Consider the following 132,357-nt stretch of genomic DNA (forward strand, 5'->3'; position numbering starts at 1 on the left):
TACCGCAGCACTTCACTCTCGATCAAAGATGAATAAAAAAGAGAGAAAAATTTTTCGTACATTTACCCTCTAAAAACATTTTGAAAAACTTTCCAGCCCCCTCCAAATTTTTTTCTGTATGCGCCACTGTTCATAGCTTACTTTATCAGCTAACTTTTCGATGTGCTTTTGACCATTTGCACTATTGCTCGCTCCGGTGTGCACACGAGTGTGAAGGGCCGTTTTACCGTTTTGATCAACTCCCAAGTTGATATCAAACTAACAGTTGAATGGCAAGCAGAGAATTTGATTTTCGTAACCTACCTACTTTATTTTTAACTCGGAATGCGAGATTCAAAAGTTGACCTACTTCTATATAAAAAAAAATCCTTGGAATATTTGGGACAGACATGACAGTTTCAAATTTTAATTTAAAAAAATTTTTACGGTTTGAAAGTTTCAATGGTTTTTTAAATCAAAAAAGAAACAAAAAATTATAATTTACCGATTGTTTAATGTCATATTATGGCAAAAAAAAGCGAATAAACTGCCAAAAATTGTTTATACGGTTGAAGAAGAAAATTGGCTCGTTATTAACGTCCTAGAGTTTCGCGATATAATCGAAAATAAGAAAACCGATGGTGCTACAAAGTTGGATAAGGACCAGGCTTGGGAACAAATTACAAAGGCATTCAATGTTGCTCCTCCTAACCAGGTTCATCAATATTCTTTTGTTATTGGTCTTTATCATATAATCTAATTCTATTATTCGCATTTAAGGAAAAGATGTTTAAAGTCATTGCGAGAAAAATATCAAAAATAAAAGCTTTAAAAAATCGCGTCTTTTATTTTTCAAAAAATGCCAAACAAACTGGTGGTGGGCCACAAATGCAGGACTAATGCTGTTACTACTCCTACGTTCGAAGTTACTATTGAAGATGAGGTTTTTGTTTTTTGAAAACGATGTCGGTGATGATGGCCAACCCACGTGTAAAAGTACCGCTAACCCACAGCGAAACGTCAAGGAACATATTTGGGAAAGGGTAAACCCATCAAAGCTTAAAAAAAGCACCAAAACCTTTGCTGCAGAACAGGCGTCGAAAATACAACAGAGACGAAGAAATAGACTGCAAGGTATCCAAAACATCCGACGAAAGCCACCTAACCCTTTGTTGACAAGGCGTGTCGTTAGCAAAAAATAGATGGTGACCTTTTAAAAAAGGTTTCCTAGCTGGGAAAGAGCGGACGCAACACCAAATAAAAAAAAAATGGCATAGAATTGGAAATGATAGAAATCATTATAAATTGGAAAGAGAAAGAGCCCAATTGGACCGAGAATTGCACGGTTTGAACTCGGTATCTTAACCAGGTGGCCAATATTGGACAACTTCTTCTCATAGGACCGCTCCACACAATCTGATACCTACTCGTTATATAGATTTTCAACAGAGTTTGAATCATTTTGAAAAGGTGTCGCCAAGTAATTTATGTTTGCTCAAATTACTCTTCAAATCGTTGCTTCAAAGTTGATGAGATGAAAATACGTTGATCGTGCGTGCTGCGTGAAACCCTGAAAAAATAGAACCGAAATTCAAAAAAGCTTAGAAATACGAAATCGATAGATAAAATCATGGTCGTCCCATTTTTCGAGCCCGACCCGTGGACTATTTACTATTGTCTCCAATATTATCATTGTTAAAAATTCTTCTTCTTCATCTTTGCTTCCGGAAGCAGACGATAGATTATTTTCCCGAATCACCATAGTAATTCTCGCAAAACATTTTATTTTAAACTTGCTGACCCGGCGGACTTCGTTCCGCTAATTTTTTTTTCTTTTAAGCCAAGAAGGCGCAACTGAAATTTTGATTACAAATTACTTAATAGAATTGCCATTGAGTTTAAGTGTTTACAGGTTCCTGTGCAACCCGCAGGTACATTAATATTGTAAAGTAGAAAAGCTACTGGAAGTTTTTGGATTATTTAACCAAATCAATGTTTCTTACATGGGAAACAACGGTATGTGGCACGCTAAGCTAATGTATTTAATAACCTTCAACCATCAGATCGAAACATGAAAAACATTTAAAAAAAAAGATTTTAAATGGCGGTTCCGAAAGTTAATTTAGGTATGGTCCAGATGCAGTAAAAATTACTTTATACCAAGTAAGCGAATAAAACATTATTTAAATTTTATTTCTTTTTTTTTTACATAAATTCAAAATAAACATAACAGTAATTTTTAAATTTTGAATGCTTGGCTCCTTGAATTTGTCATTGTGAAACGGAAACATTAATTCTATTTTCATTTTCATATTTAATGTGCCCCTTTTGTCAGATGCTATATGAAATATGAGCCAATCAACTTCATAATACGCATTCTTTTTATGGCCATTTCAAGAGCTGCACCTTTTTGTGCTAAAAATTGAGAAAATGGAGTTTAAGATTGCGGCACAACTGGTGAAACTGGTGATAATATTGGTGATGATACTTGTGTCGCACTTTGCGATATTTTCACGGCTTCATTCATTAAATTTGAAATATATATTTGCACTTAATTAGAAAAATCCATATAAATAACACATCTTACCAAATGATTCATCGATTATGTCCTCTGAATCTGTTTAAAAACATCAAAGAAAAATTTAAATAAATAAATTGAAATCACAATAGAATTAACACACCAAAAAGTTTCTGGCTTAAGGCTTAACTTAAGTGAAAGAGCTAAAAATACACATATGATAGCGACATCTATTTCTGAGAAAGCGTACCAAGATTTTGTTTAGTACTTTAAAATTATATGTCATTTCAGAAAAAAAAACACAACTGTAAATTTAAATGAAAGCCAAAAAAAGAAAAACAATGCTGAAAGCTAAAGAAAATCTTTTTCAAGTAAATTTAACTAAATTATGTATCTAATTAAATGTTGTTTATTTGTTTTTTTTTTTTAATAGGTTAAAAACAATAAAAACTACAATCGAACCTTAAATCGGTTCTGAGAGTGATTGATATTGTGGACAATTTTACAAAATTAAAACGAAAGTGGTGGGTTCACCCAATACCTAAATGAAAATAGCGCTCAGCAAGGAGATTTCGACAACAAGAAGAAATTAAGTCTTATGTTTACGGTTGCCACTCGCATAAAAAATTCCCTACCAAAGTTTCCAAAAAAACCTACCAATTCAAAGAAAAACCTACCCAACGAAAATTTTCGATTTTAAGAGAATAAATTCTTGTTTAAAAAAATAAAATGCACGACTAGGTCGCACGAACTTGCTCTTTCGTTAAAAAAAAAATAAAATAAAATCTGAAATTAAATTGCCCTCCAAAACAAGTATGCAGTTTTGATTTATATATTAACGTAAAAAAATTTTCAAAATCGTTAGAGCCGTTTTTTAAAAAAAATAATTTTTTGGAAAAAAATTTTTAAAATAAATTTGTAATCCCATTTTGTAGAAATCACTAATCAAGAATGTGAAGTTAGTGTCAACACAAAACATGAAAATGGATGAGTTCAGACACCAACAATGAGGATACTGCGTTTACATACACTACTTAATATTATTACTCTCGGTTTAGATGGGCACATTTGTTTGGCACAAATATTTTGGGTAGATTTGACATAATTACAATTTTTTTTGTCTATTATTAAAAATAAAATTATTTAGAGAAAGAACTTGGAAAAACCTACCAAATTGACCTCAAACCCACCAACCTACCCAAGGTAAAAAAACCTACCCAGTTTGGTAGGATCCTACCCACTCCGGCAACCGTGCTTATGATTCCGAAAAATTCTTTTCCTACACTAGAATGAGTGTAGGACACTTCGATTATCTTCTCGAGCTCATAAAATAACGCTTGCGGAAAAATAGCCCACGAAAGGGCTTGCCGGAGGCACTCAGACTACTTGTTACATTGAGGTTAGTACATAGTTAATAATCAGGGAAAGGATTTTGTAGTGCTTAAATTAAAAAGAAGCAAAATAAAACACAAAAAAAGCATTTAAAAGGCATTAATTCAAAGAACCAATGTAAAAATTATTTATAGTAGCTTTGATCTACCATAAATTTCAGGCAACAAGCGCCTGTTATGGACCCTTAACAGCGGCTTTAAAGAGCTAAACAATTTTTACATTTGAAGCACTCAACAAGGCCCTATTCAATAATTGCAGGTTTGCGTTCCCTCTAATATCTAATATGTTTAACGTCGAAAATTCAAGTGACACCGCATCACCAGTTTTTCCATCTCTATTTCGGACGCCGATTTCATAGTTAATCTGTTCAATTGGCACATCGTCTGAAAGTTTTTTGTCTGTGTGATAGTGAATATCATGGATTTGGATTTATTTTTGACATTTCAATTTCCTTACATCCAGACGATTTTTTAAACTAGTAAATAAAAAAGAATCACTAAATCCACAAATAGATAAGTTGAATAAAGGTCAAACCATAATCGGCATAAGCTAGCTTATGCGCTGCCAGACGTCCCGATTTCGCCGGGACAGTCCCGACTTTTATACCCTGTCCCGATTTATAAAATGTCCCGGCTTTGTCCCGACATGTCGCGACATTCCGTTTCTTAATCAGCGACCGGGAGCTAATGTTAAAATTCAATGAAACCTCAATGTAAGACTTTTCCCTTAAAATGGATGAAATTGGTTTTTTTTTCTGTTTCTCACACAAGAAAATAAATTTAATTGTTACTTATGTAGGGTAGGATGGTATAAGAGTGCGCAGTTGATAAGAGTGCGCAAAGCGATTTTCTACGGTTTGAAAGAGAATATAAGACTGAATGCACTTATTTTGGAAAGATCTAAGTGAGTTTGATCTGCTGTCAAAATTTCATGCAAATGTGTTTGTAAACAGAGGAGCAAGTTAAGTTTAAGTTTTTCAGCACTTTTTTTTCCAATTTTTCTTGCCAAACAAATTAAATTTTCCGCTTAACAACAAAAAATAACAATAAACAAAGTATGGGACATTGAAAAGTCGACAAAAAGAAACATTTGAGGAACACGTAAGATTGGTCATAAAGTGCATTGTGAAATACATATATATTCTTCGATTACATGTCTGGACGTGTAAGAGTGCGCAATATGATGATGTATAAGAGTGCGCGGGTTAAAAGAGCAGTAAATGCTATCCAAGGCTTCAAAATAACTGGCATTTGTCCATAAACCAGCAAACAGCAGCTAAAAAAACCAATTCCAACCAAAAAGAAACCAAATACAAGTTTTACAAAAAACAAGCGAATGAAAGTAACTAGGAAATATTGAAATTTTCTCGGAACCATTAATCGAAGACTAAATTGATTGTTCCTCATGCAAGGAGTGATGGGTTGAAAAATACTCTGTTTATTTAAAGATAGGCAATTTTATTTGCGACTTTTATGCGAACTTACACCTGTACGCAGCTGCGCACTCTTACAAACTAAGCCGCGCACTCTTACACAATAGGATGTATAAGAGTGCGCAAATGACCTAACGTGGTATTTTGTTTATAACTTTTGAATTAATACATTTTTGTTACCAGTTTTAAGTTTTTTTCGTTGCTTTGATTATAAACTAAAAACTATGTATAAAAAAAGTAGTTAAATTCTTTTTGTTATTGTTTTATTTGGTGTTTTGTCTAAAATGCGCACTCTTATACTAGGCCAGTCGTTATGTCGGAAAAAAACTTAGAAATGCAAAATGACCGAGAAAGCTAAATTTTAGATATGTTGTAGAGGATGCTTAAAAGAGCTTAACTTGAAGTTTTCGACCAAGATTTCCTATGAGCTTTTTCCGCCATTTTGAAAAAAAGGATAAAATTGGTTTTACAAGGAGCTTTTTTGTAGCTTTTAACGAGTTCTACAATTCATGCATACACTTTTTTTGTGTATCATGAACCGTTTTCGAGATATCGATTAAAAAAGTCAAAAATTTAGGACAGCCATTTGTTTTTTTGACATAATCTATTTTTGGGTGATGAATATCGAAAAAATTATTAAAATACAATTTGTAGACCACATTCAGACCTACAATGTCGTATTTTTATATTTTTTTTTGGACAAAAATTACGACTTCCAGCCGGCCGCAAAGTCGTTTACTCCGCACCCACCGCCAAGCAAGCCGCCCGTTTGGTTGTAAAAAAAACAATCATTCATGGGGTTGGTGTCAAAAATCGTGGTTTTTTACGATTTGTGTCAAAAGTAGACCTCCTATCGAAAAAAGTTAAATGCAAAAGTTGTGGATAATAAAAGTGTCATAACTTTTACTCAAACCATTTTTTTATATAATCTCAAAAATATTGAAAAAATGAAAAAAATACGATATTTTTATTTTTTATTTTTATCTTTTACCAAAATGGTTTGATTTTAACAAATCTTGGTTAAAAATTACTTTTTTATGTTTTATATCTATGTTTTTTGAGCAAAAAGTTAATGTTTGGATTTTTGACGAATTTAATTTGAAAAAATAGCTTATTTTTCAATCCAAAAAGTTTTTGATTTTTGAAAAGCTTGGAATGCAGTTACTTAGATTAAAACCTTTTATTTAAGATTGTATGGAAGAACTATACTTTTGATTTAGAAAATATTGAGAAAAATTGAAAAAAAAACAAAAAAACGATTTTTAAGATCGATTTTTCCGTAAATGACAGTAATATTGGCGAGAAATAATTTTCCATAGAAACCAAATTATGCTTTTCTAATGGCCTTTGACCTTCTTTATTTCATTCTAGCATTAGAATAGCTCTAACGTGCAAAGTTTTTGAGATATTGAATTTTGAACGTTCAAAACACTATTTTTATGATGTATTGGCATGGTAATATCTCAACGTAATGTGATAGAATTTTTCTGACTAAAGATTCGAGCTCAGCATACAATTTCTAAAAAAAAAAAAACTTTTTGACTAGTGAAATCGAACAAGGCATTCACCCACCCCCTTTCCCCCAATTAGTTTGCGGGCAATTTATTTTTCCGCTTTCATACACCATTTATCCTAAATTTTCCAACCACCAATATGCTGCTAATAATTTTTTTTATTTTCAAAAATTATTGGCACTGATCTAATTGCAATTTTGATGAACTAAATAATATAGAGATTGAAGCAAATTACAAAATGCACAATCAACACAAAAAGCCGGTATACTGTATTTACAAAATTGGGGATTACAAAAAAACCATTACCATCTTCTTCTCATTATTTATTAAATAAGTACATACATTTGTATGTATGTGTTACTGATATAATAATATTAACATTAAAAAAAACATGAATGATTGTTTTTTTTTACAACCAAACGGGCGGCTTGCTTGGCGGTGGGTGCGGACTAAACGACTTTGCGGCCGGCTGGAAGTCGTAATTTTTGTCCAAAAAAAAATATAAAAATACGACATTGTAGGTCTGAATGTGATCTACAAATTTTATTTTAATAATTTTTTCTCTATTCATCACCCAAAAACAGATTATGTCAAAATGTTTGACTTTTTTAATCGATATCTCGAAAACGGTTCATGATACACAAAAAAAGTGTATGCATGAATTGTAGAACTCGTTAAAAGCTACAAAAAAGCTTCTTGTAAAATTTTCGCATCTCATCAGATAGCAGAGTTATTGTCAAAAAAACAATTTTATCCTTTTTTTCAAAATGGCGGAAAAAGCTCATAGGAAATCTTGGTCGAAAACTTCAAGTTAAGCTTTTTTAAGCATCCTCTACAACATATCCAAAATTTAGCTTTCTCGGTCATTTTGCATTTCCAAATGTATATAATGTTTGGCCTATACCACCTTACCCTACATAAGCGAGATGTAGAACATGCACAATTAAAATACAGTCAAACTTTTTTATAACGAACTTCTTTATAACGTAATTCTCTCTATAGCGAATTTCATTTTGTTCCCCTTCCCCTTAAAAAATATCCCATACGAATTAGGTTCTTTATAACGAAGTTCCCTCTAACGATATTCTCTTTATAAGGAACTAATTTTTTTGACCCAAAAGCAAATTTATTTCTTTATAACGAAATTTCAATTTTCAAATTTAAAACTAAATTTACTAAGATTTTTATTCCAAGATTCAATAGGGAACTCCCCGTCCCCGTTTTGGCAAGAATTTTCTAAAAGTTAATGTATATAATGTATGTATGTAATGGATGCATGAAAAAGGGTACATGTGTTGTAGAAGTTTTACGCATATAGACAGGTGAATCGTTTAAGTTTGCATTTTAAGTTCGGGAATCACTTACAAAAATGTCGAAGCGCAAGGCTATTTCGCTATCAGAGAAATTGGCGATTACTGAAAAAGTAAAAAGTAGAGAAAAGAAAAAAGATGTGGCTAAAAAATTTGATGTGTCGTTTAGTACACTTTCAACAATTTTAAAGAATGAATTAAAAATTTTAAAGTTTGCCGAAGCAAGTTCAGACAGAACAGAAGCCAAAAATAATTAAGAAAAACAAAATACGGTGATGTGGATAAAGCAATGTTAAAATGGGTGCAGATAAACAGGAAAAGGAATTTACCACTCTCGGGCTCTGTTATCAAAAAAAAAAGCTAAACATTTTTCTGAATCTTTGGGACAGCATAATTTTAAAGGCAGCACAGGATGGCTAGATAAGTTTAAAACTCGGTAAGCTAGTAAATTGCTAAGAAAGGTTTACCTTTTGTATTAAAATAGAAAATCACTGTATAGGTAGATACTGCATCAAACAAAAAACTTTATGCGGGGAAGGGGCTCACGTAGATGATGAAGTTTGTCAAAATTGGATTAAAAAAACGCTTCCAAATTTACTGGACGGATACAGCCCTGAGAATGTTAGCTGCGTTCCTTTGGAAATATTTATCTACTTTTTAGTACTTAAAACTACTTTGATCTACTTTGCTATACTGAAAAAGTAGTTCAAAGCAGCTTTAAGTACTAAAAAGTAGATAAAAGGAACGCAGCTGTTTTTAACGTGGATGAAACAGGTCTCTTTTTTAAATATCTTCCTCAAAAAACACGGAGGGAAGAAAAGCAAGAAGAGAGTCACCTCTTAAAGGTTGGTTCAAATATGACAGGTGACGAAAAATTGAAGCTTTTAGTGATTGGGAAAAGTGCAAAGCCTCGTTGTTTTAAAGGAATCGAGTCCTTGCCAGTTGAATGTTTTAATAATAAACACTCTTAGATGACCGGTGAACTTTTCCAAAAATGGATAGTCAAAGAAGATCAAAAATTTGTGCGTCAAGGACGGAAAGTTTTATTTTTTCTTGATAACTGTCAGGCACATCCACCGATGGTTCTAGCGATATTGAGGTGAGAACTGCATTCGATAATCTTCGAAATTTTATTGAAACAAGAGATGAAACATCAGATGCTGCATATTTTCATCTTTTAAAATTGGAAGATTTTTATAATAAAACAAAAACAAAAACTGTTCATGTTCAATCAAAAATTGATATGTTTTTAACTAAAAAATAAAAATTACTAAATTTTCTTAAAATGAGTTCTTTTTTGTACCATTGTTTTTTTTTAATATAAAAGAATACTTTTGTTAAAAAAATAAATTTTCTATACAGGGTGTCCCAAAAGTTAACGTCGAAACGAAAACTTTAGATAGGTTAGGTGGTGACAGTTATCAGAAAAATAATAAAAAAAATCGCAGCCATATATTTTGGGAGTTATGGGCATTTGAAAAAAGTCGAAAAAATGGTCACCCTGTGACGGTTTTTCATGCGCCGTGACTACAAATCTTAATTTTTCTCATTTTTTTCTTTTGTTACGGAACCTTGAATAACCCTGCTATCAAATGCATTCATTTTGCATTTTACATGACTCTAATTCAATGAGCCGTAGTGTAAAAAAAATACACTACGATATTTCGGCAAGTTGCCTTAAAAGTTGGTGTGTTCAATTCTCTTTTCAAAATGGTATAACATTGTTGAGAATATTTCATAAATAACCGAGATAAAATTTTTTTTCTTAAGAAATCCGACTTTTTTTTAGGTAATTTTTCCATATTATTTGAGTTTTTGTATTCTGAAAGGTTCTGAAAGGGTACAAAACTTGAATAATATGGAAAAATTACCTCATAAAAAGTCGGATTTCTTAAGAAAAAAAAAATTTATCTCGGTTATTTATGGAATATTCCTAACAATGTTGTATCATTTTGAAAAGAGAATTGAACACACCAACTTTTAAGGCCGAAATATCGTAGTGTATTTTTTTTACACTACGGCTCATTGAATTAGAGTCTTAGAACTTAGTACTAAGTTGGGTAAAAAAGTAATATTTTCTTTAAAACTGATGCAGCTGAGTTAAAATTTTTGAATGCATTTGATAGCAGGGTTATTCAAGGTTCCGTAACAAAAGAAAAAAATGAGAAAAATTAAGATTTGTATTCACGGCACATGAAAAACCGTCACAGGGTGACCATTTTTTCGACTTTTTTTCAAGTGCCCATAACTCCCAAAATATATGGCTGCGATTTTTTTTATTATTTTTCTGATAACTGTCACCACCTACCCTATCTACCGTTTTCGTTTCGACGTTAACTTTTGGGACACCCTGTATAACGAATTTTTTATAAAACTTCTTTATAACGAAGGAATTTTTTGTTCCCTTGAAGGTTCGTTATATTAAAGAAGTTTGACTGTATAGTCTTACTTTTTTCAATTTTTTAAAAATTTTTTTAAAGAATTTGTACCGTCCTGACATTCATAAGAAACATATTCTTAAATTATTTTGTTATGTGGTGAAATTGAAATTAATAAGCACGATAACTTTTGTAAGAATTCAGAGAATTTAAATCTGTTAAAGCCAAAACCTTACGTTTTCTAAAATTGCACTATTCAGATAAAAAAAAAAACTTTTAAAACAATATATTTTTAATGCAGACTTAAAGTCAAAAATAAAAGAATAAAATGAAAATGAGTTTAATACTATGTTTCCACCTACCCTAAATCCGATGTTTAGCTAAGTAGATTTAGAATAAATCTCGAGTTTTATTCTAAATCTACATAGCTAAATCTCGGATTTAGGGTAGTTGGAAACGTAGTATAAGCTTGCATTAAAAATAAATTGTTTTAAATATAAGAAGTCACTGAAATTATACAAGAAAAAAACTTTTAGGTTGAATTCATCAATTCTCCAAAATTAGAATACTGTCATAAATTGGGGCTTAGTACATTTACTAAAAGATCCATCAATAGACAGTTTTTAAGCGAGTACCTATCTACGATTTAATGTGATTTTATTTTATGGATGAAGATTTTATTATTTTCAAATGAAGATTTTAAACAAATGGAATTTTAACTAACTCATAATTTTGCAAGAAGTCCACAAAAATTTAGAAGTAGCTACATCAGTCGTGCATAGAAAAGCTTGTAATCAATTTCGTAATTCTTTTTATTATTTTTTTATTTTCAATTTCATGTCTTTTTTTGCTGTCCCGATTTGTCCCGACTTTTGAGACCTGTTGTCCCGACATAAAATTTTATCTGGCAGCCCTATATATGCCCGCATAAGCAAACGTGCAAATTACATACACGCTCTATTGGGTGCTTTCACGTAACGATCTTAGGGTATCCGGATACCTTTGTGTTGTATTTTAGCTCCCATACAAAATTATCGAAAAATTTTAGCCGAGCTAAAATGAATCCCATACAAATTATCGATAACTTTTATGGGTATTAAAATTTAACTCGATCTGCGTACCAGGCCGTACTATAAATCAATTTCCTGACTGTTCAACACTTTTTCGACTACTTCTATTGATTAATTATATTTTTTTAGTAATCCTTAAAATGTATTTCATGCAATTTTCACTTATAACAATGAAAGAAAGGTTAACGATTGAAAACCCAAGAATAGGGATTATCTATTCCGGATGTTGTATACTGTTGAAGGGTATCCTCTTTTCATTGTTACTTGCATCCCCTATGACCTGCTTCTAAAGCATGAGCACAATTATTTGCTTTTTTTTCGCTAATCCTACTTAATTTGTTCACAAACTATAAAAAAAAACAGAGCTCAACGAAGGCTTCCAAGAAACATAATAATCATAATCTAAAGAATTTCAAAAATCTATTCACTTGCTTCATCATAGAACGAAATCAACTCAAATCTACTCGGAGTTTGTATCTTTTTATACAAGGATCCCATCATAAAGGCGTTATGGATAAAGATACTCTTTTTTTCTCATTTTCTCTAGCACCAGTTAGTTCTTTTTTTATTTTTTTGTTTGCCTCTCAATACTTCATTGCGATTTGCGAAGGTGGCGCAATGGTTAGGATATTAACAGTCGAAGCGTGCTTTTATATCAACACAATGAACAATGCATCACATTTTATATGCTCACATTTTCCTTTCAGCACATCATCATGGAGTGGAAATCCTTAAAATCCTGGCAAAATTCACATATGCGTAAGAGATTAACTCTAATTTCTCGGTTTTCTATTCGCGTATAGAGTCTATCTCTATATATTTGTGTCGAGTATAGAATACAAAAAAAAAAAAAAAACAGTAGATATTCTTCATCTATACTAGAGGCAAAAGTCCTTGCCCCGAACCTATTCAATTTCTATCAGTTCTCCATTCATTGCTGCTGCTGCTTCTTATGCTGCCCCCAAAGTGATGTCTCCATAGAAACATTTCCTTTCGATTGTTCTCAGGTGTGAATAAGATGCAATATACGTTTATTAGAAAGGCCATGCCTCGAATATTTGACGCTTTTCGAAATTGCTGAACTATGATAATTGATCCCTGTTACGTTAACATGAATAACTTTCAATGCAAACAGTATAGCAGCACAGCACGACAGGGAAACAGGACGACAGTACGACATCGACGACGACGCCATCTCCTTACATTTTGTTTTCAAATTTCAAACGTGATGATGATATGGTTGTTGTATAGGTAGGCTATACTTGTAAGATCATGATGATGATTGCAAAACCATGATGATGGTTTCAATTCATATCCTTTCGAGGCGCATTTTGAGCGTTGTCACCTGAATGCGATAAAATTTTCCAAGTGTGGCGTAAATTTTCGAGGCGCATGGTTTACAGCATCGTTATCCTCTTTTCTGTACACTTCAACCCAGAGTATCTACACAATCTACACAAAAAAGAAATCCATTCAATGATATTTGTTGCAGCAGAATTTTTGTGAAAAGATACAACATCTTTTATAGATACACAAGTTTAATTGTGGATTTTTCATTTTTGCTCAGCTATTCATAAATACATTTTTGTTTTTGTTTTGCGATGCAATTTTGTAAGTATTCGAATAGGAAGTTGCTACCGTCGTCATCATCGTATATGAAGTAAATATTATCCTTGGCTGAATATCAATTGATTAGTAGCAGTTATTTGAGAGCATGCATGCAAATTAAAGGGCTTAAAAAAAATATTTATGTAAAATAGATGTAACGAGGACCATTCCGTTCCAATTTGGAATTCAATTAGGAAACTCTTTTGGAATTTCTCATCAAAAGGTTCATATAGAATGTTTGCATTTTGTATTTGAAAGGAAAACTCTAGTATACGCCTTTTCAAAAACATTCATTTTTGAAGTATGTTTTCAAATAATGCATGTGGTTTTAATTTTAGTTACATTGATATTTTGAATATCATTTTATTTATTTTATGCTGAATTAGGGAAAATCTGCTCAGAAAGTTAACGAACCATTAAAAAAAATTATGGAAAACTTCTATAATTAAAAGATAATGAATATTTTCCTATTCTCATATAAATTTGTGGTTTATTTTGACAAACGTTTTCGAGAACTCTTCTCATCTTCAGGTTAAAGCAAATGAAAAATATTATTTTAAATTAAAATTTATACAAAATATAAATGATATCAAAAATGATTTGAGTTATTTCGGGAAAAAAAAACTATGAAGTAGCGAGGGAAAATTTTCCATCATTTAAGCGGTAGAAACAATTTTCTCAAAAATTGACTTCAAATAAAAATAAATATGTATGTATTTCAACAGAATGGTACACACCTACAATATTAACCCTCTGTCGGCACACGGGTGCGAATTTGGCAGGACAAAAATAAAAAAATTACGATTTTTCAAAAAAGTCTCTTTATAAGGGTGAAAATATTTTTTTTCGGAATTGTGAATACAATATTCGAATTCCTCGGAATATTCTACATCAATTTCATACTTGATTCTCTATAAAATATTGTGACCGAAAAAAGTTCTAGCGACATGAAAAAGTTAATTTCATATATACATACTTCACGTAGGTATTGAATAACTTATTAAAAATAACAGTTCGCCTAGTGAAAAAGATTGTTGGTTTATAAATTTTTGGATTAAAAAAAAAAAATATGATTTTGGACACGAAAACATTAAAACATGATTTTAGTTCAAAAAACATGAAAATCATGATTTCTGGCAGCCCTGCTTTACATTGACGTCCTCAAACACATCATCTGGCAATTTTTACAGCATTCTGACCCAATTTACAAGGTTTTTTAATTGTGTGGTCTGCGGCCTGCGGGGCTACTTTACATTTTTAGAACACAATGAGTTCGCAAAATACTGTGGATCAGTTAAGTTGCCGATTCTACCAAATGGTCTCTCTCTCTGGACCTGAATTAAAAAAACATATTTTACTTCAATGTAATATGCATATTTGGAAGTTGTCTGCGGGTTGGAACTGCCTGGAGAATCAGTTTCCATTTCACTGCTCGAAATAAATTTATGTTGGTATGTAGGTACAATTAAAGTAACAAAATTTGATGACATTTTTTATGTAATTTACCAGCGTCTTTTCTGTGATGAAAGCGGTGTTGTCATTTATACTATCAGCTTTTCTACGACCGGACCCGGACCTCTGCATCCTTGCCTGTTAGGCAGAATAAGCTTTGCTACCCGACTGTTTTTTTTTTGCGCATGCTGTCTCTTAGTGATCGCCTGATCGCTACGTTGTTTTACAATCTTCCACTGGGGGAAAAACAAATAATATTAATTATAAGAAATTATTACAAGCATAAACACCTACTTGGTTTGTCGTTTGTCCATTTCAACGGCCTCATTATTTTTGTGGAACCTGTTTTCTAGGCAGCCAATTTTTGTTTTCTCTTCCAAGCTTAATTTATTTAGGGTTTTCTTCATTTAATATAAATTCAATTTCATTTTCTTTGTTTTCAAAAACCACACTTTCCGATTCCTTTTCCATTTTGCTGTAGAAAGCAACAAAAAAAAAAAAAAATAGATCTGTCAAAATTTCGCAAGCAAATAAATCTTGAAAGAAAAAGATTGAAGAAATGTAGCAACAAATCTATTACAACTCTCCAACTTAAAAACCTATTTCGCAGCAGCGCAGCGTACTGCAGAACTAAATTTTTCGATTTCGTTGTACATACTATTTTTGTATGGGATTTTTCGTTTCGCATCAGAAGCGCAGCGTAGATACTAGGCTATAAAGTTAAAATTGGGGATGTTAAAAATAAGAAATGGTGTTCGTCAATTAGACGAAGGGTAATCATGGTTAAAAGGTATTGGAGTCAGATAAATATTTTGCATATTTAATATGAACAACAAATGGCCACTTGCTTTTAGAACTTAAAGTTTAAAAAATAGTTATTTTATCTACCCAATACCAGTTAAGGTTAAAAATGGATTATTAATATTTCTCTAGCACGCTTTCTCTATGATTAGTTTTATATAAAATTCGAACCACTATTTTTTTCTGATTGAAACACCTGCTTTGTCCTTGTAGAAATCTAACATGCAACAAAACATTAAAGTACCTAAAACAAAGGTAGGTAAATGAAAACAGTTTTATCAATAAAGACCTCAAACGTCAAACCCCATCACCATTATAACCCGTTTTAAGAGGCATTTTAGTATAATATCTGTCATGCATAACAAATAAACTGTTTATCTTGAAAACCATTTTAAAATAATTAAAACTGCATAATGCAATGACCTTCTCCATCTCCCCATCAACAAAAGCGTATTAATTACAAATTACAAAGAATAACTTGGATATTTGCCTCATAAAATTCTACAACACTTCTTGTGTCTCCGTTGAAGCATTTTATGTTAAAAAAAATTAAAAAAAAAAACCTACATCATCACCACTCAAATTTGACACGGATATTTGCATATCACTTTGATGTCAAAAATGCATAATTCTAATTCTTAACAATTTCAAAAGTCCTTAAATAATGTCTGTTCTCCTCGTACAATACAAAATGAATGCATATATCTATGAAACCATAACACACCCCCACCATAAACGGCAGCAGCCTTATTATGGGATTCAAAATCCCGTATATGACAGCCAAAAACTTGGAATTCCACCCTTGTTTTTTCTGTGAAGGATTCGTGACATTTTAGGATATAAAAACATATATTTTTATAATAAATCCTCCACAAAGAACAACAGGATGTCACGCGGATCTTGGAAAAAATTAATACCAACGAGATGGTCCTCATCAGGAGCAAAAAAAGTTAAAACTGAATAAAAAACAAGATGCACGACTTGGCTATCGAACCAGGAAGTCAAGAAGCACTTGACAGTTAGCACCCTTGATATCCCGTTCCGACTCTACTGCCGTCATCATTAGAATGTCGATTTGTCATTTTTTGTATTCTTTCTTATATATAGTTGTTTGTCCTTTCGATTATGCGATTCAAGTCCTTTGGCTATTGTATAGTTGATCATGAAATCACTGGGCGTATAGACGGTGCTTTAGCATTGGTTTTCTTTTTCTTTTATGTTTTTCCACCGATACCTAAGTAAAACAGAACGAAATAAAATGAAAGCGAAAAAGGACATTTAATTTGACAAGCTCTTCGACAATGACGATGGGATCCACTTGTATGTCATTTGATTTTGTTTGATGTTTGCCGAAGACCGATCTTGATTATTATAATACTCGTACTTGGAGTGATAGAAAGTGTGGTGAGCCGTGAATGCATATCTACAATTTGTATTAAGGGGTTTTGCCTATTATGTTGATGATATTATTTTTCATCTTTGAAAATGAACTGAGTGTCAATTAGCTTAATTAAATGAATTTTATTCATACATTTTAAATTTGTTTTGTGTTTTGAAGAACGAATCATATTTTGAAAAAAAAATATGGACTTGTTTGCATTAAGTTAAGCTTCGCATAAAATTTGCATAAAGACCGTCTGCTGAAATATAAATTTCAGAAAAATCTTTTTATGCAGAATTTAAGGATTAAAAACAAAACTCTTTGGTGCAAACGAGGGTGCAGTGAGAAAATTTGATAAAAAAAATTTAAATTCAATTCACCACTGCTTTCGAGATTTCAGGTGTAGGGATATTTGATTAAAAGGTCACCCTTTTGATGGAGAAAAAATTTTAGTTTTTGTAAGATTTAATATCAAAAATACATGCAAACAAAGTTGGAACGCATTTACCTTTCCAAGCGAGACTTTATTACTAACGCTTATAACAGTAAAAAAAACTATTCGATAAGAAAATGTCGTTAAATTTGAGCTACTAAAAAATCTTACCTCTTGTCTCTTCACCGGTCTGCAAGGAAATCTTTCTTTTATTAAAATTATACTTTTCTAAAGGATTTTGGAATGCTAACTCCGATACCTAAGTGAAAATTGCTGTAGCACGTCAAGTTTTTTTTATATTTCTGTTAGAAAACCGCAAAACCCACTTTAACTTTTGCTGTTTTTGAAGCAATATTTTGACGTAAGTTAATCTTTTTCAATTGATTTATTTACGGTTTAAAAAAGAACTCTTTTCTTCTTCTAGATACCTATCTTAAATTTAAGTAGGTAAACTTAACTAAGTATAGCTTTAGCATATTCATCTAAAAAGCATAATTTTCTAATGGCCAAAATTCATTCGAAAATAATGCATTTTTTCCTGCTTATTCGAATCCGAATTGAAAAATTTTCAAAGAGCTCTCGTTTTCGAGACATACTCGTACTTGGTTTTTTGAGATTAAAAAAAAACTTGCTTTTTTATGACCCTGAACTTTGCCGACAATTTAACTGCTGGTCTTTGGACTTCTGCCACTGTCGTAAAACTCAACTGATTTTCAAAAACTTAACGTCAATCGCTTCGCCTGAATGAATACTCGATACGCCATTTTTTAGTTTTTTTTTATTTGCCGTTTTTACGAAGTTTTGGCCAAAAGAGTCAGAAATTCCCAAAAAAAATGTCGTCTAAAACTTCAGACCTCTGCCACTGCCGTAAAACTCAACTGTTTTTCAAAAACTTAACGGCAATCGCTTCGTCTTAATAAATACTCGATACGCCATTTTTTAGTTTTTTTTTTATTTACCGTTTTTACGAAGTTTTGGCCAAAAGAGCCAAAATGCTCAAAAAAAATGTCGTCTAAAACTTCAGACCTCTGCCACTGCCGTAAAACTCAACTGTTTTTCAAAAACTTAACGGCAATCGCTTCGTCTTAATAAAAACTCGATACGCCATTTTTTAGTTTTTTTTTTATTTACCGTTTTTACGAAGTTTTGGCCAAAAGAGCCAAAATGCTCAAAAAAAATGTCGTCTAAAACTTCAGACCTCTGCCACTGCCGTAAAACTCAACTGTTTTTCAAAAACTTAACGGCAATCGCTTCGTCTCAACAAATACTCGATACGCCATTTTTTAGTTTTTTTTTATTTACCGTTTTTACGAAGTTTTGGCCAAAAGAGCCAAAATGATCAAAAAAAAAATGTCGTCTAAAACTTCAGACCTCTGCCACTGCCGTAAAACTCAACTGTTTTTCAAAACCTTAACGGCAATCTCTTCGTCTCAACAAATACTCGATACGCCATTTTTTAGTTTTTTTTTTATTTGCCGTTTTTACGATGTTTTGGCCAAAAGAATCAGAAATTCCCAAAAAAAAATGTCGTCTAAAACTTCAGACCTCTGCCACTGCCGTAAAACTCAACTGTTTTTCAAAAACTTAACGGCAATCGCTTCGTCTCAACAAATACTCGATGCGCCATTTTTTAGTTTTTTTTTATTTGCCGTTTTTACGAAGTTTTGGCCAAAAGAGCCAAAATGCTCAAAAAAACGTCGTCTAAAACTTCAAACCTCTGCCACTGCCGTAAAACTCAACTGTTTTTCAAAAACTTAACGGCAATCGCTTCGTCTCAACAAATACTCGATACGCCATTTTTTAGTTTTTTTTTATTTACCGTTTTTACGAAGTTTTGGCCAAAAGAGCCAAAATGATCAAAAAAAAATGTCGTCTAAAACTTCAGACCTCTGCCACTGCCGTAAAACTCAACAGTTTTTCAAAAACTTAATGGCAATCGCTTCGTCTCAACAAATACTCGATACGCCATTTTTTAGTTTTTTTTTATTTACCGTTTTTACGAAGTTTTGGCCAAAAGAGCCAAAATGATCAAAAAAAAATGTCGTCTAAAACTTCAAACCTCTGCCACTGCCGTAAAACTCAACTGTTTTTCAAAAGCTTAAAGCAACAAATACTCGATACGCCATTTTTTAGTTTTTTTTTATTTGCCGTTTTTACGAAGTTTTGGCCTGATTCTTTGAAAAAAACATTACAGGTTGAGTGCGTCAAAAAATCATTAAATGTACATGGTAGATGTTTGGTTTGTGGTCAGGGAGAGATCGGAAGACGAACAGATTGGGTAATCTGCAATTTATGCAAAAAAATGGACGCATTTAACCTGCTTGTCTTATTTGAAAAAAAAAACAAAAGAAGAAATTGAAGATGAATACTTCGTTTACAAATGCGATCTCTGTTCAAAGTGGCTAACCAAATTACAATAATAAAACTAATTTAATAAAACTTAAATAATACGAAAATTTAATAAAACAAAAGAAGCAGAAAAAGTTAAACCATATCAAAAACTAAAAACCCATACAGAGAGCACTCACTTAAACAAATTCCTGCCGGCTGAGGTTTGAAGTTTTAGACGACATTTTTTTGAGCATTTTGGCTCTTTTGGCCAAAACTTCGTAAAAACGGTAAATAAAAAAAAATAAAAAATGGCGTATCGAGTATTTGTTGAGACGAAGCGATTGCCGTTAAGTTTTTGAAAAACAGTTGAGTTTTACGGCAGTGGCAGAGGTCTGAAGTCTTAGACGACATTTTTTTTTGAGCATTTTGGCTCTTTTGGCCAAAACTTCGTAAAAACGGTAAATAAAAAAAAAACTAAAAAATGGCGTACCGAGTATTTGTTGAGACGAAGCGATTGCCGTTAAGTTTTTGAAAAACAGTTGAGTTTTACGGCAGTGGCAGAGGTTTGAAGTTTTAGACGACGTTTTTTTGAGCATTTTGGCTCTTTTGGCCAAAACTTCGTAAAAACGGCAAATAAAAAAAAAACTAAAAAATGGCGCATCGAGTATTTGTTGAGACGAAGCGATTGTCGTTAAGTTTTTGAAAAACAATTGAGTTTTACGGCAGTGGCAGAGGTCTGAAGTTTTAGACGACATTTTTTTTTGAGCATTTTGGCTCTTTTGGCCAAAACTTCGTAAAAACGGTAAATGAAAAAAAACTAAAAAATGGCGTATCGAGTATTTGTTGAGACGAAGCGATTGCCGTTAAGTTTTTGAAAAACAGTTGAGTTTTACGGCAGTGGCAGAGGTCTGAAGTTTTAGACGACATTTTTTTTGAGCATTTTGGCTCTTTTGGCCAAAACTTCGTAAAAACTGTAAATAAAAAAAAACTAAAAAATGGCGTATCGAGTATTTGTTGAGACGAAGCGATTGCCGTTAAGTTTTTGAAAAACAGTTGAGTTTTACGGCAGTGGCAGAGGTCTGAAGTCTTAGACGACATTTTTTTTTGAGCATTTTGGCTCTTTTGGCCAAAACTTCGTAAAAACGGTAAATAAAAAAAAAACTAAAAAATGGCGTACCGAGTATTTGTTGAGACGAAGCGATTGCCGTTAAGTTTTTGAAAAACAGTTGAGTTTTACGGCAGTGGCAGAGGTTTGAAGTTTTAGACGACGTTTTTTTGAGCATTTTGGCTCTTTTGGCCAAAACTTCGTAAAAACGGCAAATAAAAAAAAAACTAAAAAATGGCGCATCGAGTATTTGTTGAGACGAAGCGATTGTCGTTAAGTTTTTGAAAAACAATTGAGTTTTACGGCAGTGGCAGAGGTCTGAAGTTTTAGACGACATTTTTTTTTGAGCATTTTGGCTCTTTTGGCCAAAACTTCGTAAAAACGGTAAATGAAAAAAAACTAAAAAATGGCGTATCGAGTATTTGTTGAGACGAAGCGATTGCCGTTAAGTTTTTGAAAAACAGTTGAGTTTTACGGCAGTGGCAGAGGTCTGAAGTTTTAGACGACATTTTTTTTGAGCATTTTGGCTCTTTTGGCCAAAACTTCGTAAAAACTGTAAATAAAAAAAAACTAAAAAATGGCGTATAGAGTATTTGTTGAGACGAAGCGATTGCCGTTAAGTTTTTGAAAAACAGTTGAGTTTTACGGCAGTGGCAGAAGTCCAAAGACCAGCAGTTAAATTGTCGGCAAAGTTCAGGGTCATGCTTTTTTTGGTTTTCTAATGTGTAAATTTCTAAATCTTGACGTGATACGTGATAGTGATAGACATTTTTCGACTTCGGATACGGAGGATTTCAATATTTTTGCTGTTTTTGTAAATCAGTATTTTAAAATGTGAGTCAATAAAATATGAGGTGAATAAGGCCATATGATAGATTATATTATGATTTATGAGCAGGGGCGGACTGGCCCACCGGGCATTCTGGATTTTTCCCGGTAGGCCCTCGGGCAAGAAAACATTTCTTAAAAGCACTTGAAATTCCATTTTTAAATTCACTCACGTCATGCTTCAAATCGGTTTCTGGCCTTTTTAGTCAGTATAAATCTATTGTGCCCCTTATGGATCTTTCGAGACCTATAGAATTATGTTTGTGAGCCCCCTATGTATGTTTCGAGGCCCACAGAATTATGTTTGCGGCATTTAAGTCAACGTAGGCCTCCTATGGATCTTTAGGGGCCTACCGAATTCTGTTTGTGGGCCCCTATGGATTTTCAAAGGGTCCCATATGGATATTTGGAGGCCCACAGAATCATGTTTATGGCGTTTAAGTTAATGAAGGCCTCCTATGGATCTTTAGGGGCCTACCGAATTCTGTTTGTGGGCCCCCTATGGATTTTCAGGGGGCCCCATATGGATCTTGCGAGGCCCACAGAATCATGTTTATGGCGTTTAAGTCAATGAAGGCCTCCTATGGATCTTTAGGGGCCTACCGAATTCTGTTTGTGGGTCCCCTATGGATTTTCAGGGGGCCCCATATGGATCTTTCGAGGCCCACAGAATTATCTTTGTGGCCTTTAAGTCAATGAAGGCCTCCTATGGATCTTTGGAGGCCTACCGAATTCTGTTTCGAGGCAAAAAACAAAAAACAACAAAAACTTTATCTGTATAGATTTTTGAAAAATCCAGATAATTATCCAGATTTTACTCGATAAAAACAGTGGTGCCAAGGTACTTTATTTGTTGTGTTAAGCCTGAACTACATCAAAACACAAAGTCAAAAAAGTTCAAAAAAGTAAACACGATGTTTTTTCTTCTTCCCCCTAGTAGCTTGTTTGTATATCTCTCTTTCATTTTAAAAAAGTATTCGGTTCAAAAAGCTTGAACAAGACCAAGCTTTCGATTTTCACAAAGTTTTAAAAACAAATACACTGAAACAATATTTTATATCCTTTCCGTAAGGTAGCTCTTCGATCACATAGTTCCTGTCATTTTCTTTTGACAAACGGGAAACCTACACTATCTCCAAAAAAAAATCTCAATCGGATAAAATCTCCAGAAAATTTTTGACCCCATGGACAAAATCTCCATGGGGAAAGGCATCCAATGGACAAAATCTCCAATAAATAATTTTTTCTCCCATTTTCTCCAAATCCCCAAAAATCTCCAATTAGCAAAAACAAAAACGTAATAGAATGATAGAACAACCCTGTAAGTCAAAGTAAAATCAGAACTTAACACGACAATTTTAAAATCATAAAGGTTGCTCTATTACAACGGAACAGAAATTATGTAAACAACCGTGACTTGACAATGATTCTAATATACTGGAACAATGATTCTAATATACTGGAAGGATACAGCAAGTTGAACTTAGCTTGAAGCAAGTTATCACAGCTTACAAATAAATATGTGTAAAAATATGTCTTTCCAAAATGAAGATGCGCAAGTTGTGTATCAAGCAATCAAATCGCACGCGCGATTAAAACGTCCTTAAGTTACTTATTTTTTTTTCAAAATTATTTTTTTCTAGAAGATATTGAAAAAAGAAATTTATGATAAATATCTCCAAATCTTGCTTGTTTTTTCCAAAGTAATGAACGGTTTTTGAACCAAATTCCAGTTTGCGTCTTCTGTTTTTGACTTAAAAAAACCAACATATTACATATTATATTAAATTTAAAATTACTTTTTGGGAGTTTATAGCGAAAATAGTGATGAGTGTAGCTCAAAAACTAGACGTGATAGAATAAATCTGTAAACATGTCGCCTTGTCGCTATGTCGCCTTGTCGCCATGTCGCCCTGTCGCCATGTCGCCTTGTCGCCATGTCGCCATGTCGCCTTGTCGCCATGTCGCCATGTCGCCTTGTCGCCATGTCGCCATGTCGCCTTGTCGCCATGTCGCCTTGTCGCCATGTCGCCATGTCGCCTTGTCGCCATGTTGCCATGTCGCCTTGTCGCCTTGTCGCCATGTCGCCATGTCGCCTTGTCGCCTTGTCGCCTTGTCGCCATGTCGCCATGTCGCCTTGTCGCCATGTCGCCTTGTCGCCTTGTCGCCATGTCGCCTTGTCGCCATGTCACCCTGTCGCCATGTCGCCCTGTCGCCTTGTCGCCTTGTCGCCATGTCGCCATGTCGCCTTGTCGCCATGTCGCCTTGTCGCCATGTCGCCTTGTCGCCATGTCGCCTTGTCGCCATGTCGCCATGTAGCCTTGTCGCCATGTCGTCTTGTCGTCTTGTCGCCATGTCGCCATGTAGCCTTGTCGCCATGTGTCGCCTTGTCGCCATGTTGCCTTGTCGCCATGTCGCCTTGTCGCCATGTTGCCTTGTCGCCTTGTCTCGCGCGCGATTTGATTGCTTGATACACAACTTACGCATCTGAAATTTTGGGATTTTCGATCGGAGATTTTTTTTTGTTGAGATTTTTTCCTGGAGATTTTGTCTATACCCAGGTCTGTCTTGGGGATTTTGGCTTTGGGGATTTTCTCTTTGGGATTATGGGTTTTGGTCATTCATCACCAACCCTTGACAAACAATTGAAATTTCAAATACATTCGATTCCCTATAAGTCGTACTGTATCACTAACGATTCTCGAGCTACTTGTATTTTTTCAACCGTCCTTTGCTTCAACAGTACCTAATCTCCCCTAATTAGAGATTTAGGTGACAAAATATGAAATAAAAGTAACAAATTGAGTTTTTAAAAAATATTGAACTCTTAATTGATTTGCAGCAAAAAATATTTTGATTTATTAATTATTTCTTATTATTAAGAAATGTTTTAGTGAAAGAATTGTAAAAAACAAAAATCTATTATGAGCGGAGGGAGCAAAATACAGTTGCAAAGTCGGGACTTTTCGAAATTTCGCAAAAACTGCATTAAATCGAAAACCGTAAGAATTTGATCCATTACTTTTGGGACACCCTGTGTATACAAAATACATATTTAACAAATTTTTAGCAAACACGAGTTGTGGTATAATTACGGTGACCATATTTCAAAAACATTATAAAATCGTAATAGAATGCATAGATAAAGTTGCTTAGAATATCAAAGCTTTTTATGTACCTGATAACTCACAAAAATATTTTTAATTTAATTTTATAAGAATTTTAATATCAATTTAAAAAATGATATAAAATTTAATTAATTTATCGAAGTACCTAATTTACTGAACCGGTCAGTAAAAGGTACTGTTAGTAACTGTTAAAAATATTATTATTTTTTTTTGTGAAAATCGTGAAGTGTTGTTTTTTAACATTATCATTTTATTTTAAAAGATTTTGAAATTGTGAAATCTTAAATTTTAATTTAACCTTTAACATGTAATTAAAAGTTTTGAAATTTTAAAAGCTTTAACATGACAAACAAAAGCACTGGATAAATTCACGAAAACTTTTAAAAACAAATGCTTTTATTTGAAAAAATAAATGATTTTTAGCATTTACATTTTCCAAACTTGGTCAATTAATTAAAAGTAGGTACAATTAATAAAAAGGACTATCACCGACTAATTTCTATAAGTCGGTTAATGTAGTTGCAGTCCTCGTAAAATGCCACATGTTCCGAAAAAATAGATAAAACGTCCTTAACAATTATTCCTGACAGACCAACCCCTTATATTTTAGAAAAAGAAGGTGCAATAAAGACGAGATCGTTAATAAAACATCAAGCTCTTCAAATGTCTCTGTTAAAAATTATTTCTAATATTTTTTATTTATATTAAGAACATACATACATTTTGAAAAAAGAGCTTGTTTCTAATTATTTTTCGACCACTGTACATAAAAAAACAATTTCTGCATATCAACTTTTATTTTTAAATATTTCGAGTAAGTAAATAATTATGTAAGTATTTTGTGGCCCTTTTCCTAAAAGTCCCGGAAGGCTCTTTGACTCCCAGTCCGCCCCTGTTTATGAGGAATAAGTCCTCCAAATTTTAGCTGAATACAATTGAATCGTCAGTTGTGAGAACGGAATAAGTCCACTTTTTTCGAAATTGAATTTTTGATGCAAATTTCATCTTTGGGCGTAGACACATCTTTCAAGTTAAAAAAAAAAAACAAAAAAAATATTTTTGGTGTCGAAGTTACAGGGGTTGAAAAATTTTATAAGTTTGAAGAACAGAATAAATCCAGGATTTCAGGCTATTAATTATGTCTTAACTAAGACGTTCACGGGTTTTAATTGCAAAAAACGTTGAATGGGTTATAAGAGAAAATAATACAGCGGAGTGCTATTAAATTAGAGGGTGGAAATTGAAAATAGGGGTGCAAAAGCCCCCTTTTTGTTTTTTTTTTTCAATATATCTCGTAAACAAAGCATAATTTGTATAAATTGATTTTAAAACTTGTTGTAGAGAATCAAATTTAATATCGGAAAAATGTTTTTAAAAAATTGAAAACAAAAATTCCATACCAAAACTGGCCAAAAAAACATGAAAAGAGTCAAGAAAATCGATTTTTTGAGTTTTTTTTTTACTTTTTTAACGGTATTTTTTTTTCGGGCTGAGACAGTCATATGTATTGCTCTTAATAAATACAGAAGATAAAATTTTCTTCAAAATTCTGGGCTAAAAAAGTTTTTTCATTGAAAATTCGAAACTATCTTTATTTTACCATTTGTTGTTTTACTCAAGTAAAAAATAGACCAAAACTATTTTACTATGTACATATAACACTTTTTTGATTTGATTACTCAAACTCTATCAATAGTTAATCGATTGCTATCATTAAAACTTTTGTTTTAAATTAATTTTATGTTTATGTCATTCAAAGTTTGGCTTTTGGGTGAAATTTCAAACCGTAAGTTGCAAGAACGGAATAAGTCTAACGTTTTCAAACCGTTATACCTGGCTACCAGAACCGACTACAAACAAAATCTCAATCCACTCAAATCCACGTGATCTTCATTTTATCTATAGGTCTTGCATATCAAAAAAGTAAAATATAGACGCTATTCAGTTTTTTGGGTTTTCCGAACACTTTTGCAAAATGGACTTATTCAGTTCTCACAACTAACGATTCAATTAATAGTTTTAATTTTGTACAAGGTCAATCGGATCTTAAAGGGATATTTTCTTCACATTGCTCACATTTTTCAAAAATCATTTTTAAAATAATGGTACGTGCTAAAATTTTTCTGAAAACAGATTTAGGGCCATTTGCTGATACGATACTTATTTTGACATAAACTTTTAAGAACTACATAGTGGTTTGCACCAAACTCAAACCTGTCTAGGAAAAAGTAATACATACCTACATAAAATATTTAAGTTAGACATTAGGGATTGAAGCGTTTTGAAAAATTATTTTTGAATGTTGGTTTTATTTATAAATAAACCTCCAATTTGCAAAGATGAAAATTTTTCTTTTTTGTAGTTTGCATAGAACCTTTTAAGTGAATCGCCACTTCTATAGCAGGAAGCATAGGCGGATTTAGGGGGGGGGGGCACGGGGGCACGTGCCCCCCCCAGAACTTAAAGTTCATACTTAAAGGAAATCAAACTATAAGAGTTTTAAAAATATATGAATAATAACAGAAAGAACTTGAGTAAAATTCTTGTCTATTTCTGGCTGAAAATGCGAATTTTGTTGATTGTTTCATCCCTTTCCCATGAAAAGCTCCACCTCACAAATAAATAAACGATTTTTCGATTTAAAAAAAAGTGAATTTTCAAAGTGATTTTGGTGAAAAATTTTGATATGGACATCGAATGACATTGAATGATATAAAAAAAATAATTGTACCTATATGCAACTCTATTTTTTCATACAGAGGGGTTAAAAAATTTGCACTTTTTTCGTTGTTTTTTTTTCAACATTAGTGTTTTTAAAATAGCGGAACACGTCACAAAATTGCATAAACTATACATTATAGAACTGCAATATATGTAGAACAAACTTGCATTTCAGAAGTTTGCCCAAGTTTGCACCCCGAAAATAAAGACCCCTTGAAAAAAAACTCCTCAAAACCGACCCTTACTTATAGATTTTTATAAATATTATTTTATTGAGAAAATTTCTCCAGGGATACCTCTAAAAATATGTAAAAATAATAGTGTTCCAAATTTCAAAAGAATCGGTGCAGTAGTTTTGAAGTTATGAGGAGCACCGGCGTTGAAAACATTAGATGTGGGGATAACGATTTAAAGTTTTGAACTCTGGACTAAAAGACTAAAACGTTCCTAAGGGTAGTATTAAAATACTTATAACTTGGTCAATTTGGCTCCAAGAGACCTACGATTTGAACACAATATTCTTGAGGTATAAAACAATTTAACCCCTTGTAGCCCCATGTGACATTTCTGTAACAAACCGAAAAAGATTGCATAAAAGCTCTACAAACTATTTTTTTTTCTTTTGAAGCTTCTAATATTATAATCTTTAAGTATTGCTTTATCGAAATAGTACTTCAAATTTCTAATAAATAGCACCAATAGTTTTTAATTGACAGTTAATGTTGAAAGTTGGGCTTTTTTTGAAAATAAGCAAATTTGTATAAAAACTACGAAATTCAGAAAAAAAATAGTTTTTGTTAGTAAACCCCACGGGGTTTTATTTTTGGATTTTAGGAAAGTGCCTAAAAATTAATATTAGATAGTTTTTTGCTTGAATTTTTGAATTTTTATATAAAAATAAATTATTTAAACTTTTTTTTACTCCCAAAATATCGAAATAACTAAGTAAATAATGACTTTATTGAATTTTTAAAATATACGTGTTTTATTAAAGATAAAGGCCAATCGATTGACTTATTAATTTTTAAATTTACGACATTGGGTTACAAAAGGTTAATGCAAATAAAAAAAAAAAACTGGGTTTCCCGGCAAAAAAGTAGGATTCAGTTTTTTTGTTATTCTTAGGAACTTTAATATTTATTAGAATGAAGTCTTTAGTATTTGACTAAAAACTACTAGGTCATTAACTAATGGTATAATTATGTCCATAATATTGCAAAATTTTATACAAAATCAATTAAAAAACGTAAACATTTTTTTTTTTTTAATTTCATCTTTAAAACTTAATTTCTCAAAATCTATTTGGTGAAACAACTTAAGTCAAAAAATTAAACAAAGAATAGATTACTAACTTTAATATAGCACAGAATTGTACGTGCATTTTCTGATTTTTTATTTTTTTTTCTTCCGGCTAATCCAGGAGTAAGAGGGTTAGCACATAAGTGGCTTTTACTGTAACAAGAAAATGAAAATTTTTCCTTCCGAATAACTTTTTGGTCATTTGGTACCTATTTGATGTGGGAAATGTGCCTAAATATTTTTGGCCAGGTTTTAGACCACTGTGGGTCGTTAAAATTTTCTGCTTGTTAGTCAGTCGTATGGTACTTCACTTTATTTCTAACTGTTATTGCTGTTGTTTTTTGCCAATCCGTCCCTTGTGCCCCCCCCAGAAAAAAATCCTGGATCCGCCCCTGGCAGGAAGTTTCGGATTGAATGTTGAAATTTGTTTCGATACGTAGCCAAGCACTTTCTTTATCCTTCCAAGTTGCAGCATCAGTTTTTTTTTATTTTCTATTAAGCCAGAACCATAATTGGCGGATGGAGTCGGAAGCTACTGTCAATTGTTGTTGTTTTCTTTGTATTTTCGACAAGTTTTCATCCGTCGAGTGCGGTTGCGAGCGCTGTTCCCCTCCGTTTTCATCCGACGATCCGACAATTATAGTTCTGGCTTTACTCCTCTTTCTTCATACACGGAATGAAGAAGCAATGATTTTTTTGAAAAATTAAGATTTTTTTTAAAATTTTTTCCGACATTTTTTTCTGAAAAACACAATAACACAAAAAAAGCAAAAATTCACCGTTTAATTTTTTTGCAACAATTTTATATTTGACATATCGCATGTATATCGCATGGACTTAGATGTACTTCAAATCTGTTAAATTTTTATGTGCAACATAATACATAAATATATTTGTGTATAACATAAAAGTTATGTTGAACCTGGCTGTTAACTGAATTTATGTTTCGAATCAGCATACGAGCTTTAAATTCAGGGTCAAATCTTTAATAATATCATATGTATTAAAAATAGGTATGTATAAATACAAAATTATTTGCATTAAAAAAAAAAGTTAAATCTTGCAGACCAGTGTTATTTGATGTTATCGTAATAAAACTTGTCGTCTTAAAGTTGAAATTTTACTAAAAAATGATTAGACTTCAAGTTCCCGACAACCAAATTGTCGGGTCCATAAAATTGGTTCCAGACGACAAATCCATCTTCCAGGATACCTTACAATAAAGTATCCTCGCACGGCACAGACACAGAGAGACCCAGCAAAGAGAGCAAGGTAGCCATAATTTTGGACCCAATTCGGTTCCCTTAATTCCTGAAGAACTACTTTCCATCAATATTGGAAGATCATTTCTAAGAAATTCTAAATATCTCTGGGCAGTTAAGTTCCCATTCAGTTCCTTCTGGAGGAGTTCATCCAATACTAGTTCCAACAACACTATTTCCAAACAATTTTCCGTTCGCGGCTGAGCGTAACAGCTATGTACTCTTAAAAAGACTCGATATGCTTGGTGACGCACATTGACATTGGGATATCTGAAAAGAGAGCTGCAGCTTCGTTTGAATTTCATCTACACTTATCATTACCACAAATGAAAAGCATATTGGCATATTCTTGTGCACTAATCTGAAAGCGTGGCATTTTGCACACAAAAAAAATATAAAATTCATAAAGTCAAAATATTCCGAAACTATCCAAATTTTCAAAAAAAAAAAAAAAAACAGGAGTAGAAAGGTTCCTTTTTAAATAAGACAAAATTACAAATACATATTATGTATATAAATCTAAATATCCTTTTTTCCCCTTATCCGTACCTACATTCAATTTTCAAACATCGTTTGAATCGCGGATCAAAAATAGTTTAATTGTGGCAACTTCGGCTTCTTCTACGAAAAAAATTTTCATCGAGGTAACAAAGTGTGAATTTGTTTCGAAATTGACTCGCAGTAGGTTTTAATGAATACAATGACTTTTTTTAGAAACACCCAGACGCTGTATTTTGAATGTGATAAATCGTCACTAATAAAATGGAAACAGATTGCACCTTATTAATGTATCAAATGACACACTTGAAAATTGTCCCTTGACACATCTTCCAATGTGCACTTTGTATTTTCTGGTTTTGAGCTGTCAATGAAAAATTTTCAAAAAAATATATTTCTACAATATCATGATTGTTGGCCTTTTTACATGATTCAAAATATTCAAACTGCTTTTTTTAATGAAACAATTCTTTATAAAAGATAAAGCAGCTTGCTTTAAAATGAAACAAATGAACTTTTCCATATTTAAAGAGTATAAGCTGAAACACAATCACGCTTTAGGGCGTCGCACTGTGGGCTAGAACGCTATTTTAGCAGGAATTAATTAAAAAGTCAACTTCTTCAAATATTGCTCATTTTAGTCTTATTCGATAGATAAATGGACTAGCTATAATTGTTCATTCAAAATTGAGGTCAAAGCATTCATTGGATACATAAAAACACAATCGAAAAGCAAGTTTTCGAAAAAAAAAGCAAAAAAGTCCACTTTTTCCTCTATCCAGATATTCGTTTACTGAGTTTGTTTTAACGGATCGATTGTGAAAATTTTGCTAGTTTATCAATTAGTGATATATCCTAATATAGTATTTGCTATTAAATTGTAATTTTATTGAACTTTTGTTTATAAATTTTAAGGTAAAGTATGTTACTAGCACCGATTTCATATAAAACGAATGTTCCTAAGCTTTAAAAAAAAGGCACGCGTAGGCACACTCTAGAAATAATTTTAAAAAGTAGCTAGCCTATTATGTTTTTTATAAAACTACGTCCTACAAGCACAAACTTTTTTCACTGTAACTCTGAAAGTATTGTGAGAAAAATGTTCAAAAAAACCACTTAAACGTGTTGAATGTTTTCAAATAACGGTTTTTTTTATTTGCATTAACATTTTACCTTCCCTATTTAGTAAAAACAACTTTTGTAAGCGTTCAATGACACCATTTTCGAGTTTGATGCGTTCAAACTTCAAAAAACTCATTTTTTTGTTTTTTTTATACCAATAATATCTGTTGTAAATTGGAAAACCTTATTTAACATAATATTTCGTTTATTTTTGTTGTTGGTCTTATCTTTAGTGTCTGTTGTACCATAAAATTATCATTATTATATCATTCGACATCATCTTAATGGCTTTAACTGCAACTTTACATTATTTCGAGAATTTCTAATTAATTAATTAATTAATTCCAGCTAAAAAAGCGTTCTAGCCCACAGTGCGTCGCTTCGTTGCGTTACGTTGAGAAATCCTCAAAGCGCGCTTCTGTCACTTTGACTTTGAACAGCTGATTGCAACATAAAATCTGCTGTCAAATAAAAAAAACACAGTCACTCACAAAATTATTGGGCCAAGTCTTTATCTTGATATAATTGTGGAAAAATGAAAAAGGATATTAATGTGTTTAAAAAATGCATAGAAATTTGTTTATTCTTTAATCCTATAGTTATAAAAACAAAACCAATCAAAATATATTGTTTTTAACAATAAAACTCAGTCTAAAACATCATTAATTTTTTTTTTTTTTTAATACGTAAATTGTTTTGATTTAAAATATCTCGATGTCGTTTTTTTGTGCAAAATCTATATAGAGAAATTAAAAAACACATAGTTTTGCAATAATTTATTTTTTTTTATTCACATTTGGCGCAATAATAATGTGGGTGACTGTAACTATGTCTTTGTCTGTTAAATGTCAGAAAGCGAGCAAAAGTTCAGTCTGGTTGAACTTTTGCTCGCTTTCTTACGTTTCCTTACGTTTGTCAAAAAAAGCGTACGTAAGAAAAGCGTCATTGTGTGAGGATACACAGATTTCCTATAGTTGAACTTTTCGCAGTTGTCAAAATCGACGGCAAAGCGTGATTGTGTTTCAGCCATAAACAAAAAATACCAAGACTGGAAACTTTCGTACGTCTTTCCCCCCAAAACCCTTTTGTGTACAGTGTTGTCTGTGAATATATGTGAAAGCCACCACGTTGGTAAATGACGTTAACACGCACACATTTATAGATTCACGACATTCACCACACATCGGACACGAACACAACGATAGGTTCACGACATTCACCACACCTCGCAGCTTGTAGGCAAACGTCAGTTGACCGCCGAGTTTCCAGTCTTGGTATTTTTTGTTTATGGTTTCAGCTTTATATGTGTCCTTTCCGTTACCCTTTTCTCTTTAATTACGTGAGATATAAAAATCTATGAAAATTACACAATAACAGTTGTTAGGACTTAGGAGTAACCTATGTATTTGGAACAAAATTCCGAAATAAATGAATATTAAGCTCATTAAAAAAATTCAGACAAAGCTGGAAATGATTTTAATTTATTTTGGACTTCTCAAAGAAGAGTCGTACAACCATTGAAAAATTATAATATAGAAGTGACACCGGAAAAAAACATACGCTATTTTTGAGGCTTGGCGCCACAGTCGTTTTAGGATTGTGTATTCGATGGCCGAAAAATTCCTAAAAAGGAATTTTGGTTAATAAGTAACCACAACTACAATATTATTTATATTTGGTATATTTGTATTAGTTTTGTTTTGTGTTAGGTTTATTTTTCTTTATTTTTGTTTTTGTGATAATGTCAGAAATGAGCGGGATATATTTAATAAAATTTGGGTGTGTTCTTTGACTGGACATGGAATTTCATTTTTAATGTCACTTAAAAGTAACTTTAAAACATTATTTTTTTTTTATAGGATTTTTTTTTCAAAATTATTTTCAAAAGACTTGATTTTCTTGTCAATAAATTAAAAAAATAAAATAAACTTTAAATTTGGTACTGTAAGGCCTCCATTGGTTGTCCCTTCATACTCCTGGTGTTTATCAATTCCTCTCCTGATTCGTACCTACTGTTTTGCTGACGTTCTTTCATCATAAACCGTTTGCATGTGTCGCAGTTTGTTTTTCTAAATATTTATTTTGCGATGAACGAAGCAACAATATGACATCTTGCTTTGTTTTCGTAAAGGCTGTTCCTCCTCTGAATCTGAGTCGTCAAAATAACAAACTTTAGGTTCATCGTCATCAGGGCCGTCTTTAACTATTCTGGGGCCCTTGGGCACACAAGAATTTGAGGCCCTTTTGGAAAGTAAAATAAGTACAATGGTTGGCTAAAAGGCAATGGTTGGTTAAAAAGGGATGCCAATATATCGTTCCATATAAAGTACCTAGTGTCTTTATTTATAATACTTGCATTGAGACATCAATCGTTGCCATTGCCAATAATTGTACTTTTTATACTGCCAATAATAATTATACCCTGTATCCGTAATAAGTTTCAGTTTGAAGAATTGGAAAAAGAGAGCTCAAACGGACGATTTGTACGTGTTTTCCAAAAGCCGTTTTTAAAATTTTATTTTAATGTCTCCTTTTCAACGGATATAGCCAATATAAAGCTTTCGAGATAATGCCCCAACCCATAGAATCCGTTGCGTCCTCTGCGTCAATCAATCCGTTTAAGTTGAAGGATGGGCAGAAAGGGGTAACCCATAGAATACGTCGTAGAACGGATTATTTTTTGACAGCTCACTTCAAATTCCAAGGTGTGTTCGATATTTTATAGCTGAAGGTGCAAAAATAAAATAATAAGATATTATCAGTTGTACGTATGACTTTGACATTGTAAAATTGAACTCTACAACAGAATTTAGATATTTGATTGATATTATATTATTCCATATATCATTAAATGTTACTTTTATTTCAATTTCTTCACAAATGAACAATTAAAGTTCACAATTCTTAAAATCGGAGAAAAAAAAGAACACTGTTCTTAGTTCTGAAATTCCCCGGTTTGCACTCAGAAACAAAAAATCGAACTGATCTATTGTTGACAACCAATGTCAAAGGATACGACGGATGAAAAAGTAGAAAGTTGGGTTACTTCTTCCGTCGAATGCGCCGCCGGCCTCCGTTCGATCCGTCGCTTATTGGTCGCTTCACTCACATAAGAACGTGTGTATTTTATCGAGCTGTCAGTTGAAAACTTCGACGCAACGGATTCTATGGGTTGGGCCCTATATTACAATTTTCTCAAAAACGGATAACGATTTTGCATTGAAAAAAAAAAATGTAATGCTGCGAATTGAAATAAGAAAAATATTTTTTGGACCGTTATTAACGGTACCTACTTAATGTAAACGACACAACCGATTTTAATGAAAATTTTGACATAAGGTGTGTTTTTTTGTTTATCTATATAGATTTTGTGCAAAAAAACGACATCGAGATTTTTGGAATCCGTGTTAAAGTTTGGCAGCACTGAACATTAACTTTGACAACTGTCTGTCAAAAAGTTTGCTTTTGCTTTTTTATTTAAAAAATTAAAATTTAATAAAACAAAGCTCTAAACAAAATGAGAGAAAAAAAAAACAAACAAAAAAAATCGTAGAATTGTTCCTGTTTTACCTATGCTTACTTATGATGCCCAAGGAGATGACGAACAGAGATCGCTGCCACACATCGACAATGGTTTCCATTCCAAACTACCACCAGGAATTCTACCACATGGTTTGCCCACTATGAAGGAAGTTGCATCAGCCATAACACCACTTGAATACAAAAAAGAACCTGAAGAGAAAAATAAAGTAAGTGAATTTTTTCTCTCCTCTCTTTACATTAATTTAACATTTGTGCTTTCACTTAAGGAACTATCGGAAGAACAAAAACAGATGATCATCTTGTCGGCGGACTTTCAAAGGTTTGTTTTACCCGCTGGACGTGTCATCGAAAGGGCTCTATCTGAGAATGTCGACATCTACACCGAATACATTGGAGGTGGTGATAGGAGTCAAACGATGAGAGGACACATGCTAGGTTGTCATTGAATCGAGATTTCCACGAAGACCGATGGTCTAAGAATCGATGCATCACTTCAATGGATTGGTCAACACATTTTCCTGAACTGGTTGTTGTTTCATATCACAATAATGAGGTTTGCATTTGTATTTTTTTCTACGATTCTATCTAAAACCCACTAACTTTTTTAAGGAGAGTCACAATGAACCAGATGGTGTTGTAATGGTCTGGAACACAAAATATAAAAAACAAACACCCGAAGATATATTCCATTGTCAAAGTGCCGTTATGTCAACATGCTTTGCTAAATTCAATCAAAACCTTATACTCGGTGGAACGTATTCCGGTCATATTGTATTATGGAATAATCGAGTGGAAAAGCGCACACCCATCCAGAGGACCAGAGGACACCTCTAAGTGCAACTGCACATACGCATCCAGTGTATTGTTTGCAAATGGTTGGCACACAGAATGCAGACAATGTGTTATCGATCTCAGCCGATGGCAAGCTTTGCTCATGGAGTTTGGATATGTTGTCGATGCCGCAAGATACACTGGAATTGCAGCCACGGCAATCGAACCCAATTGCTATCAGTTGCATGTCCTTTCCATCGAATGAGATTAACAATCTGGTTATGGGTAGTGAAGATGGCAATGTTTATTATGGTAAAAGTTTGTTGTGATTTTCCATTTGCTTATAAATAAATTGTTGTTTCTACTCAAGCTTATCGACATGGAATACGTTCGGGTGTGTCTGAAGTCTATGAGAAACATTTGGGTCCAGTGACGGGAATATCAACTCATCCAAATCAATCTACAACAGATTTTGATGATTTGTTTCTTACATCGTTCATTGATTGGACAATTAAGTTATGGAGTCTTAAGGTGAAATTTAATATCTACTATAACGACCAATATGTATTACATTTTTTGTATTTACTTGTAGGACACTAAACCATTATATTCATTTGAAGAAAATTCAAATTATGTTATGGTCTCCAATTCATCCCGCCTTGTTCGCTTCTGTCGACGGCAGTGGTCGCCTTGATTTATGGAATACCGAAGTGCCCTCGGCATCGGTGATTGTTTTTTTTTTTTTTTTTTTGTGTATGTATGATAATGAAAATTAGTAAAAGAGTATTTACTGAGTAGGTACCTACTTATGAAAAAAAAAAACATGAAACAAAAATGGTAAATGTTAAATAAATATATAGGTAAATTTAGTCAAAAGCTGAGTAATTCTTTCTTTGAGTATGTTATTTATTTCTAAAAACTAATACAAAGTTATGTGTTGAATTTTTTATGGAAACATTTTGTAAGTCTGATGTTGCAGTTCCGAGATTATGCAGTGAGGCGCGCACAAATTTGTTCAATTAATTTTCATATCGGATTGGAAACTTGTCAGATAAATCTTAATGAGAAAAAGCAAAACGGATTACGTTTTAATTTTGCAATTTGCAATTTAATAATTAAATAACTTATTTCTAAGATACATTTAAAATTTTGATGGCACAAAGGGGGTCTGACGTTAAATAATAATGACAAAGTTATAAAATATAAACAAATATAATACATGGATAAACTTAGTTTAAAAAGTCTGCTGTACTCGAGTTGTTCAGACCCGGATGTCCAGTTGTAGGGTTGGTTAAGTTGGGTTGGGAATCCATGTGTTTTGCCTTAATTCCTCCCTCTGCATAACTGTTTAGGAGGGGAAAGCAATTGCGAAGAAGATTCATGCAGATTTTCTCGGGATCTCGATTAGGGCTTTAGACCCATTTGTAGAAGACATGTCCTACAGAAACAAAACGACATCAATGCAGGCAGAGTACATAAGGAATATATCGAACCAAAAAAGGAGAATCAATAAAAATATTACCTGCAACCAATTGGGGAGCTAAATGATGCTCTGAAACAATTACCACTTTCACATGCCATTTGTTTCCACACTTCACTTATCATGCACATGTCGTCCAAGTTTGAACGCAGTGAAGCGATCTCTTATAAAATGGTTTTTCATCAACGGGAGCTGAAGGATTTTTGGGTGTCGAATGAGCTGCATAATGCAATGTTAGGATTGTCTTGCTTGTTGCTGTCTGCTGTTTGGGATGAAAAGTGTTTCCTGGGGGAATATTTTTCGGGAGGTATGTTTGTATTTGCTTTTCTTCGCAGCGCACATACATGACGTGTATCATTTTAAAAATGTAAGAGACTGTTTTTGTGGTGGGCATTCTAATGAGGCAATTTATTAACAACAAGAGCTTTGTTATCATTTATTCATGTTGATCGTCTAAGAATAGACGTTTTCGCAAACGAGCGGGCATTCCAAGAACATTTTACATTACATTTTGACTGTGAGGGTTGAAGGTACCGACACGATTAAGACCCAAGCGCACAGTACACAGAATTCTTCTTTTGTGAAATAATTCCTAGAAAAAAAAGATAAATACGCTAGCTCATTGCAAGAATAAATTGATTTACTTTCCATCTCCTTTTCCGGTTTTTCTCTTTAATTTTGGGGAAGATATCGCACTCATGCAAACACGTGAATCCTAAAATTATTAAATTAAAAAAAAAAACCAAAGTTTATCGCACAATTTTCATCTTTTTCCAAAAAATATGCTTATACTTACATTGATTTGTGTTGTTTGTTATTCCTAATTGAATTCAATTTTAAATATTAAATTTTTTTTTGTCATATATCTGTCAACTGCAGCTGTCGTTTATTGGAATCTGACATTTAATAAGTGTAATGTACCTTGGCAGTACTGTTTTCTATCGAGAGAAAGTAAAATCTGGATAATTATCTGGATTTTTCAAAAATCTATACAGATAAAGTTTTTGTTGTAATTAACACGTAAATTGTTTTCATTTCAAAAATCTCGATGTCGTTTTTTTGCACAAAATCTATATAGATAAACAAAAAAACACACCTATAGAAAGGTTTATACTGAAATTAATGTCGTTTTCGATTGGACGTCCAGAAGCGTCCGGAAGCATTCAGAAGCCTTCTGAAACCATTTTATTGGCATAAAAATGACAGCTAGAACGATTCTGAGAAGAGAAATTCTCTTCTCGATTTCAAATCAGAATCCACTCAAAAAGTACTAATACATAAATATTCAAATGCCAAAAAAAAACTCAATCAGTGTGTTTATTTTTTTAATTCAAGAATTAATTGTTTTCAGAAATTGAAATTCATTAATAAATAGAAATGAATGCATTAAAGCGATGGAATAATTTATTACCATCATCTCCTTCGTCGTCGTCCTCATAATTATAGTTTTACAACTTTAATACCATGTCATTAGTTTGCCAGAAAAAAAAATTAATTCAAATTTTTGACATTTAAAATTTTACACAAACGCAAAATAACAGAATTGAGTGGAAGCGTTTCCAAGCGTTTTATTGGATTTCAGAACGAGTGAATCCTCGAGTGAAACCAATCGAAAACGACATAAGAAAACTTAAAAAAAATATTTTTTTTTGAAATTTTTTTTTTAAAGTTATTTAATGAATTTTATGTGTCAATCTTTAAATACGAGAGAAATTCGCAATTTAAATTAAAAAATGTTTGGGGGTGCCAACCATTGTACCATGGGGTTTTCCAACGGAAATAGTACACATATACACATATTTTTACACTGATTTTAACATGCACTACAAATTTGACAGTTTTGCAAACTTCAAACGAAATTATTATTTAAGGAAAAAGATAATGGAAGAGAATTCGTTGTTTTTATTAACAAATAATAAATAATCTACCTACAGTAAAAAAAAGATATTTTTCTTGTTTTTTTGAAAATATTATTGTCTTATTTTTTGGAAAATTGAATTTGGATTTGGTCGTTTGGATTTAAAATTTTGTCCGCATACAACGCCACATAATTTGTTTTCATTTAGAAACATATAATTTCCGTATAGGTGTAGAAAAAACTTTATTTGATTGTTTGGTTGCCATACAAAAACTAAAATTTTTTGGTAGATGGTCTGCCTGACAATAATGTTTTGAGAATAAATGTTTGAGAAATTTTCGTTCCTGTGGGGCCCCCCTGAGAATGGGGGCCCTGGGCACGGGCCCCGTGTGCCCTTATGGTAAAGACGGCATTGATCGTCATCATAAATGGAATCATTCAAAACATTGATGTTTTCAACAAAATCTTTAAAATAAATTATTTGTATGCTGTTAATATTTTCAAAATTGTAATAAGCGGCTGCAAAATAAGAATAAAATTCTATACTCCACTTAATTGCAACGCATTATGGTTTTCGAGTTAAGCGGAGTCTGCTTTTTTGTAATGGATTATATTTATTGCTTACTAGCAGGGATTGTTTCAGAACATTGTTGGCATTAGAGAGTTCATAACTCGTGGTTTCGGGAGCCATTATGTTATAGAAACACATTTGCTTCAAGTTTTTGTGAAGTCGAAATGAAGAGGGGTTTTTTTTCATAAGAACCTTTATTATTTCTTACATCGGAAATTTTATTTTCCAAGCAATTAGTATTCATATGCGATGTGTCGAGATACTGTTGCACATCACTTTTAATGTGATCCCACAATTGTACCTACTATGCCATTCAATGTTTGAAAAACAATCAAAATAGTAAACAGGTCCAGGTTTCTGTCGTTTCTACAAGTTTACCCATTCGATTGGTTCCTTTATATTTCTTAATACCTATAGATAAGATAAGATTCTTTATTTTTGTATTATTAAAATTTTTGCAATATTGTTTGCTTAAGAATAAGGACAAGACAATTATGCTGTCTGTATGAGAATTGCCTCCATCTGGGTATCAGAAACAGCACGAACTGTTTAACTGTTTAAGTTGTCAAACAGCTTGTTAAGTTTAAAAAAGAAGTTGCCCGTGTTCCATGCAATAATTTTTTTCTTCATCATTTAATGTGTTTGCAGTGGAAGCAGCAAAAATCGCTGATATCACATGATGGCTAAAAACGTTGCGTTGCTAACCTCACATTAATTTTGTTGAAAATTGTCGGGTTTTATAAGCGCTTATGCATAGACTTTATCTTATCTTAAGTTTTTCGACTTAAAATGAACTCAGGAATCCATGGTTTTCGTTTGGGGCGGTGACTGTGGGACACCCTGTATACATACCTGTTTCCAAGATTTATTCAGTCCTCGGAACATGAGAAGAAGGCAATGGTTGGCAAAGTAAAACAAAGTAAATCCTTAAACCCGTAAACCGTGTCCTCTCTTTCATTATATTTTAGTTCCAACTTTTTAGACATAACGTCATAAGCCAAAACACACTTTGTATGGCTAGTTGGTTCATCATTTAGTTTTCTTTTCAGCATTTCAATTACGCTTCTAGAAACTCCAGTTTCAAATGGGAGCTTATCGTACGACCGATTTATTGTTCTCACCGCGATGATGGGAGTGCAAAGCACAAGGGGCGGAATGGTGTACATACTCGGATTTTTGGCTAGATATTATTGGTGATTACTGATTACTTTGAAGAAAGGTATTGATTTATTAGTTTAAAAGGTCGATTGGTTTCTTTTTTCTTGCTCTTTATCATAATTTAACTTATTGCCAGATCGTTAAATTATTTGTGAGATAGTGCTTTTCATGGGAAAGGGACGCAACAAACAATTATATTCGCAGTTCCAGCCAGAAATAGACGAGAGTTTCACTCAATGTACCTAGTATGATAGTCTCGACATTGAGATCATAATAGCGCCGAATAAATGAAGAAAACAAATTATTCAAAATATTAATTTCAACAGTGTTACCAGGACCGGCTATTTATAGCCAAACCGGCTCCTTCAAATTTTCTCCGGCTCCTTCAAATTCTGATTTCCGATTTATCAATATTTGGCTTCTTAAGTTTTCAATTTGGCGATTTTTGGCTCCTTCAAAATTAAAAACTTTTATAATAAAAGAACTTGATTATTATGATCACACTTCACGCCTTAAAAGTCTTCGAAGTAGAACTAAACTTCTTCGAAGTAGAATCTGACATCTTGCTGAAAAGCGCAATTGTGCATGTACTTACTTCCATTTTCATTCATATGTATATGAGGCGTTCAGAACTATAAGCGGTCAAGTTCACTTCTCTTTAGGTTGGATGTTTTAAGGTCTTAAAAATTAAGGGTTTCGTTTTATGTCAAATAAAATAAAAGAAAGACATTTTGGAGATATAGAGCTATCGATCTGTGAAACATTTATTTCAAAAGTTCCTTTAGCTTCTGAGAAAAAGCTTCTTAAGTTCAGAATAATGTACAAATTTCAAATGGACTTCACCCATTATTATTCTGCCTCATATTTTGTTTCCACTTTTCCACCATGTATATTTGTTTTGTTATTTATTACTAAAATAAAAATTAAAGAATCTGACTTGAAGTCTGATAAATTTAATACAGAGTAGGTATTATTTCTTTTTTATTTTTTCAAATCTTTTGTTTATGTTATCATATATCTAAGTTAATTTGGAGTCGGAAAAAATTATGAAAAAAAAAAAAAAAAAAAAAATGGTACAAAATACATTACCTATTATGAGTTTTTATAAACAATTTTTGAAATTGGCGATTTTTGGCTCCAAGACTTCTAAAATTCGGCTCCTTGCCTCTAAAATTCTCTGGCAACACTGTTTTCAAGTCCAATAAGGAATAAGGTAATAAGAAGAAAAAATGTTACTTGGTCGTTGCCGCTATAGTCCAGTGCATTTATGATGTTTATATATGGACGACCCAGCAGTTTGTACCACCCCCAAATTTTTTTTGCTCATTCAATAGAGCATTGACTGAATACACTGGTCAACAAGGTTTTTGCCACAACAACCAAAATATACTTTTCTAGTAGTTTTTGATGTGCTGAACTCGAATCTGAAGTCAGAAAATTGTTATTGGCGTCCGTTTTTTAAATATTACCGTTAGAAAATGTCAAAAAACGTCATTTTGGCTGCTTTCGAGGTTATGTTTTTATGTGGGGTAATACATTATGAATAAATTTGTAACGGTGGCTATAAGAACTGATTTTATTCTTTCAAAAAATGTTTAAATCTTTCCGATATCTCTTTTACTGCCCGAGATATTTAAAATTTAAATAGCGGTCTCTGAATCAGAAACAACACTGGCCAACCAAATTAAACTTTTTTTGCCACAAGAACCAAAATATACTTTTCTGAAGGTTGCTGAGCTCGAATCCGCAATCAGAAAGCCTTAGTTCTTGAAATATTACCGTTATAAAATGCAAAATAAAGGTTTTTTTATAACGGTTATATTTCAAGAACGGAGGCTAATAGAATTTTTCTGATTGCGGATTCGAGCTCAACAACCCAAAAACCTTCAGAAAAGTATATTTTGGTTCTTGTGGCAAAAATTCTGTGACCAGTGACTTAATCTTTAAATTAAGTTTAGTTTGTCTTTGGCTTATTTACTGAAACTTAAGATATCTCGAGCAATAAAAGATATATCGGGAAAATTTAAACAGTTTTTGAAAGTAGAATATCAGTTCTTATAATAACCGTTACAAATTTGTTTATAATGAATTACCCCACATAAAAACAGAACCTCGAAAACAGCCAAAATGACGTTTTTTAGCATTTTATAACGGTAATATTTCAAAAACGGAGGCCAACCAAATTTTTCTGACTTCAGATTCGGATTCAGCACCCCAAAAAATACTAGAAAAGTATATTTTGCTTCTTGTGGCAAAAAAAAGTCAAATTTTGTTGACCAGTGATATCATTAGTCATTACCCTGATTTTTCGCACTCGCGAAATTCACCTTTCGGCCGCCATCTTGGATTTTAGCTTTTGTTGAATATCTCGATTTCTATTTATCCTACATAAAAGTTGTGTATGTAAGAAACGTAGGCAATTAAATTTCGCGTCTTTTATGTTAAGAACACTTTTTCGATATTCTGAATTTAAAAAAGTTACAAGCCAAAAAAGTAAAAAAAAAACGAAAAAAAATGACAATTTTAAAGTTTTGAGGACTTTTTATCAAAATAATGAAAAAATGTTCCGAAAAAAGATTATTCACCTTAAAATTTTCTACAACTCTGCTATACAATTTTTTTTCTATCTCTATAAATACAAAAGTTATTAATACTTTTTTTTTTGTTAAAAATGCTCTTTTTTGTTTGTGTTTTTTATCTTTACTTTTTTCTTAAATTTTTTTTTATCAAATCTTGAATTTTAAATGTTTAGTGAGTATTTTATAGCTTTATGTTACAAGAGAAAATTCAGGACCTGCAATTCTTTTATATTTAAGTCTCTTCATTTCGTAAAAAATGGGTATTTTTTAACAAAAAACCAGTCCAGGTTTTTTTCCAAACCAACAGAATATTAAATACCGAAAAATCATTTTCTGTTGCACATTTATGATTGAAAACTTTGCACAAAGTTTGACAGCTTTTGGCTGGACACGAAATAAATTAGACGCTTGTTAGTTTTTTAATATTGAGAACCAAAATATGAAGGTACATAACCGTCGTAAATTGTAGGTATTTGTCGTGTTAAATTACTTTTTGATACAAATATCTTTTCAAAATTATGTGTACTATGCTGTGTAGAAGCGATTTTTTTACTGTTTAACTTATAAAAAAGTTATAAGTAAATTTTTGAAAGATTAGCTTGTGGGGTGCATTCGCCGTTAGTTTTTGGGTAGGTTTTGCTTTGGCAAATGCACCCCATGGGGTACATTTGCCAGAAGCGAGCTTCCTCAAAAGAGGATGGATGATATTTAGGTAACTGGCAATCCCTCCCCACCCCCGTGGCAAAGCCTCCCACCTGGGGAGGCTTTGCCACATCATCATCATCATCATCATTTTTTTGAATAAATTATTAAAAATAGAAATAATTAATATTAGGCTATTGATTATGTCGAAAAAAACAGGGTAATAAGGAACTAAGACGTTCACGGGTTTTTATTGCAGGAATCGTTCAATGGGTTATAAAAGAAGATAAAACCGCGGAGTGCTATTAAATGAGAGGGTGGAAACTGAAGATAGGGGTGCAAAAGCCCCCTTTTTGGTTTTTTCAATATACCTCGTAAACCAAGCAAAATTTTGATATATTGTCTATACAACTTTTTGTAGAGAATTAAATTTCCAATTGGAATAATGTTTTTTAAAAATTGAAAAAAAATTTCCATACCAAAATAGTCGAAACAATCATAAAAAAAATATCAAAAAAATCGATTTTTTGAGTTTTTTTGCTTTTTTAGTTGTACATTTTTTTTGGGTTGAGATAGACATAAACATTGCTCCAAAGAAAAAAAGAAGATTAAATAATTTCCTTCAAAATGCTGTACTCACTAAATTTTTTCATTGAAAATTGACCGAAGTATGGCCATTTTAATATATCTTTTTTCGCATTTTTAGTTTTACTTAAGTAAAACAGAAACATTTGAGGGGAAAGTACATTACTTAAGCACCAAGAACTGATAATGAGACTTTGTAGAGGGGTTAAATACAATCATTGTTTACTATGGGAGGGAGGGTCAATGTCCCCCCGTTTTGGAGGGAGGGGCAATTTTCTAAAAAAATACTTAAAATTAAAAAAAATTATTAAAAAACAACGGCAACACTTACAGTTTTGATTGATACTTTTTTCAAAAGCTAGAATTATAATCTTAATATTAATTTTAAAATTAAGTTATTTTAATCAATTCTTTTTGAAATAAACGAGTGATTCCGATAAAGAAAGTATTTTGTCTATTTTTCAATTTTCTCAAAAAGTAGAAGGCATAGGAACATTATGATTTTCATGATTTGATAAGAAATCAATTAAGGCAGTTTACTTTGTCGTATTGAAGTCCACAGTCTTTGTGAAAATTGTACTCAATGTGCTTTTTAAACATTTTTTTTACAAGTTTTGACTTTGAAATCGGGTATTTCAAAAAGAATTGATTAAAATAACTTCATTTTAAAATTAATATTAAGATTATAATTCTAGCTTTTGAAAAAAGTATCAATCAAAACTGTAAGTGTTGCCGTTGTTTTTTAATAATTTTTTTTAATTTTAAGTATTTTTTTTAGAAAATTGCCCCTCCCTCCAAAACTGGGGGACATTGACCCTCCCTCCAATAGTAAACAATGATTGTATTTAACCCCTCTACAAAATCTTATTATCAGTTCTTGGTGCTTAAGTAATCGTACTTTCCCCTCAAATGTTTCTGTTTTACTTAAGTAAAACTAAAAATACGAAAAAAAGATAGATTAAAATGGCCATACTTCGGTCAATTTTCAATGAAAAAATTTAGTGAGTACAGCATTTTGAAGGAAATTTAATCTTATTTTTTTTCTTTAGAACAATGTTTATGTCTATCTCAACCCAAAAAAAATGTACAACTAAAAAAGCAAAAAAACTCAAAAAATCGATTTTTTTGATATTTTTTTTATGATTGTTTCGACTATTTTGGTATGGAAATTTTTTTTTCAATTTTTAAAAAACATTATTCCAATTGGAAATTTAATTCTCTACAAAAAGTTGTATAGACAATATATCAAAATTTTGCTTGGTTTACGAGGTATATTGAAAAAACCAAAAAGGGGGCTTTTGCACCCCTATCTTCAGTTTCCACCCTCTCATTTAATAGCACTCCGCGGTTTTATCTTCTTTTATAACCCATTGAACGATTCCTGCAATAAAAACTCGTGAACGTCTTAGTTCCTTTCTAAACTACATAATCAATAGCCTATATATCAAGATGAAAAAAATATTTAAGTGAAGATAATAAAGTCAATAATAATATCAGATATAAAAAAATTAAAAGAAACGTAAAAACTTTGCGTTAAGTCAATTTTCCTAAATCCTGGCAAATCCTCCCCCTTCTACCCTACTTATTGGAAATGGTTAGATCAAAAAGCGTAGAGCGCATATTATATTTGTTGCGTGTACTTTTAAGAGGTTTGAACAAAGCGCTCGCCGCTCGACGATTTTTCCTCTAACCATTTCCAACAAGTCAATTAAAATTAAAGTTTTCAGTTTTTAAAACTACATATTTTTTCAATAAATATCATTCAACCTAGCTTACCTTCATAATTCAAATTTAAACTGATGAAAGAATTCGTTTAAATATTGGAATGTCCATTGTTTAAGCTAAACAAATGAATAAAAACTACCAATGGTATTTATTTTTTTATGAGAATAATATTTTTATTCATTTTACGCTTAACATCTAATCCATAGATACTCATATGTATATATATATTATAATATAACTATACATTTTGACCGTGTATACATATATAAATTCTTTTTTGTTTTTTTTTTCTTTTTCTATTTCTAAATTCATTTCCTTCGTTCCAGTAGACATTTTATATTATTAACACACAATAATTATTATATTAATACTAATTTATAATAATTTTTCGACTATATGAATTACAATTATTTATACATGTTATGTTTTTTTTTTTTAATTTTTTCATTAACAAATAAATCTACAGGAAACGTATGTTTTCTGCATATATAATTCTTAATGATATACTTCATCCCAACGCGGTGGATGTCGAAAATTAAGTTTACTACCTACATTTAGTACACCAACGCAATTTTTATGTAAATGCTTTTTTTAACTATTTTTTTTTTTTATTTTATGTTAAATTGTTTTTTTCTGAAACATTCTTTTTTTAACGAGAAAAAGTATGCAATGTTTTTCTTCAAACAAATTTATTTTTACATTTTCGTGGGTTTTTTTTTGCTTTTTAATAATTTTTCAATACATTTATTGCACATTATTATATAATTTTCTTGTTTTATGTTTATAAGATCACATCATTTTTTTTAGAAATATTTATAAAGAGAGAGAGAGAGGATATAAAGAAAGAGAGAGTGCAGTCACAGTTAGTACAAGGTAGAGGGACATTTTTGATTGTGATAAGTTTTTGTGTTTTATAATGTTTCCGTGGATCACAAAAAAGCTGATCCCGATTCAATCCCATCGCGAACAATCACACAGGTGGTGGTGGGGCAGAGGCAAGTCATCTGAGCTCATTAAATTGATACAATAGTTGCCTCTCTTATCATTGCTTGAGGCTCATTGTGGCGAACTGACCTCAGCAGGTTCTTTTTGCTGGTTACTCGAAGTCAATCGATTAGAATGCTCTTTGTCGCCGATGCTAACGTATCCGCATAGTACCTGTGTCAAAAAACCTTTGCTATGAACGGCACCTGATCCATTCGCTGACCGCCATTACTCCCGTTCGGTCCACCAGCGCCACTCGTGGCCAAGTGTATAAACGAACTTGAGTACTCTGCGGCACGCAGTGGTGAAATGCCATTGTGGTGAAGACTAGATACAGCTGTGGCATGCCACGCACTTGCTGCAGCTGCAGCGGCATTACTATGGTCTCCTAGTGGCGGTGGGGTTGTTACATTGATAGGTGGAGAGCCTGCATCAGATGATCGACTGACAGACGACGGCGAATGCATTTGATGGCTGTGGTGGGAATGATTTTGATTGTGGTGATTTCGTCCAGATGATCCAGTTCCAATTTCGTGCAACTTCCGCATGTGCTTCTTCAAATCGAAATTTCGACAGAAACCCTTGGCGCAAATCTTGCAAGTGTAGGGTTTCTTATCGTTGTGGGTGTGCATGTGGAATGTAAGATTGTAGACTTGGTGGAATGCCTTATTGCAGATGTTACACTTGTAAGCCTTCTCCCCACTGTGCGTCAACTTGTGATTCTTGTAGTTACCTTTCTGGTGGAATCCCTTGCCGCAATACTCACAAACAAATGGCTTATATCCCGCATGAATTCGAGTATGGGTATTCAGTGTTGAAGATCGATTGAAAGCCTTGCCACAAGTTTGACATTTGTGTGGTTTTTCCGCAGTATGAATTATCTTATGACGGCACAAAGTTGACGCCTGTCTAAACCCTTTTCCACAGATCTTGCATACAAATGGGCGAGCTCCAGTGTGAACAGGCATATGGCGGGTAAGATTATAATGAGCATTGAAGACCTTTCCACATTCTAGACATGAAAATGTCTTCTGTTTGTTCGTCGACGAAGAACCTCCTGGACTGGTTGCCTCCATTGATGGAGAAACTGACCTCGTTGAAGAAGCTTTTGAATGTTCGCTTGGGGATTTACCTCCCGACGGTGGACTTGAGTGAATTATCTTCTCTTGGTGGTGATGACTATGAGCTGATGGATTATGGTGATGGGTGGAATGATGACTAGAACTTAGATTTCTTCTCAGATTCTGACTATGCAAACTACTCAATGATGCAGTGAAACTACTCAAATGCAATGTACTCGGAGCGCCACCTGTCGAAGCTAGAAGTGCCGTAGCGCTATGCTGTTGCGTTAAGGCGGCATATTGAGCTGCTGCAGCAGCACACATCAACTGCCCCGGGTAGTAGAGAAGTGGGTATTGATTTAGCAATTCCTGATGTCGGCTACTGACAAACTGCTGTACTGCTGAACTTGCCGTCGGTACGTATTTCTTGAACGCCGAATCATAGTTAACAAACTCACCACCGCCACCATCGGTATCTGATGAGGAGTTGGTTCTATCTTCGGACTGATGAGCTGGCGGTGGTGGTGGTGCTTGAGTATGAACTTCGGCAATGGGACTCCTGCTTCGGTCACATTGAGTCTTATCATCGGGTTCCATGATTTTCGCAATGGAAAACTTCAACGGACACGAACGTTGGTTGACTGGTCGAATTGACTCCATTAGAGTTTCAGAATTGATTGTTACGGCTCTTTGACTGGCAGCTGATTCCATGGTTGGGCTTTTGGATGGTGGCATCATGGCTACAACACCGGATGGACTACACGGCTGCATTCCACGTGGACTCTAGAAATAGAAGAAATTTAAAATTAGTTATTTTGCATATTAAGGTATTTAAAAACTATATTATTTAACACTAAAGGAAGAAAATTGTAAGAAAAATATGATCCTGCTGTTAACATTAAGTCTCAAAAACTTCAAACCCCCCTCAAATATTCCAATGATTAAAAATAAAAAAGTTTTCAAAACACTCTCAATGGGTATCGCAATCCTTTGATACTCTTAACTAGATATCCTGCTGTAATATTTCCACAATTCCCCATTCAACAATCATCGACAAGGAGAAATAAAATCCAGTCAAGTGTAATTAATTAACCACAGCGCAAAACTCAGTGATCTTTTTGATCAGCATCCGTATCACAATGACATACGCCCTGCCATGCGGTCAACGCCCATTTCAATCAAACAACATCATGTCAAACATTCTTCAATGAACACATTTCAATAAACAAAAAATAAAAAAAAATTATTCACTGCATGTCATTACCGTCGTCGTTCCCCAAAAAAATAAATGAAAACGATTCCTTTCTTATCCTCACGCTCACGATTCCGTGCGGTTTTTTATTTTATGTGTTGTATATCCACAGAATGCTTTAAATCCTTTCTCTTCCGATTTATATTTATTGTTTTATGCAAAACCAAAGTTTTCATTTTTTCGCTTTTATGTTTGGCAATCATAATTCACACTTAATTCGGGCAACTCAAGACCCTTTTCATTTTTAATTCGAGCAGATTGGTACGGCCCACTGCCTGACATGCAGCGAACGTGTTACCGTTGTGTGTTGTCTTGAATCCTTGAAAAGTAAGTAATAACAAATAATAATTGGACGTTTTGATACCAGTTCGTTGAGTAATTACAATAAACATGAAAATTATCATAAAAACAAAACATTAAAAAATTCACATTACATTCACATCCTTACACATACAATGCTTGTTGTACTATATGTAAAAAAAGGATGAATATTACGAGTATAACAAAAAACAGAAGTCCTGTGAACATTGAACAAAATTTGACAAAAAATTGATGGGGAAACTCTTGTATGGTGATGTTTTCATTTTACCACACATCGACATATGCAATGAATGACGGGTATCCTTTTGGAAAATTATAATAATTTTAAAACGGTCCTTAGGGATATATACTATACAATATATTTTTGTTTTTAAATGTCTTACGTTAAGACTTGCGCCAGTAAGTAAACATTCGTTTTCTTCTGCCTTTCAAGTTAAATCAAATGCAATTCATTTATTGTTTTCACTTCGTCTGATTGTGTTCGAATTGAGGTTTGATTTTCTATGGTAAGGAAACGAATTTTAGCGTATTCTTTTAATTGAGTTAGTTTTCCATTTCAGTGGAGTTTGTGTGATTTGCAATATGGAAAGGATTAAAAAGATGATGAGGTTTTTTTTTATTACAATAGGTATCCGTTTTGAAAAAGGATTTTCAGTTTGCACCATCTTATGTTATTTTGAAACCTAAAATCAGAAAATTAACAAAGTTTTGTAATGACTTCGTCCTCTCCAATTGCTGCGGCATGAAAATGCCGCGAAAAGTAACTCTGAGTTGACTGCTGAATTCAGCTGTAAAAAAGGACCAAAAAAGAGACACGTTTGGAGACACAACAAATTTACATTTCTTATCATATTTAAATTTTTGAATAAGGACGTGAGTATACAATTTTTTTTGTGGAAGTTTTCAAAGAATGGACTATTGACCATTCAATACATTTGGCGTGAATCGAAAATTGTATAAGAAAGAAATAAAAATGACAGTTTTATGAAGAAAACAGTTTGAATTACTAACTAATGTGAAATTCATTACAAAGACTAAATATTTATGCAAAACTTAGCTGATTGGAAAGATAAAGGTATGCACACATAAAAATCCTTGAAGCAAAACACTGGCCTTAGATTTAGCAATACATACCTACAGTTTTATAAATATACCTATTGATACCGCCCAAATTTTTGCTAATTAAATAAAACTTTCTCCAGCGATACCTTATAACAAAACAATAAACACTACAAATATCAAGTTTTCAGAGAAAATATTGCGGCCATATAGACACATGCTAACTTTAATGGCGGTAACTTTAAGGATTAACGTTAGTTTAAAAAATGCATTGGTTTGCCAGTTTAACTTCCAACAGTTTCTCTGGGGTAAACTAGAATTGCAAAACACAAAAATTGAATACCTTTTCAAAAATACCAATCATTGTATAAAAATAACTGTGGGTTATTATTGGGTCAGGTTTGTTAAAAATTGAAAGGTATCTAGAAAACTAGCCGATAAGAAATTAAGTTTTTTGTATATTAATCAGCGAAAAAAAAAAACTCTAATACTTCTAACCTTCAAGTTGACTAGTGTAAGAAATGTAGGTATGTAAGCAAAGCATACCTACAATTGAATCCTCCAGCGAATTAATCAAATAACTCGGCTTCTGTATTAAAAAAAATTCTTAGTTAAAAATTAAATAAATCACATCAGTCAAGCTTTTCAGATGCATAGATTCATTTTTAACAAACGAAAAGAAACATACGTTGCAGTTGCAGAAATGAAAACAGATTTTTGTTATTCATTATGTCAAGTTTTAGACGCTTATTAGACGTTTTTGCAAAAATTGTCTTACATTTATTATGATAAAAAATCAGAAATCATTACAATAAACATTATCTAAAAAATATTTCGTTTTACATTGTGATATAAAAACTAAATTACAATTATGTACATATGGTTAAAACGTCATCTTCAGGAACATCATCCCGGGAATGATTTAGGTCTCTGAATAAAAATAATGAAGTTTTACCGACGTAATTCTGCCTGATTTAAAAGTATTAAATTTCTGAACGTAAATACATTGAGTTTGATATAAATTTTTCTGGAATAAATAAATTCAAGTATTTTGGCAGTGGCGGCAGAAAACACCAGATTTCAAATACATTTTATAAAAAGTTTGGGTCCCTAAAGATACTATAGGGTCATATTTACTATAGAAGCGCCAACTCAAATATCAAGTGACTTAATTTTTAATTTTTCTGTATAACCATAATACTATATCACAGTTCATGCATTATGCCTGCTGCCTACCACAAATTGAGGTAGCCCAAACAGACAGCCTAGTTTGGTGGGACCAACTAAAATAGGCGCTGCCGTCCGTCGCCGTCGGAAAGCGAAATTCTATCAGCAACTGGCAAAGATAATCATGTTGCTATTGCGTATCAAGCTGGGGCAGAATGGCGAAATTTGTACACATGTTAAACTTTTAGCACACTTGGTAGCTGCGTCGCGACGCTCTGCAAAGTAGATATCCAATAATGCAATTCATCTTAACACTCTGAGACTCGAGCATAATTCACATAAAAATGTGTTAAATCATGCCGATAGGGCTTCATGGTAGTCTTCAAAATGCGTAGCATTAAACTGACAAAAAACAATTCCTTCCTTCGAAACTTTTCCATTCATAAATTATTTAAGAATGCATAAGGCTTTCGTTATTGACTTTCAAGAACGAAGAAAACTCGAACAAAAATAATATTTAGTGTTTGGTTTTTTCATTTTCAAAACCAAAAAACCTAGGCTTGCAAATTTTATGTTATCCCCAAAACCCAATAGCAAATTGAAATAATGTTAAATTGTTTTAGTACAAACTTTAAACAACACAAGAAAGATTTTATTTGTTTATTCTTCTTCTATTTTGTCGGTTTTTCATGTTATTAAATCGATCAAAAGTTTTAAAAAATCAAATGTTGCAAAAATGTAATAGTGTTCTGTAATAGACTCGCTTATTGTTTCATATTTTGTTGGCTAATCGAAATCTGATTATAAATAAGAATGTATAAGAAACTTTTCTTAAACCCAAATTAAATATTTGAACAAGTTCAATTGAATAGCGATGGAGGACCATTGCTATGGGTCTATTCGTATTTTAAAACGTTGTCCGCAAAGAAGAAGTTATTTCAGTCTAAACAAAGTTAATAGAATGGTCTCATGGAACTAATTTACTTTTTTGTTGGTCTCTTGATGTTTAAGTCAGTATTTTAAATATCGACGGTATAGATGATCGATTGTTAACTTATGTTTTCTACGAGAACATTAAAATATAAAACAGACACCTTATGTGTAATTTTTACATACTTTGCCGCCAATATTTCGATGAATACTGAGAAAAACCGTCAATTTTTAAGGCATCAAAAATGTTTGTTTTCAACATTTATTTTGAATCAATCAAACAGTGTTAGAATTTATTTATCCAAAGTCTCAAAACTCTAACAAACTGATCATTTCATCTTTAAATCACGGGCAAATTGACACAAATTCTTAAATTTAAAGTGTCAGTATACCTATGTACATTCACAAATCGATGTTTTATGGCTTAAGTAGATTGTGTTAGAAGCTGTAGGTATTAAATCCCGGCGGCAAAAATGGAATAGTAAATATAAATTCTTAAAACATTTAAGAAACTTATCCATTTTAAATAAATTTGTTTGAGCTTTTAAGGAATAGGTATCACGTTAATTTGTTTAAATGACACATTTCCATTATTAAATAAAAGATTTGATTAAATTTGAATTTCCAATTGGAACTAATGAAACACTATAAACGGGTATTTTTATTATCACTTCCGCCGGATACCTAATTCGAAAAGAATTAACTTGAAAAGTTTTTCAAAGCTAAGTTTAACTTGGCAACCTTATGTAAATGTTGAATGCTAAACACATTTTGTAACTCACAGAAAAATATCGGATAAAATAATAAAAATAAGAAGTAATACAATAAAAGCATAAAAAAAGGTACGTACAAAGTAAACCATATTTCAAACTGGCGGACTTGTTTAAATCCAATCCTTTCTCCACTTGTTTGCTAACGAACGTCTTTTTTTCAAGTTTCCAAATGGTATAAGGTAAGTAAAGGTATCACACTCAAAACTTATTTTAATGAACAAAAAGAAAATAAACAAACAAGAAATTCACTGTACAAATGTTTATATTTTTTTTTTCAATTCGTATAATGTATTCGTAGTAGATATTATTATCCTTTAAAAGAAAACAAATAATTCACACGGCACAGATAAGATACAAAAAGAAAAAAACAACACAGAATCAACATGAACCGCGCTCTGTCATTCGTTGTTTACTCGAACAGATCCCGATGTGAAATGCTTTAAAATCGGTGATGTATCCTTACAAAATATAGGAAGAGGAACAACCATCACGAATCACGATGATGACGTTTACGTTCATTCTAGGTAGATATACCAACCTACACGTAACGTAGAGAAAAACCGTAAAACATTATCGGGATTAAAACTACCCTCAATCACAGCACTCTATTTGCCCAGGGGGCGCTTACTTAGGGGTAGAATACAAGAGAAGAGCACTACATTTTGCTGTTGTTGTTGTTGTTATTTCTTTTTTGTACATTTGTGTGTTGTAGATATATTTTTTTTTACTTGCTAATGTCCTTTTTAAGGATTCATCGTGAAACGTCATTTCAAGGGAGCTCCACAAAAGCAACCTGAGCAGAGCATTGAGCAATGGGTACACAAAATGTCGAATTTGTGTAGTTGTGAGTTTAGTACCCGCCCCTAATATTTATGTACACACTTTATTAAGGGTGCATAATGTGGTAGGTTTATTTTAAGGGATGAAACACCGCACTTAAAGGAATTTGCCTCTTCTTTTTTTGGCTTTTGCATGTCAAGGCATGAGAATGGTAGAAAAAAATTTATATTCATGATGATGATGATGTGGATCATGAATGGGATGACGATTTTCGGAGGATGATAGCAACAGCAAGGAATAAAAAAAAAAGAATACCTACCTATCTATCTACCTACAACGAACCTACAACGAAAAGGCTGCTTGTGCTCGTGTACATTATGTGTTATGTACTTAGGCAATATAAAAGGATCTGGACAAAGTTTTGTCCTTTTTTCGCTTTCTACTCTTCTACTCGTTGGCGGTTTCAAGTGGTTTGGGTGAAAGAATTTTCGGTGAGGGTGGGTTTTTTTTGGACCGGGATAGTATACTTTACCCAATACGAAGTTTGTCCTTTTTTGAAATACAAAAAAGAAAAGGACTCTCATTAGTGATAGTGAGTATTTACTTGAATGTTTACATTATTTCTCCTTGGGTTTTTCTTCGCTGATGGTCGAAAGTGACCAAAGATGGAAATTCGCTTTTTCTCTGCCTTTTCGAGAGAAAATAGATATTTTGTGTTCGAGTTTGTGAACATTTCTTTTTTAATTTGTAACTAAGAATTAAAATGACCTAATTTAGAAAAAAGTATTACATAAGAAGTAAGTTCCTAGGTACCTATTTAAATTGTTCCTATACCTACCAAGTTATAGAACCTACCTCACCTATAAATCAAATTAAAAATAGATACCTTCATACGTGCAAAGATACCTTATATATTTTCTTGGACAAATTGGTACTTGTTGTTATTAAGATAAAGATAATGTTTTAGGCTTAAAAAAACCATTATCAAGCTCCTAGAATTGGGCACCTATTGTGATTTTTATTTATTGAGGCAAAGTTAGAGGTCCTAGTGTCCACTGAGGATTCTAAAGATAGCAATTTAAACTTTTGTTAAAAGTTCCAAACTCCGAAGAATGACCCACCTTTTATAATTTTATTGAAGCTTTTACGGCCAAAAAGTAAAACAAAAATGTTATTTTTTTCCTTCTAAAACAACTTTCACGATTCTTACTAAAATAAAATGCAAGACTGGGTCGCAAGGACTTTTTTGTTGGTTTACTTCTAGATTAGGTATAGGTAGAGCCGACATTTAGACCAAAAATTTTGTTAAATACAAGTTTTTTGTATTGACTTTTTTGAGAAAAAATAAAAATGCAGTTTTATTGCAATTGCTTTGATTATTACGTATGCAAAGTTTAATCAAAATCATTAGAACCGTTTTTGAGAAAATTGCAATAACTTATTAATAATTAATTAATTAAGTACAGGAAGAGCCGACATGAGTGATGATTTAAAAAAAAAACGGAAATACCATATTTCCATGATAGGTACGCATTTATTCAGAAAAACTAAAAACGGTAGTTATTTTAGTTTTTCTTACAGCATTACATCTGTTAAATTTAATCAAAATCGTAAAATCCGTTTTCGAGAAAAATGCAATAACTCGAAAATTTTGTATAGGAGGGATACGTTCTAAGCGAGATATTAAAAAACCAAAAAAAAAAAACAAAACCTTGGAAATTACGTTTACGCTGTAACTACTTGTACAGATGGACGCACCGACATGCGACACGACGTGACGCACAGACCGACGGACGCCATGACAAAAATCACTTTTTTGGACTTCTCTATCATTGTATTGTTAGTTTTGATTAAAACCTCAACATTTGTGTTTACACAAAACTAATACTTGCCCTACTGACCAAGTAAAAACGTGTATACTGTCACAAATAGGGTACTACTTTTGCATTAAAAAAAAACGTACCTGACCTAGAACCGTTTTCTTGATTTCTGACTTTCTCGTAAGCTATTTAAGCGATTTCCACAAAAATCTAGATGTTTCCACAATCCACAGAACATTTTGGCTGGTTATGGAAACTACTAGTTCCAAAAAATCACAGTGTACTTAACACTTTTGAGAGACATGGAATGGACATGAAGCTTAACTTAAATACGGCTTTAAGTCGTTTGTTATGTCTAAATAAAGAAGTTTCGGAAGTCTATAGAGTTCAATGAAGTATTTCCGGTTGTCTGTAATTTCAAATGCATTCTATTTTCAGCTTTTCTCAAAGAAATTATATCAGTCATTACTTTATCTTGAAAATAATTAAGCAATGATTTGCAATGATTTAATACGGCACCTATTTTTAATAAGACAAAACACAAAATAAAAAATAAAAAAAATTTCTGAATGTATCATTTAGCATTTTTCAGTGGAAATGGAAATGATATTATTTTTATCATCACAGAGATATGACCCTCAGTACCTTATGACCTTAAGTACCCGTCATAGTGTTTTTTTTCCTTAGCATATAAGAAAATACACGATTTTTACATTCAGGCTTAAGGTCCTCTGAATGCGAAATAGATGAATCAACTGTTACAGCAGATAAGGTGGCTGACAGTTAAGGCGAATTCCAATTTTGAGTTTATTTTTAATTACGTAATTCTTGAAATTTGCCGTTGTTAGTTATAATTCCAAGAGAACTTCTTTTTTAATCAATATTTCTTGCGCACCAGTGTCACGGTTCTGTAAAAAAATATGGGTAAATTTATGTAGTACCTAACCTACTTAAACGTATATTGTTCAACAAAAAACTTTTATTAAAAATTCTTAATCGGAGTTAAATTTTAATTTTATTTTGTATACTAAAGTTGTGGTGTAAATACTTGAAATTTAATATTTGGACAGATATGCTTGAGAAACTTGCGTTTCTTTTTAAAAACAATATTACACATTTCCGATAAAGAATTATGGTAGGAGCCCACTGACCATAATGACCGCTTACTCCACATTACCCGAATTTAGGTACTCTATATAAATAAATTCGTCTACCATTCTAAGCATTCAAAAACCCCGCCATTACTCACAAAATATGTCACAATTTCCTACAAAATGTATTGAAATTTGGAGTCTCATTGATTTAAAACATTAAGTTTCTATTGGTCCTAGAGATCACCAGCACATAAATTTATGTACCTCCTGCATAAAGTAAACCAATAAAGAAATTAAGTTCTTGTCACCTCTTATAAATGCACCCATATAAGCGCGGATGGATATTGTATATGTAGACATGCATATCAATATTTAATCTCTAAATCCTAAGCGGATTTCGCCCACATCTCTTAAATCGCATCTCTGTTCAATAAAAATCAGCAGCAGCAGCATGCATGTGCAATTTCTCATTGGATTCTATTCAAGCAGATTATCCTAATTATCCTAGTTACACAATTTTCCCAGACGAGATTACATCGCATTCGAATAATTTTAACTACATATCTGTGGGTGTATCCACAACAATCAACTTCAGTGGTCAAAAATGAGAAATCCTACAACGAATTTCTATCTTTTTCTATACAAAAGATACATCTGCGAGATTTGCAAAATATAGATTTGTCGGTTTTTGTCAAATATATATATCCGATTTGTGACCGGAACAATTGTAATATGTTTTAAATTCTGTTTCTTTTATTTTGTAGACCGCATTGAAGAGTCTATATACGTATATAGAATGTAATCCTTCAATCAGGACATTAAACGATGATAATTTCTGTCTAAAACTGGGATGATGGACATTATGGATATTTTCTCTTATGAATGTTACAAATATTCTCATAAAAATACAAATATTTCTTTCTCTCTTTTCGAGGTTGACAATGAAAGTTCATTCAAGAATAAACAACATGATTTTGCTTTTGTGTTTGACCGCTTGCTTACTATTATACGTAGAGCATCAAGAAACAACAAAAAAAGAAAGGAGAAAAGTTCAAAAGGTTTAGAGGATTACCGCTTACCGACACAGATTAGGAGATGTTCTAGGTCGGCCGATATACCTTCTGTGTATAACTATAAACAGGGGCATGTGTGTTATACACTAAATAATAGTGATATACATATACATGCGTAAGTACATAATTTCCTTTTCTTATAAGGACTTTTATAAGTTGAGATACTTTTTTTTTGTTTAGTGATTTTTTTTCCGATCTGCTTACCGAATATAAACAGATCCGCCTAGCGACTTACTCCTATACCCAGAGCTGTATAATACCTGCAAATTGTTTCATTAAAAGGTTAAGGCTAAAGTAACACTCCAAGAATCTGTTTTTATCATTTTTTACTATACAAATCCTACAAGTATCTATCAGTATCATTCAGTCATAGTGGAGGTGAATTTCACCATGCCATAGTTTTTGTGTTGTTTTAAACAACTAAAACTACATCATTTCATGCTTTTAGCACAAAAATATGCTTTTCGAAGTAAAACGCAAAACGCAAATATTAACCGCCTTTCGCAAAGTCACAAAATGAATAAGTCTCGCCGAATCGCAAAGTATATAGTTTTAATAGTGTCTTTTAAAGGTTTTGCATTCCATTTCTGAGCGAAACAAAAAGTTTCAACTTTCAGGTCTTTTCTTTGCAAGGATAAAATAAAATTTATTGCACATTAGTAAAAAATCGATTGCGAATTAGTTTCAAACCAGTTGCAGTCGATCGCAAATGAATCAATATTGCATGGTAACACAGTTTTCAGCTGGATAAAGAGTTTCAAGTCGCTATATCAAAGGGAACTAAGTAAAACGCAGATATTAAACGAATTTCGCAAAATCACAAAATGACAGGACTCACCATATTGCAAAGTAGATAATTTTTTAAAGATTTTAAGGTTTTGCATTCCACTTCTGAGCAAAACGAAAGCTTTAAAGTGTCAATAATTTGCAATAAATACAAATTTATTGCAAATTAGTAAAAATCGATTGCGAATTGGTTTCAAACCAGTTGCAATCGATTGCAAACCGGATAGTATTGCATAGTTACATAGTTTTGAGTGGGATATAAAGTTTCAAGTCGCTAACTTATGGGGAACTAAATCTAAAATTGATTGTAAATCAGTGAAATTGCATTTTTCAATCAATTAATACTGCACTTTTGAACTTTAATGTTTGTAGTAGCTCACCGGAGGTTGATTTAAACTGAAATTTTAAGCACACATACTGTTTGCAGAAATTCATATGTTTTCTATCGAAAGGACCCAGGATCCAGGTATAAATATTCTCTACAAGTGTCATGCAGTTCAGTATGAATGAAATGTTTTGAAACACAGATATAGGCACTCGTTAAACATCACAACAATGTACCATGCTACGATACGAGTATCCTATGCACAAAGAAAATGTGTAGCGTAGGAGAGAGAATGTGAATTATTGTAAACTTCTTTGGATCATAAACTAAAATAATTGAGGTATTGCCATAATTTGGTAAATAAGCTGGAAAATTACTGCCTGCCTCTGTGTTCTCTATACTGAATGATAATAGCCCTTTTCAACTTCATACAGAAGCGCTTTACTCTTGTATCTCATTGTGCTAAATGTATGTTCCGAAAATAACCAATTTTGTAAGGGACATCCAACCAGCATCGGCATTTCTTTTTGCGCACAGCAAAGGCCGACCATTTCGGCATTTTTATCTTTATTGAAAAAGCAAATGTTTTGATAAATTTGTTTTGTGTGGATTATAGTTTGGTCAGCTAATAGAGAAATTAGCAATTATGCACTTCAAAATTAGGAATAAATCTCAGAGTAAAAATACCTGAGGGAGATGAGAATGTATAAGATTGGTGAGATTTGGAGAACATTTTTTCTTTACTGTGGGAATATGTGTTTGTAACAGCTGCTTTCCTGTTCAAAGGAAGCGTTTTAAGCAGTTTAGAATTAAATATGGTAGATTAATTGTACTAATTTGTGTTAATCCGAAAATAATGATTCTTTATTCAAAATATGGATTTCTGATGTAATTTTATGAAACTTGTGCGGTTATTTTGGTTTTTTGAGTAATAAAATTGCGGTAGACCTAAGATGCAAATTTGGATTATATTTTGCCACACGCACGCAAATTTAATACGGCAACATCTGAGAGTTCTGAATCCTTCAAAGGTTAAAAAAAGTAGCCGCTAAGCTCCGCTTTCGTTTTTTTATTTATATTATAATGAAGACGGTTGTCTTGTGCACTAAGAAATAACATTTTGTGAACAGGAAAGTACCTAATTACAATAAAACAGAATTTTTTGGAACAAAATCCAGGATTTTGTTTAAACTTATAAATTATTTAAAAATGTCTTTTTTAATACAGAGAATAATTTCTTTGTGACGGTGGCGGCGGAAGACTTGAATTCGATATAAAGAGACCCTGATCTCTCGCTGAATAAATGTGTGACTTAACTACTGATACACATTTATTCAGCATGTTTAGCACTAGCCCAGCCAAATTAGCAAAAAAATGACAGATTTTTTTTCTTGGAATAGATATGTATGAATGTTGGCTAAAAAACAGATTCACTATAATAGTTCAATACACGAACAAAGTCTATAAAATACACTAAGGTTGCAAAACTGTCCCAAGGGAAATAAGACGGTTATTATCTTAAACCTTTAAGGGACAATCAGTGGTACCACTTTACTTCAATTGAAGTAGATCTACTTCTTTTTTTTTCAAAAAAAATTAAAATCTACTTCCTACTTCACACCATCACAAAAATATCGAAATCTACTTCATTTTAAAATCTCTGTTCCAATCTACTTCAAATTATCAAAATATAAGCCAATTCTACTTCTTTTTGCAGAAAACCAAATATTTGACTAAAAATTGTTATAAAATAATGTATAGAAATATATTTATACCGAAAATATGGAGTTTGAAAGAATTCTAAACTTTGGTTTTAGTTGTTTTTACTACTTAAATTATTTAACTTAAAGAAATTTAAGAGAATAATTTTTTTTTAATAGATTTTTATTAAAAATAGGATATTTTGAAATCTAATTCGATTTTTCTCAATCTACTTCCATTTTTTCTTCAAATCTACTTCGACTTTTTTTCTGCAAGTGGTAACGCTGGGGACAATTGCAAATATGAAACAGCTAACCGATATCTGCAAAGTTCAAGGAAAAAAGAAAGGATTCCATTGGGACAGTTTTGCAACGACCGAGATAAGAAGAATGTTTTGGTTTACTACCGTTTTCTACTTCACTAAAACTGGTTGTTTACCATCAGATTTATTTTATATTTAATCTGTGTAAACTAAAATTCCATTTTTAGTTTATTTATTCAATTAAATTTTAATAATTGTGTAAATGAAACCGTTTACAAAATCTTTAAACAAACAGATACTAAATAAATTAAAAGAAAATGATTCCCTTAGGAAAATTGCACAAATATTGAAGGTAAGCAAGGGCTCTGTACAGAGAATAAAATTTAAATATGAGCTGAAAGAGAATGTTTTCAGGAAGACCTAGGGTACTGAGTACTGAGCTCTGCAGATACTCGACGAGATCAGATATTTTGATACTGAAGATGCAATTTTGGTTTCAAAGGCACCAGTTCTAGTTCGCAGAGACACTGGCAATACATTAAGCAAGTAGAAAGTTCAACGAGCCCAACATTCGGCTGGTTTTAGAGCCTTGGAGAAAAAGAAACCCTTGATTTTGCAGAAAAATATTAAAGCTCGATTTGAGTTTGTAAAGAGGTATACGTTGTGGGCAGTTCCATTTGCTTCAATGTGTACAATATCTGTTAAAATATTTTATCTGAACAAATGACACGAAACCAATCATCATCTGTTCACAACTCATACTTCTTGACGAACCCAAGGATAGCTTTAATATTTTTCTTCAAGTCTCGATAAGTTTCCTTACTAGAAAAGTTTTGTTCTTTCAACTCCTGAACAATTTTAGAAATGTCGCTTAAGGTATTGATATGCTCAAAGCCTTTCAAAGAAACCTTTTTAAATGTGTTTTTTTAATTTTGTAAATTTTGCAATAAACTATAAGTAATTTCAAACCTTTAGAGGAAGTGTACCGATTTATATGGAATAATTTTCTCTATGCATAAACAATAAATTGCCCTCCTGAAAAAAAATTCTTTAAAAAAGATGTTGGCACAGATCTAATGCCATCAGCATGCTGATTACTAAAATGCGTTTAGTAATTAGAACTTTGAAACATACATAATATTATGTTAAAAAACCCTTACTTTTTGTATTTTGCTTTGCACCATTAAGAATTTATTTTAATTGTGATTTTAGTGTTGCTTTTTAATGGAAACAGACTATAAGACTTGAAACTTTTAGGAACATTTTTTTTAATTTGAACTACAACAAGACAAATATAAAAGTTGACTTCTTTTATCAATATTTTTTTTTAGAAAAAAAAACTGAAAATCGTTGAATTCGTTTTTTTTTTTATTTCAAGAACGTTTTATAAGAATATCCCGTCAATGTTTCGTTTGCGAAAGATAGATTAAAACAAAAAAAAAAATCAATTCTTCGGAGACACTCAGTAATAATGACTTTTGAAGGAAAATTTTTTCATCAAAAGTTGAACCTTATCCCAAAAACTACCTACCTACCTACTTCATTTTTGTATATAAAAATCATTACAACCGTTTTTGAAAAAAATTGTCAAAGGTATTAAATGCTTTAAAACAGCGCATGCCAACCGGCAAAGAGCATTTCTGAAACCGCTTTTTTCGACTTACCTACCTTCTTAAGTCTGTTTTTATGATCTCCCGATGTCAAGTCTTATGAAAGTCTTGATCTTGAGTAGATCTATTACAATACCAAAAGTTCCAGTAAATTTTCACGAAATAAGATCGAACTTAAGCCTTGACGTTCAGAAAAGAAAAACTCTTATAAGATATATTTTACGATAAACATGCAAATTCTTGATTTAAACCTACACCTACCTACCTTCTTCTTCCTTTTTCTCGGCGCTGTTATGATCTCGATGTCGAGGGGATCATAACCTTCCCACGTTACTGCTTCACACTAGTGATCCGCCTGTGGGGTTCGCCGGGTTGACCTCAGAAATCGGCGGCAAGCCTCCCGGTTTTGTATTGTTCCGTTTCTGAGGCGAACTGAATGCTGGTGTTTTTGCATTTGCTTGTACCAGGAGTTTTTAGGCCTACCTTTCTTTTTTTTCTTTACACCTACCTACCTTAAAACCATATTTTGTGAAACACAAAATCTTGATTCAAAAACTTAATTTTTAATCATATTTTAACAAATATAAAAAATAACACTATTTACAAAGGAAGATACCTAACATTGAAAGACATAAACATGACAAAGTCATGTCAACCAATCAATTTTATAGCAATACAAATTTTTAACAACCACGTCTGCCACACCCAAGAAATAAATAAGTTTTTGAAATAAATAACACGAATAGAATAATAACTTCCGCGCTCTTGCTATCAATAATAATAATTTTGTATACGTTTCAGTCCCATCCAGATCCAATAACGAAAAACATCACGAAAAGTTATTAACTTCTAATAATTGACTAGTTCATGAGTTCGTCCTCGTCACCGTTCGACACCAATAAAACGGAAATGAGAATATTATCCCAGGAAACACAATAAAATATGATTGAGACAAAACAAAACAGAACAAAAAAAAAAACAGTCGCATACTACTCTTGTTAATTTATAACCGCCCCAAATAAACAACAAAACTACTTTTTTGACTCTTCGATGGCGATCCGATCAGTACAAGTCGTGTGTCCTGAACGTCGTTCAATTTGTCGCAATTAATTACATAGGTAGGTATCTCTGCTCTTTGCTGGGGCTGGTTTCAAGCAAACGTTGGTCAATTTAACCTTGTGGCCAGGCTTAAACGCCACGACACACACACAGAACAAACCCTTTTTCTAGTGTAATTGCTGAGCTCGGGAAATATTGTTTTACACCACATCTGTCTGTCGTATAATTTCATGAGTTTTCTCCCCTTTCCATCCAAACAAACAACTTAACCCCGAGACCAATAATTTTCTCATCATCACAGTAAGTGTAAGGGTGGGTGTGTGTTGCGATCAACCCCCGTCGATTAGCTGATACAGCTTATGTTACTCGATTTCCTCCGGAAAAGATAAAAACATACAAAAACACGAATAAAAGTATGACAGCTCAACTCATAAGAAGCCAATTATGAGGAAAAATCCTATTCACTTGTGGAAACCATCAATTTAGTTATTTCCTTCATGCCCACCCACTTTTCCGGGGTAGATTTGTGTTGTTTTGCCTTCCACCCCCTCTGTTATTTATTGCACATATTTAACTCCTGTGCGTGAAGTCTTAATCACAGTTCACACTTGGCGTGAGGATGCTTGCAGACTCACTGTTACGCACCTTTTGTACCAGGGCTGTATTAGGTTTTTAATTTTGTTTTTAAAGGCCCTCGATTTGATGGTCTAAAACTATGCAGTGTGATTTTAAAATGGTTTGTTTTTTTAGGGCCTTCAGTTTTTTAATTAACTCTGGAAGGGCCTTTCCTTACAGGGCTACGATACTTACTTACTGAGGCTGACCGGCCGGCAGCTCCTTAAGGCGGCTTCAATCCACTTTAGATTTGGGCCTCAACCAACAAGCTTCTCCGGACTTTCCTTAGCTTCCAGTTTCGCACGCCAAGTTGATTGTGGCCCCTTTCCACCTAAGTCGCTGCACCTTTAATCTCTTTGCTAAGTTTGTGTCCGTGTACAACCCGTTCAGTTAGATGTTGTGTCTTCTTCTCCAAACAATAATCACACAGTCTATTTATCAATAGTTGTTGATAGGAGACTGCAAAATGACAATATCACAAGGCAAAAATGTCCTCAAGAAATATTGCTCTATAATAAAGGACTAAGATTCGAATCTTGGCGTAATCCTCGGTCTATAAACTTCGAAGTTACACCAAGGTTGTAAAGTTTGTAGAACAGGGTTTTTCTATCAACTGTAGCTTTGAAGTCAACGAAGAAAGCATACAATTTGGAATTTCGTATTAAACATTTATATATGGAACCTTGAGAATCATGGGATCTTTTCCCTCTATGATAAATGAACGCTTATACGAGCAAAGTTGTCTTAACTACTTTTAAATCCGGCCATTGTTCCTGATTTTCATGAACGAGAGAGCTTATCTGGAACGACATTTAGCGTTCCCTTGCGGTGCTCATGTCGAAGGCATAGCCCTGCAAGTCTAAACTCCATCTTGCCAACCTTTCACTCAAATCTTTCATGGTCATTATTCATTTGAGGCTGGAATAATGATTGTAAAATCCATGCTCAACATAGGGCCGTAACTTTCTTATCACCATTACCGCGGCCATAGCAAAATCTTTTATGAATCGCCTATACCCTCAATTAGAACAAGTAGCCAGTGAACTTGCCTTGAATTTTTCGACATCGGAAAATTTGAAACTGCTTCGTCTTTCGCTGGGTCTCTTTTCATCTTCCAACTTAAGAGCTTAATTACTTTTGTTTTTTAAAACAAAAGTTTGACTTTTTTAAGTTTAGGAATTAAGGATATTCGCCTTTCTTAAACATTCAGCTACTTCAACCAGCGTGGTGATATGGGTCTCAAAATTCGGTGCAATCATCAACAAGTCGTCTAAATATACGAAAATGTGGTCCAGTAGTGCAGAAATTCCCTTATCCATCAAGCGGCAAAGTCTTTCAACTGCGTTGCAAAACCCAAAAACCATTTTCTTGATCTGGTAAAAGGGACAAGGGTCTTTTCGGTAGGGTAAGGCGAGGAGGTCTCGACATGTAGGAGGTTTCATCAAACTCAAATTTCTCCCTTCCTTTACATTTGATTGAAACGATTACTACCTATATTTAACGCTTCGAAGTATACCATTTTATTTTCCTTTATTCTGTTCAATTACTGTAATTGCGGAACAAATTATTTCGTATTTTGTTTTTTGTGAAGTGCAGATGTAATTTTTCTTGGTGAGTTCTTAAGCGATACTTTTTTTTGTTTTAAGTTTTTGAATGCGATTTGTTGATAAATAAATTAGGTAAATAATAGTGTTCTAATAATTGTAATCATTTAACGTGAATATCAATGTGTAAATTTTCTAAATAAATTTATTAATTGTCTTGTGTTGAAGGAGGTTTCGGCATGTTTTGCGTAGGAGGTTTAGTCAAAATGTAGGAACATCCTTATTTTATTCTTATAGTACGTTTTAGCTTTTTTTCATATTAAAACCTGTATAACCTTTCAGTGAAAATAACACAAAAATAAAAAAGTAGGTATCCTTATCCTGAGAAGACATTTGATAAGTTAGCCATGCTAGAAGCAGAGGCTACGTTTAACTGCTGGGGTCCCGTAGCAAAACTAAATTTGGGCCCCTTTGCTCTTTATTTTTCTTTGTAAGAAAATGTAAGTTTCCTTCTATTTTTGTTTACCTTAGGTATTCAACATTTTGTACCTTGTTTCGGCCAGTTTTTATTTCAATTTAAAGTTTAATAAGTGCACTTCTGGTTCGATTTACCAATGAAGAAAGATTTAAAACTGACTTTGTGGAGCTTTTTTTTCACCGGAGCCCCTTTTTTTACTTGAATATTTTAAAAAACGTTCAAATGACAAAGCAAATTAGAAAAAGATATTTTTTTTTAATTTCTCAATTGGCTAAAGCAAACTTAAAGAGCACTTTTTTAATTTAAAATTGGAACAAAAATTTACTCGTAGGAGTAAAAAATTAATTTTTGCACAGCAAATGAGCATAACTAGCTAGAGTTCTTGAGATTGAATTTTTCAGACTCCTCATTCATTTTTTTTAGAACCCAATAAAGGTTACGAGTTCCCACCTATTGTATGGTTAGCCAAAGAGACCCCTAATTTGAATTTCTTATGTTCCTGGTGATTCGTCGATAAGTGATTTTTCGAACTGACGGAACCTCCTATGGCATGATGAAACCTCCTACTTAAAAGTCGGAACCTCCTACAAGGTAGGATGTTTCGTCATTTTTTCTTTATTTACTAATTTACAATAAACTTTGATATGGGTAGTAATTTACTTACTAAAATTTGTTTTTGAATGAGCTTAAACCTTAATAAAAAGCATTTTATGTAAAAAGATGGCTATTTATAAAAGGAAGTTCTTAATTTTTAACAATATCCGTTAACGTGTCAAAACCTCCTCGCCCTACCCTACCGCAAACGCAGTTTTTTCTTTACGCTCTTTTTCCTACTTTACACGTTGTTCTGGTGTTTAAGAATAGGTGCATTCAGTGTCTTCTTCTTCTTCCTGAATCGTAACAGAACCAACAATGGAAGCAATCTGGAAAAATTTACCCACAGGCATAATTCTTGCGTTTTAAGAGCTAACATCAACAAGCACTAACAAATTCGAGTAATTTATGCTTTTTGACAATGTTGCATTGGACACTTAGGACGTTATCATAAATAACTTCTCCAAAAATAGAAATAGTTGTCAAGTTTTTGGTAAAATAAATATTTTTAATATTAGCGATCGTACTCTCATAAACGTATTCGGCCGCCACAAAATTCTTCTCTTGCCTTTTTATCCGAGTACGATCCTGTTAGAATTAACCCCCGCAGTTGATGTCGCATCAACGACAACGACTACACCCCCACAGAACAGACACCGACTACATTCGTTCAGTTTCATCCCCTTGCGTTGTTGACGATTGATGTGGATGTATGTTTTATTCGTTCGATTGAATTGAATAGCTGGCAAAGGTAGTCATAGTCCTTGTCGAAATTCAGATTTCCTGAATCCAACGCATTGAATTGTTCAAATCGACCGCAGGACGTACAAATGTCACAAACAAGCCGATTAAGGACAAGAGAACAATAAACTTCAACAATTTTTGTTGTTGTATTGTTGTGTTGTGGCTGTGCGGTATGGTGTGGCGTGGCACAGTCTGATTTGAACCTTCTTCGTTTGACGCCTGTTTTTTTTGGGTGGTTGGAACTGGGAAACCAAACAGCCAGTGGAATGGGTAGCTGGCAGCGGCAGTAGCATCACTAAAAGACATAAAGCAGCCAAAATCTTGCCTGTCATAAGCGTTCAGGATTAAAATGATTGGGATTTACCGACATCGGGTCGTCGTCATCGTTTTGTGTTGTGTGTAGCAAGTACTTGAAGGATTTTCAACTTGACTAGTTGTTTGGCTGGTATGTGTACCTATTATTATAGGAGTAAGGTATCTATGTAATTTGTGTGAATCCTTTTTCCTGTTCACTTTAAAATATTCCATCAAATTCTAACAGTTTATAAACTCTTTAAATCTTGACTGAATCTGGCAGATTTTGAAGTGATAACTATTATAATGATTTTTGAAACCTTCTTTTAAAGGGTGGTCCATGAGAAATGATTTTAATTTTGTTTGTCAAAAGAATTATGAGTTTAAGGAACGTATGCTTCGATTTCACTTAGATTGGATTAAATTAAAGAAGCTTAAAAAAGTATTCGCTGGTAAAAAGTTCGTTCACTTGCTTTTATGTTAGTGTTGTTTTCTACCACATTCATTTTGGTACATATAGAACTCATAAGTATTGAAATTGAACGAAGATTGTGAGGATTTTTTAGTATTGTTGGTTTAGCCAACATTTCATCTCAGAAGAAAAAAGAGGAAACACGAGAAAGAAAAAGCGTTCGAGAGCACATACAAGGAGAGTTCAAAAGTTTTATCAGAAGGACACCCCAGGAGGCTATTGCAGGAATCAGGTTTGGGAGTTTTATCAGAAAGTAAAAACGTAAAAAGATATCGCAGGAATATAATCCCCGAACTGTAACCCCTACAGACGACCAAGGAATCAACAATCATCGCAGTAGAGTCACAAACAATTATGTGATTTGTAAAACTGAAAAATCACTCCTGCAATCACTTCTTCAAGGTCGATAACCACATTCAATATCTCCATCCTGACCGCGACGTAATGAAGGAAGTCATATTCAAACTTAAGCCCAATAACCCACCAACATCAAAATGATACCTATCTAATATTAATCGATTTCCAGGCTCCGTGCCAAGATTAGATTGTCCACCTTTGCAGGATGACTGGAGAATACACAGCTCCGTCAGGATCGACAAAGAACTCACCAATAAAATAGGTTAAAGACAAGGCAACGTGCTGTCAAGTGACTTCTTTAACATCATCTTCGAAAAAATAATACAGAACTCAAACTCAACGCCGAAACACCATCATCCAAAAGTCCGATAATTACATAATCGTAAGTACACAAACCCAGCGTAATGTCTGTGGTGCTTTTGAGAGCATCGAAGCCGAAGCGTCAAAAATGGGTTCAATGAAGATAAACCCAAGTTTCAAAAAAGGGCACTCAACATCGACGTATTTGGACAAAACTTCACCAATGTATAGCCGTAACTTCGATGTAATAAAGGACTTAGTCTACCTAGGCTCCACAATAAACACAGATAAAAACATTAGCGCTGCAATCAAACGGAGGAGTACTCTTGCCAACCGCTGCGTCTTTGGTTTGAGAAGACAATAGACCTGTAAGGCCCGCTATCGAGCCTTGTCGAAAGTTTTCGACTGGAACCCAGACGGACGGTGCAATAGAAAGACCGCGTCTAGGACTCTAGGGTGGCAGTCGAACAACTTTCGCTGGGATAAAACGGCCTGCAACTAAACAGTTTTCACTCGTGGTCAAACAGCTGTCGCCGGCAGTCAACTTAAGTCTTGTTTTTAAAGTGTCCTCTTGCCAACAGTCACTCTGATCGTTTTTCGGTCAGTACCTACTATTATTTTATCAACATGCTGCTGAAGTTGCTCTCCGATTTACTGATGATGATTTGTGTCGCCATTCCATAGTATATTGAGCGCTCCCCATGTGTGAGATTTGTTAGGAGACCTATGTTGTAATTAGAGACTGCAAGCTTCAAATTGACTTTTAAAACACGCCAATACCACCATTTTGTTATATGATGATCCCTTGGTATTGCCATGTTCAAAGGAGAGATCCTGAGAACCCCGTCAAAAAAGCAATATCATATAACGTTCCAACACGAAATAAAAAGAAAGGTAGGCCTAAAAACTCCTGGTACAAGCAAATGCAAAAACACCAGCATTCAGTTGGCCTCAGAAACGGAACAATACAAAACCGGGAGGCTTGCCGCCGATTTCTGAGGTCAACCCGGCGAACGCCACAGGCGGATCACTAGTGTGAAGCATTAACGTGGGAAGGTTATGATCCCCTCGACATCGAGATCATAACAGCGCCGAGAAAAAGGAAGAAGAAGATGATCCCTTAAAAATCTGAATTTTTCGACAAATGTATGGATTTGGATGGATTACATCATTCGAAAAATTGTAATTACTCCTAAAAACAACAAAGGTAGCACAATCAAACACAAAATAAAACGATTGATTTACAAATTGTTTGTTGGTTTAAACAAACAATGTTGTCCAACACTTATTTTTAAATGATCTCTCTCTCTCTCATTATCCAAACCTTTTAAATGATATTTGATATCAAAGTTGTTCCAAAAAATTTCAAATACCAATTGTTTGTCGTGTGTGCAGCCGGCAGTCTCAAAGAAAAAATGACACGAGCCAACATTCCAATTTCTTTTGTTCACACAAAACTACCTATTCAATTGTTCTGACACTCAACTTAAAAAAAAAAAAAACTTGATATTTGTACCAATAGCTTTGATTTTGTTCAACTAAATGATCAGATGTAAGTAATACTACCTACACACCAGACAGAGAGAAATTTCATTTTACGGCGCGACAACCAGGACCTACGCTATTCCAGTTTGTTAAAATCATAATTAACCGGAAATTGAACACGCGCCATCACATATACACACAAATCCACTTCGCTTCTAGATGCTATATATTCAAGGACAATACAAAACCTTAGACACTAAAAAAGGAAGAAAAAAAAGGTTGCGCGATGTGCGAATTGAGAAAGAGAAAAAAACAAATAATTACACGGCAATGCTTCCGGTTAATTGAAACCTTCAAATGTCAGTCAGCTCAAACTCAACTCTCAGCTCGCCTACTTGTGTTACGCCTGAGTCCTTGGCAAAGGACCAAGGAATATCAGGAGTAGCAGCAGCCAAAAGGAACACATTGCGTTCAACGCGCTTTGTTTCGCGCAATGTGCATCATATGTGAAGAGATTTCCCTTCGTCTTCCTTGTCAAGGAGCAAGTATAGCGAGCGAAAAAAAAGGATCAAATCTCAAAACGCCCATAAGGATATGTGTGGTATGTGCGCTATGCTCTATAATAAAAATTGTCCTCCCCTTACTTGTCCTTGTGAGGGAAAACATCTTAACAGTCAACACATGCCATTTGTGTTTTATTATTTGTGTGCTTGAACCGGTCCTTGGGTAACCTAGGATTCAATTGTCGCACGTAAATTGTATCTTCGGGCATTGCTCTGGAATTTTATTTTATTTTTTTATTGTATATCAGGAGGAGGTGCACATCGGCGATTTCAACCAGCAGCTGGAACTTTGCAGCGCTAAAGACAGGAGAGCTGACTTAAGAATTATGATTGTGTAATTGAGGAATCTATATGAGTGCACATTGCTTCCTGTTGCAAGGAATTATATATAAATTGGATCTTCAAAGATAAACAGGATATTTACTTGCAATTGTAGATGTTTGAAGAGGAATGTAAGTCGCCACAAGGTAATATTTATTGGGAAGAACGTGCCGGAGGTGTAACTTTTCGGTAAATGTTAGACCATTGTCAAATAATCAGGGCGTAACGCTTATAAAATGAAATGTAAATTAACATTTGCCAAGGCAGATGCTTATTTTAATTATACATAAAAGGATTATTATATCCAACCATCTTGTCCATTTTATTATGTCAGTCACTTAAAAGGAATATATGAGTTTTCACATATAGACTGGGTTCTTCCAGAGTATCAAGTTGCTTTTCAAAAATACACTAATTTTATTCAAACAATTTCACCATTGACAATAGAAACTCTTCCTTCAATATAATATCTGAAAAAAAAAATTGGACTATGATAACTAGTGTTTGCGGAGAGAAATCTGTAGAATAGTTCGGGAAATGTTTAACCGTTCCCAACGATTGTGATTAAAAATAAACTGCACGGACTTGCTCTTAGAACTCAAGACTTTTTATATACAAATTTGGTAAATGTATACATATAATGAAAAAAATAAAAATACAAAACAAAAAAACATAAAATTCGTTCTTCAAATGAAGAAAACAACATTTTAAATGAAATTGAGTTCCAAACAAAGTATGCAGTTTAATTTCTTTTGTTTAAATGCATTTTAAAAAAAATTCAAATTCTTTGGAGCCGTTTTTAAAAACTAATTCCTTGTAAAAATTTTTTTGAAAAAAAAAAAATTCTAAATAAAGTTCACGGAGAATAAAGGGCACCTTAAATTAAGATGATGCCAATGTCAACCTTAAATCCTATCACCTAAAATTAAAACGATTCCCGCTTAAAATAAGGGACTCCACCTTAATTTAAGGTGAACTTCATTTCATTTTAATGTGAATGTTGAAATTGTTGTTGATTTATATTGAGGCAATGCTTTTTCATATAAAAGTTCGTTAAAATTGAACAAGTTATTTAGAAGATATTGTGAAATAAAAAAAAAAAAAACGGTTCTATGGGAAGTACCGTTAATAACGATTTTTGGAAAAAAAAATCACAGGGAGATATAGACCTTGTCTAAAAACTGTTACATACTTGAATTTTGTAATCAAAATCGTAGAAACCGTTCTTCTCTAAAATTGGTATATGGGTACCGTTATTTTCGGTTAAAAACACTATGGGCCTTACTAATAATCAAATTTAAATCTCGCTTTAATTTTTACCTTAATTCTAAATATTTCACAGTACCAAAAACCAATTAAATAGTCAGGTCAAAGGCTAACTCTTGGTTAAATTTTATAGTTGAGTTTCCGAACTATAAATTTTAATCGAGCATTAGCTTTTAACTTGACTATTAAATTGGTTTTTGGTATTGTGAAAAATGTAGAATTAAGGTACAAATTAAAGTCAGCTTTAAATTTGATTATTGGTAGGGCCCTATATCTAAAAACCACACGATTAAAAATTCTGGAGTACTTTTTAATATTTTTTGGGTTACATATAGGTCTACACCAGAAATGTATTAAAATTTAATACATGACAAATATTAAATATTAAATAATATTGTTTAGTTAATACAAAATTAATTAAAATTTAATATAGTTGTATTTAAAGACAATACGGTTTATATTAGAATTTAATACCAAAAGCATTAAATTTCAAGTATCATATTACATATTAAAATTTAATCTTTTTATATTAATTTCTGATAAGAATAATATTAAAAGATAATACAAAAATATTTCAATTATTTAATACCAAATGTATTGAAAGTTTATAAAATGTATAATAATGGTGATATTATTGTCTCTATTTTATCTGTTTCACAAACTGTAGCATGTAAAATTCTATTGCCGATCAAAATTCATCTGCAATGTATGCATTTTGCTTCGAAAAAACACAAAGCGCCTTCAAATTAGTACACATTTACAATTTTTGGTTTAATTTTTTTTTTAAACGTACCTCAAGCAAATAATTTTTTTTTAATGGCTGCTGATGTCGTTTCATTAAAATTTAATATTCGTGTATTACAATTTAATACTTTTTATTAGTTTTTAATAAATTTGTATTATATTTTAATACAATTATATTAACCATCTCACCCCGTTTGGGGGGAATGTTGTAAAAAATTCTTTAAATTAAAAAAAAAAATTAATAAAAAAAACAAAAAGCCCTTTTTTGTTGCTTTTAAATTGTAATATCTTTAGTTCTAACTTCAACTTTGGAAACACGACAAGTTTTCAAAATAATAAACCAGTGACACACAACACAACTTTTTTTCAGGGTCTTGCTATGAAATAAAAGTAAGAAATTGAGTTTTTATAAAACTTGGAACTGTTGATTAATTTGCATCAAAAAGGCGATTGAAATAAAAAATATTTTGATTAACTAATTATTTCTTATTATTAGGCAATGTTTAAGTGAAAGAATTGTAAATAACAAAAATCAATTATAAGCGGAGGAAGCAAAATACTGTTGCAAAGTCGGGATTTTTTGAAATTTACAAAAACTGCATTAAATCGAAAAGCCCAGTAGAATTAAACATTTCAAATGGAAAAAATTAGATCGTGCAATTTTTTTTCATAGGATGATAGAGGGGATCACTGGGAGCTTAAAACCAATTTTCGGGAAAATCGACCTTGTGCTTAAGCCGCCATCTTGGATTAAAGGTAAAACACGTTTTAGTGAATAACTCGGCCATTTTTGATTTTTGACAAAAATTATAGATGTAAAACTTGTAGAAAATTTTATTTTCTATAACTTTTGTCTTAATAAATTTTTCTATATGACCTATATTTTTCGAGTTAATTTGAAAAAACTATACCCCTACTCAGCGTAAACTTTATACCCGCTTTGATTATAGATTTTAAGATCAACGCAATATGGGAGTGTTTTTATATGTTTTTGGGGATGATAAATCTAGCTGCAATGTTAGTTTTTGCAAATTCATGAAATTTTATAAACAAAAGGAACTATCTCAAAATTGGAAAGTGTCGTTTTAAACAAGATTAGTACATATTATAATTGATGTCTAGCAAGACAAGCAAGTCATATCTCAGGCATTAATGAACCGATTTGAAAAATTCAAAAACTTGCTTGTCTTGCTAGACATCAATTATAATATTTACTAATCTTGTTTAAAACGACACTTTCCAATTTTGAGATAGTTCCTTTTGTTTATAAAATTTCATGAATTTGCAAAAACTAACATTGCAGCTAGATTTATCATCCCCAAAAACATATAAAAACACTCCCATATTGCGTTGATCTTAAAATCTATAATCAAAGCGGGTATAAAGTTTACGCTGAGTAGGGGTATAGTTTTTTCAAATTAACTCGAAAAATATAGGTCATATAAAAAAATTTATTAAGACAAAAGTTATAGAAAATAAAATTTTCTACAAGTTTTACATATATAATTTTTGTCAAAAATCAAAAATGGCTGAGTTATTCACTAAAACGTGTTTTACCTTTAATCCAAGATGGCGGCTTAAGCACAAGGTCGATTTTCCCGAAAAACTGGTTTTAAGCTCCCAGTGATCCCCTCTATCATCCTATGAAAAACAATTGCACGATCTAATTATTTCCATTTCAGCTTAATTTTGTGTACATCCCGACTGGGCTATGTATTAGGATTTGGGATGAACAAGTTACCAAATTCTTAGAGCCCTAAAGTTGGCCTATCAGCAGCATATTTCGTTTGATCCATTACTTTTGGGACACAATGTATATAATATTATTTTTAGTTTTTAAATTATAAGTTATTTCAATGAATTGTTTTTAAAATAAACGATGAGTCTGATTAAGAAAGTATAGTTTTCTTATTTTTCAATTTTCTCAAAAATTGGAAGGCAAATGAATACATGATTTTCAGTATTGAAATCCACAGTCTTTACTAAAATAGTATTTAATGTGTTTTTTAAGCTTTTTTCCCAAAATTTTGATTTTAAAATCAAAATTTCGTTTTTAATTCTTTCTTTAAAACCATTTTTTTTTTTTTGACGTGATAACGTCTTATAAATCGATGAACCATGGCAGCCACCACAAAAAAAAAGTGACGCCATTTTCTCAGTGCACTTTCCCAGTGCGGCAAAAAATTTCAATTAAAAATAAACTATTAGAGATACAAAAATCTTCTATAGCTCATTTGAAAGATAATAACCTAAAGCTTAACTTAAATGAAGGATTTTTAAAAATTCTGTCATCTAATAGGGTAAACAGGGGTAAAACGTAAAGATGAAATTTGGGCTAAAATCTAAACGCGAAGTTGTAGAGAATTAATTTGTTTTCCTATAGATATGTAGATGAGATTAATTTAAGAATAACTGCATTTAAGAAAAAATTCTAAAAAAAATTGAAACTAAGCTATAACGTTTTGTTTGAACGTTGTACACGTGTTGGTGCTATGACAAAATGATGATTTTGGGTAAAGGAAATTTTTTTTCACAATTCTAAAGATGCCAACCCTCCTCTATTAATGGTGTTCCACTTAATTTTGCCAGCGAAGCCAAATACCTGGGTCTTATTTTGGATAGCAAATTAAACTGGAAAATTAAAAGAAAAGCCACAGTGGCACTCTTTTCTTGCAAAAAAGCTATAGGGAATAAACGGGGACTATCCCCTAAAATAACTCATTGGCTATACACTGCAGTCATCAGACCTATGCTCACTTACGGGATAGCAGTTTGGTGGACTGCTCTGGAAAAAGTAATATATAGCGACAAGTTAAGCAAAGCCCAACGTTCAGCCTGCATGTGCATCAGCGGAGCTCTCCGTTCGACACCTTCCGCCGCTCTTGATATATTACTCAATCTTCCACCCATAGATATATTCAGGAAGCAGGTGGCCGCGAGCACTGCTATAAGACTCCAAGCCATCTCTCAATGGACCAATAACTCTATTGGTCACACAAATATTCTGAATTCATTCGGATCAATCCACAGTCACTCCGAATACACCACCGCACAATTGTTTTTTGGCAATAATTATGAAGTCACCATCCCAAATAGATCAGAATGGGACAATGCCGAGTTTCTGAGAGATGATTCAATTATTATTCATTTCTACACAGATGGTTCTAAAACCAATGACGGAGTGGGTGGCGGGGTTTACTCAGATAGATACTCAGTGTTCCAAGCGGAAATAATGGCGATTAAAGAAGTATTGACTTGGCTCAAAGAAAACGTGATATCTACATCGGATATCCGCATCTTCTCTGATAGCCAGGCCGACCTTAAATCGTTAGCTTCGGTTTCCACAAACTCCGTAACTGCCCGCGACTGTCGATCATCTCTCATGGAGATGTCAGAACAGTTTAACATTCACCGGGTCACAGAGATATTCTGGGAAACTGTGAAGCAGACGAACTCGCCAGAAATGGAACTCTAATACCAATTTTAACCAATAAGCCAAATATTGGTATACCAATCGCAACGTGCAAACTCATGCTGAAGCAAGAAGCTATAGAGGCAACAAACATACGATGGTCAAACATTATAACTTGCCAAACGACCAAGCAAATCTGGCCTAGGCTAGATCCAAAACGTTAAAAAAATTTACTGTCTCTAAGCAGATTGCATATCAGCTCTGTAATAGGTGTCTTAACAGGACACTGTCTCATAGGTAGACACGCCATAAGACTTGGCGTAATCTCTAACGACTTCTGTAGAAGTTGCCTTGATGAGGAAGAAGAAGAAACAATCCAACATCTTCTCTGCTCATGTCCTGCCCTTTCCAGTAGACGTAAAAAAATAATTGGAAAAATATTTCTTAGAAGATACTAGTGAACTAATCAAAACTGACATCTTCAACCTTCACCGCTTCATTAAAAGCTCCAACTGGTTTAAATAGTGAGGAATTTCCTTACAAAATCATGGTATCACAACGGACCAATAAATGGTCTAAGTGTGTCAGTTGTTTTCCTGACAGCCATTTCGACCTAACCTAAAGATGCCAGGTGAAAGATGAGAGAAAAAAAAGTAAGCGCCTGATACGGATTTTTTTCCAACACTCTGCGTTTCGAAATATGAATTTTTGAAAAACACCTTGTTTTTTAGGGGTATTTTTGGATAATTTTTGATTTTTAGCTTTTTTTTGGAGCGTTCACAAAAACTTATAGGACATGTAGGTTTTGCCCTCATACATGTGCAAAAACTTGGAATCGTTTAGTGAGTTTTGACTGAATAACAGAAGAAACAATTTTTTTAAAAACACGCTTTTTTACCGTTTTTAACCGATTTTCATGGTTTTTTATTTTTATCTTTTTTTTATTTAATAGATACAGGAATAAAGTATATGGAGTAATGATAAAACATGTTTACGACTATATGTGTGCGAAGTTTCAATCCTTTCCGTAAACACTATTTTGAGATAACGGTAAAATAAAATTTTAGAATTCAACAGGTTATAACTTTTGACCAAGAGCAGATAGAAATTTTATTAAACTTTTATGAGCATCCTGATACAATTACCTTTCATCACACATAACGGTAGACTAACTACAAGCTACACAATGTTAAATCAAGAAACTTGCGAAAAACCTCAAAACACCAGTGGAGATCTGTTGCCCCATGAACAGTATGGGGTAAGTATGACCCTTGAGGCACGGGTTAATGACGCCCAAAAAATTTTTTTTGCTAAATTCCCCTTATTTAGGCCCTAAACTTTCAATCTAGGGGGTGTCTCCCCCGAAAACATCACTTTGGGAAATAACGGATACCCTAATGAACAGTCACCAGTGTTGGAAGTACCGTAATCTCAGTCTGGAAATTCGATATGGTTGACTTTAAAAAATTCTAACTTTCTAACCGTCATGTGAAATAAGCTTTCACATGATATAAAATTTAATATAGGTTGTCATTGAAAAAAATTAATTCTATATCATGAGAACATAAAAATAAATGTTTTTTATGCTTTTTTTGATGAAGATACATGGAGTTCAAAAAATTCTAGCACAGACTTGATATATATATATATATATTTTGAGCTAAGACAATAAGCTTTCAGATGGTATAAATTTGTTTATAGTTTGTCATTGAAAAAAATTGATTCAATAGCGTGCGAAGATAAAATTATAGGTTTTCTTTGCTTTTTTTGATGAAAATGATTGTTTTCAATAAATTAATTTTATATTTTTTGCGTATTGTAAAAATTTTAAAATGGTTTTATTCTTAAGAAGAAATACTTGGCTTTTAAATTGCATAATTTTTTTTGTAAGCTTTTAAAGTAAAAAATTAATATAATGAGAAAATAAAAAAGGTATTCTTTTTAGCTTTTTCTTGAAAATTATGATTGTTTGAAATAAGTAAAAGCTTCAATTGACTCATTTTAAACAAAAGCACACAACCTGTTTTCTTACGACGTTATCACGTAAAATCATCGTCCGTAAACCGGCTTTACAGACAACATCTTTTTTTTGAAAAATGTGAGAAAATTTTTATGTACTGTAGGTACCTATATAAAAATATTTTTTTAAACGGCTCTAATGATTTTCAAATTTTTGTTCTATAGATTCCTTTTCATACAAGAAATTAGATGTCATACTTCGTTTTGTGATCAAAAAATTAGTTAACGGTGTTTTATTAATTTTAATAGGTACTAATTTCATGTATTTTTTTACATTATCAGAAATGCCTTAATAAAATAAAATTATAATTTTCCCTAATTTTTTCATAAAAAGCTTTAAGATAACAGCTACTTTATCATAAGAGCAAGTACGTGCGACCCAACCGTGGACTTTAATTTTAAATAAAATGATACTTATAAGAAAAAGTAGACAGAAATTAGAATTACCCATCGTATGTGGCAGTGGCGGTGCCTGTGGGACACCTTGTATAATTTAAAAACATATACCTACTTTACCAGCTTTTAAAAATTAAAACATACATTTTCTCAAAGTTAAGCTTCGATCGATAGAATAAAATTAATTGTTATTATATAATAATATAATGCCTACTTATAATTTGATTTCAAAACAGACCCGTTTTGCCAACAAAAAATAATTAACATAAAATCCCATGTGTTCGTCAGTTATTTTTCTTTATTTGTTACTCCAAATTTTATGTGAAAAAAAAAAAAATTAAAGCGATATAAAACACCTTAAACTAACGGTTTGCCTATTCATATTCATTGGTAATAATTTATTATTACCAAGAAATACCTACCCATCCTAAACGACATTACCTATATTCATATCTATTCCCTAACTAAAACTGTAATTATAATAAAATAAAAATAATTTCCTAATCAATCCATCTTTGAAATAATAAAATTAAAATAAATACATAAATAAAAAAAAAAAAACTTAAAAAAAATCTTTTGATCATCCCTTGCGGGGATCGAACCCGCGACCTTTGGATTAGAAGTCCAACGCGCTATCCTCTGCGCCAAAGGGACCAGTTGAAAATTACTCACCACTTGCACACTCGATGTTGCTAGTAAAATTCTCGCATGATACTTTTTTTAATTAAAACGAATATATCACATGCAACAACAATGTGGGTATGCGTATGATATACATATAAAAATGAATGAAATATTTTATTTGTACAGCCCGCATTTTAAGTATTCAGTTGGTTAATCTTTTGCTTTCGCACTTGAAAGTTTTCAAAGCACGCATCAACTTAATTAAATACAAAATAAGATAATGGTTCATGGTACTTTTAAACAAATTACATCATCGCTTTTGACGCATGCACAGATTAGGTAGATAGGTACATAAGCACTTAATCTTTTGATCCGGGAAGGTTCAGTTCAAATGTTTTTTGTGCCGCAACGAAATCCACATTATCATCTTCTTCTTCATCATCGTCATTATAATCATGGTTAGGGGAGCTCTTTGTGGAAGATACTTTTTTTTTTAATTTTCTTAATTTCAAAGCGAAAAAAAGGAACAAAATGAAAAGAATAAAAATGTTTCGCATATCTTTTGCTTACAATCTGCTGAATATCCCCTTACAACATGGAGAGAAGAGCTCGAACAGAGCCTATTGAGAGCACGCTACTCTCAAGAGCGATAGTGTCCAGAACAATAAAACCAAAGATTTAATGCAACACTTTTTAGCCCGCAATGCCATTAAGGAAATAAGTGTATCTACAGAAAAGAAGCAACTCAAAAATCCACCCTCTTGCTCTTCGCATCGCCCCTTCTCATCTTGAAGAAGACTTTTTATAACACTAATTCCTCCTCGGTGCTATCGTTGTTGGCTTCATGCAGAATAAACAGATCTTAATTTCAGATACCGAATGCCAAATCGTGACATATCAATTTCTTTCCATAAAACACCAAGAGAAAACTACCCCCCTTTGCTGCTGCTGCTTATAGGATTGGGATTCCGCTATTGTGTAAACATAGTTTGGTGGTCTTTGGCTTTCGTGTGTACGGAATCATGTTAAGTGGGTAGCTTAGGTATCTTAGCTATCTGATCTGCGATGTGGCCCAGAGTGTCACTTTTGAGTGTGAATCCACCCTCTCACGTTCAGCTAGTTTGTAAGTGCATGTTATTCTTTTATTTGCTCCTTTTTGCTTTATGCGCACTCTTGCACTCAAGTGGTAGCCAGCTACCATAGTCATTGTGCTGTTATGTATATTATCTCGAAGGATCTTTCCATTCCGTGGACGTGTTAGGTTAATTTTTTATAAAATAAACAACTATATATACAATATTATGTATGTATGACTTAAGGCTACTCTAGGGGTGCCTGTCACTGCCACAAGGCAGTGCTGGATTATGTAGGGGCCTAGACCGGCCTGGCAGACCAAATGCTTATATGCACTGAGGGAAAAAACAACTTAAAATCTACACAGATAGCACGTGTTGTCTAGGCGAATGCTTTACCAATGTGCTATCTCACTGTTTAAAATTAGGACAATAAAATGCAACAAAAGGTAAAGTCCGACAAAAATTAAAAATTTTTTTATGTTGTTTCAATTTTAAATTAGAGATGTTAAATGTTAGTTTTTTCAACTTTAAATCAACGTTGACAATACTACATTTTACATTGCGTTTTTTCCCCCAGTGTGCTCCGGGCTCCGCGATGCTTCACTGTCCCCTTACAAACTGATTAAAAAAAGTCTCTACGGTCATAATTTTAAATCAGAAGGAAAGACACTTGATAAATAGAACTTTTCTTGTACCGTGTTCTCAGCGTCCATGAATCTTATTTGATTCAACGAAAACATTTTCCCGGGAGTTTTTTGGTAAAGAAAGGCCTGATTAATTTAAAAAAAATATTGTTATACATTCTTTCTTCTTTTTAAATTATTTAATTAATTCATAAAAATAATGCGTTTTCTTAGACATTTTTATTAAAATTATGAATCTGACCCATTTTTGCATAAAATAAACATGTATTTAAGAACTAGGGTAGAGTTGCTAGTACTCGGCCCCTTAATAATTTTTTCTCATGAAATAAAGCACAGAAACGTCAAGTATCAACATTTGCGAATAGTTCTTGAAGTAAACTGTACTGTCTTTATTTCTTTTTCGGTGAAATTAGAAAAAAGTTAATAATTGTTCCTAAAAATAATTTATTTATGTTTTTGTAAAAAAAAAGTGTAAATCCGGCCTTTGTTTCCTATTTTCGGCCATCTGGTGTCCCATCTCCGGCCACTGACTTTATTAGGTCAGGCTTAAATAAATTGAATGTTTTTATTTTAATGAATTTAGAAACAATTTTGAATATTAATATAATAAGTAATAAAATCAAATAAAAAAAAAAAAACACCCTAATTTCCAATCGAAAATTCACGTGTCAAAATGCAAAAAGCTTAAATTCGAAAATTTTTTTATCATTATTTAAAATTTTGGCCTATTTATTAAAATTTACACTTAAATTACTCAAAAACCGTATGATTTTATGTTACATTGATTAATGTTACGGTTTTTGAGTAATTTAAGTGTAAATTTTAATAAATAGGCCAAAATTTTAAATAATGATTAAAAAATTTTCGAATTCAAGCTTTTTGCATTTTCCGAGAACATGCACTTTGGTGTACTACAGTAAAACCCGGATAAGTGCCTCTCGCTTAAGTGCCTGACCCGCTTAAGTACCTTTGTTTTTTTAGAACCAAAATTTTAAGGATTTTTTCACATAAAATTCTTTTTTTAAGTACCTTTCGCTTAACTGCCTTCCCCGCTTAATTGCCTGGCTTTTCAAATACTTATAATTGAATTTACTTGCAAAAAATTCTTTTAAGTACACGTTTGAAACAAGTTTGAACTGTAAGAAAAATTTCGTTTCCTTAACCGCTTTAAAATTCAAAAATTCTACTAAAGTTAGAAACTAACTAGTAAGCTATTTTAAACTTTCAAAGTAATTTTGTTTTGTGAAGATTATGGTTTTATTAATCAAACATGTTTTTTTTTTATTATTCAATAAATATAGAGATAACTGCCTATGAGCACTTAAGCGGGTTCTTGTAAGTACCTTACCCGCTTTAGTGCCTATCAAAATGGGACATTTAAGGTGAGGTACTTATCCGGGTTTTACTGTAATGTAAATTTTTGTTTACACTATTAGAAAGTAGAGATTTTAACGAACAAAATGCCCACCGATTATTTGAAAATTTGATATTTTGACACGTGAATTTTCGATTGAAAATTAGGGTGTTTTTTTGGTATTAAGTAAAAAAAAGGTTAAAAAATAAATATTTTAAATCAAATAAATTACTGTGTATTCGGGATATAATAAGGTAAATTTTCACCAAATTTCGTAGAAAAAAGCATTTTTTTGAAAAAGATTAAAATAAAAAACCAAAAACTCGGTTTTTTGAATTTTTCACATAAATTTTGAGGTTATGTGAAAAAATTGTTAATACACAAGTTGTAGATCTTTTTATTACCTACAACCTTGCCATACAACCTTCCATAGGACTTATAGTTTTGCCGGAAATCGAGATATACCATTTTTTACCATTAAAAACCCAACCCTACCACTTCCCGAACTCGGCTCGCCTGTAATTTATTTTTCCTTTAATTTTCATCATATTCACCTCCTTTTCCAATGAGTTTCATCCAACTATGATTTTTTCTTATTTTTTAATGTTTTTGAAGGCTTCGGCACTGGTCTATTTTCAAAAGTTATTCATATTTTTGTATTTCTAATCGGGACAGTTTGGAATAAAAATCTTTTGGAGTACGATAACTTAGGCGACAAGAATTGATAACGGTATTTTGTAGAGGAGTTTAATACAATAATTTTTTACTATAGGAGGGGGGTAGGGCTGCCATATATAATTTTGTTAATGTCGGGACAACAGGTCTCAAAAGTCGGGACAAATCTGGACAGAAAAAAATACATGAAATCGAAAATAGAAAAATAGTAAAATACAAACTTTTCCATGCATAGGACTTACTCCTAATTTTTTGTAGACTTCTTGACAAAATATGTCTTAAAGCATGTTTCTTAGGGCTCAGTTATAGCTATCAATAAAATCCATCAGTAAAAATTTTGTTTTGCTATTTTGAATAATTTATCTTATATTTTTTAGAAAATTTTGATGAAATAAATTAAAAACATATTTCCACTAATTTTTTCAAAAATGCATTTTGTGTTAAATTTTATACACAAATTCATTTTATAAATTTTACTGATGAAATTTCATTTTACTGAACAGCTGACTGCCAAATGCCAAACAAAATTCCATTTCGTTTTACTGATGACGTTCCATTTTTTTACTGTTCCGGTGCCATCATTAAAAAAATTACTGATGAAATCAACATTAAAAAAAATTGCTTGAGGTGCGAATGTCAAATAAACATTTAATTTAATGACGTAAATTTACTGATTACTATAAACGCTCATCAGTAAAAGATTTCAGATTCGTGATGTTTCAATTTTTACTGATGGATTTTACTGATAGCTATAACTGAGGCCTCATGTATGTCAGGACGTTTGAAATTCCTTAAACAAATTTAAAAAAACGTAAGAATATATTATAATTACGGTGACCATATTTCTACGGGCAAAACCCGGGACAGATAAGAAATTCGTTGGATTGTTTTGAAAAAATTGGTTTTTCAAAGAAAAAAAAAATTAATAAATAATAAAATGATTCAATTTATAAGTTCAAGTGACCTCAACTCCAAAAATTTATAAAGCGTTTCGCCCTTTATAAATTTTTGGAGTTGAGGTCACTTGAACTTATAAATTGAATTATATTCAATCGCTCCACTTAAAATAAAAATAATTTTAATAATTTTTATTTAGTTATTTTTTCTTCGTTATAATAAAATGATTTTTCATAATTTTTCCTAATTTTGATATCAAGATTTCTTAAACTATTTAATTGGAGCATTTTCATTGAAATCATTTTAGTCGTTTACGAGGAAGTCAGAAATCAAGAAAACGGGTTTATAATAGGTACTGTTAATAAATTAAAAAAAAATATTTTTTTTTAATCAAAATAGTGAGAGCTGTTTTCAACATTTTAATTTTATTTTAATTAAATGCTTTTTTAATTTTGTAAAATCCAATTCAACATTTAATATGTTCTTAAAACTCTTGAAATTAAGCGGATTCTTTCCCCTTTCATATGTTGTTCATTATTCGAAAAAAACTTTTTCTAATGTAGCTTTTCAACCTGACAAACACAAGCTAAATCTAAATAATTGACGAAAAAGTTTAAAAAAATAATGGTTTTTTACGAAACATTAAAAAACTTTATTTACCAACCACTTTTTTCTTGTTTTCCGTACAAAGTACTTAAAATTTTGAGTACCAAAATTAGAGAATGCAGAAAAACGGGACAATCATGGGACAAATTACAAAATACGTCCTGGGTTTCTTAAATAAAAACCCGGGACAAGCTATAGAAATTCGGGACAGTCCCGAGTAAACCGGGACGGATAGTCACCGTAATTATAATATAATTGTGAATGTTCCACATCTCACTTTCATAAGTAAGTATTAAATTCTCTTATGTGAGTTTAAACAGAAAAACAAAAAAATATTTTCATCCATTTTAATAGCCTGTTTTCACTACAGCCCAAATTTAATAGTTTCGCAAATTAGGTCAGTTCGATCCAAATTTTAAAAATTTCCTGTACGATTTGAAATTCGAAATGAGATAATTTGCGAAATTTTCTCATTTGGGCACTAGTCAAAACGGGCTATAGAGGTAAAGTCTTATATTGTTTACTTTTTACTTTTCATTGAATTTTGACATCCCGATCGCTTAAAACTGTTGCAATTTTGTTTAAGAAGTTTAAATCAAGATCTTAAGGTATAGTAAATACTATTGGCATTGATATACAAAATATCTTAATCCACTGGGATAGCGGAATAAAATAAAACTGTTACCCACAATCATTGATTCATTAAGGAGTCACATTTTTTTTTCTCCCTAGAGTTTTCGAACGAAGACTGATAAAGAAACGGAATGTCGGGATAAAATCGGGACAATTTGTAAATCGGGACAGATATAGGGACAGTGTCTAAAAGTCGGGACTGTCCCGGCGAAATCGGGACGTCCCGACGCCCTAGAGGGGTGGTCCATCTCTCTACGTTTAGACGGGAAGAGCAATTTTCTAAAATATCACGTTAAATACAAAAAAAATACTTAAAAAGAACGAAAACACTTACAGTTATGAATAATACTTTTTTCAAAAGCCAGAATTGTACACTTGATTCTAATTTTTAAATCAAATTATTGCAATTAATTGTTCTCGAACTAATCAACTTCAAAGTCAAAATTTGGGAAAAAACACATAAAATACTATTTTTACCAAGACTGTAAATTTAAGTATGAAATAAATCAATGAAATAAACTGCTTCAATCAATTTCTAAAAAAATTAAGAAATAATTTATGATATGAAATAAGAAACAAGACAGACATCCATATCTAATAGTTAGGCAAAGGCCCTCTGCATATTGAATTCCGGCCTTGCATTTAATCAGACCAAAAACAAAAAATAACAACTTAATTCTCAGGTTATAGTCATCTACATCACGTGACCAATTGCAATCAGTCTAATTTGTGTTATTGCCAGTTGCTTATTTCATTAATCAAAACATGAAGTTTCGGTATAAAACGCGGGAAATTAACTATGCCTCGGCCGTCAACGGAAACCGAACATTAGCCTGAGGGGGCTTTGCCTGGTTTCACCGATAAATTTATTCTCGAGTTTTGTCGGAGAGCTTGTTACTTTTTTTTTTGTTGCGTCTACATTGTTTCATATGTCTGGGGGTTGATTACATGGTCGTCACCACCATGTAGGTGGTTTAGTGAAATTCATAACCACCATCCATCATCATGATTTTATTTTTTGAAAATTATGATATGAGTTTCAACAAGTGGAGTAATTTTATATGTGCGAGAAGTTAAATGGCCGTAAATGGTTTTGACACATAATTTGTCAAAAGTGGTTATGGTTATGTCTCACCATGATATGATGGATTAAGGTATTAGGCGAACGCTGCTGGGGAGACGTGCGCCAACACGAGTTACTATACATGCGTAATTGAGTATGTTGCCTTATACCTACTATGTTTCCACCTACTATAAATATAGATTTAGCTAAGTAGATTTAGAATAAATCTCGAGATTTATTTTAAAGCTACTTCGCTAAATCTCAGATTTGGATTCAGCTGTCCTAAATCTAAGATTTTCACCTACTTTCAATCCGAGATTTAGAATAAAAGTCGAGATTTATGCTAATCTCGGCTCGGATTTAGCGTAGGTGGAAACATAGTATTAGACCTTAGTGAGGGAAGTTAAATCAAAGCATCTTCCTCAGTTTTGTCTTGATTCATTGTTTGGCTTATTAAAAATTGATTGAAAAAAAAAAGTTCAAAAGGTCTTCTTACTGAATTCTTGTTCTTAAAACACTCAAAAATGTCAGAATTCCATGACTCATGGGGTTTTCGGAAAGTGTTATTATTCTTGTTTGACATAAGGCACGTTCAAAAACCCTAAAAAACTAGATTTTAGTTCACATAATTTCACGCGTAAATTTTTTTTACATTTGGTTTTATTTTAAAAGCTGTCAAATCGCAAAATACATATTAGGTATTGTTCCCACGAGTATTGTTCGAGATACAATGTTTTGCCCCAGTTTTAAACAAATCCCTTGGTACTTATATTTTAAGTTCGAATTCTGTGGCATCATAAAAAATGTTCCCGAGAATCTTAAAACACAACTTTCACTCACAGACTACTTACTTGCAGTTTCGTGTCGTTTTGAGTTTAAGCTGTCAAAAACAATAAAATATCGTCCGATGACGCAACACACACGTTTCTTGTTTAACAAAAAAAAAAAACAAAAAACTCCCCCTCATTTCATTGTTCTATTTACCTACCGCCCAAGGTAACATGAAATTACCCCTAAAGGTTTTTTAAGGTAGCCGATTCTGGTTAAAACTTAAAACTGTGCGGCTAAATGAGCCATTGCATATCACGTACGTATGCTTTAGAATTAAGGAGTGAGCTATAGAACCAGCAAAAAGTCAACAGAGAATTATTAAAGAAGCTCGTTGAAGCGAAAACGCGTGTGCATTGTGCACGTACATTGAATTGCACAGTGGACTTCTTCTTGGTTAAGTTTTTTTTTAGTGCGACACGTTTTGAAAAAGTACATTTTATAGGAGAATTTTTTCAGAAGCCAGGTTTTCTAAATGATTATAAATATTTCATTGCAAAGACCAAAGACTAATAATTGTTTTTCTTTGTTTTATATTATATTTGACAAAAAGTTAGAGAAAAATAAATGAATACAAAAAAACTATTTCAAAATAAAATCCTTTCAACTATTCTGCAATACGAGTCTATCTGCAAAGATGGTATCACTTATCGATGATAAGCGAATGCTTACATATGGTATACCTTGATCCCAGTGTTGCCAGAATTTTCGAGGCAAGGACCCGATTATAAAAAATCTTGGAGCCAAAAATTGCCGCTTTCAAAAATGGTTCAAGAAAACGCAAAACAATTTTGTGGCATGAGATTTTATTATTTTTTTTTTTTTAATTTTCAGGCGTAAAATTAAATTTTAAATGAAAACCAAATGAAAAATGTATGCAAATTGGTTGTCTGTCCATATTTTTGGTGGATTTTTGATCTAATATGCAAGTTCAAAATTAAAAGAGCTAAAATCCGATAAATCAAAATTTTAAGGAGCGAGTTAAAGGAGTTCAAGGAGCCGGTTTGGCGATAAAGGGCCGGCTCTGGCAACACTGCGTTGATCCATGTTAACAAACAACAATACAATAAATTCTTTAACAGCAGGTACAAGTTTTATACGGTAAATTTTTTGATTTTTCATCAAATCGTTATCGTTCACGTGAAAAATAATTTGTACATACCTTTAACATTATAATTAAAAGTTTCAACTTTTTCTAATAAAAGGTGGAACCGATGAAGATATAGCATACCTACTAACCTGTCTGATTATTATTGGAATTAGCTTCCATTAAAAAAAAAAAAAAAAATAAAACGGTTTTACTATCAACATAATTTGATAGGGCGGTCTCACCCCCATGTATGTGCAAAATCATTTTTTTTTTTTTTTTCAAAACGTATTATCTTTTGTTCTCTTTTTTATAATAAAGAGAGCTCTTACCAAAAATATTAAACTTAAATCGCCAAGACTTTATTTTAATCAAATGATGTTTTTATTGGTTTTTACGACAGTCAAACACTAAAGGGGCGGTCTTTCTTCCAATTTTTCTATTTTATTAAGTTAGTTGTTTTGTTAATAAAACAAACTGTTCTCCAGTACCTACTGCTTAGTACTTCTGGTTGCATTCAACTCAGGGTATCTAGAACCACTCTCCTATGGAGCCGGAGAACAAAAACTTGGGCAGTGCCAGTGGCACACAAACAGTTCTTGCTAAATGTGGGTTCCCGCATAGACCATCGAGACTATAAAGATCGCCTTTCTAAAGAATCTAAAGAAACGGTTCAAAAAACAGCCCAAGAAATAATTGAAATCCGTTCTTCGAAATACATGCCTACCTTCTTTTCTAATGTAGATAAGCTAATTCATTATGTTTTTCGATTATTTCAATTTTCAGCCATCCAACATATGATAGGTCAGTCATTTGACTCGTAGAAAAGTTAAACACGCTGTTTTTGTTTAAAACACGATAAAAGCAATTGTTCCAAAATCTAAGGGTCGAATTACGGCTTACGATTACGATCATACGTTAACGCTTTGACTATTGCTGTATCTATTTTATCAGTAGAAAAAGATAGAGACATATACAGCTCTATTCTGCTATTCGATTCACGTGAAAGTATAAAATAAGAAGTGTTTAAAAGGTGGTTAAAATTTAAATTAGACAAAATTTTTTTTCTTTAGAATTTCTAAAACAGACGGGAAAAACACTTTGCTATCGAAAGTTAGAAGTTTTTCAAAGCCAATTTGACATGATTAAGAAAGGGAATCCTTCGATTCCCGTGAATCGAATAGCAGAATAGAGCTGATAGCGTTAGTGCGATAACGTATAATAGTAATCATATGCCGTAATCCGGCCCCAGGTTAAACTTTGTGTATTTTATTTATATTGGTCAATATATTTTTTAGTTTGAAATGTGTATCACCAAACCACGAGTTGGCGTAATTTACCTGAACCATAAATCTGAAAACGGCTCATATATTCACGAAGAATCGTTATTCATCAAATTTATATAAATATACCTACCTAAAGTTTTTCTCTTCTACTGGTTGCCTTGCATTGCATTTTGCATATTAAATGCATTTTTACTCATATAGAATCCTTGATGATGGCTTCTGCTTGTAATAATCATTCTTATCGTCCTTTTTTTTCCCTTTTTCTGGTTCGTGCCAACCCAGGAGGCATCAATCGTACAAAATAATGAAAAAAAAACCACCAACGCAATACATAAACCAAATGCAAAAATGAAGCCCCCCGAAGACAAACACAACGCTAGGGGAGAGAGGGAATGAAGGCATAATATACTGTTAAGTTAAGCCATCAGGACATTGCTAGGCACACAGTCATTTTAATGCCTAAAGTGAGATACGAGCCAGAATGAATGAAAAGCTAAGTGTTTTTCTTTAAATCTACACCTACATGCACGAGTTTGAATATCTCTGTACCTGTGTATTGTATAGAAAATGAACGTTTCATTCTTTTCTCAGTCTTTTTTGAAATCTACGATTTTAGTTCTCCCTTTTTCCTCAAAAACATTTTTGTATTGTTTTTTTTTTTTTTCATAGCTTTATTTCTCCTGGTACACCACGACAAGGACTTATTTGAGTTGAAATACAAAAAAAAATGTTTAAATAAAACACAGCTTTTCTTTTATTGTGTCACCCTAAGTGTTTGGGATTTTGTAGGACACTTAAAAATGTGTTTTTTTTATTGTAGGTATTGTTTTTGTTTTGAATTGCACAATATATTTTGATTTGGATAATGTGATGTTGATTTGTTGTTTTTAGTTCTATAGTAGGAGTATTTTCTTTTTTTCTTAAGAGGTTTAAATGCAAAGTACCTTCACCTATAGATAATACTTATGTGGTAGCTTGACGTTATTCTGGAAAATGTTCTCTATATAAGCAAGTACTGCAAATGCAAACAACCCTTAAATAATTGCAACAGTTTTGTTACTTAAAACATTTCAACCAGTGCTTCGAACTGCAAGAAGCTTAAAGCATCCAATTTGTGTTTCAAATAATATTTCTATCTTTAATACTTCAATCATATGACTTGATTTTGGAATTGAACTTAAACAAATGCAATTAAGGAAACATTACCTATCTCATAGTCATAGTTGAACAGTCAATGCGAATTTAGAACCCACTACCCACTAGTTCTTTTGAATGATTATCCGACGAACTTTCATTGAGACTCAATGTGTTTCTAGGCAAAGCTTATACATAAATGCGGCAATGGTATACAGCATAGACGGAGTATCTTTAAAATTTGGGATATTGATTTTGACATATATTATTCACACGTTTACGCATATAACAACAAGGTTTTGTTAATTTGCTGAGCTCGAATCCGAAGTCAAAAAATATCTATCACATCACGTTTTTAGATATTCTCGTTAGAAAATCAAAAATCCCATTTTTTTTAACTATGTATTTCCTTTTTTTAATAAAATTTATGACGGTTCCCAAAAGAACAAGTTTCTTCTTGAATATCCTTTAAAACCTTTTCAACATCCCTTTTCAAGAAATCTAAAGCTGAAGTCAATATTTGGCATATCTTCTCTTAGAGATTCTTACCGATCGCTTTAAAGTTTTGAGTTTTAACCTTCAGAAAAGTGCAAAAAAAAGTTTAATTTTGTGTAACAGTGTAGGTATAATGAATTTATTAGTGACAATGTCTGTTTTCCCAATGTCATTGAAAAAAACGGAAAAGTTACTATTTTGCCTAAGGATTAAATTTGTAAGGACCCTGGTAGCTTTCGACCTATCTGGGATTGATTAAAACTACGTAACCATACCTACTAGATTTTTGTATGGTATTTGATAGCCATGGTATAAAAAGACAAGGTATGATCATTAGAGCCGCCATCTTACAAAATGGGGTAATAAGGTTTTGACGTTTGGCATTTGGCAAAGTCAAAAGCAACAACAACTTCCAAGACAAATTTGTTTACAACAACAATTTCAATGAGCTGGGCTGTCAAAACCTTAAGTAGCCATAAGTTTTGACAGTTCTCGATACTGAGTTTTTTCTAATGATCATACCTTCTCTTTTTATACCATGTTTGATAGCGTTCATTTTGAAATTTTAACCAGAAAATATTCATCTTGTTTCGGTTTTGACGAACCTATTGTTCAACTTTTAAAAAGTTATTTAACAGGTAGAACAAAAACTGTTCACACAAGACTCAAAAATTAAGTTGCGTCCACATTATGTTGATCAACACTGTTTTGTTTTAGTTGTTGACCAGCATGCTACTCGTTTACACCGGAAATACACAAAGAAGATGGGAAACTTTCGTACGTTTTACCCCCCAAAGCCCATTTGTTTATTTCGTGTTGTTGTAATTTCTTTTGTATTCGTGAATAAATGTGAAAAACACACACAGTGTAACCACAGTGTTTTCACGCATACTTAGCCCAAAGCGTCTGTTTTTTCACGCATACTTAGCCAAAAATATCCGACGGAGCTTGTAGGCAAACCAGTATGACGTCAGAAGTTTCTCATCTCCTTTGGGTATCTCTGGTTTACATCCTCAGTTGAGTATGGACGTGTTATTGTTGATGTTGAATGTCAAATGTCAGTGAAATGTCATTTTTTAATTCAACTGCCATTTCACTGTTATCAGGCTGGAACATTTGCAACATTCTTTGATCGGGTTGCGTTCGGGTCAACATGAAGAAAATCTTACTAAACATTTCAATAGTTTTTCTTTCTTAGAATAACTTTCCTAGAATATCTTTTGAATTAGTGCAATTAATGAAATTATCTTACTAATATAAGATTTTAATGAGTCGAGTATATAATTTTTCGATTCAAAATCCGTAATAAGGGAATCTTCTTAAATCAAAAGGATTTGCTTATTTCAGTTCCTTTTAATAAATTACAAGAAAAACTTATTAGTTTTAAAATTAATAAGAAAATCTTCTAGCATCAAGAAGAATTCCATTTAAAAACAAAGAAGTTATCTCATTATTACAACTTTTTATAGGGAAATCTTCTGAAATCAGTAAGATTTCCTTGTAAAAACTAAATTTTTTTTTTTTTTTTTTTTTTTTTTTGTCCGTGGGTAGGTGTTGAAATCTTCAAAAGATTCTATGAGGACCGGAAAACGCGTGCTCATAGATATGTGGGACTCTTAACCACTAAAACCACCTCCTCCTCCCTACTGCAACTAAGTTCAGATGGAACTTATCTAGCAATTTATCTTTCTCGAAGTTAAGTTACGTGTTGTAGGTAACTTTCCCATGAAGGTTCCTACTGATGATATTTAAAAATAAATAAATAACATTTGTTTTAAATTAAATCATTTAAGTAATGGTTTAAATGTTGGTATCAAAAAAAACATTTAATAGGAAGTTAAACAAATAAAATCTTTAAAACATTTAAATATATATTAATCAATGCCGATATTTTAAGATAAAGGAATTAAATTAAAAAATTTCACTGCACCAAATCGGAAGGTTTAGTCAGTTCTTCGCAAACGTCGTACTAAGTTTGTCTCGTCGAGAATTTCTAGTATTGTTCTATTAGTCCCCACGGTTCGCGAAGAAATAAAAACGTTTGCCCAAAAACATCGAAAACGGTTAGTCGAACATACTAATAAAAACTAAATGTTGTCTTAAATTGTGCAGGTATAATAATATCTCAAAAACCCAATGTCATTGTTGTTAAGTATTTTCCATTAATATGTATCAAATTTCTTCAGCAGTTTTAAGTACCTACCTACTTATTTATGTTTCTTAAAAATATGTTATGCCTCTATTAAAATACAAAATGCTAATATTCCTACCTATAGACCTACTAAACACAGCTGTTTTAAATTAATCTTTTTGAATCTTTGAAATATTAAACAAAAAACAAACACCCTCAAACCATTTAAACAAATCAAAGTAGAGACACAAACCAAACAACAAACAATAAATAACATAAATACCCCGTGACAAATCGAGCGCAAAATACACGATTTATATCAAAAATATTTCAACTCAACCCATCATCTTCAAATAATAAAATAAATACAAATTCAGATAACACACACAAAAACCAACAGAGCGGCAAATAAAATACAAAAAAAAAAAGAGATCAAATCCCCAAAACTTACAGGAGTGCAACTGCTGCGGTCTTCATTCTGACGAGGACGAAGATGTAATTCCTGCTGAACTCTCACTCTCGTTTGAACCTTTGCAGTGCTTCTGTTTGCATTTGCGAGTATCTCATCATCTCGACAAATAAGCCGGAGGCTATGTCGACTATAATCATCATCAAACCATCTTCACGACCGATATGCATACATCAATGGATGCGTTAACAAATCATTTAGCTAGTTCAACACTCGGCAGCGGCACCGTTTTGAATTATTTTATCTCATCCGCTATCCATTCAAATAGATCATACACCGCCACCGTGTCGTACCGTCGGAATATGTGATAACCGTGTTATCCTCTATGCTCACTTTCGAGTTGGAATACTAGCTCCGACAAATTGAATAACAGCTATTCGGCTAAGGGTGGAGGTGGACCGACACTCAGTTTTTATTCAGAATATGTATTAGGACAAAACGAACATCAGAATCAATATTTACACATTTAGAATGAATCTACAATTGAAATACAATACCTACTAGCCTTGTGTACTTTTGTGTAGTTTAAAGATTTCGGATTGAAGGCAAAGGCACAACACAAAAAACAGCCTTTGGTTGAATTGAAATATTGGTTTTTGTCGAATGCAAAAGAGACTTTTCTTTACTTAGTGTCACAGGACTTCAGAAAGAGGGGAACGACATTTATTAGGATTTTAAGTGTTTTGGTTAAGCATCCACATAAATGCCATGATTGCGGTTGACTGCTAATAGGGAGGATTAAATTAAGACTTAGAGACAGTCAGAGAGAATTCATTTAATTTTAACAGAAAAATAAAGTTTTGAATTTGCAAAGAAAAACATTGAGACAGAAAGAAGAAAACAGAGCTAGCGCAGTTTGCAATACATATGTACATGCAGAGCAAGTTTTAAGGATATGAATATATTCTAGAATCTAGAATAAAGAAAATTAAATATGTATCCAAAATATGATTGCTTTAAAATGCTTGTATTGTAATTGTTCAGAAAATTCTATTGCACTATGCTGATGTAATTGAAAGCTTTCCAAAACTCATTGGACAGCTATTAAAAGATGTCAAAAGGATTATTTTAAAGTATTCAGATTTGAGTTTTCCCGACTCGCGAGAAAATACTGATGTTCTTCATTATATTATGTTTATTTGTCCCAAATTGATGGAATTGTTAACTCGACAAAACAAGGACCAACCCCCTGAAGGTTCTGAAAATGGTTTAAAATAAAAAAAAAAAAATTTTTCCAAACCACCAAGCATAAGAATTACGTCCAGCTAATAACTCAAAATTGACAATTGGGCGCGGAACTAGACGATACACTTTTTCATGACAATTATACTTTTTCTCACAAAAGGCTTTCGCTGTATACTACTAACGAATGCATACGTATGTACTTATAACGAAACTTCAAAACAATTAGAATCCACGCAAGGGGAGAAACTTTAACGTTGAAAAACTGCAATCTGTCGAGACCTCCAAAGTTTAAGCAGCAGATTTATCTTCTGAACTTGTACGAATCCATCAAATCAAAAAATTGTAATTAAAATGGAAGGAAAAAAAGATATTGAGCCGTATGCATAAACGGTAGCAAATGCTTTTACTAGTATAAATTTTTATAGTATTTACTACTTTCCATATGCAAAAAAGACATAGTAAATGCTGGAAAGGTAGTATTTACTAGAAGAAAAGTATTTACTAGCTTTGGATGAATTTTTATTTTCTTCCTATTTTTTTAATCAAAACTGTTTTGTGTTTTGGTTTTGAAATTATCATGGTTTTTACCCAAGATGAGTTTGACGTAAACTCCTTTTTTACGACAAATCAATACTTATACTAATGTGGTGCTTATTTTGTGAATATACATATTTATGAAAACTATTTATTTCAGTAACGGTACACGACAGTGTTGCCAGGACCGGCTATTTATAGCCAAACCGGCTCCTTCAAGTTTTCTCCGGCTCCTTCAAATTCTGATTTCCGATTTATCAAAATTTGGCTCCTTAAGTTTTCAATTTGCGATTTTTGGCTCCTTAAAAATTAAAAATTATTATAATAAAAGAACTTGATTATATATATTTTATTATGATTACTCCTTAAAAGTCTTCGAAGTAAAACTAAACTTCTTCTAAGTAGAATCTGACGTCTAGCTGAAAAGCGCAATTGTGAATGTACCTACTTCCATTTTCATTCATATGAGGCGTTCAGAATAATAATAGGTCAAGTCCACTTCTCTTTAGGTTGAATATTTTAAGATCTTAAAAATAAAGGGTTCCGTTTTGTATCAAATAAAAAAGAAAGAATAATAATTTTAAAGTGCTCTACCGTTTTGAAAAAAGTAACCTGGAGTGCCTAAGCGAATATTTTATGGGTAATATATTTTATTTGAATCCAGTATTTACTACTAGTTTATATTTGCTAGTAGAAACTTAGGTTTATGTATACCAAATGTAGTAAATACTTTTAGTTTCAGCTTCTAATAGTAGTGCTAGTATTTACTATAACCTTTTAACTAGTAATTACTTTCGTTTTATGCATTTGTCTGTAAAAATAAATATTAAAACATAATAATAATAAAAAGATATTGTCTGTTCAGAAAGAAGAAGATAAAAACATTGCGCAAATAAGGTCAGTTCAGATTTCAAATTCAATTTTTTTTCTATAGAACTTGACATTATTTAAAATGAGATAATTTGCGTAATTATCTTATTTGAACTCTAGTTAAAACAGGCTTTTACATTTAAACATCTTTTCCAATTTGTTTGCATAATGTTTTAAGACGATGCATGGCTTGGTAATGGCTTTGTCATTACATCTGCAAGTTGATGTTCGGTTGAAATTTGTTGAAACATAATTTGTCCTTCAATAACTTTTTCTCTAATGAAATGTTTTATGGTAATATAATATGTTTCGTTCTTCGATGAAATTCTGGGTATTGTGAAAGTCGTACTGCCGCAGAATTACCAACCTGAATGACTGGCACACAGGGCTACCTTTGCGTCTCTAAAGAGGCGTTTTTCCTATTTTTTTCACCCAATCCACTTTCCCTCCACTTTTTAAAAACTGTCAAAAAATCCCTCTTTTTGATATTTTGGTTCCTCTTTTTCCTCTTTTTTAAAATTATGTAACGTTGGATTAAAAAAATCGACAAGGAAAATGTGACTTATGCCACTTTCAATTATAACCAAAAAAAAATATACTTTACTGTTGTTTATCGCTGATTTGATTATTATAAGGTTATTTTTGATAAATTTTGTGTTGTTTCTTTGAAAAATTATACATAGGTGATGTTTTTAAATTATTCTTATTTTGTTCATACAATTTAAATTTTAAGAAATTGTGTTAAAGGGTTTGTGTTGATGAAGTATTTCGTGACTGTCGTACTTAACTTATTATATTTTCACATTTTTTTATTGGACTCTCTTTTTTTTATCAAAATCCTCTTTTTTGGCCTCCTTTTGAGTTCAAAAATGCCTTTGAATAATCTTTTTAACCAAATGGCTTCTTTGGCTGCTTCATTTGCCGCTACTACCTACTACTAATATTTCTGCCTCTTTTGTTGATGTAGCCACTATTGCTTGTCTTTGGCTAATCCAAGAAATAGCTCCACCAGCATATGTATTTAATAACGACTCCAGAAGTTGAACGTCCTGAGTTCTTAAGGCCTTGAAAATCCACCATTGACGCAATATTCACACTTAGCTTGATCCTGTAAAAGAACCCAGAATCGACCATGGAATCACACAACATTTGTATCAATATTTCTAAACTATATCACTGTTGGCAGTCACTACAATGCACTTTCTTATGGTAATGATGCTCTTGGAAACTTTGTGAATTTCTCGCAAAAGGCAGTACCACTGAAAAAATCTTTTTTTCCAGACCTCTGACATCATAGTTCATCGTACTAACCATCGCACCACGAGGTTCTGCATCCATCACGTCAATGTCACCAGCAAATCCTAGATAGTGTGTGGATTTCCGTTTGTTCTGGGAATGCGTGATGCGCACTATCTTTTCAGGATGGAAAGTGAAACTGTCCGTCCCTCTAGTTGTTTCCAATGTTCCATTTGAGTGTCTTAATTTCGAATAAGCAGCTTTAAGCTGTCACTACACTGACTTCTATACTTTGAAGGCTCCTTGGCCAGCTTTATATTCAGTATTTCATAAAAGTAAATTAATACTCCAAACGCAAAGTATGAAAAGTCTTCACTCATTTCCTTTTCTCAATTCAAATTCCTTCAAGTTGACATTTCATTAATTATCATCACGACGTGATTTGGACGTCAAATCAAATTACACACTTTCACTTAAGCACAATAAATGAATGCTCGAGTGCATTTTTATTCATCTTACAAATCCAGACTTTATTCATGTTCAAATATGTAAGAACGTCAACAAACTTAGATGAAAAGCCAAACGTAGGTATTAGGTAGTTGCTACTTGCTTCCCTTCCTTCATTATACTTCAAATCACAATTATATTGATTTACCCTGCCTGAATGTAATTTACCAAGAACCAAATCGCGAACAAAGAAAAGAACAAGCCACCAACAGCTAAGGTAAATGACTCCAAATAAAAAAGGTACCACCTTACCATTTGCACTATTGTCCTTTCTTTGGCGTCTACATCGTCATCGTCTTGGCGTTTTTCGTCGTTGTCGTTCTTGTTGTTGTTAGTGAATTTCAAGAGCCCGTGTCAACATACGAGTAAACCCTAAACGCGCGCTCTCAAATCTTTTTGCTTTACCTTTTTTCGATGTCAGCTGGGTTCTTGTGTATTTAAAGCAATTACAAAAGACGCGGCAAACATTTCAACAAATTCAAGTCATTCATAGAGCTCGAAAACAGAACTTATGAGGTCCATATAAACCTAGGTATTCATGTATGGGATTGGGATGTACGAGAGTATAAATCGATTTTTGGCGGAACATAATACATATAACGAATTCATTACACAAACTCAAACAAACATTCAGGGCGGTTTACCCTTTGGAAGAAAAGTCATAGCCCCTCTCTTCCCTCCACCGACGACGTTGCATTTCCTTTTGAATTTTAAATCCTGCATAACATATAGCTTATATAGAAGGTATGTAGGATGTATTTTATTCTGTTCTGACAACTATTGTGTCCTCGGTTAGTATTTGCACAAATTAACTGAAGCGTGCACTTGATCTTTTTTCGTGTTACCTTAAGCGAGAATTGGAATAAAAAAAAGTATGTAGCAATGTCTTTTTTCGGTATGCAAACAGTAGGACTTATGCCATTCCCTTAATTTAAACATCGATTTTTCTTGCATTTTGCGGTGTGTCCCATGTGGCACTTAATCATCATGTTTACACACAGCATCAACCATCATGATAGTGCGATTGAGATTGTCACATAGGGAGGTCAATGGAGTTTTTTATTTCCTAAGAAACCATACAGTTGGTTAGATTTTGTATTATTTATATGAGCCAGGTGTTCAAGAGTTTTACAGTTTTCAAGCATTAAATAAATGTTGAAGGTGCATAGTTAGTTTATAAAAAATTACAAAAAGATGTAAAACTGTAAGCTTAAACAGTTTTAAAGTATTTGCTAATAATACATATAGCAACAACAAATTTAGAGAAAGCAAATTCGTTTTGGAATCAGGTTTTTCTTACTGACGAAAGTAAATACAGCATCCTCGGTTCAGATAAACACCGGAGAAAGTCCAGACCTGCTCTGAATCTTAAAAATTGTATACGTACTGTGAAGCACGGCGGCGACAATATAAAGGTGTATGGCATCTTACGGCATTGGAAACCTCGTTTTCATAGAAAATACCAACGATAAAATTGGGTACTTGAGAATTCTTAAGGAAAGTGCTAAAAAACTGGGTCTGGGAAGCAACTTTACTTTCCGAGAGGACAATATTCCACCAAATATGGCCAAGTTAGAGTTATTTAAGAAATGATTGCTGTGCAATGTTAGTAGTAAGTACGCTTGTAAAACATTCCCCTTTGTCTCCAGATCTGAATCCTATTGAGCACCTATGAATTACCGTAGGAAAAAAGCTTCGTCAGCATACAATAGCCAACAAGAATGACCTCAAAATGATTCTACTTGACGAATGGAACAAAATTTCTCCAGATACAACCTCCAAGCTTGTCCATTCGATGGGACACAGATTGCAGGAAGTTATCAAGAACAGAAGAGCTTCTACTAGTTATAAGTTTATTTTTCCCTTAAATGAAGTGATTTTTGTTTAGTTTTTTTTTCAACAACGGCAATTTTTAACCTATAGACTTATAAGTATTTTAAATTACCGACGTTTGAAAAAGATCATCAAAATCAGAGCTGTTCAGCCGGGTTCCCAAATAATTTGCTTTAGTTACTCCACTTCTCCACTATTTACTAAACAATGTTTTAGTGAAAAACTTGTAAATAAACAAAAATCAATTATGAACAATACAGTTTCAAAGCAGAACAACTGCATTTAATCGAAGGTTTTAAGTGTTTGAGATAAGCAAACTACAATATTATAAGAGCCTTTAAGTTGGCTTATATTTCGTTTGAAACATTACTTTTATCCTGTATATTCCAACTTAAAAATGAAATTAATTTTAAACATTAGATTAAAGCAAAACGCGTGAACCTTCTTTGTATTTTTTTGTCTATTCTATTAAAAATTGGATTACCATAAAATGCGGAATATCATTTATGAATAAATTGAAAACAAAAAAATGGTCCAAGATAACTTCCTTGAGTAAGACCTGATCAACTTCAATAAAGTTTGACGTAAAACGTTCAATCTAAAAGACATGTTTCCGGTTCAACAAGTAGGAACTCAACCAATTAAACCTAGTTTTCGAAGTTTTTGTAGTAGTCCATGATGAATTCTTTCACAAGCCTTAGCGCTTTTTTATTTGAGTTCAGTTCATACAAAACACTTTGTTCTGAAAAACAGTCTTTAAATAATCCAAATCTGTAATAAGAGAAATAGGTGGATATAAATCGACAATTTGAAATAACGAAAACATAGCTTATGTTTTTGAATTTCTATATTTTTTGTAATACTTCTATCTCAATGTTCTATTTGGAAACCTAACCAGAACAAAGATCAATAAGTATTTAATTTTACTTATTAATAAACAATTTATGTGTTAATATATAATAATAATAAAAATTACAAAAAAAAAAAACAGTATAATGTAGGTATAGGTATAGATACTTATTAGTTATGGTACAAAACTATCAAATGCTTAACATTGCTCATGGGAGATAGGTCACTTTTATATTTAAAACAAAATAAGAAATTAAAAAATTCTGCGATAAGGTTAGTTTGGCCAAAGTATATAAGCCTTTGTTCTTTCTAATAGTGGTAAATGGTAATACAACATTAAGCCTATATCGAACCTATGCTATCACTTACATACATATAGGCACGCGCAATCTGCCCCTAATTTTGAATGCAAATTTTTTAATAAAAAAAAATCTTTTGATCAGCCAACCCGCACATTAAAATAAAAATACAAATCAACAAAATACCAACCATAATAGCGTATAATAAGAAAGCCTTAGAAGTTAATCCAAGCATACACAAATTGAAACACCGTCATTCCCCTTTAAAATAAAAAAAAAATAAATAATCTCATATAATACTTTCAACTCACTCGGCACCATCTTTAAATTAAGTTTCCTTATTTTGCGAACCAGAAAAAAAAACAAAAAAATAAAATGCACAAGATCTCTATAAACTGATATCACTCAGCAAATTCAAACTATATCAAAAAAACTTATGTTCCTTTTTAATTCGCGCCTTAAAAAAGACATGCACAGTATGTGCATTATTTATATACATATACACACGTCATATATAGGAAAAAGTGAGCCATACTGGTGAAAAATCTACCCTCGTAAGGGGCGAATCTGACATCGAATAGCCTGGTACATTTTAAAAAAGGGCCTTTTTGTGAATAAATTGACTATGACTACTACTACGAATGAATTCAAAAATACAATTAAAACAATATACTGATAAAAATATGTTCATAAATGTGTCTCATCTTTGGGGGTAAGCCTTGGGTATAACAGGAAGAGCGTAGAGAAGGCCTTATTGGAATGACAGCGGCGAAAGACTTTCAGATTTCTGAGACGCAAACCGTCACAATGTCTGAAGACAAAGCTTGTCCCAGCACGGTGTCAACGGACAGACCACCATCTTCTTACCGAAGTGATCATTTCTTGATAAGTTGACGTTTTAAATGTAGAGCCCTGGTTATTTAAAATAAGCAAGGTGCCGATATGGGGCTTGCCCAAGATCACCTTTAAATGGAAGCTTCCTTACGGTTGCGTAGAGTTGAAGTTCGGAGATTCAGTGGAACCACCTGAATGCCAATGTTCAACACTGAAAGAATAAAAGTTCCCTGCAACCCACCAACAACTGAGTTACCACCTTTCTCACGAAATGTAAACGACTACATAAACGAATACCACAGTGAGAATACAGAATATATGTACAACTATTGCTGTTGCTGTTATAACACTAATCGAGTACCTGTGTGTGTAGCTTTAAGTCCAGCACTTAAGAGGCACAGAGGCAAATAATATTTTCATCTAATATTCATATCATTGAAAATTTATCATAATTATTATCGTGAAACACAATCACGCTATGCCCTCGATTTTGTCAACTGCCAAATGTTCAACCATTTGAAATCTGTGTAACCTCGCACAATGACGCTTTTTCTGCGAACGCTTTTTTGACAAACGTAAGGAAACGTAAAAGACACCATCTGTCAAAAAAAAGTTTAACTTGGTTGAACTCTTGCGCGCTTTCTGACATTTGTCATCATTATTTCAATTGAATTTAAAACAGTTAATGCGATTTGTAAAAATGGAAAATTTTAATGTGATAAGAAAAATATATTTATTGGTATACAATTTATAAATTATTTAAAATATTTTGTTTTATAGATTTTTGCGGAACAACTGAACGCCCTTCTAAAGGATAAAGAGTTCCTTTATAATACAAAGTTAAAGGAATACAAAAATATAAACCAGAGGAACATCACTTGGGATGGAATCACGAAGCAGTTGGGGAGACCAAGTAATATTACATTACATTAATTACATTTACATTCCAGCATTTATTTATTCAAATTTTTTGTTTCAGTTGGCGAATGTCGGCAGCGCTGGAAGAGTTTGAGGGACCGCTTCATCAAAGAAAAAAGGAAGATGGAAGCTCCTTCGGGAAGCGCTGCCGACGAAGTAGTTGTGTGGGAGTTTTTTGACTCCCTTCAATTTCTAGCGGACTCGGTTCAAACAAGAAAGTATGTAATAGGTATTTAAAATTATTATTTGATTTTGTTTATAACTTTACTTTTACAGATAACCGGAAACTTTTGCTCCCCGCCGGAGACCCCCAGATCCGCAATCTCCATTGTTGGGGGAAGGGGTCTTTTTTTGAGAGGAGTTTGAACGCACTCCTATTCCAAAAAACTGTTGAAAGCGGCGGCGGAGCAGCGAGTTCAACAGTTTTTTGGGAGGCATCCAAAAAACGGTAACGGAACTGACCACTCCCTCGTCAATTCCCACAGCTCCAAGGGATATTGACGAGGAGTTTATGATAAACATGGCCAGGAGAATGCAGCCCCTCAATGTTGCGGCCAAAATGCGGGTCCAGGAGGAGATAAATAAAGAGCTTCTTGTAAAACTCCATGCCAAATACGCTAAATTGGCTATCTATCTAATTTGGCTATCTTGATTATTTTTTCCGCTTTTTCATTCCTATTTTACATTTCATTTATTTATTTTATTTTTGTCTTTAATTTTTTGAAATTTAAAATTGATTGCTTTTTTTTTGACAACAAATGGAATTTTTCAATCAGCTGCTAGTCATTCTGACAGAAGCGCGCTTTTTCTTAACGTAACGCAACGAAGCGTCTGGCAAAGCGTGATTGTGTTTCTGCTTTAAAAAACATGTAATAAAACGTGCAAGTAGGAAATAGCGTCCGGAATACTCAGAACATCCACTGGATTCATAAAAGAGATGAAAGGAGATCTTGTAACGTATTTTTTTAGCTTAATTCTGGAGCACATAATACGCAGTACGGATAGCATAGTACGGATTTTACAGCTATTGAAGAACAGGGGAACAAGATTGGATCGTATTCGGAACCCTAAGTTATTTCTCTGCGAAACATTTACTTAGAAAGTCCTTCTTTAAGGCGTTGAGTTTTTTGACAAATCGAACGGAAAATACCTCGATCAATATTCGGTCCTATATGAGTTGTACCACGATGTGTATGTAGCACAAAAACCTTACAACTCGTTCGGTCACATCGGAAAAAAGGACGGAAATGCTCCAAAAGAGGGTCTTCGAATACTAAGATAACTAAATGCATTACGGTAGGATATACTTACGGCTGGGATTTTGCGTATGATCAAGATCCGTTAAGTTACTTAGCTTATATGAAGAAATTTTAAGAGATATGGAATTTGCTCAAAAGGCAACAACTAATTCTTAAAGCATACAGGCGCCCCAATTAAACTGTTCCTTGGCCTTCAAAACAACAAATACACTTTAACTTATTGCATACACTGCATTGCTAAAGACGTCTCCATACGTCTGCCTAAACTTGCTTATCCGACGTACGGATCATAAGTAAATACCTAGCTCAGCCATATGCATGTACATAAAATCACATACCCAAGTAAGTAGGTACATATAAAGTATTTAGTACCAATTTGAGCGGCATGAACAGGCAAAATGATTGAGGTCCGTTCCGAGCTCGTTCCACAAAAGACTGTGTAAAAAAATATACGAAAGAACCCTTACAAAAAAGAGTCTCAATGTTTTTAAGTCCAGATCACCTTAAAACACCCAGTCAGATACTCTGGCAATCATATATAGCATAGCAGATGTGTGATTTGTTTAGTTGAAACTGCAATTACCAGCAATTTTCCTCCCCTCTTTAATCTCAGGGTTGAAAAATGAAAATATTGCTGCGGTTCGAGTACTTGAGAATCAAACACAAAAAAATGGCTCTCGAGTATTACAAACTTCAAGTTTGGTAATAATAAACATAACATTTATATATGAGATGAAAAAAAAAACATAATAAAAAGAATTATGTACAATGTTGCCAGTCGGCAGGGTTTCCTGTTGAAGCAGTCAGGGGTGCGAGAATGAAAAACGCAGTGCATTATTTTATTTAAAAATAAACGCAAAAAAAAACAACAAGGGCCGACCTAGATATTGTAGCCCTGCTAGGTCTGACCCTCCCTCTTGTGTTTTATATGATGAAAACGACGACGACGCGACGCGTCTAAAACGAATAAAGAAGTGTGTACTTTCGCAGCCATCCGGGTATAAGTAGTCAAGGGCTTGATGAGATTCACCCCGTGATGCGCCGGATAGCTAGTTGAATTCTTTTTTTTAATGCAATAAAGCTGACTTAGAACTGTTAAAATGGTCCACTTAGGCTTTCCCAGTACATTGTTCTATGTGTTTCATAGCATTTTGCATTGTTTTCTATGGGAAACATTGTATTATTACCTTTTGAATTTCTGCTCACTTTTTTTTTATTTTTTTGCTAAATGGACTGCTATATAGGTGAACCATTAAGCAGTTGGGGGGTTGTGTTCTTTGTGTAAGATAATTATAGACTTTGATTCAACAATATTCGAAAATATTTTAAAAAATACAAAATTTAATTAGAGGTTTTGAATTTCTTCATGGGAACAATTTTTCAACGTCGTGAGTCGATGAGAATTCAGTATGGAATATAAGAAAATAAAACGATATGTTATTGGTTTGTTATGAAAAAGGGTTCCATATAAAAATTTGTCATTAAAAAAAGTATAACATTAACTCGACGAATAAAACTTTATGTGTTTTAACAGACACAAAGTCTACACAAAGCTGTTACATATGCTTAGCTAGGCCATCAGAAATGAATGGTGTACAAAATGTGACCAACAAAAATACTTAGGTTGAAAATCAAGACTTTGGACTGTCATCTTTACATTCATGGATAAGATTCTTTGAATGTTGCTTGCATTTATCACACAGATTGCACATCAAATCTTGGCAGGTCGGAGGTGAGAATAAAAACAGAGTCAAGGAATAAGGAAATCGTGGGCATCATACTGCTGTGCTAAGCAAAAAGGGCGCATAACCATTTTTGTAGTTTTGAGATAAATGAATTTTAGTGTTTCTGGATTTCGCACCCTTAGAGTAAATATTTTTAAAATTTTAAAAAATTATTTATTCTTTTAAAAAAGTGTATTTTTTTATGGCACTCATGATTTTGTTAGGTATATGTTGTGTATTTTAAGAGAAAATGGACATACGCCTTTTTTGCTTAGTAAAACACATAAGATGTGCATTGTGCAATGCCGTGTCTATGAAATAGGTACCTGATGGTAAAAAGATTCGGCTGACATAAATATTATATTTTATAGTTTATTTTATATTAAATCCAAAAAAAGTATTCAAAGTTACTTCTGAAATAACGAAAACTACTTTTTAAACGGTGGTTTGTATATCCTTTTTTTTAATTTTAAGTTTAATTAAATTTTACGAAACTCACCGCGTATTTATAAGAAATATTAATTTTATTTCTTCGCCCCGACGTTTCGAAGAACTTTCAAACTTCGTGGTCACGTAAAATTTAATTAAACTTTTCTTTAATGTTGAAACCGTTTTTTTTTTTATAATATTTTGTGTGTAGAAATCTTCAAAAATATTTTAAAAACGAATTAGTCGACATACTGAAACAAAATTTGATCCCGTTCTAGTTAAAAAATAAGTGAAAGTTTTCATCGGTCATAATCATGTGGCCACCTACTGTATTATGAAGTTTTCTACCAGGCATTAAGCTCTTGGGCACACAAGAATTTTGGGGCCCTTTTGGAAAGTAAAATAAGTACAATGGTTGGCTTAAAGGCAATGGTTATGGTTAAAAGGGGGTGCCAATATATCGTTTCATATAAAGTAAAGGGGGTGCCAATAATACGTGCATCGAGACATCAATCGTTGCCACTGCCAATAATTGTACCCTGTATCCGTTATAAGTTTCAGTTTGAAGAATTGGAAAAAAGAGCTCAAACGGATTGATAGATTTGCTAAAAACTCGGTACAGACGATTTCTACGTAATTTTCAAGAGCCTTTTTTTTTATTTTTTGCCTTTTTATTTTAATGTCTCTTTTTCAACGGATATCTCCAATATAAAGTTTTCGAGATATTGCAATTTTCTCAAAAACGGATAACGATTTTGCTTTGAAAAAAAATATGTTTTGCTGAAAATAAGGCCGCACTTTTGAAAGAAGAAAAATATTTTTTGGACCGTTATTAACGGTACCTACTTGCCATAGAACCGATTTCTTAATGAAAACGACACAGCCGATTTTAATGAAAATTTTTACATAAAAAGGATTATACTGATATTAAAACTAAGAAAACTTAAAAAAAAAATTTTTTTAAGTTATTTAATGAATTTTATGTGTCAATCTTTAAATACGAGAGCAATTCGCAATTCAAATTAAAACCATTGTACCATGGCGTTTTCCATTGAACCAAAACATTGATGTACCGTCGACGAGCCGGCAATAGTTTTTTCTCAAACGTTTTCCAACGGAAAAAGTATTGATGTTTTTTGCCGACGAATTGATTCTTTTTCGTCTTTTAATACGAATCTACTCATATTTTTACACTGATTTTAACACGCACTACAAATTTGACAGTTTTGCAAACTTCAAACGAAATTATTATTTAAGGAAAAAGATAATGGGAGAGAATTCGTTGTTTTTATTAATAAATAATAAATAATCTTACCTACAGTGGAAAAAAAGGTATTTTTCTTGTTTTTTGAAAATATTATTGTCTTATTTTTTTTTTTTGAAAATTGAATTTGGGTTTGGTGGTTTGGATTTAAATTTTTTTCCGCATACAACGCCACATATTTTGTTTTCTTTTTGAAAACATATATTTTCCGTATAGGTGTAGAAAAAAATGTATTTGATTGTTTGGTTGCCATATAAAAACTAACATTTTTTGGTAGATGGTCTGACCGACAAAAATGTTTTGAGAATATAATATTCGTTCCTTCGGGGCCCCCTGAGAATGGGGGCCCTGGGCACAGGCCCCGTGTGCCCTTATGGTAAAGACGGCATTGATTAAGCTAGCATAAGGTGGGTTTTTTATTACGACCCGCCTAGACTGGATAAAAAAAAATCGCAGTCAGGGGCTAAGCACTTTACATGTTAAATGCAACAACACAACTATGTAAACTTCAATCTTCCAAACTTGACATGGACAAATTCTACTGACTGCAACTATTTCTCTCCTTCCAACCCTTCATCCGCAAGTGAATTTTCGATTATCGATGGTTTAGCCTCGTGCGGACTCAGCCAATACAATGGAATAACAAATCGCTTCGATAAAATTCTGGACTTAGTTTTTTTCTCCAATACTATATACACTGACATGGTTGTAATTCCCGCTCATACTAAACTGTTGGAAGAAGACCGACACCACCCAGCGTTAGACATACATATCTCTAAGTATTAATATTAATAATGTTTCTCTTAATTCAAATAACAAACTTAAATTTGATTACAAAAAATGCAATTTCGATCAACTATAAAACTTATTATGTAATGTGGACTGGAATCAAACTTTTTAAAATTGTAATATTAATTAGATGTGCTTTAAATTCTATAGCATTTTATTTGATTGCTTTTATCAAACCATTCCGATTCGAAAATCATTTGAAATTCTTAAAACTGCAACATGGTTTAATTCTGAACTTAAGAATTTAAAAAATAAAAGAAATAAAGCTTGGGCAAAATATAGTGCATCCCGAGCTTATTGTGATTTTATGATATATTCTGAAATGAAAACTATATTTATTGACTATTCTAAAGAATTGTATACAAATTATATATTTAAAATTCTCTTTGTGTTCTTTTCAATGTATCTATTAAATTCTCAACATTTCCTATATTGTGGAAAAGTGCATTTATAATACCAGTTCACAAAAAAGGGTCTAAGAATGAAATTGCCAATTATCGTCCTATTGCAAAACTTTCTGTCATCCCAAAAATTTTCTAGTCCATTATATGTGAAGTCTTGTCTTTTAACTGTAGATCCATTATCTGTGACAATCAACATGGTTTCATTCAAAATAAATCAACAGTTACTAATTTGTTCCACTTTACCACGTTTTGTCTCGATGCTTTTGAGGATCATAAACAAGTTGATGTTGTGTTCACCGATTTTAGCAAAGCATTCGATAAGCTTTGTCACAAAACACTTATATTTAAGCTAAGAGCTCTTGGTTTTAACGAATCGTTTTTACTATGGATTTCATCTTATTTAGGAAATAGATCCTTATTTAGGAAATAGATCTTATAGTGTGAATTTCAGAAATGAACTTTCTGATCAATTCTTTATTAACTCCGGTGTTCCCCAAGGCAGCCACCTCGGTCCATTGTTATTTATATTATATATTAATGACTTGCCTTCAATTTTGAAAAACTCATCTATACTTATCTATGCTGACGATGTAAAAATTTTTAAGAAAATAACATCAACAAAAGATTATTTAGATCTTCAAAGTGATCTGTATTTAATCAGAGAATGGTGTAATGAAAACAGTCTTTTATTAAATTTAGACAAATGTGTTTTACACGCAAAAAGAACTTTATAACATATGACTATATGTTGGACACATCTCCACTGGAAAAACTATCCCTCTTTTCCGATCTCGGATTTATTCTTGACCAAAAACTGACTTTCATTGATCACTACAATTTTATTGTAAAAAAAGCAAATAAAATTTTAGGATTTATTAAACGATTTGCTCGTGAGTTCCAGGATCCTTACGTCGTAAAATTACCTTATTTGTCTTTTGTGAGACCAGTTCTAGAATACGGCTGTGTAATATGGGCACCATACTACTCAGTTCACATAGACCGCCTTGAGAGCATCCAAAGAAGGTTCATGCGTTTTTGTCTACGCTTTCTCCCATGGTCTCCAGGTTATACACTTCCCCCAATCAATCTTCCGTTACTAACGTGCCATAGGCAATATTTACAGTTATGTTTTATTTTAAAATTAATTAATGGGTCAATAACTTCTCCATCAGCTCTGGATCGTCTAAATTTCAGCTACAGTCAAGCTAATTTACGTAGACAAATTATCTTATGTCCAATATTTAGCAGAACAAATTATGGTTTAACCCTCCAGTAGGCGCGTGGTCTACGGGTGTAGACCAGCCTTTTTTAATGTCGCCATTCTCAGAAAAACATTTTTTTTTTCGCCATCCTTCACAATAGCTGTAGATAATTAGTTGATCTACCTAATTAGTATCATATTTGTTTGTATTTGGATGGCGAAAAAAAATGTTTTTCTGAGAATGGCGACATTTTAAAAAAGGCTGGTCTACACCCGTAGATCACGCGCCTACTGGAGGTTAAATAGTCCCTTAAATCAACAGACACTATTTTATAATTTCTTCATTTAATGTTAATTTTAAGAGTAAGAATTTCAAACAAAATTTCTTTAATGCACAATTTTAATGTACATAGTATATGTAATATTGTATTTAATGTTTTTCTTTTAGTATATAAATTTAATATTAAGTTGTAGGTAATGTAACGTTAGTATTTAACGAATTAAATAAATAAATAAACACCTTAGCCCCTCGGGCTTAGTTGTTTAGCGGAGATTTCTCTGGGGTTAACAGTTTAAAATCTATGCTACCAAACTAATTGTTTCATAAATTATTTAGAATTTGTTAACAAATGTGAAAACAGACGTTTGGAATGACAAAATGTGTTTAACTAGTTTTGCTAGCATACATTTTTGTAATTTTTTGTTGAACCATACAAAGAAAAATATGATAACTCTAAATTATTTTTTGTGTCTGCTGATTTCGGAACATTCAATAGGCAGTGCTGCCAAGATTTCCGGTTTATCCCCTATACGTTTTTTGTTGTAATAAAAAAACACCTATATTCCATTTCTTTCCTTAATGCCTTAAAATAAGTTTTAATAACACATATGTACATAGGTACCTTAATGTTAAAATGTAGAAATCAATTCTTGAAAACCTTCTATATCTTTAAATATACAAACAGAAATACATGCCGTCGGAAAAACATAAAAATTTACTTACAGAACGGGGGAAATTTAGAAATCCATTAGATCAGCGTTGAACAAAGCTACAGATGAATTTTATTAACTCCAAGGACGTTCAATATTCGCACTTTTGTATATCAAATACCTATGTAGTGATATCACGTATCAGTTTCACTTTATATAATATAATCTTGTAGGCGGATGCGGATAAAAGCACTGAACATTTTCAGGAAACGGAAATATATTGACAACTAGGTAGAATTTATTATTACACTGTGCCTTGCCTTGGTAGGAAGGTATTTCCACTCCTGTTTCATTAAATCCAGAGGTGACAGATGATGGGTTAAAGATAAGGGAACACGATTCGTATTAAACCCGTAGTTCTAATTAATTAGCTAGATAGGTATATCCGACACTTTGCCGAAAATTTCTTATTTTTAGCACGCGGCAAACATAAATTTCACGGATTCACAATAAAACATTGAATTATCCTGGGCAATAACTCTTGCAATTGAATTGAAATTTCAACCATTCACCACTACCTTCAAAGATGAGTCCGTATATTATATTTTTATATCTATCAAATCTCTGCAAAGGTATACGGGTAGAGAAATTAATATCTCACACATTCGCATCGCGAATGAAAATCTGTGCAAATGTGTGAGTGAGCATAGCGGATTGTTGATGAACCACCCTAAACTTGCAAATTGCTGTTTCGTTTTCATGTTGAGCATTTATTTAAAATTGTACCGTTACTGTTGTCATCAACCCCTATAAAAATGCAACACTCATTTTGTTGAAGTATTAGTGCGCACTTCAAAAAACGCCCGCTTTCGATGTGTAAGAGTATGCGTGTGTGGGTAATAGCAGCCATATTGCTATTATCTTGTATGTGTACCTACATTTTTTTTATGTACCTACATAAATAGCAGCAACAGTCTATTCATATCTAATTGGGAAAGGACACTACACTACCGGCTGATAGTATTTTTTTAAATTTTTTATTATTTTGCGGGGGGAATAAAGAAGGAGCCTTCAATTTCTTGTGCATACAATGAACTTCAGTTGACCAGGGTCGTGTGCAGACTTTATGGCTGCTTCTAGTAGTACAAATGGCATACAACTGCACATTCAAATGTTGATATATACCAACGTCATGAATATTGAATTCGATTTTCTAATTTGAGCTGAGCAATTTGTTGCTCAGGTTTGGTTTTGCTTTGTTGTTGATGCTTTCTAATGTTGGTTGGTTTATTTGTCGTTTTTATTTTAATTTAAAAGAAAGTGAGTACAAGCACGGCGATGGTAAAAATTTAACTATGGATAGTAGATAGTGACTGTATTTTGTATTATGTAGGAACTTACGATTTATTGTAGATAACTACGTCATGATTAACTTGAATAAGTTATAGAAAGACTGAACTGAAATAAAATAGGTAGGTTCACATTCTGAATTTCTTGCAGAAGCTATTGGATGGAATATGCGAATTGAAATGCAATAAAAGTAATGATTTTTTTTTAAGGAGTTATAGTTTGGCGCTCCAATCTTAATTGGTATCCCAAATGTAAACTAGGAACCCAATCAGGATTCGTGTAGTCCTTAAGGCTCGCTCTTTTACCTGTTAAATGGATAGTTATAATCTTTTCGATCCTAAGTTCTAGATTGAAAATAATTTCACTTACCTACCGGAAATGAAATGGTGCGAACAAACACGAGCCTACTTAGTATCCAATTCTGGGAGTTTTAGAGATGATACCCAAAGACCGTGCCTTTTTTTCGAAAGAGCTTTCATCTTCGTATATCTGCTTCAAACTCCTGTAAAGGAATGTAATACCCAATTTTGCCCTCAATAACACTTATATTTGGGCAGTCAACAACGCAGCAGAAATGAGGCATTTTTTCGATTTGGTTGTTTTTATTGTATCTTATAGTTTCAATGCGCTAGTTTTAATAAAAACTTTTTTATATTATCTGTAGATATTTAATTTATTTTTGCAGGCGATAAATCGTATCGAAGATCCAACTTCACATCACAAAATATAGATAATTGAAGGTGAGTTTTCGCACCATTTTCTTTTCACCAGCCCAGGGTGCATGTAGCTTTTTTTTGTACTTTTTTACTTTGATATTTTAATTAATTGCTGTTTATCTATTAGTTACTAAAAGCTGTTGTTGTTAAAATAGCCCATTTTTCGCGGGACAAAATTTTTTTCATTGAATGTGTTCGGGTGTATGTGTCAGCTGATTAAATAAAATTTTATAGTTGGTCAAAGTGCGGGTTTGTCTCGTAAAGTAGGGCCAACATGACATTTTTTTGTATATCTGACGAACTTTTGATTTGTTTGGATAATTCTTGGAGAATGACCTATAGTACTTATCTATAAAATGAATCCTCAATCGTTATTATAACCATCAGAGGCGGATTTACCAGAAGGCTGAGTAGGCTGGAGCCTATAGGGCGGTAGATTTTAGAGATTTTTCCATGACGACTTTCTGATGTCTTGCAGATAGAATTCTTTAAAAAAATTTGACTTTTTTCTCCCGTTAGTCATTGCACATTCCATATTCTAGCAAACAAGTTTGCCGCCCACAACTAGTAATCGTTTGTATTCTAAAATGACTTGCTCTGGGAGCTACAATTTGTCTTAAATTAGAAATTTATTTGACAGTTCCCTTCGCTCTTCGCCCTCTTTCCTATGACACGATAATTGTTTTACTTAAGCCTCAATTTTGGCGTCCAGAATGAGTCGTTTTTGTGTCGTTTTAGTACAAACGAACTTACGTAATAGGGGTGAATGTATTCCCCTTTTCCCACTAACAACCTATAGATGCCAGTCCAACTACTGGTTGGAGGCTACGAACTGGCTATAGTTTATATATAATTTTGTGATTTTTTTTGGGTGATTTTAGCAAAAAAAAAAAACACAATCGTACAGTGTAGAGATTCTTAAAGTGTAGAGATTATGTAATTTTTCCAAAACATTTAGAAAATGTAACTTTGATGAATTGTTTAGTCTATTAAGTCTCATTGATTGGGATACTTTGCTTAGTGGTTCAAACCTAGATAATAAGTTATTTAAGTTTTATAAAATAATATTTGACTGCTTTTTAGAAACCATCCCTTTACGTCATGTTAAAACTAAAGATAACTATCCCCCATGGTTCGATCGGCATTTGAAATCCTTGAAAAACAAAAGAAATAAGGCGTGGTTAAGGTTCAATCAAACTAAAACTGATAGCGACCTACTAAATTATATTGATTTTAAAAATGAATTCCTAACCAAAACTGGAAATGATTTTAAAATAAATCCTAAAAAATTCTGGAATTTTGTTGATATTAAAAGAAATACTGATGGCCCAATATGTATGGAGTTTGATAAGTTTTCTAGCCAAGATCCTAAAGTTATATCCAACATGTTTGCGGAGTTTTTTATGAAGTCCTTTGAGGAAAATCTCCCATCTGACACTCGATCCCCTCTGACATCTGAACAATATACCCACTTAGGACTAATAAATTTTTCAATTACTGAATCTACAATTCGTGAACAAATTTTAAAACTTGACGACAGTCTAAGTTCTGGCCCTGACGGTTTACCGTCATTCATGTTAAAAAAATGTGCAAATCATTTATCTTACCCACTATTTATTCTTTTTAACCACTCAATTAAGTACTCTACATTTCCTGATCTATGGAAATATGCTTTCCTTAAACCTATTCATAAAAAAGGACCTAGTCACTTAGTTACTAACTACCGCCCCATAGCCAAACTCTCTGTTATACCTAAATTGTTCGAATTGTTAGTTTGTGATGTCTTATCTTTTAATTGTTCTTCTATCATTAGTGAAAATCAGCACGGATTTGTTAAAAAGAAATCTACTGTCACTAATTTGTTAGAATTCACAACGTTTTGTTTTGACGCTTTGGAAAAAAATCTGCAAGTTGATTGCATTTTTACCGATTTTAGCAAGGCATTTGACAAGCTTAATCATAGTATTCTTCTAAATAAACTGTCAAGAATTGGACTTAATGATTCGTTTATAAATTGGTTGTCTTCTTACCTCAGTGATAGACATTATAGTGTAATATTCAGACATAATCACTCAAATAATTTTGTCGTTAATTCCGGTGTACCTCAAGGCAGTCATTTGGGACCACTATTATTTGTTTTATTTATAAATGACGTTCCATCTTTTTTAAAAAACTCTTCTTCATTAATGTACGCTGACGATGTAAAAATATTTCGGAAAATAAATTCATTGACTGATTGTAATCTTCTCCAAAATGACCTACTATGTTTTTGGGAATGGTGCAATAACAATCGTTTATTTTTAAATGTTGATAAATGCAAGACAATGCGTTTCACACGCAAGCATGATTTCATTGTTTTTGATTATATGTTAAACTCCTTTAGTTTACACGTCCAATCCAGCTTTTCTGATCTTGGTATAATCCTAGATTCAAAGTTATCATTTACTAATCACTACGATTCAATAATCAAAAAAGCTAATAGATCACTCGGTTTTATTAAACGAGTTCCGTGATCCCTTCGTAATTAAATGTCTATTTTTTTTTTGTTTGCCAGATCTGTATTAGAATATGGCTGTGTTATATGGGCCCCTTATTACAATGTTCACACAAATAGAATTGAAAGTGTCCAAAAGAAATTCATTAAGTTTTACCTTCGATTTCTTCCTCGGTCAAATTTAATTGAATGGCCTTCCTACCCTCAGAACTTAATTCTCTTGAATATCCCATCGCTTTCTGCTCATAGAGAGTTTTTACAGCTTTGCTTCATCGTTGGATTAATGAATGGATCTATTTGCTCATTCTCAGTTTTGGGTCGTTTCGTTTGAGCCCGTGTCGGGTTAAGAACTAGATTGCCAATACGTCCCAGTTTTAGCAGATCGAACTATGGGTCTAACAGTCCGATTAATCAGTTGATTAATATTTTCAATAAACATTATAACTTAATTGACTCTGTTAACGTAAATTTGAAATCAAAACAGTATAAAATTAGATTTTTCGTTAATTTTGTAAATTAGAAATTTAATTGTGTTATCTTTTTTTTTTTTTTTATACATACATTCATTTTTTATTATTATTGTTATTTATATTTATTTATATTTATAATTACCTGTAACGTTAGGATTTTAACGTGCTCAATAAATCAAATCAAAGTAATTCGGGATGTTTTCGGAATCATCCGTTTATCGGGGAAATAAGTGATTTTAATGACGCTACATTGTGATTTTACCCAAGATTTTCATGATGTTAAGAACAAACCTGTGCATAGCTGTGGTTTAACCGAAGTGACACCTGATTTTCGTGCAAACCATCATTTTAATGCGGAACTGAAACTCATTGAAATAAAATGCACGAAATAAAGCACTTTTATATTAGTTTTCTTGTAGATTTTAAGAGCTGGCTCTAAATAAGGGCCAAAATACTATTTAGTGCCTAAAAAGTTGTCCCTTTGGACAGTGAATTTTGAAGAAAAATATGGACATTTTTATCAATAGCTATTTTTGCATATATTTTAGTTGACAAAGAATGGTTATACTTTAATCTTTATAAAATAACATTTGTACCGATATGTTTGGAATGATATTTCTATATTTATGACAGTTTAAACACAGTTTAAATTAAAAAAAATTAATGGGCAAGGGCGGCAAAAACTGAAAAGCCTATACCATGAAAATTTGTAAATCCGCCTCTGATAACCATCATATTTTAGAAGTAATCTAACGACGAAATTCTCTATAACTAGTCAAAAGTGATAAAAAAGCAAGTTTTCTGCCGAGCAAATTTTAATAGTGGTATGTATAACAAAAATGTAAGTACGCAGTTTTTTAGCCATACGAGTCTTAATAGCGAATTTAAAGGTCTGACAACTATAATTTTGTGCCTTATACTGTTTTCAGAGGTTATATAACGCAAGTTTTCCAGTTAATGTGAATCGGCTTAATTTACACTTTTTAAAATTATAAATATAAAAACTGAAGCTCTATCATTTTTCCTAAATCTGAACATCACAATCTTAAAAAAAATAAAAAAAAAATCTTGTCAGAAGTGGGATTCGAACCCACGCCCTCAGAGAGGACCAGAACGCTCAGATACCTTTCTTTGAAGGCAAGATTGCTCTTGAGTCTGGCGCCTTAGACCGCTCGGCCATCCTGACATATGAGTGAATGAAGTCAAATTTGCAACAAGAGTAAACTACCTCTGTGCAGACCTTGTTTGCATAATTTTTGAGGGCTATTTGGATGTTTTTAACTCTACCAAAAAATAACGTTTCATGTTTTTATGATCTCATCTTCTTGTACCTACGTACATACGGATAAAGTGCTCTGTTCTGTAGTTGTGAAAAATTGTCCACTCAAATGTTCTGTGTTTTTTTGTCAGTGTTTTTTTGTTTTCGTTTATCATAATCAACAGTAATTATGCTTTTGTAGTTAAACAACAATGCCTCGGCGAAGTGAGAGAAACAAAGCTAGTGAAAAGTAAAAAAAATGAATCTTTCGGAATTGAATGACGAAGAAATCGAAATATTGACGGCTTCATATGAATCCGCTGATGACCATGAAGACTTCCATGATTATATTGGAGACCCTGAACCTGATTAGTGATTACTGTTATAATGAGCTTCAATTTGACTACAGAATTATCACAAGTGCCCGGAGAATCTGTAAACGAAGTGGTAATTGAGCTTCCGTTAGCAAGAGATACGACACAAGAATGGCAACAACACGTCAAAAAGTGTTATCTGTGCGGAGCAACCTCCAGAGGATTGAACAATATAGATATATGATTTCTTTTTAGTCTTTAAATAAACTCTTCAGCTGATATAATAAGAGAAATCGTTCATCAATTCAGAAATGATTAGCTATAAAGTGGGGGTTTTAGGGGGCGAGGCAAAAATTTTACTTGAAATCACTTTGTAAGAGTCTCTGAAATTTCAGGTTCCTATCTGTACGGGCTTATTTGATGCCATTCATTCAGTCATCTTGCCCCAGTGTGCGACGCACCGTATAAGCCAAAAAAGGGCTCGGTCACCATTGCTTCAGGCCCTTCAACTATGTCATCACCTGATGGCTTTAATGGATGTATTTAAGGAAGTATTTAAAAAGTCGAAACCATAAAAGGCGATGTTGACAAACAAATGTGCTACACCAAAATGGCTCATCATTTGAGGAAGTATTTGCCAGACACACCGTATCTATAGGGTGTTAAGTTCTTTGTCTTGTGCGACAGCAACGGCTTCTCGAATTTCGGTTGAGCCTTACCGAAGAACTCTGTTCTTCTGCTGAAAAAAGATGTATAGGTCGTCCACCATCTGCCGCACAATCAACTTCCAGCAACCATGCTGGAAAAAAGCTGTACATCCGGTAGCAAGTCTGCAAATTGTGTAAAAAATTCGATACACACACATTTTAAATGTAATATTCATTTATGTTCTTCAAAAGTAAAAACTGTTTTAAAAGTTATCACCACAGAATAATTTGTAGTTTTGTGAGAAATAAAAAAATTATTTTGGATTTGAATCTTGATATTTTTTTGCAGTTATCCACTAAGATCTTCTTTAGACGGTCTTCCGTAATTTTCACCTGGAGCTTCCACATGACATTTTTTGGACAAACAAACTTCATATTCGTATTTTTCAGCCTAAAATTACGTAAGAATAACTGGTAACAAAATTAATCAAAGTAATCAAAATGATTTTATACTTCTTTTTTGAATTTATTACAACATTTTGTCCAATATTTTTTTTCACTCATTCTAAATGTATTTGTTATTAAGTCCTGGAACCTGGCAGGAGCCTATCTCAACACCTTTCTTTATCTTACCGACCGCAATTTTTCAAAAATAATGCAATAAATTCCAAATGCCTTAAAGGCTTAAAATAACCTACATAAGTTGCTATGTTGGATTAAGATATGTAGGTAGCTACTAAAGTTATCTAATTTTGGCCTCTGGCTATAATGTTATACTTATTTACACGTTAAAACCAAGGCCCAAAAAGAATTTTACAAATTCGTAAGCAAACAAGCTATGTAGGTAAAATCCAAGTGTACCCGCGAGTATTTGATCCAAAAAACCTTAAGATCTTTTACATCTTCTGCTTCTTAATCGTCCCCTAGTTGTTCATAATCATCATCACACAGCAGCGTAGGGTAAATTCTTCAAAGATAATATATTTTTTCTTTTAAGCTTTTCGTTTGTAGGGGGTAGTTAGATATGTATGCTCATCATTAAATCAGTTTGGTACATCCATCATCCTCTTTGTGGGGAACTTTGGTACCTATGTTTTTTTTTTTCCTTACAAATACAAACAAAAATTTACCTCATTCCCTTACACAGATAAAAAAATAAACCAAACAAAAATTTAAAAAAAAATTCGCCCGCGCGGTTTTATTATGATTTACTGTGCGCTTTTTGAGCACCTGCCACAATTCGGTGTCAATATGACCCTCGTTCTTCTCCTTAATCAAATGTTCATCTATAGGTACATCTTTCTACATACCTACCATTTTACCTATACCATTACTGTATAACGTAACGTAACACAAACTCGTTCTCATAAGCGGGGAGTTTTCGTCATCTCTGTGAACTTTTTCTTTAAAAGGTTGACAACTTAATGTGCTCCTCACACCAAAGACCAAACCATGGTGTGTATATTCTGTTTCCCGCTTTTCTCTCTCTGGATCTATAACATAAAGAAATTTGAAAAGAACAAACATCAAGATCCAGATACCAGATTCAAATAGAAATATCCTGTGAAAACCAGGAGAACTGAACGGAGGCAGGAGGAAGCCATTGCATCACCTTAAAAGGATAATAAATGTTTGCATTAAAGTATTTCCCAAATGAATATAAAATATCTGCCTACCTGGGTAGCGAGATATACTGGCATTATACGGGGTGGCACACCTAAGCACATATACATACACAATACGCATTAGGGGTGCTGTAAGAACAACAGTTAAAAAAACAAAACAACTGTAATACAAGTTCATTGGCAACTTCTAGGCGTGTCGTTATAGGGGTACAATTTGACAGTTTGTTGTGGGTGCCAGGGCATGCGCCCTGTTATCGCCTCAGACAAATTATTATGTGGGCGTGGTTAGTGCTTCTACATAAGGAATTAGGGGAAGATACACTCACACACAATCATAAAACAAAACGGTATCTCCCCGAAGTTGTAGGCGCGAAAGTAGGGTGTAGGGTGTTTCCGTGACATCTGCTTGTACTGTCACTTTTGTTTTTTTTTTTCTTGTGGATTTTCGCAGCCAAACCCGATGATGATGATGATGATAGCTGATTGTCGGGTCAGGAATTCGGGATTCGGGTAGAGCGCTGAGTTTTGAATGATAGAATGGTTGTGGAGTGGAGTGCGGTGTCATTCCGGCAACAGGGGTTACCGACAAAATGGCAACATTTTTGTTTGTTCGGTGAGCCCTTGTGAATTGTGATGAATTGTAAACATTACAGGGCTACTACACAAGTAGGAAAGTTAGTATGGGTATAAGTGGGTAGATGGAATTTTACTTTTTTTTTTATTTCTTTTTCTTTGTAGGTACCTAGGTTAGTACGTACTTTCTTGTTTGATGTTGCGGCGCGGAAGGCATTTGCGAATTTGTCTGTTTTGTTAGAATAGGTTACCTACCTACACTAGATGTATGTAACTTAGTATAATGTAATGTTGATGTGAGCTTGAGCATGTAAAGTAGGTAGGTAGAGTAATGATATTTTTTACTTTTAAGAATAATGTAAAACACAAAGCCGGTCAAACCAGCTGACAGTACCTATTCAGTTGAGAGTTTAATTTTCTAAAGGGGAGACTCAAGTGTTTGGTCATTGAAGTGGTTGTTTTTGTTTTATTCTTAAAGATGCCAATGTTTTTTGTAATTTTTTTTTTTATGGAAGAACCTGGCATTACTTAGGTGGATAGATAGTATGCCCTTTTGTTGTTGTTATTTTTAAGGTTTACCAAAGCTGTAGCTTGTAGTTCTATTTCGGCGCTGGAAAAGTAGTTTGAAGCTAAAGAAAAAAGTTGATAGAACTTTGGATTGCGCTTCATACTAAAGCTAGAGCTACACCATTGCTTTGAGGGGGAAGGCCGGTTTTTCAGTGAAGATAATTCACCCAGAGTTAACTTATTCGCCGTTGAGAACTAAGTAAGTTTGTTGGAGCTCGTTGAAGTTGATTACTATCTTGTTTCACTGGAACAGTTCTAAAAAACTGGGAAGTATCTCGGTTCGTTTAAGGCATAATAGTGCTGATTTTGATTAGTTGATCTGGAAAGTTCCTAAATGTAATCCTCTTTCTCTTTGTAAAAAACTTTCTGCATAGACAATTTTCGTTTGCGGCATTAATTTGCTGTATTGTGAGTGAATCATCAGCGTAGAACAGGTTCTCGTACTAAGCTTATATGGATTAGTACTAAATGAACGCGTTTTAAGTAAAGTTCTACGCTGTCAAATGCTTTCTCGACATGCGACGATAGTGGACTTTCCACCCACACTGATAAGGATTATTGACGAAAGGCAGAGAATTTTGCAGGCGATGTTGAGGATGCTGATGATGATGAGGGTCTCCTTGTCCTTTCTAAAGGATCGGGCAGACAATCCTGAGGTTCTATTCTGCGGGCATGCTTTTGCTCTGCTCCGACCATTTTCGGCATATGAGTTGGTGGATACTCTCGACTAGCTGATCTCTTGGTGCTTTAAACAGCTCGGCAGCTTTGTCGGACTTAAAAGTGGATATGAAGGCCCCAGCCCATAGAATCCGTTGCGTCCGTTCCGTCGAAGTTTTTGACTGACAGCTCGATAAAATACACACGTTCTTATGGGAAGCGACCCATAAGCGACGGATAGGACGGAGACGGACGGTTTCGACGGAAGAAGTTGCCCAACTTTCTACTTTTTCATCCGTCGTATGGTTTGACATTGGTTGTCAACAATAGATCTGTTCATTTTTCTGTTTGAGAGTGCACACCGGGGAATATCAGAACTAAATGAACTGCGTTCTTTTCTTCTCCAATTTTATGAGTTGTGAAATTTCAGTATTCATTAGTGAATTAATTGTAATAAAAGTAACATTTAATGATGTATCTTATAAATTATATCAATTAAATACTAAAATTCTGTTGTAGAGTTCAATTTTACTATGCCAAAGTCATATCTACAAATGATAATCTGTTATTAAAAATTGTTTTTAACTGAAGAGCAAGTACCTACATGAAATCTAGTCGCGCATTTTATTTTATTAAAAAAAAAGAACAACAATAATAGTTAAAAATTTCTTGCATCAGAACTTCCTTAGTGCACATTCAGCGATAAAATATCGAACACACCTCGGAATTTGAAGTGAGCTGTCAAAAAGCAATCCGTCGTACGACGTATTCTATGGGTCACCCCTTTCTGTCCCAAACTTCAACTTCAACGGATGGATTGACGGAACGGACGCAACGGATTCTATGGGCTGGGGCCTTGACTTCCTTCACTTCGTCCGGGTCAAAGGCCGGCATTGAATAGTGCATTCTGCCTTTGGACGGAGTTTGTTTCATCATCGCCATTATAGAGAAGTGATTTCTCCATATTCTCAGCATCGCTTGCGACTCTTAAGATGTTTTCTCGTTCGTCTTTAAAGGCTTCAGTTCTAGGTTTATAACATTGGGATGTTTTTTTTTTTACCTACTTACGAACCTCTTTCCTGACATAGCATCCCTCTATTTCCTCGGTGGCTCCTTTTCGTTTTTTCTCCTGGGAAGCCGATGTTTTTTTTTTCATTTGTAGAGCATTAGCTACTACCAGGTAGTGGTCAGAGTGATTGTTGGCCCTTTGGAACTTTAACTTTCGGACTTCGGACCGTAATACTGGAGGAATGTCTAGCGTAAATCACATAATCTCTTTAAGAAAAAATCATTCAAGACAATTTTAATGTCATAGCTAGGGATTTGCTGCTAGTTTGTTTCCGTCTTACTTTTCTGTGGGGGCATGAGCGCAAATTAGACTAACATAATGCTAGTGAGTTTAGCCTTGACGGCGGATCGTTCTATCGCTCGATGACGCAGTTGAAACTATTGACATTCCGTCTGAGTTCTTTTGGCCATAGCTGTAAGCTGTATTTATGTAGGTATGTTTATCTGTTCCATCTCAACTTCTAAATAACTTATCATAATGTAATAAATGAAATTCGTTGAAAGCGCTTTGGTCGTCTGCTGGTTATACCACTATCGAATGAATATGTATTAAATTACAATTTCCGACTAAAATATTTTTTGTTTCAAACATTTTAGATTCCTTGAATTGCAGAGCATTTTTCTTTTTGTGCCAGTCAGTATCAAAAAATTAAATTAAAAAAATTGTTACAAATTTTATCTCAAAATTGGGTACTGTTTCAAATGATACAATAGATAGGTAGTAATCAAAATACCGGCTTTATGCTATTTTAGCGGAAAGCAATATAACCATAGTTACCTTCAAGCATAGCATAACGCATAAACTTTGAAAAGCTTTATTGTTTGTTTCTCCGCATTTAGATGATGGGTATAAAGCAAAATTATATACATTTTCATATTCTATGGTACCTAATGAAAACGAAATATTTTTAATAACGATTCCAACTCTAAGCTCTCAAGTGTTTCCTTTCCGGTCGAGAAAATTTCAATGAACACAAATTTTTTTTTAATATTTCGAGTTACGATTTCATAACGAAAATACAAAAAAATATCTCCCTTAGGGTTGCCAGATATATTTTGACGAAACTAGTAATTGAGATGCAAAATCCTGGACTTTCCCGGACAAACAAGGACAAAAAAGAGTACAAAACTAGGACAAACGAACGCTTAGTTGAAATAAAAAAAAAGAAAACGGAAAAATCCCTCCCTGGTTCCCGTACCAAAATTTTTTTTTCTTATTTTTTTCACAAATAATAGAACCTTGAGACAAAGTTTGGCATTTCCTGTCGTATACTTAGAGCCGTTTGCTGAATCGAAACTAAAGCATTTAAGTTCTACATAAATCCCTATGTGACAGTTTCCGCGGAGGAAAAAGAAGAGAATAAGAATTTATGTTCAACATGGCCCTTAGTATATGAGTATTATACTAAACTTTTGAGCTAATATTACAAAAAATTAATAAAATGCTAAAGTCGTTTTAGTTAGTTACTTAGTTAAGAAACAGTCTTTTTTCGACTTAACAACTTACTTACTTAAATGGCTTTAGCATTTTCCTAAATCGTGTTTTACAATAATTGTTAATTAAGTTACTAATAAAACTTTAAAAGTAAATCTTCTCACGAAAATTTTTTAACATATTGTATGCAGGACAGTTACAATTGTTTTCTTTCAGGTTTCAGTGCTAATTTTGTAGCTCTTAAAGTTACATGAAAAAATCGGAAGACTCCCAAAAATACCGTTATTTTAAACTTAATATAAAAAGAAATGTGTTGATTAGATAATTCACTAAGCAGTAGCTCATACGCAGTTTTGATTATATTGGAACAGATTATAAAACAAATTGACCATATAATAAACCAAATTAAATACGCCTAGCTTTTAATGAACTCCGTTCGTTCTTCGAACAAGCATACAAGTAGTGAGATATTAAAAGCTTGAAAAGAGTACAATCCCGGATAATTAATAGAAACTATCCCGGACGTCCCCCACACACCAAAAAAAGAGTACATGTCCGGGAAAACCCGGACGGATGGCAACCCTAATCTCCCTCAAAGTATGAATGTATGTATTTTCATCCTCGTAAATATTTTATCAACCATAGAAATAGAGATAGAGAGCGAAACAAATTTTTCTAAATTCTAAAAATCACCCTAAATGTTGAAATCTCTTTATAATCTACTCGTTGTTTCGGATTCCTTTGCAAAAGAAATTTCGAAATGGGTTCATTATATGGAAATTATTCACATATGGTTGGAATTCCAAATTGATATTACATATGCATAAGTTTTTATTTGTGTACTTTATGATTGATAAATAATACTGATTGTAGTAAGAATGTATCTTTATAGGGCTTGTGGAAGAGTTATGCATCGATAAATTATATTTAATAGGAAAATCGGTTAAGTTCTAAGATCAAGAAGAGCAATAAATAATTTAATTTAGGAAAAGCCTTAAGGGCTAGGATAAGAACTTATCCTCTATTTCTATCGCAAATAGTACAGTCAAACATGACGATAAGGTTTTGATAAGAAATAGCATATTCAACCCTGGCAAGACAAGTTTTGACCTGCAAAGGGAGTGGAAAATAGCTGGCGTTCAAATAGATGCGTCTAAAGTCCGTAGGCGCCTTTTGGAAGTTGATCGAAAGGCAAGCCTTTGACAAAACAGCTATTGACAGAAAAAATAAGAAAGAAGAGACTAAATTGGGCTAAGAAACATAAGGAATGGACAGTTGACAATTGGAAGAAAGTTATTTACTCTGACGATAGTCATTTTGAGGTCTAGGTTTACCGGGTATGTGTCGTGAGAAAGTCATAAAAGAAAAACTCCAAACCATATGGTTCAAGCGCCAAAACACCCTCCCAAAGTCATGTTCTGGCGCTGTTTTACATTTGAAGGTCCTGGAAATCTAAAGCCAATCGAGGATATGATGAACAGCACCAAATACGCAGAAGTTTTAACCCAAATGCTGCTTCCAACCATTCAGAGGAGACGTTCCGTAGCGAATTCAATTTTCCAACAAGATCTTGCTCCATGTCATACATAAAAAAAATTAAGCAGTATTTTTCAAACCACATAAAGTACTAAAACTGACCTATGTTATTTTTTTCTAATTTTTATTGGAAATAAAGTAAAATTTATTGAAAATTTCGTTTGTCCCAAATAATTTGCACACGACTGTAGTAGCTAAAATTTTAGGAATACGAATTTTAGAAGTCCTTAATTCTGCAAACTAGTTTGACGCCAGTTAAATCAAGAAGCAGTTTTTTTAGCAGAGAAAGTGTACATAATGAGTCATATGATAGAATATAATAGAAAATGTGTGCAGTTGACCGACATTGATAGTTACAACATCAAGTTTGGTGAGTTTAAACTTTGGCTTGTGGCGGATCTACAAATTTTTAAGGTATAGGCTATATTTTTTGCCCTTGGATATAGTCGGAAGGGGTAAGTGTACGCAGCGGGGAAGTGTACGCACAGTAAATTTCTTGCAAATGACAATAATTATTATGTATCTGTAAATGCACAATTCAGCAGGTATATGTCCTTTGCTTGGGTCATTGGAAACATAATTATATCATAGCCCCGAAGATGAGGTTTAGGTATATCACCTCGAAATATATTGGCAAAATATTAAAAAATAAAAAATAAATGGCGTTTTAATTGAATTTTAAGGAAGCAAAACAATTACAGAATATATGTAAATATTTAGAAAATTATACTTTTTTTAATCAATAAAAATGTGAAAAAGGTCAGAATACATTTTAACGATTTTCATTATAAGTCTTAAGCACATTTTTAAGTAAGATATAATGCAATGAATGATTTTTTTCTTTTTATTTTACATACATACCTACTATTTTTTCTGTTTTTTTTTTTTCTAAGTTGTGCTTTACATTATATTGCTAATTTGTCTCTTTCTTTGTATCATAATTTTTACTTGATTTAAAATTAAAACTAAAAATAAATAAATATTTAAATCAAAATAATTGTGGAATTGTTTATTGTATTTTATTTTATTAAAACAAATAAAAAGTATATCTAATACAACTTGGAGACAAAAACCAAAATCATGCATTTAACAAGCAAAATATGTCTACGAATACAAAAATACTAAAATCAAAACTACAAAAGCCAATTTGAATATAAAATTTAACAAAAAGTGCCTAAAAAATATTGTTACACCGAAATTCGCCCAAAAAGTAATTAAAGACTAATCAATAGCTCGTTTCTAATTGTGAAAACAATCACAAAAATATTTTTAATTTTGTATTAGTATCTACTTTGTTTGAAAAAAATTCCGAGTTTTAGCCCAGACACTGTTAGTTTCTCTGATTTTTAAAAATAAAATTATTCAATTTCCCGCTAGGGAAATATATTATAGTTTTCTTTGAACTTATTTTAAGAAAAATTTCAGGTTTTGGTAAACATTAAACAACCCATAATTAAAGTTACCTGGCGCCCACCCTCACCATAACCGTAAGTAACCCCTGTATTTACCCGCCTTCTAATTACCTTTTGTTTACGTTATCAGTTTACAATACATATCTTTTTATATTTGGTTCAAATCGCATTACTTTTTTTTTATAAAACACAAATTCGATCAACCCACCCCCAGCTGACTAGTCGGTGAGGTGCATCATTGTTGCAATATTTTTTTGTCTTATCTCTCTCTCGTCTTCGTTGTTCGATTTTGATTTTTGACAGTTGGGTCATTATCGAACATATCTTACGCGGTGCCGGTTGCACATTTTCTTTAGTTAATTCGTTTGTTTTTAGTATGTATTTATATTTATCGTATAATCCCAAGTCGCGGTTTTCAAGTGAATTCTAATTCGTCATCATAATCATCCTAAAGTTAATTCGCGAAATATTGCAACAATGAATAAAAATAAATAAAAATATAATAAAGGAAAATGAATAAAAAAACGAACAGACAAAAATAAAATCTTGTACATCTGTGGGTGTGGGTTAAAATGTATGCAAAAACTAAACCTCGCGGCCGGCTGCGCAATCAGGCCCGAAAATGCCCCACGTGGGGTATATCCAAATTCCCTACAGTAACATTACACTTTATACCCAAATTCAGACAATGTCTATTAATAAATAGTTTCTACTTACATATACATTCTTGGTTAGTAAAATGTTTTTTACCACAATTAATAAGAAACTAAAAATATATTTGTTAAGTTAAGAATTATTTAAAATATTTATTCTTATTATTATTAAAATTATATTGTTTTGCAATTTAAATGATTTGCCACAAAAAAAGTAATAGTTCAAAAAATATTTCAAAAAAAACTTCAAATTAAAATTTGTTTTCCTTGTTATATTATAGGTCGTTTCAAATCAAAAGTCCCATGGAAAATTGAGCAAAAATAAAAAAAACTCATTCCCTTACTGGAAGGAAGCATTTATGAGGCAGCTGAACTTTTTCTAAAATTACGATAAAATAATGAAGAACAGTTCTTGATATCCCTATTTTAATTAATTTATCCGTCTGTGAGGTTCACTGGGTTAGCCTAAGAAAGCAGAGGCAAGTCTCCCGGGCTTGCATCACTCCAATACAAAAAAACATACAATTATTTAAATATTTATCATTTGAAGGCAGTTGGGATAACTTTGCCGAAGATATTATTATAGGACTAGGTGAATATGGACCAGAAATGTGTAGTTTATATGATAGCAATTCATAACTTAAAATTCTATTCACAACTTTTAATTTGTATAATTGGGCAGTAAATATCTTATTTTTATTTTTCAATTATTTTGGAGTCGTCACCATAGAAATCATAAATAAACAAATTCAGATTTTTCATTTGCTTATTTTTTTCTCTAGCATTTCTTTCATTCAAACAAGCATGATTTGTTGTTATTTTTGAGTTGATTTGTCGCAATGAACAAATAAAATTGAGTTTTTTGTTTATTTGTTCTGAATTTTATTGGAAGGGAGAAAATAAACTCTGAGTCAGGACTTTTGATTTGAAACGACCTATAGGTGTGTTTTTTTGTTTATCTATATAGATTTTGAGCAAAAAAACGACATCGAGATTTTTGAAATCAAAACAATTTACGTGTTAAAAACAACAAAAACTTTATCTGTATAGATTTTTGAAAAATCCAGATAATTATCCAGATTTTACTTTCTCTCGATAAAAACAGTAGTGCCAAGGTAGTTTAATTGTTGTGTTCATACAGAAATATCTGAAAATATTAACAAAAAAAAAAAGCGGAGAAAACGAGGTTTGAAAAAAACTCTCATAGAAAAAAATAATCAAAAATTTGTTTGACATGGTTGCATTAAAATGTTAATATCTCGAGATATACGCAATGCACTTTTCAGATAAAAGTCTTAAATGGATCCTGATAAGATTGTTGAACAGATATGTATATAAAATTACCAAAGTTTTTTCGAAAAATTAGAAATAAAAAAGTTTTCACATTTGATTTTTAAAAAATCGAAAAAAATTCAATATGGCTACCTTCAAACGCTTATAACACAAGAACGACGCAACTAATGTTAATGGTCATGGTCTTAAAATGTAGCTAAGAATATACAGATAATTTTTGGTTTTTTGTGAAAAAACAATTTTTTTGAATCCAACATGGATGCCATGGCCATATGAAAATTTTTGTTTGCATCCAACATGGATGTAATGGCCTTCCCACTTCGGAGTTAAAATAAAAAAAAAAACAAAAGCAACATTTTTGACAGACAGCTGCCAAAGTATATGTACAGTGGTGCCAAATGTTTGCATGGATTTCAAAAGTCCCGATGTCGTTTTTTTGCACAAAATCTATATAGATAAACAAAAAAACACACCTATTGTAAAAAAAAAACTTATTTCGACGAAAAAAAAAAACAAAAACGAAATTAAAATAAACATGTCAAAGAAATTTGTCATATTTTTCTATAAACTCATCATCTCTTTCTATATTGACAAAAAACGTCGAAAATATTAGAAAGTCGCAGATTTTCAAGTTCAGCAAAGCCTAGTTGAACCTGACCATAATATGAATGTTTTAATTTAATACAACCATTTATATTTTCCAGATATGCCAAACCGTGTTCGACTTCTTTTGTTGACAGCTCTCTGTCCAACGGCGTATACAAGGGGGGGGGGGGGGGTCACGGGGTCATGACCCCCCCCAAGAACTCAGAACTTAAAAAAGAATTTGTTACATATGTGATACTGAAATCTCTTGAGTAAGATTATTTTCAAAATGTTGAAGTTTTAGAACATGAACGAAAATTAAAAGTAAACAAAATTTTTGGTATTCAAACAAACTATTTTACCATATTTTGGGGATGTGGTCATATTTTTAGCGAACGCTATGCTGGATTAGGATTATTTTGATTCGTTCGATAATATTAGTTGAGCTGTAGAGTTTTGTATGGAAACAAAATCCGGATAAGTATTATATTCAAAGCTTTTTAAAAGAAATTGAATCTAGTAGGTACACAAAAATAATATCTTAAGGGCAAGACACTGCTTACCAGCAAATAACAGAAGCAGCCATATCTTCTATTTTTTTATATGATGAAGTGAATAAAATATATTTTAAATAGGGAAGCTTTCTGTGGCCTTGCTGTGTGGAGGTCAATTCTGTTGATAAAATTCGTCATCGGCAAAATGAAAGAAGGATATCATTTCTCAAATCTTTTTAGTTTTTTGCAATGTTCCAGTTCAATACATTCATCTGATAAAATTTGGTGAATTTTGTTTGCCTAAAGAATATAACAGTATTTTGTACATACTAAATTTGCTAGATCTGTTGCATTTTTTGAAACAACTATCGATTTGTTAATCATCAATGGCCAGCCAATTATAGAAGCAATGTAAGCAACCTTATCTAAGGCAATTTAAATATTATTATTAAATATCACTTAGGGCTAATTTTTTGAATAGTTAGATAAACCTAAGTTAGAGCTTATTCCTAGGAATAAAAGTTTTTTTTTTATAGTGACATTTATTCTTCTGATAGTCTATCTGATGATTGAAAAAGCAGGGATTAATCTAATAAATACAACTGAATGTTTTTAATATTGTAAACCGCTGATTAATACCTGAAAACGGACGAATTCCAAAATATCGCCAAAATTATTTTTTTTGTCTTTACTATTTTAATAGAGGTATTTTAAATTCCCATACAATTTTAAAACAAAATTTAAAAAAAATTATATTTTCAATGCAATTTTTTTTTACAAAACTTTGCGATTCGTTTGCCTGAGGTTAGGAAGACTTTTAATTCAAAAGTTAAAACTGTTATTAAGTAAAAACGATTTTTATATTAACTTTCTGGGCTAGCGGAAAACAATGAACAGTTGTTTTAAGGCAAATTATTCAATCGAAGTACTCGTACAGTACATTTTATTTTTAGGAGAGGATATCCTCAATTGGTCAAAATTAAAGCCTAGTACGCTGCTGATAAGAAA

At 32.6% G+C, this 132,357-nt stretch overlaps 1 protein-coding gene, 1 long non-coding RNA gene, 2 other non-coding genes and 1 pseudogene across 6 annotated transcripts; 1 reads left to right on the top strand and 4 right to left on the bottom strand.

Moving 5' to 3' along the window:
- The first annotated feature begins 34,986 nt into the window (after positions 1–34,986).
- Positions 34,987–36,633, top strand: LOC129905506 (cytoplasmic dynein 1 intermediate chain-like; annotated as a pseudogene).
- A 324-nt stretch (positions 36,634–36,957) lies between these two features.
- Positions 36,958–38,431, bottom strand: LOC129905507 (uncharacterized). Its single transcript, XR_008770612.1, has 4 exons — positions 38,153–38,431; positions 38,001–38,071; positions 37,399–37,948; positions 36,958–37,314 (listed from the first exon to the last, which is right to left on the bottom strand). It is a non-coding gene; the product is annotated as an uncharacterized LOC129905507 (long non-coding RNA).
- An 8,548-nt stretch (positions 38,432–46,979) lies between these two features.
- On the bottom strand, positions 46,980–112,780 carry LOC129917385 (fez family zinc finger protein erm). Of its 3 annotated transcripts, none has more exons than XM_055997687.1 (2): positions 112,276–112,780; positions 46,980–49,302 (listed from the first exon to the last, which is right to left on the bottom strand). In XM_055997687.1, exon 2 carries the CDS (start codon positions 49,288–49,290, stop codon positions 47,638–47,640), a length of 1,653 nt encoding a protein of 550 aa, XP_055853662.1. In that variant the 5' UTR covers positions 49,291–49,302; positions 112,276–112,780; the 3' UTR covers positions 46,980–47,637. The 3 variants fall into 3 exon arrangements, with proteins under 3 accessions (XP_055853662.1, XP_055853663.1, XP_055853661.1); XM_055997688.1 differs by lacking the exon at positions 112,276–112,780 and adding an exon at positions 103,646–103,681; XM_055997686.1 differs by lacking the exon at positions 112,276–112,780 and adding an exon at positions 54,099–54,551.
- Positions 80,717–80,789, bottom strand: Trnar-ucu (transfer RNA arginine (anticodon UCU)). The gene has a single exon. It is a non-coding gene; the product is annotated as a tRNA-Arg (tRNA).
- Positions 112,781–118,301: 5,521 nt separating the features above from the next.
- Trnal-caa (transfer RNA leucine (anticodon CAA)) lies at positions 118,302–118,418 on the bottom strand. Its single transcript has 2 exons — positions 118,381–118,418; positions 118,302–118,346 (listed from the first exon to the last, which is right to left on the bottom strand). It is a non-coding gene; the product is annotated as a tRNA-Leu (tRNA).
- Positions 118,419–132,357: the final 13,939 nt, after the last annotated feature.

This window comes from Episyrphus balteatus, chromosome 1, assembly GCF_945859705.1.
Source record: "Episyrphus balteatus chromosome 1, idEpiBalt1.1, whole genome shotgun sequence".
NCBI lineage: Eukaryota > Metazoa > Arthropoda > Insecta > Diptera > Syrphidae > Episyrphus > Episyrphus balteatus.